Source organism: Myxine glutinosa, chromosome 2 (genome assembly GCF_964187855.1).
Source record: "Myxine glutinosa chromosome 2, kmMyxGlut1.1, whole genome shotgun sequence".
Lineage (NCBI taxonomy): Eukaryota > Metazoa > Chordata > Myxini > Myxiniformes > Myxinidae > Myxine > Myxine glutinosa.
Window position 1 is genome coordinate 136,228,795 of NC_136262.1, and position 144,179 is coordinate 136,372,973.

A 144,179-nucleotide genomic window follows, 5' to 3' on the forward strand; every position below is an offset into this window, starting at 1 on the left:
ACCGAATACCTGCCCGAATATATATATATATATACACATTACATGACGAAAAGTATGTGGACACCCCTTCTAATTAGTGGATTTGCCTACTTCAGCCACTCCCATTGCTGACAGGTATATATAATCAAGCACACAGCCATGCAATCTCCATAGACAAACATTGGCAGTAGAATGGGCCATACTGAAGATCTCAGTGACATTCAACGTGGCACTGTCATCGGATGCCACTTTTCCAACACTCAGTTCGTCAAATTTCTGCCCTACTAGAGCTGCCCCGGTCAACTGTAAGTGCTGTTATTGTGAAGTGGAAACTTCTAGGAGAAACAACAGCTCAGCCGCAAAGTGGTAGGCCATACAAGCTCACAGAATGGAACCACCGAGTGATGAAGCGTGTAGCGCGCACAAATCGTCTGTCCTCGGTTGCAACACGCACTACCGAGTTCCAAACTACCTCTGGAAGCAACATCAGCACAACAACTGTTCATCAGGAGCTTCATGAAATGGGTTTCCATGGCTGAGCAGCCGTACACAAGCCTAAGATCACCATGCACTATGCCAAGCGTCAGCTGGAGTGGTGTAAAGCTCACCGCTGTTGGACTCTGGAGCAGTGGAAACGCGTTCTCTGGATTGATGAATCACACTTCACCATCTGGCAGTCCGACAGACTAATCTGGGTTTGGCGGATGCCAGGAGAACGCTACCTGCCCGAATGCATAGTGCCAACTGTAAAGTTTGGTGGAGGAGGAATAATGGTCTGGGGTTGTTTTTCATGGTTCGGGCTTGGCCCCTTAATTTCAGCAAAGGGAAATCTTAATGCTGCAGCATACAATGACATTCTACACGATTGTGTGCTTCCAACTTTGTGGCAACAGTTTGGGGAAGGCCCTTTCCTGTTTCAGCATGACAATGCCCCCGTGCACAAAGCGAGGTCCATACAGAAATGGTTTGTCGAGATCGGTGTGGAAGAACTTGACTGGCCTGCACAGAACCCTGATCTCAACCCCATCGAACATATTTGGGATGAATTGGAATGCTGACTGTGAGCCAGAACTAATCGCCCAACATCAGTGCCCGACCTCACTAATGCTCTTGTGGCTGAATGGAAGCAAATCCCCGTAGCAATGTTCTAACATCTAGTGGAAAGCCTTCCCAGAAGAGTGGGGGCTGTTATAGCAGCAAAGGGGGGACCACCTCCATATTAATGTCCATGATTTTGGAATGAAATGTGTGATGTTCGGGTGTCCACATACTTTTGGTCATGTCGTGTGTATATATATATATATATATATATATATATACACAAGCACTGTATATTTATTTCTCTGTCACGCAGAAAGTGACCTCATATTCATGGAAGGAAGTGATTTTGTGCTCGTCACTGAAAGTGTGCACACACAATATCAGTGTTAGTGCCATTCACCATTTTGTTTACACTCAAGGAAGGTGAACCTATGCATCTAAAGCTTGTACTACACCAATCTGAATTTGGGTTTATTGCATGCCCATTCCAGTTGTTTTCACAACTATAATGCAAGAGGTGAGACGTTACTAATTTATATTTGCAGTAGAAATATATACGGGTGAGTAATTTTAGTCATTTGAAATTCCATTATCACTTTGATATAATAAGAATATTTCTAAAATAATCATATTTTTACCTCCACCACCAAAGGTGGATGGAGGTTATGTTCTCGCCCATCTGTATGTTTGTCCATTTGTGAACAAAATATCTCAAAAGGTTGTGGACGGATTCGGACGAAATTTGGCAGAGATGTCGCGTATGTCACAAGGACAAAATGATTAGATTTTGGTGAAGATCTGGATTCGGATCCGGCTACTAGAATTTTTAAAAGTGATTCTTCACCATTGGGAGATAGGGCCAAAAATGATACATAGCAGGATGTCTCAAAAAGTTATGGACGGATTTGGACGAAACTTGGCGGAGAGGTTGTGTGTGTGACAAGGACGATTAGATTCGATTTTGGTGAAGACCTGAATATGAATTCGGATATGAGAAGGAAGAATCGATTCAATTTTGGTGAATATCTGGATCCAGCTAGTAGAAACATTTAAGTGATTCTTGACCATTGAGTGATATGGCCAACCAGGCAGAGGTTTGCTCTCTACTGAGTGCCGTTCTAGTTCCTTATTGAACAGAAGTAAATCCATAACCCTGGGAGTTATGTTATTTAACAATTATGTGGTGATGGGAGGATGGGGGTGAGGGTGGGCGGGGTGCAAAACAGCCAAAAACGTGTTCATGGACACTGCTGCACCAAGGCAAGCTGGCTCGAAATGTCTAGAATGCAATGTTCCACCCTATAACTGCAGGACAACTTAGCCTGCAGGAGACTGCAGTGAGAAAAAGGATCTGCTTCATCAGATTGCTGCATTCGCCGGTGTGATACCGTTTCTGGCTCCAAAACAGTTAAGGCGTTTATACGTGATTCAAAACGTGTCCGTTTTGCCTTTATAATCGAGCACTTGGGTTTGTGCCAAATTAATTGGGCAATAGAATCCTCAGAAAATCATTTGTACCGTGACGAAAAGGTTGAATGAAGCAAATGATATCACTGCATTTGTAAATAATTAATTAATTTCTTCCACCAAAAGAATGAACCTCGTAATGCAGCTGAAATTCAGCCAATCGCCAGGGGACTGCCCTGAATGGCCCTGCAATCTGTCCACGTGACGATGCCATTGTCTCTTTCTGTGCTGCATTCCATCTGCCAGGATGACAATCTGCGACGATGCAGAAACCTTCTTTTGCATTATCCGTTTTTCTTCTTTAACTATACTCGTAAGCAAGGCACTCAGAATACAGGACTCAAGCTTTTTCCTTAAACTCTGTGCTAACCTAATTGGTACCAGAAGACGAACTAGTATCTGCTTAAAATGGTTACAGATAGCACCACAGAAAAACCGATGAATATTCAGAAGCATTGACGCAATTCATCCTATGATGGGGAGAAAGAAAGAAAAACCACGCGCACGCACGCGCACCAAATATTAAACATATCATCTTCCTTTCAATAATTTCCATCATCATCATCATCATCAGCTCCTCCTCCTCCTCCTTTCTCTCTGTGGAAGCAGAGTTCTATAGGGCAGTGTATTGGAACCATTCATTTCTATAAACTATGTCTTACCAGAAAACCTCTTATAGCTTCCAGTTTTGCGATAATTTGCCAAATATTCCCTGAACCCAGCAAGACAGACAGCAACAAGGAAACTACTGCACACTCATTTCAGATGACCTTGACTGACACCTGAAACACATTTACCCAAGGCAAAGTCCATGTCCTTTTGTCACTGCATGTAAAGAAAGACTTGTGAATCATCCAATCTTTAGAGGCCAAGGGAAAAGGCTTTCCTCTCATCTCCTCTCTGTTTCACTTGCCAATGAAATTGCCTCGCTGTCCCCAATCCAGCCTTCCCCATCACTCCATGTCTTGGTTTACTCAGTTGATGATGATGATGGACCTCTGGTAGCTTGTAACTGTTGCTGCGTTTTTGCGTGAAAAAGAAATGCTGAAATCTATCTGCGTTCTTCCCAACATCTTTCTAGGGCTATTAGCTAGGGCTATGAGTTAGGGCTAGGAGTTATGGCTAGGAGTTAGGGCTATGAGTTGGGGCTATGAGTTAGGGCTATGAGTTAGGGCTATGAGTTAGGGCTATGAGTTAGGGCTATGAGTTAGGGCTAGGAGTTAGGGCTATGAGTTGGGGCTATGAGTTGGGGCTATGAGTTAGGGCTATGAGTTAGGGCTATAAGTTAGGGCTATGAGTTGGGGCTATGAGTTATGGCTAGGAGTTAGGGCTATGAGTTAGGGCTATGAGTTAGGGCTATGAGTTAGGGCTATGAGTTAGGGCTATGAGTTAGGGCTAGGAGTTAGGGCTAGGAGTTGGGGCTATGAGTTAGGGCTATGAGTTAGGGCTATGAGTTAGGGCTATGAGTTAGGGCTATGAGTTAGGGCTATGAGTTAGGGCTAGGAGTTAGGGCTATGAGTTGGGGCTATGAGTTAGGGCTATGAGTTAGGGCTATGAGTTAGGGCTATGAGTTAGGGCTATGAGTTAGGGCTAGGAGTTAGGGCTATGAGTTAGGGCTATGAGTTAGGGCTATGAGTTAGGGCTAGGAGTTAGGGCTATGAGTTGGGGCTATGAGTTGGGGCTATGAGTTAGGGCTATGAGTTAGGGCTAGGAGTTAGGGCTAGGAGTTAGGGCTAGGAGTTAGGGCTAGGAGTTAGAGCTAGGAGTTAGGGCAAGGGGTTAGGGACCTTTGTTCCTTTCACATTTCTCTCTACTTTTTCATATTTCTCTATTCATTCTAATTCTTGCTTCTTCTTTATTTCTCTCTTTCTTTATCTATCTGTATTCGGAGAAGTGAATTCTTGCAGAATTGTTTTTTTCTGGAAGGTTCACTTGGCTGTGCTTGGATGGATTTGAGGGTAGAGGAGTAGCGGCTGAAACCTGAATCCTATCCAGGTTCCTCCTGATGACTCCATCTTTGCTCTTTACCTTTTTATGCCTGCGCCCCCGAAGGTGTATGTTTTCGGGTTGTGAAATAACAGTTTCACTTATAACAGTTTCCATATTTCGCATTGGCCGGTGAGGGGTCGGGAACCCCCCACGTCCCCAGAAGCCCCATTTTTGATCTGAGTGCTTGACACTCCAACCAAAATTGTTCTGTAGGCCCTTACCTTCAAATTGGTACTGAAAACGAAACTTTTGCATCAATTTGAAATGACCGAGTGTCCGGGCACCCCACTATAAGTGGTTTCGTGTCCGGGATGGATGTGAAGAGGAGCGGGTTGTGTGGTTGTTGGAGTTTCCGTTGTGTGTTGTACACAAGTGAGTGCTGTGTTTGGGATTGAGTGTTGTTGTTGTTTGTTGCTCACCTCATCCAGATGCTTGTACCATCCAGTTTTTGCCATTTGTATGAGAGGTGTGTATTGTTTGGGTATGTCAACTGTCTCCCCAGCTAGACCACCCTCTCGGCTCTTCACATGCCATGCTTCCTGTATCAATCTGTCGTTTGCTGGTCTGGTCGGCGTGTCTCAGACGCAGGTCACATCAAACGCAGGAAACACGACTGGCACATCCTGCACAACACCACAACGATAGTGGCGCCTCCAAGCAGACAAGTCCCGCCATCCCTACAACAAGGCGGCACAAGAGATGCTCAGTTCTATCCCTGAGGACCTGTCTAGAAGCGCATGGCTGGCGGCATCTTGGAAGCAGGTGTGGGAAACGGCCGGGCCCACCCGCATCCACCGCTACATCTGGGACCCAGGAGGTGGCGTCGTAGAAGACCTACCACGCCTGCAATGGACCTTGCTGAACTGTCTACGTACGGGGGTCGGCCGCTTCAAATCATCGCTGAAGATGTGGGGCCTGGCAGACAGCGCCGCGTGCGAGTGCGGTGAGCCTGAGCAGACTGCCGAACACATAATTACCACCTGCCCCCTATACAGACCACCTTCAGAAGCCGGCCTCTTCGACGTAGGACCAGAGACGAGGGCATGGCTGCATGACAGAGCTGGCCATCTGATGATACACGAAAGAAGAAGGTCACATCAAAGTCAAATTTGTGACCAGATTGCAGGCAATGATGTGCCATGGCTGATTGTGTCACCTTTCCCAGTCTAACTGCTCTATCGGGTTCATTTGGCCTTGTTTCAAATTTCTTCCAGTTTCACCAATGTGGAATTGATCACAGTCTTTGCATGATGAATGGTAAACAACCCCAGATTTATCACCAGTTCATATTGTGTCCTTCAGTTTTGAAATGACATTGCGGATGGTGCGTAGAGGCTTGTAGGCTACACCAATCCATGTGCTGTGTACTATCTTGCTAATCCTTTCAGAAAGGCCCGGGTAGTACGGCAGTACACAGTGCCCAAGCGTATCTAGCTCCTTCCGTTTTGTCTGTTTTGGTTCTTTCAGGTTACGGAGTATCCCTTTGCTATACCCATTTTTGAGAAAGACACTATCTAATCTGATTTCTTAAAAATGAGCCTAAAACGAGTCTAAATCGTGCAGGCAGGCTGGGCAGCCAAGACTACAACTGGATTCACTGCAGCAATGGTTCAGCACCCAGACTATATGGTATTCCCAAGATCCACAAAGACAATGTCCCTCTGAGACCCATTGTGTCCTTTGTTAATGCTCCATCTTACCGACTGTCAGGTTACCTTGCACGCATCATTGGCAGACTTGTGGGAAGGACTGATAAATAGTCAAGAACAGTGGTAAATTTGTCAAAGGATAAGAGAGGTTAGAATCCAAGAGGATGAGACAATGGTATATTTTGATATCTCTTGATGTGGTTTCCTTCTTCACCAATATCCTGGTCGATCTGGCGGTGAATGTCACGCTCGATCGTTTGAAACATACTAATGATTGGACAATGGCTTGTCAAACCAGCCGACTAACACCTGAGGATGTTGCCGGCATGCTGGAGATGTGAATAAATAGCACAACATTCATCTACGATGGTACGCACTATCGACATCTTGATCGGATGAAGTTTTGTAGTTGTTGAATTATGACGTCATAATGGAGGCACCTATGACATCATCATTAACATATTTTATTCCGCATGGAGAGTTCTTTACAACGAGCCATGTCTCAATTTTTTCTATGCAGCGCTTTCAGAGATATAGAGGTGCATTTTTTTTCGGTTTTTCCAAGATGGCGCCCATACCACGTGACCAATGACGTCATAATTATCGTTAAAAAGTTTTCTGCAGGTGGAGTTGCACATATGGTGAAAGTTTCCTGTCAATCGGACCAACGGTTGCAGAGAAAATCATATATATTCTCTGTGGACAAACAGACAGATAGACAAACAGACAGAGACAGACAGACAAACAAAGAAACGGACTCAAATGCAATACCCTCTCCTCAGGCGAGGGTAAAACACAACAAGCACACACACACATGCTCATGCACATGCACACTCATACAACACCAGATCATGTGTGAGAAGTAAAGGGGGAAAAAAAGCAGGGCAACCCATCAGTGATGTGCCTTGACGTTTGCAAAAATAAAAAAAACTCCTCCATTTGACCTCGAGCTCACATGACCAGAAGCAGCCACATGGTGAATAAAAACTGGCATGCACTGGGGCTCGTGGTCGATTGGCCTGAGGAAGCCTGTTGTGAAGCGGGTGAAACGTCGCCCAAGACCGGGTCTGCTCTTGCTTATTTGCTCAAATTTGCGGAGTATATCTAGTTTTTTTTAACTTTCTGGTTGGAAGCGTCTCCTTTCTTAAAAAAAAATAAAAAAAATAAAAAAATGTATACACACACACACACTCGAGAAAAGTTCCATAATCACTATGAAATCACTATCAAAGTTACACAATCAAATCGCATTCATTTTTGATCAATTCTCCCTGCTTTTAAACAGTAAATCTTTCCAAATTCCCAGTTATTTTGCAATGCACTGCTTCCTCAAAAGTTGAGAAATGTCTCCATTTATCCTTTTTCAATGTGCTTGCAGAGTGTTACCTGAGTGAGCTGGGCAAGAGAAACTCCATTTTCCATATTCGGCATTGATGTCAGGGAGGCCACAGCATTTGCGCCCTTATTTTGGAGAGGAGAAAAATGCAAGAGTAGTCAATGTCCAATGTAGCATTACTAGTATCTATTAATCAGGGCCATGCTGATTCTATGGAAGCAACACGGGATTTTTCAGATAAAATCTTTAAAAGATCAAGCCTTGAATTGGAAGCTTCCTTTAGAAACCATTATGTTGTACATTTTTCAAGTCCTAGCCTATTGGTTAGTCCGATAGGATGGCGCAGAGGCGAGTGAGGCATAAGGAAGGGGATTACTTACAAAGGTGAGTGAGGAAGGGGTTACAATAGCAATCATCTTTGAGCTGTTTTGCGGGATCACCAGGTAGGTTACATTTGCACTTTTAATGGAAAGAAAACATAAGGGGGCGCTAAAGGTGAGCTGTACTGGACCTCAGTTGGAGCAGAAGCAGGTGAAGCTGAGCTGGGTCAGGTCAGTGAATGAGTATGACTGAAGCAAGAGCTCACAATGGTCATGCAAAAGCTTCTAACCTACAGAGTAACTAGCAAGGGAGACAACTAAAGATGCAGTCAGTTTCCAAACCACAAAACGCCCAAATGTAACGACTTTAGCAGTAACTGCATTCCAGTTAGTAAATGTCAAATCATGGACGCCTTTGATATTGATCAATGGTAATGTACGGACGATGCTGGCTTTGATGGATATAGGGTCACGCAAAACTTTTATATTACAAAACTTGAACAACATCTCATATTTTTTGCAAAGTTTTGATCATATATTGACCTCTTTCACTGTTATCTAGAGTTTCATTAAGAAAGTTGTGCTGAGATCTGACGGAATGCATCATTTAAATATTTTTATCAACTGTGATCTACATCACATAAGTTGGAGAATTGCAATGAATGTGAATCAAACGTTGCTAAACTCGTAAAGTTTGGAGCAGCAAGGTAACAAATATCAGAGTTACATCCCAGTTCATTTAAGCAATGGCTGGGTTTGAAGACTGTCACAAAAAAATGTGTGCCCTTTCTGACTTCGAGGGAGTATGGCTGCAAGGATAGCCTCGAGATATGCACACGTGTATCCAAGCTGTGTAGCCTGGGATAAAATCTTGGCCTTGGCCCAGCTACAAACTATCACCCTAGTTTCACAGGCAGGGTGAGGCATCAGTATGTACCTTGGATTGACGTTAAACTGGGCGTCCGTCCCGTTTGCCGGCATTAGTTGGTGCACATTAAAGATCCCACGGTATCCTTTGCAACGAGTAGGAGAGATATCACTGGCACCATGGCCAAATTCCAAATTCCTACCCTAACTACCTAGTCGAAGTCAGGGTTACCCACTTCATGAAAGACCTGGCCAAAAACGTTCCCCCGCCCGCCGATCCTGCAGAAAAGTGGGAATAATTTGGGCCATTAAAGTGGTAGAATGATTTTGAGGCAGTGAAGTGGGTTAAAACTATCCTTCAAAGCAGGAGAGACTTTCAGTGTGAATGATGACAGTGACCGCAAAAGACCATGTGAGTGGAATTTCTTCATGCCTTCACCAGCAAGATATCGCCTTGGAGATTCATCAATTGGAGGAAAAGAATGAACAGCTGATAAAGGAAACAAGCAACTGCCAGAGAAATGTCAGATGAGTGGGCAGACTTACACAGAGCATCAGAGAAGTGAGTTGGATGCTCTACTCGAGGGCTTAATTTCCATGGGAAAGGTGATAAATGGAAATGTGGGTCAGACAGAAAGTTTTACATGTGCAATCAATGAGCTAGAGGCTCTGCTACATTGACTACAGTACCTGCATCCATGTCCACCATAAAGCAAGTGCAGCAAATGCTAGCCGATGGCTTCACAGAATGCTGAACTTACCCTTGGGTGTTCCAGTGTTGTTAGGAAATAAAAAGCGATCGCACTAAGAGATTCCCTGTAAACCATTGAAGCCTTAATGAGGTTACCAAGCCTCATGCATTTTCTATGCCGAGATATTCTTGATGGCCTTTAAGCAGCCACTGCCTTTTCCACATTTGACCTTTGCAGTTGCAGTGGATCCAGCAGATCATGACGGTTTATTTATATCAATTTTAAGCAATTCCCTTCAGACAATGACACAATGACACATGCTAGCTACTTTTCAAAGGCTAATTGAAGAAGTGCAAAAGGAACACCAAAGTGTCAGATGCTATGCATATCTAAATGGTATTGTGCTCTATTCCTGCAAATTTTCCAATGTCAAGCTATCAAAATGCCAACATCTGAAATTCCTTGGATATGTGGTGACAGCTAACGGCTTTCCAACATGTGTAACACCACGCAATGCCAAGGAGGTCCAGCAGTTATTGATGCTTTGAAGAAGGTATGGAGGTTTTGTGTCAGAGCAAATGCAACCACGACAGAGCCCCTAAAACAAGGGAGGCAGAAGGGAAAGCAATGGCATAAGTCCTAAAATGCAAATGCGCATTTCGCCAATTAGAATAAATACTACACTCTCCTACACTCTTACCCTTCCCAACGCTCCACCAGAATGTACAAGGGTAAAATAAAGTAGTGATGTACACCATTAGCTGCACCCTGAATGCCAATGAAAGCCTGTACCATGCAAACAAGCACGAATGGTTAATTCACAGTGTTATGGGCTGAAAGCATTCCAAAGGTATTTGTATGGCTGTTTGCATCAATTGCTGACTGACAACAATGTTTTAGTGTGGTTGAATCGGAGGAGAAAAAACGACAGCAAGTTGAAGAAATTGGCTCGGTTGCAGAAAACTCCCTTAACCTTAAAGGAAAGTTTTCCCTTAAGGTATGCTGTGATTCCTTAGCTCAGGTTTTCCTTAAGTGCTGTTGCATAAACAACCATTAAGGATAAGCATTCCCTTAACCTTAAGGAAATCCTTAGCTGAGGATTTCCAAAGGGATGTTTATGCAACAGCACTTAAGGAAATCCTTAGCCAAGGGAAACCTTAAGGTGAATCTTTCCTTAACCCATTAATATAAGAGCGTCAAGACACGATCGTGCTCGATATGTGTATGTGAATAAGTTTAAGCTGACGTCAACCCAAACAACGAATCATGACCTTTCTTGCAATGTTTAATAACCGGGTGACGTATGAAAGCTTGCTTCTAATTGGTGGAGAAAAGCCAATGGCAGGGGAGGGGGGAGGAGGGGAAGAGGAGGGCTCCCTTAACTTTAAGGGAGCATTTGAAGAAAAAACTGTTTTGGGGGGTCAAACCTGGATTCACTTTGACCCCTGGTCGACCCCCTTTGCCCCGATTTTTAATGTCATGAACAAACTTTAGTCAAAACACACCAAGTATCATTTGTGCCAAATTTGGTCACAATTCCATCAGCGGTTCCGGAGAAGAAGTTTCAAGTGTTTATGGACGGACGGACGGACGGCGCGCCATTGCATAAGCTCCCCTGAACTTCGTTCCAGGTGGGCTAATAATAATGATAATAATAATAATAATAACTAGCACGAAACTCAGTAGAGAGCATACCTCTGCCAGACTGAACAGTTTACGTTTTGTATCCCACTGATGGGTCGTATGTGGATTCGGACCTGAACCAAAATCTAATCAGCTTGTTCTTGTCACCTAACCAATTTATACCCTAGTTTTGTCAGAACTCATCCATAACCTTTTGAGACATCCTGCTATATATTGTTTTTGGCCCTATCTCTCAATGGTGAAGAATCACTTAAATTCTTCTATCTAGATACAGATCTTCACCAAAATCGAATCTATTTGTCCTTGTCACACACCCAACCTCTTCACCAAGTTTCATCCAAATCCGTCCATAACTTTTTGAGATATTCTGCTAAGCATCGTTTTTGACCCTATCTCCGAATGTTGAAAAATCACTTTTAAAATTCTAGTTGAAGGATCCGAATCCGGATCTTTACCAAAATCTAATAATTTCGGCCTTGTCACATATGCTACATCTCCACCAAATTTCATCCGAATTCGTCCACAACTTTTTGAGATATCTTATTCACAGACAAACAGGCAGGGGTGAAAACATAACCTCCATCCACCTTAGGTGGTGGAGGTAATAAACATAAATAAAATATGTAAAAAAACCCCACATGAAATTGATTAATCATTTTCAACCTAATATTTGTCAACATTATTTATTTACCCACTTCTTGGTTGCTGTTATGCATTTTTCTCCATTTACAATTTTAAAAACGTACCGTATTCAGTATGTAGTCCCTTGCAAATGTCAGCTTCTATATCGCATGTGAACGATTTACGACTTTGTTTTGTGTGTGTGTGTGTGTGTGTGTGCGTGTGAGTGTGTGTGTGTGTGAAGGTGCACACGTTTACTGAGCATATACAAACCGCCGTTCCTACTCTCCATTTCAATTTTGTTTTCTGTGATCAGCTTGGGCAGAAGTGTTATAGGCTACATCTACAGAGGCATTCACACATCATATTAATCAATACGTTGAAAATGTGTGGAGTGGTTTGGTACTTAAGCGTTTTTTCTTTGTCGTAATACTGTCGGACATCGACGATCCCAAAATTCGTGGACCCCGCATATTCGTGGTTTACAAAATGCGACCTGCTTATACATTTGTGGCCCTGTGCTTTGCGTATTAACGGTTTTTCATGGGATTTTATTTTTTTCCCTTATGAATCACGAACCGTTTGGAACCTATCTCCCTTTTACCCATTGAAACAATGACCCGACATTCGCCGATTCAAATTCGACATTTTTCAAGAACGTGTACCCCCACGAATGTCGGGGTTCTACAGTATATGTATAAACAGGTATCATATATGCGTGTTTTGATTTTAGCGAGCTCTTCTGAAACCCAACCTCTCAAATATGTGGTGCCTTACTGTACACACGTGTGGGCAATAGGAGGTCTGGTGGAGGGGATCTGAACAAAACCCTATATTTCTCATTGAAACAATAGTTTGCTCTTGAGGAATGCCTCCCTTGGCATATGCGAGGAACATCTTGTATTTTGATGCTATGTTGGTATATATATTTTTAAGTTTAGCTGAAAGGTTTTAAAAGCAAATTGATGTATATTATAACCGAACAATTTTTATTCTATTCAAGTACTGTAACAGTATTAAAGAAAAGAAAAATATACATTCAATATTGCATGAAATATCCTACAAGCCGCTGCAGTTTAAAGATGGTCGTATCCAGTAATGAAGGTCGGTCTTGTGTCGGTGGAAAAAAAAAAAAAAAAAAAATGAAAACTTCTCTTTATTTCTTAAGATACATGGTTTTGTTGAAAAACGGTGGTCGGAGACTAAATTTATCTGACTTTTTCAAGGTATTTCTTAATTGTGAGATGAAAAGTGTGTGAGTGTTATTTAAGCTTTTGGCTTATCATAGTTAAAATGTTCATATTTCATTTATTTTGTGCGTATCGCATTTTGGCCTCTCAATTTAAAACTTGATGTGATGGCAGATCACCGCCAACATTTGTGCAGGGCTCAGGCACCTCAAAATGTGGCACTACCTCAGTGGAGGGAACGTAGAACATTGTAAATTGAGGAGAAATTGTGACAAAGGGGATATATATATATATATATATATATATATATATATATATATATACAGTCACATGAAAAAGTAAGTACACCCCATGTAAAGTTTTGACTTTTTCAACATATTTCAACATACAGCTATTTGATCTTCATTTCAACAATATTGAGAGATAAAGGTGATATAATCTATCTATAATTCCAGTAATCTCTGTGTGTTTGTTTGTTTGTTTGTTTGTCTGTGACCGCTGTTTCTCGACAACCACGGGTCCGATATACTTTAAACTTGCCAGGTATATTGCTGGGGACCCGAGGATGTGCCTTTTCAAGGTTTCATATTAATCGGACAATTACTTACCGAGCTATGTCCAAAAAACGATTCAACCAATCAGAGAGCAGCGAGCTATCGCGTGTGCCGAACGTGGCAAACACACTCTGCCTCGGATGGCACATTTGAGAGCGTATTCATTTATTTCACGTTTGCAAACTATGTTGGCGCTATGTTGGCGTTAAACTATGTTTTAAAACTAATAATAAAACTAATAAAAACTAATTTGCGATTCATCGTAACTGCGATATACGACCTTCCGGAGCTCCTGTGAGAGCGTGCGCCATTACGGATAGTACGGGTACGTGCATGCCATATGTTGGCGTTAAACTATGTTTTAAAACTAATTAAACGGACAAATTTCATGTCATGTTTCATGTAAATAGAGGGGGGGGGGGGGGATTGTCACTGTACTCGCAAGCCGTTCGCCGTTCGCTTTGGCGTTGCGAATGGACCAAAACATTTCATGGACCAAACCATTTCATGTAAAGCGTTCGCCGTTCGCTTTGGCGTTGCGAATGGACCAAAACATTTCATGGACCAAACCATTTCATGTAAATAGAGGGGGGGGATATAATTTTAGATATAGATATAGTACGGGCATGCCCTAGTATAACAAATATCATGAAACATTTACATTTTGTAGTCCATTGCATAATTTAAATAAACATAAATGCAAATTTCGCATGTGGAAAAAGTAAGTACACCCTTGGCTCTAATAGGTGGTATTGCCCCCTTTGGCAGAAACAACCTGAAGTAGGCGTTTCTTATAACTGTCTACCAGTCTCTGACATTGACTGGGAGAAATTTTTGCCCACTCCTCCATGCGGAATGCTTTCAGCTGTGCGATGTTTGAGGGGTTTCTTGCATGCACAGCTCGTTTCAAATCCCCCCCACAACATCTCGATGGGATTTAGATCCGGGCTTTGACTTGGCCATTCCAGAACCCTCCATTTCTTTCTTTTCAGCCATTCCTTGGTGGATTTACTGGTATGTTTAAGGTCTTTGTCATGTTGCAAGGTCCACCTTCGGTTGAGCTTCAACTTTCCGACAAATGGCTTCACATTATCCTCAAGCACCCTCTGGTACAATGAAGAATTCATAGTGGATTCTATGATGGTGAGCTGCCCAGGCCCTGATGCAGCAAAGCAGCCCCAAACCATAATATTTCCACCACCATGCTTTACAGTTGGTATCAGGTTCTTGTGCTCAAATGCTGTCTTTGGTTTTCGCCAAACATGTCTTCTGGTACGGTAGCCAAATAGCTCTACCTTTGACTCATCTGTCCAGAGCATATTGTTCCAGAAGTGCTGGTCTTTGCCTAGGTGTTCATTGGCAAACTTTAGTCTTGCCCTGATGTTCTTTCTGGACAGCAAAGGTTTCCTCCTGGCACACCTCCCATGTAGATCAATTTTGTGCAGCCTCTTTCTAATGATAGACTCGTGCACTTTGACATCAACAGTGGCAAGAGCTACCTGTACGTCCCGTGATGACATTCTGGGGTTCTTAGCGACTTCTTTCAGCATCTTGCGGTCTGTTCTCGGGCTGAACTTGCTGGGGCGGCCTGGCCTGAACAAGTTGGCAGTTGTTTGAAATTTTCTCCACTTGTAGATGATCTTCCGGACAGTCGAATGATTGATTTCAAATTGTTTGGAGATCTTTTTAAATCCCTTCCTAGACTCGTAGGCATCTGTAACCTTCTTTCTGAAGGCCTCAGAGAGCTCTTTTGATCTGGGCATGGTGACGCCGCACACTTCAACAACAAAGAACAAACCAAACTAAATGTCTGAGGTTTAAATAAGACAGGTTCCTCCAAGATCCTCTCTAACGATGTTCTAATCATTTGCACCTGAGCTGGTGCACCTGATTCTAATTTTAGGTATTTGAAGTCGTGATAAATGTAGGGGTGTACTTACTTTTTCCACATACGAAATTTGCATTTATGTTTTTTAAATTATACAATGGACGACAAAATGTAAATGTTTCATGATATTTGTTATATTATATTACCTTTATCTATCAATATTGTTGAAATGAAGATCAAATAGCTGTATGTTGAAAAAGTCAAAACTTTACATGGGGTGTACTTACTTTTTCACGTGACTGAAAATATATACACACGGGGTGTTTCATAAAGAGTGATACAACTTTAAACGTTTATTTACTAAGAAACAGAAACCTCAGGAACGTGAACCAAACATTTATTGAAAGCTTATGACATGGTATTTTCTATCACTGATTGCTATTGCAGTGATGTCGCTGCTGGAGTTAGTGAGAGCCCAAGGTCTGAAATTGACATTTACACAAAATCCTTGTTATTGATGTTCTCGATGTGTGCCCCTCTGCGGTTTCGACAGGCATTGATCCTGACTTCAAAGTTCTGTCCAACTGTCCTGTAGGTCTCATGTGGCACTGCCTGGAGGTATTCTGACACCTCCTGTTTCAGATCATCCAGTGTGGCAGGGTGGTTGACGTAGGCAGAGCCCTCAGCAGTCCCCCAGAACCAGTAGTCCAGAGGGTTCAAGTGTGGGCCCAGTAATGAGCGGTACCCAGGGCAACGAGGCGGTTTCTGAAGAGCTGCTGCAGGAAAGTAATGGTGTCACCAACTGTATGCGGGGTGCACCATCCTGCATAAACCAGGTCATGCTGAGCTGGTTTGGGGTGACCTTTTGGGCTAGATCATTATGGAACTTCTGGAGCACGGCCCAGTAGCGCTCACCGTTGATTGTCACCGTCCTGCCGTTGTCATTCTCAAACCAGTAAGGCTGTAACATTCCCCATCTGGCATTGAAGGCGCAGAAGCATGTGACCTTAGGCCCTTTCAGGTACCTCTCAGTGATCTCTCCAGGTGGTTCTGCCCCCCAGAAAATGTTGTTGTGGTTGTTGATGTTGTTGATGTGACCACTTTTGTCTTCTGCTCCACTGTCAATGGGATAGTTGAGCTAAGGAGCTAGAAATCCCAGGGAACAAATATCACAATAACACCACCAAACCCTGAAAAGGAAAACGGTATAGGTCAAAAAACAAAGAAATGGCAGGAAGTCAAAATTGTATCAATCTTTTTGAAACACCCTGCATTTAAAGCTAAAATTTTACTTGGGCCAATTAATTGGGTGTACAGTAAGTCCTCACTTTGTGTTGTAGTTACGTTCTTGAAAAGTGCGAGTAACTGTAACGACTGAGCAAATCCAATTTCCCCACAAGAATGAATGTAAATAGGGGGACAGAGGTATTGTCCTGTATACATAATTTTTTTAGTATACACTGTATACAAATAAACACTGTATACAAATATACATGTAGTATACAAATACACTGTATAGAAATAAACTTTTTATCACGAGACAAATGGCATTGTACTGTATACATAATTTTGAAAAAATAATTTTATACTGTACTCAACAATCACCTTGGAGCTGCGTTCCCTGTTCAGATCATCATCATCACCAACACTATGGAGCTCTGTGTCACAGAAGTACCAAGAATACCTTTGTATATGCCTTAACGTAAATCCTGGTGTATATAAGGCTTTTACTGTAAACTCTGTTTGGGCTTATACACCTTTATTTACGGCAAGGCTTATATACCAGTATTTACAATCGGGCTTATACTGTAGCTTTATTAAAATCAGGAAAAACATTAGTTTGGCTGCTACATTAGAAGTTTTAAGTCGTTTTGATGCAGAGGAGTATGCGGGAGTTATCTACTGTACACGACATTACAACGGAACTTTGCGTAACTTTAAATGTGTATGTCCTCTAATATATCAGCGCGTAAAAACGAAACGTCAACCAGGACGATGATAAGCGAGGTCTAACTGCAATTTGGAGGACAACACTTAGGATGTCTTCGTCCTCTGCCTCGCTTATCTTGCCTCCGCAGGATTTTGGGATGATTTGAGAATGAATGATACAAGAGCTTGCGTGTGAAACCTTGGAGCGAGCGGAGACTAAATTTTAGGTGTTGAATGGTGTGAAGCGAGTGTGTAATGAGTGGTGTGAGTAGCACCCTGCACTGGAAGGAATCCCATTTCAGAGTTAGCTGAGATAGGGGGATTCAGATGATTTGGAACATGGGGGCAGCGTGGAAGCTGGTGAGTAAGCATGGCAGTGTGAAGTGCAAATGTGTAGGCAATGGCTGGGAGTGTGACACAGTGGTTAGCATAGTGTGGTGAGAAATAAGCACCAGATCTGGGACCTCCTGGATGGCTGAAAGCCACCAAGAAACGTCAGATGGGTGATTTAGTTAAGGAGACTGGTTGACCAGGGACGACCTGAGATGAGGGTGCCAGAAAGGGCACAGTGAATGGGTACTGGGAGAAATAGTCACATGGTGGGAGCCAGTGAGAGCACCACAATAGTTAGGAACATGGGAGGACACTCCAGGAGGTTCCACAGGGTCCAGGTGATAGGGAGAAAGTAGGCTTGTCAGTGAAAATGGAGCCACATTGATCAGCCAGTAAAGTGTACGAAAGCACAAGCATATAATAATTGTGAGCCATGCTCGGATCATTGAAAGGAACCAGCATGTAATGTAGAGCAGCGGGTGCAATTGTTTGTTAGAACAACGATAGAGGGGGATTAAAAGTAAAATAAAACTGTTTTTACCAGTAATAGGATAAATTAGGAATACTTCCCCTTCACACCGTTCAATGTGTTGCGGCCACTGGGAAGAAAAGAAGTAAGGCAATTTGCTTTTGCAAGGACCCATTGAGTCCCAAATGTTTAGTTTTGGGAGGTACCCCTCATCGGGCCCACTTCATCGGTGAGCCAGGTGAGGTCACGCCACTCCAACCTTTTAGTCCCAGCACATACTTGTGCTTCCTCCCGGAAGAGGAGGAGATTGAACATATAAAATGCAGAAGATAGAGAAAGTGGGATTATAAATAACGGGATTAGAGATATTTACAGTTAGAATTAGCTTAAGGTGAAGCTGGTCATCCTGCCTGCTGTGGCTTGGAGGACAAATGCTGCCTACCTGTCTATAACCTGCTGACCTGCCTGCTTACCGATCTGTCAGTCGGTCATCATCGACAATTAAACAAGTGCTTTGCTGGCCAAATGGGCCAATGAACTTGGGAAGCTGCTGGGATGGGAGAGAATAAAGGAAAGTAATCAAGGAAAGAAAGTAATGGAGGGCACAGAGCGAGTTCCCCCCTTTTTGTGAAAGTGCTACAAGAAATTCCACATCGCGTTAACAACACCATATATAAAAATATATTTTTGTACACAAGATCGAGGCTCGTGAAAGAGCTAACATTAATCACACAAAAAGTCAAACCGACACATAAAACATATAATAAGGGGAACGGTAGACAAGATGGGGAGAGAGGGGGAAGGACACAAACACAACATTTGAGAGCAGGGACATCGAGAGGACTGTGGGAGGGAGAGGGCTTGAGGGGAGGTGGGAGAGATATAAAACATATGGACACTGCAAGGACTTCAAGGAAAGAAGTTGGAATTTCAAAAAAAGTGGATCTGGGGTGAATTAGTGGGGGTAGAAAAGATCCAGGTTTTGGATGGGGGAAGATAAGAGATGGTGGTGAACAGCTGTTTTAAAGACATGGAGGGAAGAGTGGAATTGAAGAGAGTGGCGAAGAGAGTTTGTTCCAGAGGCGGGAGAAAAGAGGAACGAAAGAGTGAAGGTGAGCAGAGAGCCTAGATTTTGGCAGTTTAACGATAAGAGGGTTGCTGGCAGATCTTGTGCGACCTGCAGGAATATGTGGGGGACAGAGCACAGAGAGAGCTGGGAGAGCAAGGCCGGAGAGGAGTTGGTAGAAGACAGAAAGACCACCTACCTGCCTGCGGTGAGTGAGTGAAAGGCCCTCGGAGTTAGCTTCATCGCGGGAGATTCCAATGATTCTGAAAGCTTTGGTTTTAACAGATGAAAGCCTTGTATGTGGTGAGGAGCTCAGGTGTGCCAAGGAAGGACTTCGCACGACGGAGGATGCCCAGTCGGCGACTGGCTTTGGAGGCCAGCTTGGAAATGTGGTTTTCCCAGGAAAGATCATGGCAGATAGTGAGACCCAAAAGCTTGAGCGACAGAGCTTCTTGGAGAGGATTGTTGAGAAACTAGATGGGAGGGTTGTCTAGTCAGTCTTTTCGGAGAGACATTGTAAGAGTGTGAGATTTGTCAGGATGGAAAGACATGTTCCACTTGTTTGCCTAGTCTGTGATTTTGTCCAGGTCTTCAGAGAGTGAGTAGGCTGCAGACTGCCGATCTGAGGGATGAGGAATGGAGCGGCAGAGAGTGGAGTCAACAGCAAAGAGATAGAGAGGATTTTCCAGAGAGTCGGAGAGATCATTGATGAAGACCAGAAAAAGCGCAGGGCCCAGAACACTGCCTTAGGTAACTCCAGCCTGAACAGGAAGGGGAGATGAGAGAAATCCATTCAGGGCCACATGTTTACTACGACCAGAGAGGAAGTCCACAAGCCATGCGTGGAGATTTCCATGGATACCATAGGAGGAGAGTTTGGTGAGCAGAGCTGGGTGCCAGACCGTATCGAAGGCACGTGATATGTCAAGGGAGACAGCTCTGATTTCCTGTTTGGCATTGAGGACCTCCATCCATTGTTGAGACAGCAGAAGCAGCATGTCCAGAGTAGAATGACCTGGTCTGAATCCAAATTGATGATCGGAGATCAAGCCATTGGAGAAGAGGAAGGATTTGATATCCGAAGCAATGATGGATTCCATGACTTTGCTGATAATTGGGAGCAGGCTGATTGGTCTGTAGTTGCAAGGATCTGTTTTTGCACCTTTTTGTGTAAAGCAGTAATGTTTGCTGATTTCCAAGATGCTGGCAGATGACCTTGAGCAAAAGAGGGTGAAACAAACAGAGAGAGGGTGAGATAGAGCGGCAGATCAGGATTTTAGGACCCGTGGGTTGATGCTGTCTGGTCCAGTTGCAGAATCAGAGTCGAGGTTTGACAAAAAACTTCTCCACCTTGTCAGGAGAGGACACAGAGTCCAGGAGCAGTTGGGTTCGACTGGGAAAGGTGGGAACAGAGAGAGATGGGTTTGGGACACAAGATTTTGAGGCAAACACAGAGTTGAGGCATTCGGCTTTGTCACGTGCGGTGTCAACTGTGTAGCCATTTGAGACGATTTGTCTTCATTTCCATTGCTACACACAAACATTTCCATTGCTACAAATATTCCATTGCTACACACAAACTGTGTAGCCATTTGAGGTAAGGGAGGGGATGGAGGGGGAACAAACACCAGAAACGGATTTGACCAGACACCACCAGGATTTGGAGGAAGGAGACAGGTTTGAGAGTTCATTCTTGAGTGTGGAGAGATAGTGCTTCCTGGCAGTCCTGAGGGTAGACATACACTTGTTCCGAGCTTGGTGGAAGGAACTGAGATTGCCTTCAGTTGGATTAGCCTTCCAAGAGGCAAAGGCAAGTTGTTTCAGGGCAACTGCCTCACCAAAAGATTCAGTGTACCATGGACGGGAGGAAGGGTAAGACAACTGAGGACGAGATGGGATAAATCTGTGCATGTGAGAGAGAGCAGTTTGCTTTGGAAGAATTCCCAGGAAGAATAGATGTCAGAGGCAGTAGAGATGGGAGACCAGTCTAGATGATTGATGGCTGCTTGAAGACCATTGTGGAAGTGTAAATTTATGAAGCAAGTAATTTATATGAGCCACAACCTGCTTTCCTAGTCTGCAAGTTTTTTCGTGGTTTCCATACAGAATCTGGGATTTCCTACAGTTGGGAAGTTATCTCCGACACTGACCAAATTCGTTGCTCGAGAAAAGTAAAAATTCTTAGTGGAGGCAATGGTAGACCACATATTGTCATGACAAAATCATTTCACTGGTCTGCGTCATTTCAGAGGTCTAGGTTTTCTCAACGGTTCTTATATGCTTTTTGCATGCTGAATTTAGAAATGTATCTCATTTCGCTCTATCAGGTCAAGTTTTTATGCTATCTCAATTTTAAGGAAAAAAAATAATCAAAATTTTTGTTTTTTTAATTAGCCTTTTTAAAATTCAAAATCAGACTTACATTGACAGAAAATGTACAAACTATATATAAAATGACGCACAAGTACCGTTAATGTGAAATTCAACATTAAAAAGACGAAGGAAAACAATTAATGCGGAATAAATGGCTTTCGCAAAGATTTTTGTCTGTGTGTCGCATCTGTAACATCTCTCTTGAGGCACCAACAGTTGTCTGCAAGCATGTTGACATCCCATCGGCCCTGGTACCTCTCTTCCATCACTCGAATATCCTGGTGAAACCGTTCTCCTTGCTCCTCGCTGACATCACCACAGTTTTCCGGAAAGTAGTCTAAATGCGAGCTGAGAAAATGCATCTTTATGGACATGCGTGCACCAAGAGCCTGGAAGCTCTGCAGGAGCCCTTCCACAACACATTCATACTCTGGACTTCGGTGATTGCCCAGAAAGTTCGTCACAATGGATTTGAATGCGAGCCAGGCATTCCTCTCATTGCTCTCCATACTTTCGTCGAATTTAGGATCTTTCATAAGCTCCCTGATCTGAGGGCCATCAAAAATGCCTGCTTTCAGTTTGGCCTCACTTACGCGAGGACATTTCTTGTTCAGGAAAGCGAAAGCTCGACCTTCTTTGTTCAGTGCTTTGACAAAATTCTTCATAAGTCCGAGCTTGATGTGCAGTGGCGGAAGTAGAATCTTCTGAGGATTCACAAGAGCGTGTGACACAACGTTGTGGGAACCTGGTTCCAGGCCAGATCTTTCTGGCCAGTTGCGTTGTACATAGTGCTGCTTGTCTGCTCGGCTGTCCCACAGACAGAGAAAGCAGGGGTATTTGGTGTAGCCGCCTTGTAGACCCAGCACCATGGACACAACCTATAAATAAAAATAAAGAACACACATATTTGTTTTAAAATTTGTTATTCCAGTTTATTAAAAATATATATTTTAATCCATGTTAAGAATATTTCAATAAATAAAGTAGAAAAATATATGTAACTAGGTTGACACCAACATACCTTTAGGTCTCTGCAAATCATCCAATTGTGATCTTTGTATTTCAAAGCAGTTAGCAAATGCTCCATGTTACTATAGTTCTCAGTCATCTGTACCGAGTGACCCACCGGAACAGACGCGATCTTGTTGCCATTGAAGAGTAGTACTGCTTTCAAGCTTCTACTTGAGGAGTCGATGAAGAGCAGCCATTCTGTAGGATCATACGCTAAACCCATAGCTGCAATGAGGCCGGTGATGTTGCTACAGTAAACCAGAGAAACTTCATCGTCCGAACTAAAATATTCTCGAAACTCTTCTTCACCGCTGCGGTACCAGGAGAATGTAGTTTCAGGAGCTAACAAACGATTTTCACAAAGTCATGACCCTAGCAACTGAGCAGATTCTTTGGACAAACACAAATCTCGTGTCAAATCGTTCAACTCCGCTTGGCTAAAGAGTTTGGGTTGACTTGTCTCGCCCGTAGGTTGATATGTACCAGATATGTCACCATCTTCCATTTATTCATCGGAATCGGACGCCGAATGTCTGCAATTTTCGGGCGGTGCTGGAATTGGAATTCCTGGTCCATGAGGCACTGGTTTAATGGCAGATGGAACGTCTGGATACTTTAAGTGTTGCTTGTTTTTTCGATTTATGCCTAAAATGAAAGAGATAGACATACCGTCAAGGGGGTGACATGATATATAAAGTTAAACAATTTAGAATGTTTGGGAATTTATTAAACATAAAGTTAAACTCAAACAAAATTGATAAACTCACCTTGTAGGTTTGTCATACAGAAATAACAGTCATTAGTATGATCTCTTCCCTCCCTCCACACCATTGGGATACCAAAAGGCAGACACTCAATCTTCTTGTGGCTCCAGCGCCGCAGACTCTCAACGCACGTTTTGCAGCATATGTGAGGGGCAAAGGCTTTGTCCTGGTCACCAAGTTTCATTCCAAAGTATGCGTGATAGCTTTTCCTTACAAAACGTGTGATGTTAGACTGCCGGTCTGGCATGGTCACTTTACCACAGATATAGCAGAACTTGTTTGGGTCATTCTTGCACTTTCAATTCATCGTGAATCACAGTAATGTTATAGTAAGGAGGACACTACGCAGGACGTACTGCCGCTCACGTGCACCTAAGTGGACAGGAGACACCAGACTGAGCCACGCAGCTGCTGGAGCGACTGAAGTTGGGTGTTGCCAGAAACAACGATTTATCTATATTTTTCTGAAATTGAAATGAAAGTAATTGAGAAAGCACTTTCTTCCACATTAAGTGTACTTGTGTGTCATTATATGTATAGTTTGTACATTTTCTGTCAATGTAAGACTGATTTTGAATTTTTTAAAATGCTAATTTAAAAAACAAAATTTTTGATTATTTTTTTCCTTAAAATTGAGATAGCATAAAAACTTGACCTGATTGAACGAAATTAGATACATTTCTGAATTCAGCATGCAAAAAACATATAGGAAACGTTGAGATACCCTAGACCTCTGAAAAAAATATTTCAAATGCAGCCCAGTGTTATGACTGAGGGTAATATGATTACATATGGGATGTTCTTTTGAAATAATGTAATGTCAGATTTAGTATGCCTCATTGAAGTTCCATGAGTTTCATAAGTAAAGATATTGTTTTTTTCTTGGTATGGCTGACAGCTGGTGTCGCAATGTCTGAGTAAATTAGTATTCAGAACTGTCCATTGTTTGGTGAAAACTAATTACTATTGATGCCAAGGCGCTTGGTAAACGAGTGTTCGTTATGACAAATCGTCTCAGTACGAGGTCTGGAAAACTACCATTGTTTTAATAAATTAGATGTAAATATTTGTAAGGTGTGTCCCCTCCCACTTTTGCCTACGTGACTTCTGGGGGATGGTAGTTCCGAAATCCATCCTCAACTTAATGTTACAACTAGGTTTTGAGAAAATTGTGTATAGAACTATAAAAATTGCGTGCAGTATTGAGTTTTAAAACAAAACTAAACTGAACAACGGTTCGGAAATAATATACCTGTAATTCATATAATTGCATGTAGGTTTACTCCATCCGGGTAGCTATCTCTGGCAATTGTCAGCGTTCTCCGTAAAATCTTTCAAAAGAACGATAATTAAACACTGAATCAAAATAGCTTATTAGTATTTGATAAAGGTTAGTCTAAAATATAAAATCCTATAAAAAAATCCATGTAGGCTAGCTCTCTCTGGCTCTCTGATATAGGTTCATACCTCTTACTTATGAGGAAAAGATGAGTTTGCAGATTGGAAAAGGATGTGATTGTCATAGCTACTGAGTGACCTTTTGATTAAATAAGGACTTTCTTATTGTATGCCTGTTTATATATTTTCTAAATATTAAACCATAAAGTTAATGTCCCTGCAATGGCATTATAAAACGTTGCTGCAAAGTTATAACGTTAACGCAACTTTATGATCGATAGGGTCTTGGCGCCGAAGAGTAGCGACCAAAAACATTCTTCTCATTAAATAATTTGAAAATGCAGATCTGCTCTCAGCGGGAAGTACTCTCATCTCAATATTTCACTCGACCAATCACATTGTATCCCCCGATCCTTGCTCCCTCCCACCCAAACTTTGCCCAACCAATCCTACTGCTCTCCTCCCCTCTCTTTGCTCCTCCCCCCTCCACTTGCTCCTCCCACTTGAAATTGCATAAGAATCAGAACTGATGTCCAGTTAGCAGGATTAGCACCGGAATTGTAAGATGTTGTAATGTTGTACTTTAGGATATTCACTAGGTTTGTAATGCTGTACTTAGGATGTTTTACTTGGCTGGTCGATTCTGTATGTTTACACTGTATGTTAACTGTATTCTATGCATGCTGGTGTTTGGTATGACATCCCTTTGTGCATCCCTACTGTACCAGGATTTCATTTGGGACCTTCTGTGATGTTGACTGTATACTGTTTCCTGTGCATGCTACTGTATCCTTATGATGTTTTCTTTGTGCATCCCTACTGTACCAGGATTTCACTTGGGACCTTCTGTGAATCTTGCAATGTAATTTGTGAATTGTGATATGGTTTGATAAAGGTTATTGTTTCTTGCTGTGTATTTCCTTGTAGACAGAAAGTGTTGTCCTCCTCGGGAATTAAAATTTGTGACTCTCTTCTGACATTGAATTTTTGGTTCATCTATTACATACTACTGTAGGAAAATATCCCTATCACCGTGCCAGTCGGCCTGAGTGAAATTCCAGACTCGTCGACGCTGAGGAGGCTCTCTGAGAATGGCCAGAGAGATGTCCACTTTAACAAGCATATGATCAGAGGAACCGATTGGAGCAGAAGAAGAGTCGAATTGCACAAATAGCAAATATTCATGGAAGGATCAAATATACTTCCTTTGTAATATTATTGTTTTTTACCCAAAATAGTTTGTACTACAAGAGTTATATTTTGTACCGCACACCTTCATCATACACAATGGCCAGTTAGCGCCCTCCCGAGTTGAGCATTATGACATACAGAGACTTAAGCCTACAACCCATGCATTGGAATGCAGTAAATTCCTGAGATAAGGTAACCTGAGACCCAACCTTAATATTCATTGTTCAGAACTTCATGTGCAGAAGACAATGGGCCATCTGTATGGGAACTGATTGTTTTACGTAGCACTTTTACATTCCATGTAAATAACCATTACATTCGACACCCCATCCACCTTACAAAAATAAAATTAAAAAAAATCACAGAGGCAGCACCTGTTTGCTACCATCCCATTTCAAGCTTCAACTTCTCTGGGCAGCAGAAACAATTGCTTTCTTCTGGAGAGGGCAACCATGTCAAACCATAGAGCTCCAGTTGATTGATGACATGCATAGCATAGGCATTTTTACAGACTTCAAATTTAATACACTGGCTTTGAGCAAGATGTTGAAATGCTGAACCATTTGCAAAAAATAATAAATCCGGAAACAGTTTTCGTTGAAGCATGCCCTTCACAAGTCAAATAACATTTTTTACCTGCAGATTAAATGCACAAGAAAAACATTGCACTGGTCCCTGCAATAAATTATATGCAGGTGACCATAACATTCACAATTAGTTGTCAATCATCGTGAACAAAAAGGTGTAACATCTAGACCTGAACATTTCAGATTGATATATTTTAATGTACTTTTAAGCAGGTGTAGACTTTGAGACCATTGCTGGTAGCCGGTAACCTTTTCACCTGGGATGGCTGAATGCCAGGCTGGTTGAGCGATTCATCGATTGAGATGTGTCGGCGAAGTATATTGATGCAATCATTGGAGTTCTTCTGCACCTCCTCATGGCTCTCACCAGCAAACCACACACAGAATACGCGTGAGTATCCTTGCTGTGCAGGACACAGCACCCACCAACACCCCAATTTCACACTGAGATCCACAGAGTACAGATCTGAGATCCACAGAGTACTGAGATCCACAGATCCACAGTATGCAGAAGTTTGAGATTGTGAAATTATATGTGGCACATTCCATACACTCTTCAATGTTACACTTATTCAAACTGCACCTTATAATCAAAAGCAAATTACATCAAGTGCTCAAAAAACTGAAACATGGAATAGCATTTCCCTTTTGAAACAGCCAGGGTCCAGTGGAAGAGCTATGCGCAGTTTAACCATAATGACTGATCCCCTGAAACTCACTATTCACCATATTCATGGAGTTTTACGAGACATAGTTCGAGTTTTACGAGACTGCTAAGGAAGTTATACATTAGGAAGGATCTTAGTGCGGCAATGTAAACAATGTTTCGCTCTGCATTAACAAGGAAAATGGAATTTAATCAGGATACGGGACTGCTGATCTCCTCTCTGCTGAAAGCACTACACACTCCAACATTAAAGGCAAATTAAATCAAAAGAGACAACTGATCCTGTAAAAGTGGGTTTAGATAAGAAATGTGAAAAATTTCTAGTCCAAAACAGTGTGCCAATTAAATTACCAGACATGTTGTGTATTTTCCCTTTTTTATAACAATTTAACTGAATTATTCCATGAGTAAAAGTTTTTAAATATAAACCATGAAAAATTAGTCACTCTGGTTTTCTACTTGAACATGTCAGATGTCATATGTTACGTTACTTGAAGGGTGGTAAAATGGAGTGAAAAAACAAGTGAACAAAGAGAAAAGGAGTTTGGGCTCTTCCATGAGCCTCGCTCTTGTATAATGGGAAAAAAAAGAATGAAGGAGTTTGAGAAGGAAGGAGTAGAGGGAAGGGGAGACAAATATATGGATAGAACATACGAGGGAGGGAAGTGCATGTGCCTAAAACGTTACCATCTTTACCCTCGCCAGAGGAAAGGGTATTGCATTTGGGTCTGCTTGTTTGTTACTTGGCAAAAACTTTTTTTTTGACAAATATGTTGATCACTCCGGTTTGTTTGTTGCACACAGCTCCTTTCCTATTCCATCTCCAAGAGCCGCATGACGTCATCGCCAGGCACTGAAGGCACCGCGGCAATGTCGCGCACAGGAGGATATGTTATTTATTTATTTGGCATGGGTTTGATTTACTGATTAATCAATTCATCATTCAATTATTCAATGAATGTTCCAGTTCATTCATTTTCAAAAAGTTACAGATTCGGATGAAACGGTGGTGGTTTACGTATGCCATCAGCCAATTGAACAATAAATTAATGGTCTTACGATTAATATTTATTTATTTTAATTATTAATCACTTATATATTTTCGTTCTCATCTGGGCAATATCTCAGGCACTTTTTAAGCTAGGAAGCTGATATATGGACACAACAGTGACCGAGTTATTTTGGCTATAAAGGATATTTTTGAATTTTTGATTCATCAATTAATTGCTTAAATATTTATTGATGAATCAATTAATCGATTAAATTATATAATTTTTTCGATTAATCAATTATTTAATTCATTTTCAAAAAGTTACAGCTTCGGATGAAACACTGATCGTTTAGGTATGATCTTAGCCAGTTGATTAATAAATTAATTATTTTATGATTTTTATTAATTAATTTTAATTACGCAATTAATCAATCAATATTGTACATGCCTCCCAATACCGTCTCTATGTGCTGCACAGCGGCAATGCCGCACGCTGGCGTATATGTTATTACTTGCAAAATCGAAGATTTTTCAAATATATTGGTCGGTTGTGTTTGTGGTTCTGTCTGTTTATCTGTTTGTTTGTCTGTCTGTTTGTCTGTTTGTTTGTCTGTTTGTTTGTCTGTTTGTTTGTTTGTTACTTGCAAAATCGAAGATTTTTCAAGTATATTGGTCGGTTGTGTTTGTGATTCTGTCTGTCTGTCTGTCTGTTTGTTTGTTTAGTGGGGCGGCTTAGCCCAAATATTCAAAAGAATTGTGCATTTTGTGATACAAGCACCAAATTTGGCACAAATGTACATTAATATGTTGCGAACATTTTCAGATATTGGGCCACTTGAAATTCCGTAATTTTTTTTTTCAATTTTTTTCAAATTTCGTAATTTCAAATTTTTCAGGTGACACCGTCACAATTTCGGTCTTCGAGGCCGGCCGATAGGCAAAGTGTGACCGGAAGGGACGAGGTTCTCCTGACCACGTGGCCCTCGATCTGGGAAGCGAGAGGCGTTCCATTAGTGGACGCGCCCCTCACGCCCGACTTTTGGGCGGCCCCGGCAGGCCGTTTGTTTTGACGTTCCGTGACAGGCCACCCCCACCTCCGGGCCGACCGGAAGCTTGTGCTGAGTACATCATACCTGAACAACTCATTGAGGCAGAACACAGCAATGCACACCAGGGTGACCCCTTCAGTGCATAAACCAATTAACCTGTCCACTGCAGGGCATATAGAAATGAAGTTATTTTCTGCATATAATAATAATATAAGTTCAGTTCTATATAACAATTTCTGTTATCACCACTACCACTACAACTACCACTACTACAAGCTTTGTCTGGAATTTTGTGGACTAACAGACAAACAGACATACAGACAAGCTGGGATCAAAACATTACCTCCTTCCACCATTGAGTGTAGAGGTAAACATCATGGAAATTATATCATGCCCTAGATTTAATTCATGCTTACCCGTGTATTTGCTTCACTGGTTCACAAGGTCTTTTGCATACATGTAATTCAGACTCTCGTCTTCATTGCTGACCACACAATGTTCGCAACATATTAATGTACATTTGTGCCAAATTTGGTGCTTGTATCACAAAATGCACAATTCTTTTGAATATTTGGGCTAAGCCGCCCCACTATATCGGCCGGCCTCGAAGACCGAAATTGTGACGGTGTCACCCGAAAAATTTGAAATTACGAAATTTGAAAAAAAAAATTACGGAATTTCAAGTGGCCCAATATCTGAAAATGTTCGCAACATATTAATGTACATTTGTGCCAAATTTGGTGCTTGTATCACAAAATGCACAACAGGTTTGCTATGCTGCTACACTAGTTTGTTACTTGCAAAATCGAAGATTTTTCAAGTATATTGGTCGGTTGTGTTTGTGATTCTGTCTGTCTGTCTGTTTGTTTGTTACTTGCAAAATAGAAGATTTTTCAAGTATATTGGTCGGTTGTGTTTGTGACTCTGTCTGTTTGTTTGTTTGCTTGTTTGTTTGTTTGTCACCGGCCTACAGGTCACAATTTTCAACCGATCTTCACCAAACTTCACCAAGTGGTAGAGTTGGTCAAATGCCAGAAGCCTATTGTTTTGGGGTCAATAGGTCAAAAGGTCAACATAGGCCAAAGGTCACCAACTTTGCTAAATTTCTAAAATCCTCAATTTTCATCCGATTGACTTGAAATTTGAAGACCACTTGCATATCTGGTCATTGAATTCAACCACCAATAATTTTTAGGTCAACATAGGCCAAATGGTCAACATAGGCCAAATTTCTAAAATCCTCAATTTTCATCCAATTGACTTGAAATTTGGAGAGGACTTGCACATCTGGTCACTGAATTCAACCACCAAGTATTCTTGAGGTCAACATAGGCCAAATGGTCAACATAGGCCAAATTTCTAAAATCCTCAAATTTCATCCAATTGACTTGAAATTTGAAAAGGACTTGCATATCTCGTCACTGAATTCAACCACAAATTATATTTTAGGTGAACATAGGTCAAAAGGTCAACATAGGCCAAATTTCTAAAATGCTCAATTTTCATCCAATTGACTTGAAATTTGAAGAGGACTTGCATATCTGGTCAGTGAATTCAACCACCAAGTATCTTTGAGGTCAACATAGGCCAAAAGGTCAACATAGGCAAAAATTTCTAAAATCCTCAATTTTCATCCAATTGACATGAAATTTGAAGAGGACTTGCATATCTGGTCACTGAATTCAACCACCAAGTATTTTTGAGGTCAACATAGGCCAAATGGTCAACATAGGCCAAATTTCTAAAATCCTCAATTTTCATCCAATTGACTTGAAATTTGAAGAGGACTTGCATATCTGGTCACTGACTTCAACCACCAAGTGTTCTTGAGGTCAACATAGGCCAAAAGGTCAACATGGGCCAAATTTCTAAAATCGTCACTTTTCATCCTGTTGACCCGAGCTTTGATCAAGATTGTAAATTTAAATCTTCATGAAATGGACAATTTGCTGTATCAATGGTAAACTTTTGGGGGAGGGCGTATTTTGCAAGTATCGTGCTACGCATGACGTTTTCTTGTTACTTGCAAAGTCGAAGATTTTACAAGTATATTGGTCGGTTGTGTTTGTGACTGTCTGTCTGTTTGTTTGTTTGCTTGTTACTTGCAAAATCGAAGATTTTACAAGTATATTGGTCGGTTGTGTTTGTGACTCTGTCTGTCTGTTTGTTTGTTTGCTTGTTTGTTTGTTTGTCACCGGCCTACAGGTCACAATTTTCAACCAAACTTCACCAAGTGGTAGAGTTGGTCGAATGCCAGAAGCCTATTGTTTTTGGGGTCAATAGGTCAAAAGGTCGACATAGGCCAAAGGTCACCAACTTTGCTAAATTTCTAAAATCCTCAATTTTCATCCGATTGACTTGAAATTTGGAGAGGACTTGCATTGAATTCAACCACCAAGTATTCTTGAGGTCAACATAGGCCAAATGGTCAACATAGGCCAAATTTCAAAAATCCTCAATTTTCATCCAATTGACTTGAAATTTGAAAAGGACTTGGCATATCTGGTCACTGAATTCAACCACCAAGTATATTTTAGGTGAACATAGGTCAAAAGGTCAACATAGGCCAAATTTCTAAAATCCTCAATTTTCATCCAATTGACTTGAAATTTGAAGAGGACTTGCATATCTGGTCACTGAATTCAACCACCAAGTATCTTTGAGGTCAACATAGGCCAAAAGGTCAACATAGGCCAAATTTCTAAACTCCTCAATTTTCATCCAATTGACATGAAATTTGAAGAGGTCTTGCATATCTGGTCACTGAATTCAACCACCAAGTATTTTTGAGGTCACCATAGGCCATCATGTCACATTGAAAACTTTTGTGGGAGGGCGTATTTTGCAAGTATCGTGCTACGGATGACGTTTTCTTGTTTGCTTGTTTGTTTGTTTGTTTGTCATCGGCCTACAGGTCACAATTTTCAACTGATCTTCACCAAACTTCACCAAGTGGTAGAGTTAGTCAAATGCCAGAAGCCTATTGTTTTGGGGTCAATAGGTCAAAAGGTCAACATAGGCCAAAGGTCACCAACTTTGCTAAATTTCTAAAATCCTCAATTTTCATCCGATTGACTTGAAATTTGAAGACCACTTGCATATCTGGTCATTGAATTCAACCACCAAGAATTTTTGAGGTCAACATAGGCCAAATGGTCAACATAGGCCAAATTTCTAAAATCCTCAATTTTCATCCAATTGACTTGAAATTTGGAGAGGACTTGCATTGAATTCAACCACAAATTATATTTTAGGTGAACATAGGTCAAAAGGTCAACATAGGCCAAATTTCTAAAATCCTAAATTTTCATCCAATTGACTTGAAATTTGAAGAGGACTTGCATATCTGGTCAGTGAATTCAACCACCAAGTATCTTTGAGGTCAACATAGGCCAAAAGGTCAACATAGGCCAAATTTCTAAAATCCTCAATTTTCATCCAATTGACATGAAATTTGAAGAGGACTTGCATATCTGGTCACTGAATTCAACCACCAAGTATTTTTGAGGTCACCATAGGCCATCATGTCACATTGAAAACTTTTGGGGGAGGGCGTATTTTGCAAATATCGTGCTACGCATGACGTTTTCTTGTTTGTTTGTTTGTTTGTCACCGGCCTACAGGTCACAATTTTCAACCGATCTTCACCAAACTTCCCCAAATGGTAGAGTTGGTCAAAAGCCAGAAGCCTATTGTTTTGGGGTCAATAGGTCAAAAGGTCAACATAGGCCAAAGGTCACCAAATTTGCTAAATTTCTAAAATCCCCAATTTTCATCCGATTGACTTGAAATTTGAAGAGGCCTTGCATATCTGGTCACTGAATTCAACCACACATTATCTTTTAGGTGAACATAGGCCAAAAGGTCAACATAGGCCAAAAGGTCAACATAGGTCAAATTTCTAAAATCCTCAATTTTCATCCAATTGACTTGAAATTTGAGGAGGACTTGCATATCTGGTCACTGAATTCAACCACCAATTATATTTGAGGTCAACATAGGCCAAAAGGTCCACATAGGCCAAATTTCTAAAATCCTCAATTTTCATCCAATTGACTTGAAATTTGAAGAGGACTTGCATATCTGGTCACTGAATTCAACCACACATTATCTTTTAGGTGAACATAGGCCAAAAGGTCAACATAGGCCAAAAGATCAACATAGGTCAAATTTCTAAAATCCTCAATTTTCATCCAATTGACTTGAAATTTGAGGAGGACTTGCATATCTGGTCACTGAATTCAACCACCAATTATATTTGAGGTCAACATAGGCCAAAAGGTCCACATAGGCCAAATTTCTAAAATCCTCAATTTTCTTCCAATTGACTTGAAATTTGAAGAGGACTTGCATATCTGGTCACTGAATTCAACCCCGTATTATATTTTAGGTAAACACAGGCCAAAAGGTCAACATAGGCCAAATTTCTAAAATCACCAATTTTTATTTGATTGACTTGAACATCTGAGAGGATTTATATACATGGTCACTGAATTCAACCACCATCTATTTTTGAGGTCAACATAGGCCAAAAGGTCAACATAGCCCAAATTTTTAATATCCTCAATTTTCATCTGATTGACTTGAAAATTGAACAGCATTTGCACATTGAGTCACTAAATAGGGAAACTAACTGGTTTTGAGGTATAAAGGTCAAAGGTCAACTCAAGGTCAACCTTCCAAAATCATCATTTTTCATCTGAAAAATCGTCAATTTTCATCCTGTTGACCCGAGCTTTGATCAAGATTGTAAATTTTAATCTTCATGAAATGGACAATTTGCTGTATCAATGGAAAACTTTTGGGGGGGGGGCGGATTTTGCAAGTATCGTGCTACGCATGACGTCTTCTTGTTTGTTTGTTTGTTTGTCACCGGCCTACAGGTCACAATTTTCAACCGATCTTCAAGAAACTTCACCAAATGGTAGAGTTGGTCAAAAGCCAGAAGCCTATTGTTTTGGGGTCAATAGGTCAAAAGGTCAACATAGGCCAAAGGTCACCAAATTTGCTAAATTTCTAAAATCCTCAATTTTCATCCGATTGACTTGAAATTTGAAGACCACTTGCATATCTGGTCAATGAATTCAACCACGAAGTATTTTTGAGGTCAACATAGGCCAAATGGTCAACAGAGGCCAAATTTCTAAAATCCTGTATACCTGTATATCTTTCATACCTGTATAGAAAATCGTGTTAATTCGTGTCGTGTCTTGAGGCCTTGTACAGTGTACAACCTTGAGGCTTTGTTTTTCTCTCAGCGGTCCATCGTTTGTGCTCCAATAACTTTCGTTCTCTGCTTTTCCCAGTCTTTTCACCCCATAGCCTACTTCCTTGTGTAAATCTCAACTCAAAAAAAAAAAAACAACAACAAAAAAAAAACATTTCCTTCTCTGTTTTTATTCTTTGTTCTCATTCGTTTATTCATTCTTATTCGTTCGTCGTTCTTCGACCACGTGTTTCTCCCCCATTTCCCCAGATAGTTTTCACTGTTATTAACCTTACAATGTTTACACTTTCCCCTCAAGTCCTGTATTCCGTCATATATTATAACACCTTTTTCTTCTTCTTCTTTAAAAGGCTGCTTTCGACTTGCTCACCAAATATATTCATCCCAAAAAAAAATTCCATCTCTTATATAGTGCCTCTTTTCTACATTCCCTAAACTCTCCTGCACCCCATCCTCCATCCAGCGTCCAGCGTCCTTAAACGTATTTTGACTCGAAGATCACAAGAAACTCATTTTGCAATAAATGTTCGTTTCCGATTAATCGTACACTTTCTAAAATCCAATCTCACCCCTCCCCTCCAGATCTTCCCCATAACCCCTCCCCTCCAAATCTTCCCCATCACCCCTCCCCTCCAAATCTTCCCCATCACCCCTCCCCTCCAAATCTTCCCCATCACCCATCCCTTTCAAATCTTCCCCCTTTCCCCTCCTAATCCTCCCCATCACCCATCCCTTTCAAATCTCCCCCCTTGCCCCTTCCCTCCTAAACTACCCCCTCACCCCTCCCCTCCAAGACTCCCCCTCGCCCCTCCCCTCCTAGACTCCTCCCTCACCCCTCCCCTCCAAATCTCCCCCATATCCCATCCCTTTCAAATCCCTCCCCTTGTCCCTTCCCTCCTAAACTCCCCCCTCGCCCCTCCCCTTAAAATCTCCCCACCCTCATTTCTTCTCAATTTCCCCCCTCTCACTCCCCCTTCTCAAAGCGTCCTCCCCGCTTCTTCCCCCTTCCAACTCTCACCTCCATCTCCCCCAACCTTCTGCCTCGCTCTTCCCCCTCCTCAAATAACACCTCATTGTGCCTCACCCAATCACCATCAAACCTTTTGTCCGCCCCATCCTTCCCTTTCTCCGAGCAATTCTGAAATCTCTGACACACCTTCAACAGCTCTCCCTACCTCTTCCACCTCTTCCACATCTTACCCTACCCCTCCTCCCCCCTGTTCTGTATCCGATGCTCCCTCTTCCTCTTCATTAATGGTATGGACCTCAAACATCTGGGGCTTTCGTTCAAACTTAACTGATCTCTCCAAACAGGTTGCTTCTGTCAAACCAGACGTGATCTGCTTAACAGAAACTTTCCTCCTTCATGATGTCTCTGATTCCTTAGTATCTCTCCCGGGTTACTCCCTCCTCCGGTATGATAGACCTGAGCCTCGTCCTGGAGGTGGAGTTGCTATCTTTATCAAAAACTCTCTTCCTCACTCGCCCTGCACTGCACTTTCTCCACCTCACCCCCAGGAATACCTCTGGCTACGGCTTCCCCTTCGCTCCCACCTCTTGTTCATATGTGTGTTGTACGGTCCACCAAACAGTGATGACTCCATCTGCATCTCGCTGTCTGATAATATGGACCAACTTCTATCTACTCATCCCAACTCTCTCTTCCTCATATGTGGTGATTTCAATTGTCACCATGCCAGTTGGCTGGGTGTGGGTACCTCTCTCACCAGCCATGGCTCCTCAGCAAAGGACTTCTGCGACTCACTGGGACTGACACAATCTGTCAATTTCCCGACCCGGATCTCAGTCAACGGAGCATCTGCTCTTCTGGACTTGGTTATGACTAACTTCCCTGAAAATGTCTGCTGCTCTTCTTCTGCTCCAATCGGATCATCTGATCATGTGCTTGTTAAAGTGGACATCTCTGACCATTCTCAGGGAGCCTGCTCAGCATCGACGAGTCTGGCCTTTCACTCAGGCCAACTGGCACGGTCTTCAAGCAGCCATCAATCATCTGGACTGGTCTCCCATCTCTACCACCTCTGACATCAACTCATCCTGGGAATTCTTCCAAAGTAAATTTGCTCTCTCTCATGCACAGATTTATCCCATCTCGTCTTCAGTTGTCATACCCTTCCTCCCGTCCATGGTACACGGAATCTTGTGGTGAGGCTGTTGCCCAGAAACAACTTGCCTTCGTCTCCTGGAAAACAAATCCAACGGAAGGAAATCTCATTTCCTTTCACAAAGCCCGAAACAAGTGTGTGTCCACCCTCAGGAGAGCCAGGAAACAATATCTCTCCGTTCTCAAGACCGAACTCTTTTATCTGTCTCCCTTTTCCAAATCCTGGTGGCGTCTGGTCAAATCTGTTTCTGGTGTTTGTTCCCCCTCCATCCCCTCCCTTACCTCAAATGTATACACAGCTGACTCCGCACGTGAAAAAGCTGAATGCCTCAACTCTGTGTTTGCCTCTAAATCTTGTGTCCCAAACCCATCCCTCTCTGTACCCACCATACCCAGTCGTACCCAGCTGCTCCTGGACTCCGTGTCCTTTCATCCTGACAAGGTGTAATAGTTTCTGTCAACCCTCGACTGATTCTGCAACTGGACCTGACGGCATCAGCCCACGGGTCCTAAAATCCTGTTCTTCCGCTCTTTCACTCGCTCTCTGTGCTCTCTTCACCCTCTCTTTTGCTCAAGGTCAACTGCCATCTGCTTGGAAATCAGCCAACATCACCGCTTTGCACAAAAAAGGTGCAAAAACAGATCCTAGCAACTACAGACCAATCAGCCTTCTCCCAATTATCAGCAAAGTCATGGAATCCATCATTGCTTTGGATATGAAATCTTTCCTCTTCTCCAATGGCTTGATCTCTGATCATCAATTTGGTTTCAGACCAGGTCACTCTACTCTGGACATGCTGCTTCTGCTGTCTCAACAATGGATGGAGGACCTCAATGCCAAACAGGAAATTCGAGCTGTCTCCCTCGACATATCACGTGCCTTCGATACGGTCTGGCACCCCGCTCTGCTCACCAAACTCTCCTCCTTTGATATCCATGGAAATCTCCACGCATGGCTGGCGGACTTCCTCTCTCATCGTAGTCAACGTGTGGCCCTGAATGGGTTTCTCTCATCTCCTCTTCCTGTTCAGGCTGGAGTTCCCCAAGGCAGTGTTCTGGGCCTGTGCTTTTTCTGGTCTTCATCAATGATCTCTCTGACTCTCTTGAAAATCCTCTCTATCTCTTTGCTGATGACTCCACTCTCTGCCGCTCCATTTCTCATCCCTCAGATCGGCAGTCTGCAGCCTCCTCACTCTCTGCAGACCTGGACAAAATCACAGACTGGGCAAACAAGTGGAACATGTCTTTCAATCCTGACAAATCTCACACTCTCACTTTGTCTCTCAGAAAAGACTGTCTGGACAACCCTCCCATCTATTTTCTCAACAATCCTCTCCAAGAAGTTCTGTCACTCAAGCTTTTGAGTCTCACTATCTGCCATGATCTTTCCTGGGAAAACCACATTTCCAAGCAGGCCTCCAAAGCCAGTCGCCGACTGGGCATCCTCCGTCGTGCGAAGTTCTTCCTTGGCACACCTGAGCTCCTCACCACATACAAGGCTTTCATCCGCAGCTCAATGGAGTACTGCTCTCCCCTCTGGGCTGGTGCTCCTGCCTCACACCTAGCTCGTCTTCACGCTGTTGAAACCAAAGCGTTCAGAATCATTGGAATCTCCCGCGATGACGCTATCTCCGAGGGCCTTTCACTTAATCACCGCAGGCAGGTTGGTGGTCTTTCCGTCTTCTACCGACTCCTCTCCGGCCTTGCTCCCCCAGCTCTCTCTGGGCTCTGTCCCCCAAATATTCCTGCAGGTCACACAAGATCTGCCTGCAACCCTCTTCTGGTTAAACTGCCAAAATCAAGACTCTCTGCTCACCTTCACTCCTTCATTCCTCTTTTCTCCCGCCTCTGCAACAAACTCCCTCACTCTCTTCAATCCCACTCCTCCCTCCAGGTCTTTAAAATGGCTGTTCACCACCATCTCTTATCTTCCCCAATCCAAAACCTTGATCTTTTCTACCCCCGCTAATTTCACCCCAAATCCACTTTTTTGAGGTGACTTTTGACTTCTTTCCTGGAAGTCCTTGGTGTCCTTGCATTTTTTACCTATCCTGCCAGGCCCTCTCCCTCCAAAAACATCTCCCGATGTCCCTGCTCTCAAATGTTGTGTTTGTGTGCTGCATCCCCTTCTCTCCCCATCTTGTCGACCGCTCCCCTTTTTATATACTTTGTTTGCTTGTTTGTTTGATTTGTTTGTTTGATAAATGTTAGCTCTTTCACGAGCCTCGACTCTGTATACAAAAAAAAAAAAAAAAAAAATCCTCAATTTTCATCCAATTGACTTGAAATTTGAAGAGGGCATGCATATCTGGTCACTGAATTCAACCACCAAGTATATTTGAGGTCAACATAGGCCAAAAGGTCAACATGGGCCAAATTTCTAAAATCGTCACTTTTCATCCGATTGACTTGAAATTTGAAGAGGACTTGTATATCTTGTCACTGAATTCAATGATGATGGTGAAAATGATGATTGGAAAGCTCTTGGTGAACGTCATCTCGGGATATGCTCCGCAGGTTGGTCGGAGCGATGAAGAGAAGGACAAGTTCTGGTGTGCGATAGAGAAGCTGATGGAAAACGTGAAAGATGAGGAAGTTGTTGTGGTAGGAGGAGACCTAAATGGACATGTGGGAAGGAGTATGGATGGTATTGAGGGAGTTCATGGGGGTTACGGATATGGTGTGAGAAATGGAGAAGGTGAAAGGATTTTGGAGTTTGCTGATGGAGCTGATTTGTTTATTTGTAATACTCAGTTCCAGAAAGAGGATAATAAGCTTGTTACATACACGTCAGGTGGGTCGACGACAACCGTTGAGTACCTGATGGTGCGTAGGCAAGATAGGGGGCACCTCCGGGACACAAAGGTGATCCCGGGAGAGGAGGCTGTTTCACAGCACCACTTGGTTGTCTGCGACATAAGGGTGAAAAGTGCAAGGAGAGCTCGGCGGGTAAAGTACCAACCGAGAATGAAGGTGTGGAGGTTGAAAGAGGTGACAGTCAGGGACGCATTAAAAGAGAGGCTGAGTAGGGTAGAGGATGATGTGGTTAAGCTTGAAAGTGGTTGGATGTCAATGAAAGCTAGTCTGTTGGGAGCCGTTGGTGAGATATGTGGATGGGCAAAAGGACCACCGAGGCACTCGGAACCATGGTGGTGGGATGGTGAAGTTGGAAAGAGAAAGAAGTTCAAGGAGTGGCAGAAGGCGAAGGGTACGGGAGCAGAAACAGCAGAGCATGAAAGTTATAAGGCAGCCAAGAAGGCTGCAAAGAAAGAGGCAGCAAAGGCGCAGGAGGCATGTAGGAAAATGTTCAGAGAACGCTTGGATTCGGAAGAGGGTCAGAGAGCAGTATTCAGGATTGCAAAGCAGATAGCGAAAGAGAGGTGTGATGTGATGGGGGTGAGTTGCTTGAAGGATGAAGTGGGACAAATCGTTGTGGACCCAGATGGAATTAAAGGAAGATGGAAAAGATATATGGAAATGCTGTTGAATACAGAGAATGAATGGGATGGCAACAAAGAGAGTAACCCAGTTTTAGGACCGGCAGAGAAGATAACTGAGAAGGAAGTTGAGGAAGCGATGAAAGCAATGAAGAGTAGAAAAGCGGGAGGGCCGACGGGAGTTGTGGGAGATATGTTGAAGGCAGCAGGAAGTTGGGGTGTGAAGAGAATGACAGAGATCTGTAATCTGGCGGTGAAAGAAGGCCGCATTCCAGTGGCTTGGGAACTGAGTACCTTCATCCCTCTATACAAGGGGAAAGGTGACCCTCTAGAGTGTGGCTCGTACCGAGCGATAAAGTTATTGGAGCATGGAATGAAGGTATTGGAAAGGGTGTTGGAGAGGAGGATAAGGAAGAAAGTGAAGATCGACGAAATGCAGTTTGGATTTATGCCAGGAAGAGGAACGACAGACGCGCTTTTTATTGTGAGGCAGTTGCAGGAGAAGTACATGGAGAAGAGGAAGAAGTTGTTTCTTGGGTTTGTTGATCTGGAGAAAGCATTCGATAGGGTTCCACGCAAAGTATTGACATGGGCAATAAGGAAGTTAGGAGTGGAGGAATGGTTGATCAGAGTAGTGATGGCAATGTACAAAAGAGCGCGCACAGCTGTAAGGACGAAGGACGGGAAAAGTGGTGTGTTTGAGGTGAAGGTGGGAGTGCATCAGGGGTCGGTACTAAGTCCACTACTATTTGTAGCTGTGATGGAGGTGCTGGCTCAGAACGTAAAGGAGGGTTTACCGTGGGAGTTGTTGTTTGCAGATGATCTGGTGTTGATTGCGGAAAGTCTGGATGGACTGAAGGAAAAGATGAACAAGTGGAAGGAATGTATGGAGACAAAAGGTCTGTATGTGAATATCGGAAAGACGAAGGTGATGGCAAGTGGTAAAGCATGTGGTGAGGTGGAAAGAACTGGGAAGTGGCCCTGTGCTGTGTGCAGGAAGGGTGTCGGAGTGAACTCCATTCAGTGTACAATGTGCGCTGAGTGGGTTCATCAAAAATGTCGTGGTCTGAGAGGGTCATTAACCAGTGTGGCAGCTACATTCAAATGTAAGGTGTGCACAGAGGGAGCTGCAGATGGAGGGAATGTTGAGTTGGATCTTGGAGACGGCGTGAAGCTGGAAGGTGTGAAAACATTTTGCTACCTCGGAGACATGCTGAATGGAGAAGGTGGATCAGACTCGGCAACGGTTGCTCGAGTGAGATGTGCAAGGAAGAAGTTTCGGGAACTGAGTGGCGTGCTGATGAGGAGGGGAGTGTCGTTGAAGCTGAAGGGAAAGGTGTATGCTGCATGTGTGAGAAGTGTTATGATTTATGGGAGCGAGACATGGGTTATGAACGTAGAGCAGCAACGAAGGTTGGAAAGGGTGGAAATGCGAATGGTTCGATGGATGTGCGGAGTATCGTTGAGAGAGAGGAAGAGAAATGATGAATTGCGAAAAATGATGGGAATAGAGCTTGTGATTGATGCTGTGAAGAGGAACAGGTTGAGATGGTTTGGTCATGTGTTGAGGAAGGATGAAAGTGACTGGTTGAGAAGAGTGATGGAAATGAATGTAGAAGGAAGTAGAGGACGGGGAAGATCGAGAAAGACTTGGCTAAAGATGGTGGAAGAAGAAATGCGGGCAAGGGGGTTATCAAGGAGAGGTGCAGAAAATAGGGCAAGATGGAGAAGATTGTCATGGGGACCGCAAGGCCAACCCCCGCTCTAGCAGGGAAAATGGCCTTAAAATGCATGTTGTTGTTGTTGTTTGACTTGAAATTTGAAGAGGACTTGTATATCTGGTCACTGAATTCAACCACGAAGTATACTTGGTCAACATTGGCCAAAAGGTCAACATAGGCCAAATTTCAAAAATCCTCAATTTTCATCCAATTGACTTGAAATTTGAAGAGGACTTGCATATCTGGTCACTGAATTCAACCACCAAGTATTCTTGAGGTCAACATCGGCCAAAAGGTCAACATAGGCCAAATTTCAAAAATCCTCAATTTTCATCCAATTGACTTGAAATTTGAAGAGGACTTGCATATATGGTCACTGAATTCAAGCACCAAGTATTTTTGAGGTCAACATTGGCCAAAAGGTCAACATGGCCAAAGGTCAACAACCTTTTCAAAACTCTAACATCCTCAATTTTCATCTGATTGACTTGAAATATGAATAGGATTTTCACATCAGCTTACTGAATTCAACCACCAAACATAACCTTCCGCTTTTGCGAAGGTAATTATATTTGAGGTCAACATAGGCCAAATTTCCAAAAATGTCAATTTTCATCCGAATAACTTAAAATTTGAAGATGATTTGCATATCAGGTCACTGAATTCAACCACCAATTTCTTTTTAGGTCAAAAGGATGCTCTACTGAGTGCCATTCTACTTTGTTCTATTTTGCCAAGCGTCGCTCTATGATTGATTTTTTATTTGTTTGTCTGCCTGTCCGCACATAATATGCTAACATAGGCCACAAACACCACCTGATTGTAGACCGTATTATACATTATTGTTTTTCTGGATTGGAACTGGAAAAACTGATGTGCTCTAAAACCTTTTTACCGGTCGTGTATGTCTAAGATACATACGATTGGAACGTGATTCTATACAATAAACATAGGGGCAATACCCCTGGCACTCACCTGGTAGAATAAACAGTATACTGCACCGACTAAGGGTATTTTAAACCAATTTCAATGGTTGCTAGAAGACAGGGCAGCATGTAGAATCATAATAACATAATCATAAGACTTTAAACAAACAAAAAATATATATACCTATTTTGGGGGGTAAACCCCCTCGCCCAACCCCATACACCTCTCGTAAGACCCCAATTTTTCGAATGCCATGAACAAACGTTGGTACAGCATGTGTGGTGAAGGTTGTGGTCAAGTTTCATCAAAATAGTGCGTGTAGTTTCAGAGGAAAAAGCAAATTCCTATTTTGGGGGGTCAAACCTGGATCCACTTTGACCCCAGCAAACCCCCTTATACCCCGATTTTTTTAAATGCCGTGTACAAACTTTAGTTACAACACAACATATATAAATTGTGCCAAATTTGGTCGCAATCCCCTCAGCGGTTTCGGAGGAGAAGTTTCAAGTGTTTACAGACAGACGGACTGACGGACAACGCACCATCGCATAAGCTCCCTTGAACTTCGTTCCAGGTGAGGTAAAAATTAAGGTCTGTTTGTCTGCTGTATGGACATAAACTTAAGTTGTCAATGCATCGTCTACACACCACACAAACACATCAGCACGCAAAACACCACACAAAATACACCGCATAAAAGATTCCTGGCGAGGGTCTGCAATCTGTGATTGCTCTTTATAGTTGCATATGCATTATGTAGATTGCTCCTACAGGCCTATAAAGTTGTCTGTGCAATTTTTACTGGAATTACCTTGTTGTACAAAGTGAGCGTAGAATTAAGAGTGGCAACGAATGTTTCTGTGTCACGGTAGCATTATTCAAAACAAATGAGGCAGAAATGAAAATACAGTACTCGTCACAAGATAGTGATTTTCTTGAGCCACTGTGCTGTACAGTGTACACGTTCGGTGCTTACGTATGGGGCGTAATTATCGTGTGCAGAATTTATTGCACAATTAATATGCGGCTGTTTCCACCTCATATATCGGATCTAAAGCTTGCATTGGTGTGCCATTATAGCAAAATTGACGAGCTGCACTCTTCAGAATAAATGGCCTTTTGCCATCCCATGTGCCACTTGTCTAATCATGCATATGCTACCGGAAATAACAGACATTCGCCATTTAATTATGCATGTCTTGAATATGGGAGCTACGCACAGATCTAAAAAATAACAGCATTGTAACAGATTATTGTATCATCGGTGTCTCCACAAAATAGAGGAAGCGACGCTAAACAGAAGCTTGTTGATATGACACCAACCACATTCTAAACCAAAATGATATCCTGAGAATGCCCAGTTTTTGTTTCTTTTGGAGAAATATTTACCATGTCAATTGCAATGTGTGTATTTATGTGGTTTTGTGATCTTACTGCAATCTTTAATGTGAAATAAATGCAGTCTTCTTTTCTTTTGGCAGCAACTCCCATGCATGCTTCGAAAACTGGTGTGTTCTCCTAGGAAAATGAAAAGATCACATGTCAGAGTGGTTCAAAAGACATCACCAATGTGTTAAATGCAATGCTAAACAAACAAATTGCTGCATCTCAATGAGGAGATAGCATTCCACTTTACAGATATTGAAAATCCAGGAATCATTGAACAAAGCTGCAGAGGCATCTATCCTCATTTAGCCATCAAGTGTCCCACAGGTGTCTTTGACATTATGCAAAGGAGGAAACAAAGAGGATACACTCTCACTGTTTGCCACATGAGCAAACAGAGAGGAAACAAAGCAGCAAAAACAATTGTTTTTTTTGAAATACAGAATTGAGAGTATTTTCAAGATATTGTTATATTAAAAAACCACATTTGCAGGCCATTTCCCCCCGCAGAGCAGGGGTTGGGCTTTTTCGGGCACCGTGGTTCCCTTTTTGAAGCAATGTTTTATGGCCGGATGCCCTTCCTGACGCCAACCCTTGGTCACGCTCTTACGATGCGCAGGGTTACGGTGTACCTATTTTAAATCAGGGTACACACCGGGATCATTCATCCCAGAAATCTGGGACTCAATTTGCCGACCTCGGAAGGATGACAGGCTGATTTCAACCCCCCTGGTGTTAATTCAGCGATGACCGGGATTCGAACCCAGGATCCTAGGATCCCAAGCCGGCACCCTAACCGCTAAGGCAACACCAGGCTTATATATTATTATATGAAATGCCAAAATTGGTAATATGACGATTTCCGGACATAGACAGTAAATAATTGCTTGCAAATGGACGTCGTTACTTAATTTACCAACTAATTACCTCCACCACCAACGGAGGTGAGAGGAGGTTATGTTTCCACCCCTGTCTGTTTGTTTGTGAACGGGAGATCAAAACGTTGTGGATGGATTCATACGACATTTGGTAGAGGTTTGGAGTGTGATAAGGACGAAACAATTATATTTTGGTGAAGATATATCATGGTATTTCAAAAAGTTGTGGACGCGTTCTGACCAAACCATGTGACAAGTTGGTTAGGTGACAAGAAGAAGCCAATTAGAATTTGGTCCAGGTCCTCCAGAACCAGATCCGGCCTGTCAGTGGGATACAAAATGTAAACTGTTCAGCCTAGCGGAGGTATGCGCTCCACCGAGTGACAGTGACAGACATTAGAGCCTAGTGCTCTTCAACAGAATGAATGCCATGTTGAAGCCACGACTGAGTGTTTGGAAGGGCATGTCATAACTCCATCAAGTTTCCAAATTTGATGGTGAAAGCCTGTACCTGAGTCATAAGGTCCATTGTTAAAGGAGAATCACACAAGGTGCACCATCTTGCCAAGTGTCTCCATTGACTCACCCTACAACCACACTTCCAGTCAAAATTGGTTGGCAAACCACTTCCATGAGAGCATCAGAGCATACTGCAGTATTGCAGGGTTTCTACAGAGTGACCAACAATTAGTCACATTCTCCGTACTTTGACGCCCATGCTGCTTTTGTCCCTCAATGATGCATCCTCTGGGGATGCTCCCACTCATTGCATCACCTGGGCTTCCAACCAGTTTATCATCTGCACCTTTTTGTGACTTCTCCTGAGCTTAGTACTGAGCAGTACATCCCACACACTATTCTGTGGGCAGCACTAATGGGATTGTTGCCCAGCTGAAGTGTATCACTAGTTTGCAGAGATAAATACTGTGGCTCAGATAAAACAAGCATTCTGAGTATTGCGCTGCAATACATGTCCCCTACCAAAGTTCAAAGTGCCATAACTTTGTCAAAAATGATCGAATATGCAAATTTATGCACGGTTGATGCTGGTTTTCAAACTTGATCTGAGGTATGCTGAGACACATGTGTGTCACGCCTCGCCTCGTTGATAAGCCCGCAAGATCGCTCCGTGGAGCGGCCTGCACGTATTGCACTGTGTGAATTATATAATTACCAACTCACGGTCTGAGGTACTAGCGATTCAAGAGATATCCATTTTTTTAATATTTTCGTTTAATTAACGATATCTGCCAAACCACGTGCCCTATCGCAAATTCCAAAAGGACATTTTAGTAGACTGACATGCTGAACAGATTTGTGAAGTTTCCCCTCGATTGGATCAAAAATGAGGGAGGAGCTCGGTTTTAAAGGTTCATGCTTAAAAACGTCATAACTCTGAAACCATCAGTAATTTATTATATTTTTCGGTTCACGATCAATGATGGATGTGTATATATATATATATATGTTGCTCGGCTTGGCTCCGCCCCTCCGGAAAGCGCGCGCTGTCGCGCTGTTGACGTTCGTGAGATGAGGCTGAGGACGCGCGGTGCGGCTTGAGGAGAACTCGAGAATAAACAAGAGGTATCCATTTTAAAAAATATTTTCGTTTAATTAACGATATCTGCCAAACCACTTGCCCTATCACAAATTCCAAAAGGACATTTTAGTGCTGAACATATCTGTGAAGTTTCCCCTCGATTGGATCAAAAATGAGGGAGGAGCTCAGTTTTAAAGGTTCATGCTTAAAAACGTCATAACTCTGAAACCATGTGATGCATGACGTCATGCTCGCTGACTTTTTTGTTCGTCATGGGTATGCGATCCTGCCTGCAAAGTTTGGCCTCGATCTGATCAGCCGTTGCAGAGAAAAAGGGGTTTTCGTGTTTTCACGAAAAACAATATGGCGACCGAACCACATGACCTGTGACGTCATAATTACCATTAAAATATTCTACAGACCGAGTCCATCATATGGTGAAAATTTTATCTCAATCGGTCCTATTATTGCAGAGAAATTGGTTTTTAAAGGAAATTAAAACTTAAAATGGCACCGAGTTAAGGATCATCAGAATTATCAGATTTACCAAAGTTCAAAGTGCCATAACTTTGTTAAAAATGATCGAAACGTCGTGAAGTTCGAACTTGACCTGTATCTTATCATGAGGAAACCATGTGCCAAGTGTGAAATCATTAGCTTTAAGCGTTTAGACAAAAAGTCCGGAAAACTGTTCTTTGCGTGACGGACTGACGGACTGACAGACTGACGGACGGAGGGATGGCGTGCAAACCTATAGTCCCCTCCGGTGCACACCGGTAGGGGACTAATAAGATAAGACAAAGGGATAAGCCAAGTTAAGGATAAAGTTTGAATCGATTGATCACATTTCTACGCAATTCTGGTTCGTGATTTTTAGATTGTTAGTTAATTAAAGCCATTTGAATAAAGCATTCAAGCATGCACTGTGATATATGCACATGTGTCCAACTTAGCTTACCCATTCTTATGCCGGCACACTGTTAGGTCACGCACAGGCCATTGAAAACTGCAGCCAAGTGATCAGAGCAATTGTAAGTATTTTCAAAGGTTGAGAAAGTTAATTTTAACAGTGTAGGCGAGCAGGCTCCTGAGATGTAAAAAGAAAAAATGGAAAATATAATTTGACACACATGCATCAATACATTATGCATCCGTCCATGTTAGATATCAACCCACTGTTAGGTTTGCTCTCAATTAAAAGCCACATGAGCAATTAAAGGTCACGTGAGTGAGAGTGCGAGAGAGAAAAGAGAGATAAGTGGAACAGAGAAAACATCAGATGCCTCTAACTCGAGTTATGATCTGCAAAATGATTTCAAACGGCACATGACCTTTGACCTATTCAACCCAAAATTGAATCGGTTCATCTTTGTATCGCAGTCCATACTTGTCAAGTTTGGTTGAAATCCCTTCCATGGTTCACAAGTTATTATGGTAAAAAATTTCAATGAAATAGACCTTCGGCCTTAGACCTTTGACATTTTAACCCAAAATAGAACCAGTTTATGTTTGCGTCATAAGTACAGTACATACTTATACCACCTTTGGTCAAAATCCCTTCGGCGGTTCGCTAGTTATTACGAGAACGAAAATCTGCTGCGCACGCATGGCATGGATGGGCGCACAGATAACCCGAAACATCTCCATTGCCTTAGGCTGCCTCGGCATAAAAATAGGATATAGAAATGAGGATGAATAAAAATTGGTTGTGAGAAGACAGTGAAGGAGTGAATTAACAGGGTGCCAGATAATGAGCTCAATTGTCAGCATGCTCACTCGTGGTGTTTGTTCCTGGTTTTGAATACTGTGAGATTTGAAAAATAACTATTAAACAATTCACATTCTGGCATTATGCTTGCAGGAGATACTGCATCTTGTGTCACGAAACCGAAACTTCTTTCATCGATTGGAGTATATCAATGGGAATTTTGGGTCACAACATGTTACTGCTCATGGCTTGAGTGATCAATCGATGTCCAACCAACATTCGGAAATAGTCCAAACTTGTGTTTATTGAAAACAACAACAACAACAACAATAACATGCATTTTAAGGCCATTTTCCCTGATAGAGCAGGGGTTAGCCTTGCGGTCCCCATGACAATCTTCTCCATTTTGCCCTATTTTCTGCATCTCCCCTTGTTAACCCCCTTGCCCGCATTTCTTCTTCGACCATCTTTAGCCAAGTCTTTCTCGGTCTTCCCCATCCTCTACTTCCTTCTACATTCATTTCCATCATCCGTCTCAACCAGTCACTTTCATCCTTCCTCAACACATGACCAAACCATCTCAACCTGTTCCTCTTCACAGCATCCATCACAGGCTCTATTCCCATCATCTTTCGCAATTCATCATTTGTCTTCCTCTCTCTCAACGATACTCCGCACATCCACCGAACCATTCGCATTTCCACCCTTTCCAGGCTTTGTTGCTGCTCTACGTTCATTACCCATGTCTCGCTCCCATAAATCATAACACTTCTCACACATGCAGCACACACCTTTCCCTTCAGCTTCAACGACACTCCCCTCCTCGTCAGCACACCACTCAGTTCCCAAAACTTCTTCCATGCACATCTCACTCGAGCAACCATTGCTGAGTCTGATCCACCTTCTCCATTCTGAATGTCTCCGAGGTAGCAAAATGTTTTCACACTTTCCAGCTTCACGCCGTCTCCAAGATCCAACTCAACAATTCCTCCATCTGCAGCTCCCTCTGTGCACACCTTACATTTGAATGTATCTGCCACACTGGCTAATGACCCTCTCAGACCACTACATTTTTGATGAACCCACTCAGCGCACATTGTACATTGAATGGAGTTCACTCCGACACACTTCCTGCAGAAGCACATGGCCACTTCGCAGTTCTTTCCACCGCACGACACGCTTTACCACTTGCCATCACCTTCGTCTTTCCGATATTCACCTTCAGACCTTTTGTCTCCATACATTCCTTCCACTTGTTCATCTTTTCCTTCAGTCCATCCATACTTTCCGCAATCAACACCAGATCATCTGCATACAACAACTTGCATGGTAAACCCTCCTTTACGTTCTGAGCCAGCACCTCCATCACAGCTACAAATAGTAGTGGACTTAGTACCGACCCATGATGCACTCCCACCTTCACCTCAAACTCACCACTGTTCCCGTCCTTCGTCCTTACAGCTGTGCGCACTCTTTTGTACATTGCCATCACTACTCTGATCAACCATTCCTCCACTCCTAACTTCCTCAATGCCCATGTCAATACTTCGTGTGGAACCCTATCAAATGCTTTCCCCAGATCAACAAACCCAAGAAACAACTTCTTCCTCTTCTCCATGTACTTCTCCTGCAACTGCCTCACAATAAAGAGCACGTCTGTCATTCCTCTTCCTGGCATAAATCCAAACTGAATTTCGTCGATCTTCACCTTCTTCCTTATCCTCCTCTCCAACACCCTTTCCAATACCTTCATTCCATGCTCCAATAACTTTATCGCTCGGCATGAGCCACACTCCAGAGGGTCACCTTTCCCCTTGTATAGAGGGACGAGGGTACTCAGTACCCAATCCACTGGAATGCGGCCTTCTTTCACCACCAGATTGCAGATCACTGTCATTCTGTTCACACCCCAATTTCCCGCTGCCTTCAACATATCTCCCACAACTCCCGTCGGCCCCTCCGCTTTTCTACTCTTCATTGCTTTTATCGCTTCCTCAACTTCCTTCTCAGTTATCTTCTCTGCCGGTCCTAAAACTGGGTTACTCTCTATGTTGCCATCCCATTCATTATCTGTATTCAACAGCATTTCCATATATCTTTTCCATCTTCCTTTCATTCCATCTGGTTCCACAATGATTTGTCCCACTTCATCCTTCAAGCAACTCACCCCCATCACATCACACCTCTCTTTCGCTATCTGCTTTGCAATCCTGAATACTGCTCTCTGACCCTCTTCCGAATCCAAGCGTTCTCCGAACATTTTCCTACATGCCTCCTGCGCCTTTGCTACCTCTTTCTTTGCAGCCTTCTTGGCTGCCTTATAACTTTCATGCTCTGCTTTTTCTGCTCCTGTACCCTTCGCCTTCTGCCACTCCTTGAACTTCTTCCTCTTCTCGTCAATCCTCTTTCCAACTTCATCCTCCCACCACCATGTTTCCGAGTGCCTCGGTGGTCCATTTGTCCATCCACATACCTCACCAACAGCTCCCAACAGACTACGATTCATTGACATCCAACCACTTTCAAGCTCAACCACATCATCCTCTACCCTACTCAGCCTCTCTTTTAATGCCTCCCTTACTGTAACCTCTTTCAACCTCCACACCTTCATTCTCGGTTGGTACTCCACCCGCCGAGCTCTCCTCGCACCTTTCACCCTTATGTCGCAGTCAACTAAGTGGTGCCGTGAAACAGCCTCCTCCCCCAGGATCACCTTTGTGTCCCGGAGGTGCCCCTATCTCGCCTACGCACCATCAGGTAGTCAACGGTTGTCGTCGACCCACCTGACGTGTATGTAACAAGCTTATTATCCTCTTTCTGGAACTGAGTATTACAAATCAACAAATCAGCTCCATCAGCAAACTCCAAAATCCTTTCACCTGCTCCATTTCTCACACCATATCCGTAACCCCCATGAACTCCCTCAAAACCATCCATACTCCTTCCCACATGTCCATTTAGGTCTCCTCCTACCACAACAACTTCCTCATCTTTCATGTTTTCCATCAGCTTCTCTATCGCACACCAGAACTTGTCCTTCTCTTCATCGCTCCGACTAACCTGTGGAGCATATCCCGAGATGACGTTCACCAAAGAGCTTTCCAATCATCATTTTCACCATCATCAACCTATCACTCACTCTAGTCACACTCACCACACTGTCTACAAACCCCTCAGAAAACAGGACACCAACACCATTCATGCCCTCTGGGCACCCTTGCCACACAAACTTGTATTTCTGTCCCTGCCTACCCTTCACCATTGTCACACCACTTCCCTTCCATCTCGTCTCTTGCACACAACTGTTACGGATTCGTCACTTCCGTTGTGGTGGTTTGCATCCACTGTAAATATTTCTGATTCCATGTACTATTATTGTTTTCAAAAGGTTTATTGTCCATTACCTGTTTTCGAAAGGTAAAAAAGTTAATGTTAAAAGAAACAGGAAACCGGATCGGGAACCGGAGGACGAAGAGGAAGAAGAGAGAGAAAAGGGGGCGGAGCGAGTGAGTCGGACAAGAAAGCCGAGTCGCTCCGAGTTCTGAAGCGAACGTTGGCGAGCAAGAGTCACTAGCGAACTTTCGGGTTTCCGGGAAAGGAATTCCTGCGACAGAGTTGTCATCGCTGTGACCGATCAACCTGTGTCAGGTTGTTGGCGGTGGATTCCGAGGGGAATTATCGCCGGGCCGCTACTACGTCTCAAGAGCGGGTCGTCGGCCATTTTGACTCGCGCAGGAATTGTGCTTCGCTCGCGGTTTCGTCTCTTTTCGACCATTTTCACCGCATGCAGACATCGATCTGGGGCATATGTGTGACGTGGCTTTTTGAAGGTTACTTCGTCCATACCCGAGGATGTGATCTCTCAGTTGCCTGTAGGGCGCTTTTGGATTTCCCAGTCGCCTTGAGGTTGGGTGTTGGGTGTTGGGCTAGTCCCTGGTGTTGGGCTAGCGGCTAGGGTGCCAGCTTAGGATCCAAGGATCCTGGGTTCGAATCCCGGTCGATCGCTGAATTAACGCCAGGGGGGTTGACTCAGACTGTCATCCTTCCGAGGTCGGCAAATTGAGTACCAGTACACTGGTAATTCCCTGTTTATCGTAAAAAGGCGACAAACAGGGTTGGTGGCAGGAAGGGCATCCGGCCGTAAAACATTGCTTCAAAAAGGGGACCAAAAAACAACAACAACCACGGTCCCCGAAAAGGCCAACCCCCGCTTTGCGGGGAAAAATGGCCTCTAAACGGTGGTACTTGAGGGCGCCTTTGTACAGCTTAGGCTGTGTGACTGTTACTGTACTTGCCATCCGCACGGGATTCTGGTCTCGGTTGGACATCGTGCTGGCGATCGCTGGAGCGAATCAACTTCGTCTTGAAGCCGGGAATAAGAGACATTGGGGAATGTTCTTGTTTCACTCACTTGGAGCACAGCGAGTTATATATTACAAAACTGATGGTACCATCATAGGACATATTGATTGTACTTTTGAATACTATTGTTGTTGTACTGTTATTCTTGTGTGATCTAAATACAATATTTGTTTGTGAGTAACAATTGGGGTGGCTTCTCCGTTGATCTTTGACACACAGAATAACACATTTTTCTGCCGTGACTCCTCTCGGGGCTCGGAGGTACACGTGACCAGGGGGTCGGGGAGGAGCACGTAACACAACATATGTCCACTCTTCTTCTGATCAATACTTCCACCACTTCTCCTGATCTCCCTGTCATTGTCCCTACATTCCATGTCCCAAACCTCAGAAACTGATCTCCACTTCGGGCTGTACCCTGCCTGTATGTAGTTGTAATTGTCATGGTTCTCTTTTTTTTGAGGCAATGTTTTTATGGCCGGATGCCCTTCCTGACGCCAACCCTCTTCGTCGCCTCTTACGACACGCAGGGATACGGTGTACCTATTCTAAACCAGTGTACACACTGGGAGCTGAACAATGTTTCAATTTCATTTCAAATTTTCAAATTTCAATGTTTATTGAAAAGCTGAACAAAATAAATCATGACCATAGGTTACTTGCTGATGCTAAACGGTGCAGGTTGTGGGTAAAATAAATACCTAGAGCAGGCAGATAGGATATCAAGACCAAAGTGGGAGCCAAAGTTTTGCTCAACGTTTTGCCAAAGTGTATGAACAATTAAATAATAACACAGCCGAGCTTGAAGGAAATGCAAGTCCCAAATATCAGTCACATCTGGACTTAGTCAAAGAAAATAAAAACAACTTCATGCACGACACCAACATGCCAAACTATTTGTGTTTGAAGCTCTATTAAATTACTTGGAATAGTCCATGGGCCAGAGCAGATATCGGTACCACCTGGGGGGACCAAACCAAAGTAGTACTAAAATGTTTATAGGGTTGATATGAGTGTAATAAGATATGATAGCCTTTTGAGATAGGCAGCTTTGTCAATAATTTTTAAAACTCATTTTTTTGTCATTAGCGCCATTGTGTAATTTGCAAAAAATGAAAGATAAGCCAGTGTCAAATTTCTATCTCCACCAATGTGGATTAAAACAATGCAAATAAGGTTATTTCCTTTTGATTAAAAAGCAAAATGCAAAATAAATGTGATTCACACTATTTTTTACATTGTATTGTGTTTACTGCCTGCAATAATTGTATTTATCTTCAGCTGGAAACTTAACATTTTGAATTACAGGTAGATTTAAGCGGTTTTTTTTCACCAATTATACTTATATTATCTTTTCTTTCAAAACTAATATCTTAACCAATATTATCTTTTTGTATGTTGCAGATAGTGTTGTACAGTGATCAGAGTGATGTCGATGGATCAAGGTACCACCCTGCCGAAGAAGCGGCCGTGCACAAACTGTCTTATTCATTGCTCAGACGATGACTGATTCCCTGGTGACATTGAGGGACCTGGATTCATGGAAGGCTTTGCTCCGGGCTGCAGAGATCAGACAGCATGCCCCAGTCCTTGACTTGGCAAAAGGACTAAAAGAAGGGGAAGTACCTCAGGTACAGTACCATCGCAAATGCCGCAGCATGTTTACCATGAAGAAGTCTTTGGACTCGATCCTCTCCAAAGGTGCCAGTGCTGAACCCACAGAAGCTGCTTCCAGAAGATCATCATCCAGGACCAGGGATGCACCAAGTAGGCCTACTTCAAGACTGTATGACAAGATCTGCATCTTCTGCCAGAAGCCGAAATACATCAAAGGACAAAAATCAAGGGAACCTCTTATGCAGTGTCTTGAGTTACGAGCAGACGACACCATCTGCAAGGCGGCAATAAAGAAATGTGATCTAAGAGTGCTTGCATTGCTGAGCAGAGACCTAGTTGCCGCAGAGGGGAATTACCACAAGACGTGCTACAAAGAGTACACAAGAAGAGTGTCTTCTACCAGCTCTTCAGAAGTACAACAGGAAGAGAGTGAGGCAGCAGATTATGAGGAGACAGAGAGACAAGCCTATGAGGAACTGTTCATGCATGTGAGGACTGAATTCCTCCCAAACCCTGAAATATTGCCTTTAACAGACCTCACAGCCAGGCTTGAGAGATCCATGAACTCCCATGGCATCACCAAGATCAAACCCTCGACAAAGAAGCATGTTCGTCGCAAGCTTGAAAGTGAGCTGGAAGGGTCACTTCACTTTGTCTCAAATGAGAAAGGAAGGGTGCTTCTCTATCCAGACAGCCTGTCAATGGATGACCTTGTCAAGGAAGCCCACAACATGAAGCAAGATCTACGTGAAGCACAGTCTATCAAATCCATGGATGTCCTCACCAAAGCAGCCATACAGCTGAGGAATCAGATCAAGAAACAAGATGTCCAACAGTCATGGCCACCTGATACACAGAAAAGTGTCATCCCTGAAGCTGTCACAAAGTTCCTGTATATCCTGCTGACTGGGGATACTGAGTGTGCAAATCCCTCTGAAAGAGTCCAGCGTCTTGCTGCTTCTTTTGGCAGTGATCTAGTCTTTGCTGTCACCTGTGGCAAGACTAAGCCACCCAAGCACATACTCCTCCCATTTGCTGTGAAGTCACTGACAGGAAACACAGAACTGATACGAAGTCTGAATCGTCTTGGCCATGCTATTTCCTACTCCCAAGTAGAGGAGATTGACACAGCTCTTTGTGTCCAGAAGCTGGAATGCTCAGCAGAGGACATACCACTGCCAGAAGACATGCATCCTGGTGTGTTTACCACCCTGGCCTGGGATAACATTGACCGTCTTGAAGAGACACTGATTGGAGAAGGCACCTCTCACAGGGTCAATGGCATTGCTGTCCAACCCAAAGTTGCAGGGCCCATGCCACAGAAGGTCCTGCCTGCAGTCAGCAAATCCAAGAAGAGGAGCATCAGTCCTGCCCCATTGATGCTACCAACCTACAATGTTGGACAGCGAACGGGGCCACCTAAGACTGAGACCCTTGATTCCGACACAAACAAAGAAGTTCAAGATGCAAAGAAGAAGAACCATGTATGGCTCCTGACTCGAATGTCAGATCCTGAGAACCAGACCATAAGCAGCTGGACAGGGTTCAACATCCAGATCCGCAATGATGTGACAGTGATCCAGGACACTGTGAGCTACCTTCCCACAATCAATGCTCCTGCAACTGAGATGTCAACTGTGAATGACATACTGGAGCAAACGTTTCACATCATGCAGTCCCTGCAGCTGGACAAGATAGTCTGCGTGTTTGACCAAGCACTCTTTGCCAAGGCTGCTGAGATAGTGTGGAAACATGACAAATTCAAGAACATCATCATCAGGATGGGCGTCTTCCACACAATCTGCAACCTCCTGTCCATCCTAGGGAAGAGATTTGAAGATGCAGGACTCAGAGATGTGTTTGTTGAATCAGGTGTCATTGCAGAAGGGTCTGTGGCTGGGCTGATGGAAGGTCGCAGGTACAACCGGGCAGTTAGAGCACACAAGACTGCATATGAAGCACTGATGAGGCTTGCCTGGAAAGGCTTCCTTCTGTGGATAGAGAACACTCATCCTGAAGACAGCCAACACCTAGAAGAAGCCCTGAAGAGCATTGGAGAGTTCCACAACAATATTTGCCAAGCATCCTTCCAGGACCTGCTTCAGGATGAATCATGCACACGTATCTTGGAGCTGTTCGAAACCTACCTGAACTCCCTCAGAGATGAGAACAGCCTTGCAGCCTTCTGGATGTCTTACCTAGACATGGTTGAGATTATGCTGGGCCTCATCTGAGCATCTCGAGAATATAACTCGATGCTTCACCTGGCAGCTATTCGAGAGATGATTCCCTGGTGCTTTGCCTATGACAAGGTGAACTACGCCCGGTTCCTGACCTACTACTATGCCACAATGTCTCGGCTACCCATCGAACATCCTGACATCCATGCCCACTTTATGCAAGGTGGGTTTTCTGTGCAGATCGGCTGCAAGAATCCCTTTGGGCGGATACCTGTGGACCAGACGATCGAAGAGACTGTCAACAAGGACACCCAGACACCTGGAGGCACAAAAGGGTTCAGCCTGAAACCTGGAGCTGTGGCTAGATACTACCTGACATCTGAGTACCGAAGCACTTATATGAGACAGCTAAGGGACATGGTTCATGTAGGCCAACATGACAACTTCAGTCATCCTGACCTACAGATGCCAAGAATCAGAAGAGATGAGGCTGACATCCAGTCCATGGTTCCACTGATGGAAACCAGCTGGTTGAATCCATTCAACCTTGACCATGGAGAGCTTGTCAGTCTGTCAACTGGTGCGGTGGCCCCAGCAGAAGTTGCCAAGGACCTTCTCGACGCCCGCAAGGTAGGAGAGGAGGCATATCAAACATTCAAACAAGAGCGCTTGGAAGCAGCTGCCCCAGCTACAACATTTCATGACAAGATGTCAAAGACAAAGCTGAAGACGTTTTCAGACATCAGAAAGAAGTCATGTAGTAAAAGCTCTGCCAAAGAAGTAGTCATCAAAGCTGACAGGAAACTGTTTGGCCAGATGATACTTGTTGCCGAAAGCAGGAAACTACACATGAGTGACGTGCTGGCTCATCCACTGGGGCCCCTGCCATGGGCTCTGGCCAATGGTGATGGGACTCTCCGCAAGACCAACAAAGCTGCCCTTGCCAGGGAGTTGGAAAAGAATGTTTCTCCAGCAGAAGTCATCCCAGAGCCCTCAGCAACAGTCATTGATGGGATGAGCCTAGTCCATAAACTGAAAGGAAATGAAAAGGCCTTCTCACAGCTGGCAGAATCAGCACTGTCTCAAGTCCTCCACGAAGGTGGAAAGAGCCACCGCATTGATGTCGTCTTCGATGTCTACAGAGACACATCCATCAAAAATGCGGAAAGGGTCAACAGGGGAGGAGACACAGCATTGCAGTTCAAGACCATAGCACCTGGGCACAACATTCAACAGTGGAGAAAGTTCATCTCCAGTTCATCTAACAAGACCAGCTTGATCGAGTTCCTTGTGCAGACGTGGAAGGGGCCAGAACACAGGCAGAAGCTTGACAACAAGTTACTGTATGTGACCTGTGGACATCAATGTTACAAACTGTCGAAAGAGCACTGGGAGGAGGCCACAGAGCTAAAGTCCTCACAGGAAGAAGCTGACACCCGCATCTTACTACATGGTGTTCATGCAGCAGAATCTGGCATCAGGTCCGTTGTGATCAGTGCAGAAGACACAGATGTCCTCGTGCTGTGCCTGGCTGTTGCCAAGTCCATCCCATGTCCCATGTACATGAAGTGCGGAACCAAGGCCAGGACAAGATACCTTGACATCCAGAAGCTGAGCCATGCTCTGGGAGGTGAGGTGTGTGAGGCACTGATTGGTATGCATGGCTACACAGGCTGTGATACAGTCAGTGCATTTGCTGGACATGGAAAGTTGGCTGCCTTCAAGCGAATGAAGTCTGACAAGACCTATCTGGAGGCCTTTGCTGAACTTGGTCAGTCATGGGAGGTATCTGGGGAGCTGTTCAGTAAACTCCAAAAGGTCACCTGCCATCTCTACATGCCTTCTGCACAGACTGCCACAGTCAACAAGCTTCGCTACCAACTGTTCTGTGCGAGACGTGGTGAAGTGGAGTCTAGCCAGCTGCCTCCCTGTGAGGACTGTCTCTTCCTGCATGCCCTCCGTGTGAACTATCAAGCGGCCATCTGGAGGAGATGTTTGCAGAGTCACCCATTCATCCCTGACCCCAAGGACTGTGGTTGGACCACAGATGAAGAGGGCAAGCTTGCTGTGCAGTGGATGCGTGGATCACCTGCACCAGAAGCTGTGCTCCAGTTGCTGTCCTGCAAATGTGTGCGCTCATGCAAGCTACCGGACTGTACCTGCCTGGCATATAGCTTGAAGTGCACAGACATGTGCAAACTACAAACCTGCACCAACCAAGCCAGAGAAAAAGAGCTGGAAGTAGAGTTGTCAGACTCGGACACTGATGATGACACTGATTAACTTGGCAGTGTACAGTCATGTATGAGAGTGTGTATCACGGTAACAGAAATTTCAATTTTGACTTGGGTTATTAAGTGATGACATGATAAGTGACATATTGGTTTTATTACTTGCAAAATCGAAGATTTTTCAAGTATATTGGTCGGTTGTGTTTGTGACTCTGTTAGTTTGTCACCGGCCTACAGGTCACAATTTTCAACCGATCTTCACCAAACTTCACCAAGTGGTAGATTTGGTCAAATGCCAGAAGCCTATTGTTTTGGGGTCAATAGGTCAAAAGATCAACATAGGCCAAAGGTCACCAACTTTGCTAAATTTCTAAAATCCTCAATTTTCATCCGATTGACTTGAAATTTGAAGACCACTTGCATATCTGGTCATTGAATTCAACCACCAAGAATTTTTGAAGTCAACATAGGCCAAATGGTCAACATAGGCCAAATTTCTAAAATCCTCAATTTTCATCCAATTGACTTGAAATTTGGAGAGGACTTGCACATCTGGTCACTGAATTCAACCACCAAGTATTCTTGAGGTCAACATAGGCCAAAAGGTCAACATAGGCCAAATTTCTAAAATCCTCAATTTTCATTGATTGACTTGAAAATTGAACAGCATTTGCATATCTGCTCACTGAATTCACCCACCAAGTATTTTTGAGGTCAACATAGGCCAAAAGATCAACATAGGCCAAATTTCTAAAATCCTCAATTTTCATCCAATTGACTTTAAATTTGAAGAGGACTTGCATATCTGGTCACTGAATTCAACCACAAATTATATTTTTGGTGAACATTAGCCAAAAGCTCAACATAGGCCAAAATTCTAAAATCCTCATTTTTCATCCAATTGACTTGAAATTTGAAGAGGACTTGCATATCTGGTCACTGAATTCAACCACCAAGTATATTTGAGGTCAACATCGGAAGGTCAACATAGGCCACATTTCTAAAATCCTAAATTTTCATCTAATTGATGTGAAATTTGAAGAGGACTTGCATATCTGGTTACTGAATTCAACCACCAAGTATTTTTGAGGTCACCATAGGCCAAAAGGTCAACATAGGCCATCATGTATCATTGGAAAACTTTTGGGGGAGGGTGGATTTTGCAAGTATCATGCTACGCATGACGTTTTCTTGTTACTTGCAAAATCGAAGATTTTACAAGTATATTGGTCGGTTGTGTTTGTGACTGTCTGTCTGTTTGTTTGCTTGTTTGTTTGTTTGTCACCGGCCTACAGGTCACAATTTTCAACCGATCTTCACCAAACTTCACCAAGTGGTAGAGTTGGTCAAATGCCAGAAGCCTATTGTTTTTGGGGTCAATAGGTCAAAAGGTCAACATAGGCCAAAGGTCACCAACTTTGCTAAATTTCTAAAATCCTCAATTTTCATCCGATTGACTTGAAATTTGAAGACCACTTGCATATCTGGTCATTGAATTCAACCACCAAGAATTTTTGAGGTCAACATAGGCCAAATTTCTAAAATCCTCAATTTTCATCCAATTGACTTGAAATTTGGAGAGGACTTGCATTGAATTCAACCACCAAGTATTCTTGAGGTCAACATAGGCCAAATGGTCAACATAGGCCAAATTTCTAAAATCCTCAATTTTCATCCAATTGACTTGAAATTTGAAAAGGACTTGCATATCTCGTCACTGAATTCAACCACAAATTATATTTTAGGTGAACATAGGTCAAAAGGTCAACATAGGCCAAATTTCTAAAATCCTCAATTTTCATCCAATTGACTTGAAATTTGAAGAGGACTTGCATATCTGGTCAGTGAATTCAACCACCAAGTATCTTTGAGGTCAACATAGGCCAAAAGGTCAACATAGGCCAAATTTCTAAAATCCTCAATTTTCATCCAATTGACTTGAAATTTGAAGAGGACTTGCATATCTGGTCACTGAATTCAACCACCAAGTATTCTTGGTCAACTTAGGCCAAAAGGTCAACATAGGCCAAATTTCTAAAATCCTCAATTTTCATCCAATTGACTTGAAATTTGAAGACCACTTGCATATCTGGTCACTGAATTCAACCACCAAATATTTTTGAGGTCAACATAGGCCAAATGGTCAACATAGGCCAAATTTCTAAAATCCTCAATTTTCATCCAATTGACTTGAAATTTGAAGAGGACTTGCATATCTGGTCACTGACTTCAACCACCAAGTGTTCTTGAGGTCAACATAGGCCAAAAGGTCAACATGGGCCAAATTTCTAAAATCGTCACTTTTCATCCTGTTGACCCGAGCTTTGATCAAGATTGTAAATTTAAATCTTCATGAAATGGACAATTTGCTGTATCAATGGTAAACTTTTGGGGGAGGGCGTATTTTGCAAGTATCGTGCTACGCATGACGTTTTCTTGTTTGTTTGTTTGTTTGTCACCGGCCTACAGGTCACAATTTTCAACCGATCTTCACCAAACTTCACAAAATGGTAGAGTTGGTCAAAAGCCAGAAGCCTATTGTTTTGGGGTCAATAGGTCAAAAGGTCAACATAGGCCAAAGGTCACCAAATTTGCTAAATTTCTAAAATCCTCAATTTTCATCCGATTGACTTGAAAAGTGAAGACCACTTGCATATCTGGTCACTGAATTCAACCGCCAAGTATTTTTGAGGTCAGCATAGGCCAAATGGTCAACATAGGCCAGATTTCTAAAATCCTCAATTTTCATCCAATTGACTTGAAATTTGAAGAGGACTTGCATATCTGGTCACTGAATTCAACCACCAAGTATCTTTGAGGCCAACATAGGCCAAAAGGTCAACATAGGCCAAATTTCTAAAATCCTCAATTTTCATCCAATTTACTTGAAATTTGAAGAGGACTTGCATATCTGGTCACTGAATTCAACCACCAAGTATATTTGAGGTCAACATCGGCCAAAAGGTCAACATAGGCCACATTTCTAAAATCCTAAATTTTCATCTAATTGATGTGAAATTTGAAGAGGACTTGCATATCTGGTCACTGAATTCAACCACCAAGTATTTTTGAGGTCACCATAGGCCAAAAGGTCAACATAGGCCATCATGTCACATTCACGGTCAACATAGGTCAACACCTGGCTCGGCTTCAAGCTGTTGAATCCAAAGCTTTCAGAATCATTGGAATCTCCCGCGATGAAGCTATCTCTGAGGGCCTTTCACTCACTCACCGCAGGCAGGTAGGTGGTCTTTCTGTCTTCTACCGACTCCTCTCCGGCCTTGCTCCCCCAGCTCTCTCTGTGCTCTGTCCCCCAAATATTCCTACAGGTCGCACAAGATCTGCCAGCCACCCTCTGATGGTTAAACTGCCGAAATCTCGGCTCTCTGCTCACCTTCACTCTTTCATTCCTCTTTTCTCCCGCCTCTGGAACAAACTCCCACACTCACTTCAATCACACTCCTCCCTCCAGGTCTTCAAAACAGCTGTTCACCACCATCTCTTATCTTCCCCCATCCAAAACCTTGATCTTTTCTACCCCCACTAATTCACCCCAGATCCACCTTGTTTGAAATTCCAACTTCTTTCCTGGAAGTCTTGGCAGTGTCCATATGTTTTATACCTCTCCCACCCCCCACCCCCCTTCCCATGCCTTCCCCCCAAAGCGCTCTCCCTCCCACAGTTCTCTCGATGTCTCCATGTCTCTCGGTCCCTGCTCTCAAATGTTGTGTTTGTCCTTCCCCCTCTCTCCCCATCTTGTCTACCGCTCCCGATGTTATTTGTTTTGTGTGTCTGTTTGTCTTTCTGTGTGATTAATGTTCGCTCTTTCACGAGCCTCGATCTTGTATACAAACAAAAAAAAAAAAAAAAAAAATTTAAAACTTTTGGGGGAGGGCGGATTTTGCAAGTATCGTGCTACGCATGACGTCTTCTTGTTTTATTATTTTGGCTTTTCTAAACAGAATAAGGGTGTGAATCCATGTAAATATAAAAAGTTCTTTGAAATGACATTGCCAGAAGTAACAACATCGAGTGTATGAACACATTTATTTCAATTTACCTTCAAGTGTGTGAAACATCCCAGTTCATAAAAAGACACATTTTAAGATTGTTTTCTACTGAAAAATAACTCAAAATGTACTTTTGACTCTTTCCTAACTATCTTAATAAAGTTGTTATTCTTAGAGTAAAGTACAATAGCTGGGCGGCTTAGCTAAAAAATTCGGATCGATTGTGCCTTTTCCCTTAAAAGCATGAAACTTGGCACATGGCTAGAATACCCGAAAAGAAAGATTTTTAGTCCAGGGGGCATCCCCAATTTCACCCCATATGGCGGCCATCTTGAAATCCAAGATGGCCGTCATACAAGACCTATTTTGATGAATATCTCCATAATTAGAACAGATATCAAAATGAATATGAATATCTCCATAATTATCTCCATAAGATGAATATCTCCATAATTAGAACAGATATCAAAATGGTTGAAGTGCCTATACCTACATTTTTAGGGTCTAGGAATCCAATGGCAACATAAAATATTCAATAGTATATGGCAGCCATCTTGAAATCCAAGATGGCCGCCATAACAGACCTGTTTTGATGAATATCTCCATAATTAGAACAGCTATCTAAATGGTTGCAGTGCCTACACCTACATTTTTAGGGTCTGGGAATCCAATGGTAACATAAAATATTAAGCAGTATGTGGCAGCCATATGAAAATATTAATTTTGCATAGTATCATGCAAACTGGGAAAGCACATAAATACTCTTACCAGGTTGGCATTCTTCTGTGATTTAAAGTGTCAATGAAAGTAATTATTTTTTTAACGCTGATGCCAATTTTCTGGGTCAATGATCAAATGAAAACGTAGAATATTGGTTAATGTGTGGCATCACAAGATGGCCACCATCTAGGGACCATTTTTATTCACGTCGTATTATGTAATGCATCAGAGTATTGGAAGATATTCAGGCCTAGGTTTTGGTTCAGTGGTCAAGAAATCTCTGAAGCTGCACTTTCGTGACCAAATGCAATTTGTATTTATATTTTTAAGCTCATTTCAGATGCCCTTTGATGAACCTATTGTACACCGCTCCTTTCCTATGCCATCTCCAGGCATTGCAAATCGTCATTGCCGGGCACCAAAGGGGGCTCGGCAGTGACGCACGCTGAAAGAGAGTACTCAGTTTTCACTCTGGTTTCTTGTTTTCTTGTTTGTTTGTCCGGGCGATATCTCAGCCATCCTTTGAGCTAGGAAGCTGAAATTTCGGCACAGTAGTGAGCAAGTCCTTTGTCAAAAACGGTATTTTTTGTTTTTTGATTAATCAATTAATTGAGGAGTTATTTAATTATTAGCGATTAATTAAGTACTTATTTAATTAATTACATTTCCTTTCTCTTCGTACCATTAACTCAGGCACCTTTTGAGTTAGGAAGCTGATATTTGGACATGCCAATGACCAGGTGATTGTGCTGCAAAGGATATTTTTGATTTATTAATTAATCAATTAATCGATTAATTATTTAATTATTCGACTAATGACAAAAAAAAATTTTTTTTTTAAGTTACAGATTCTGATGAAATAGTGGTAGTTTATTTGTTCTCTGACCAAATTGATTAATAATTGAATTTTTTTATGATTATTATTTATTTATTTTCATTATTAATCATTTATTTATTTTCTTTCTCATTTGGCCAATATCTCAGGCACCTTTTGAGCAGGGAAGCTAATATTTGGACATGAGTGACCAAGTGATGTGGCTATCAAGGATATTTTTGATTTATTGATTAATCATTTCATCTATTAATTATTTATTGATTAATCGATTAATTATTTATTGAGTAATCAATTAATTATTTATTTTTTTATAAATGCCTTATTTAATTAAATTTCTAAAAGATACATCTTCGGATGAAGCACTAGTGGTTTAGTTATGCGATTAGCCAATTGATTATGAAAATATTTTGTGATAATCTTTTATTGATTTTAATTATACAATTAATCAATCAATTAGTGTACACCTCTCCCTCCCAATGCAGCCTCAATGAGCCGCACTGCAGCATATTTAATTATTTGGCATGGGGCGGTGTACTTTGAATGTATGTGTACTTGTTTTTGTTTTCTTTTTCTCTCATTTCAGGACAATCATCTGCTTCTGAGGTAACCGTTAGAAGTCATCACCGTGTCCGCCGTTGAGGATGTCAAAGCGGATGAAACTCGTAGACCCTTCACAGCCGCTTGCTGAACGGCATCGGGAGATTCAATGGGAACTGTGCATTTTGTGCCAGGAGTCAACAGCTGAGGATGTTCAGCATCCAAAAAAACGAAAAGGGGAAAAGGGTGAAACAGTGCTTGCTGGTTACAAAACAATGACTGCAAACCTCCGTGAGTTTAATAAAATCGGTCTACTACCAAGGACAATAAACATTGATGCGTTAGATGAAGGTGACGGTATTGAGGCAGCCATTATTGCACATAATGGCTGTTGGCATAGGTCCTGCAGACTGAAGTATAACAATACGGAACTGGAATGTGCAAGGAAACGTTCTAAAGATAGACCTGCATTGGCTGATGATGCAGGCGAGGGTCCATCTGGTGTTTCTAAGCGCACTCGTCAGTCGACTTCTGCATTGTCAATTTGTGAAGACCTCTGCTTTTTCTGCCAGAAGTCATCTGGAAAAGACCAGCTTCATGATGTTTCCACATTCAAGACTGACAGACGTGTTCGGGAGTGTGCTGCACTTGTAGAAGACGATGACTTGCTAAGACGTCTCAGCGGTGGAGATATGATTGCACTGGAATCAAAATACCATGCGAAGTGCCTAGCATCTCTATATTATCGTGCATCCACCATTCAAACAGAGCAAGCACCAGCAGACTATCGCGATAACATGCGCCACAGCACTGCATTTGCAGAACTTGTGACATTCATTGAAGAGAGCCACTTTGAGGACCCCGCCACTGCTCCAGTATTTAAGCTAGCTGACCTTTCAAATCTGTATTCTTCACGGCTGGAACAACTGGGTATCAAGCATGAAAGCTGCATACATTCTACAAAGCTCAAGCAGAGAATTCTTTCCCGTTTTCCTGATATGAGAGCGACTAAAAAGGGCAGAGATGTTTTGTTAGTCTTTGATGAGGACATCGGGCATGCCTTAGCGAAGGTGTGTAAACAGGACAGCGATAGTGATGCAATCCACCTTGCTCGGGCAGCTGAAATCGTCCGCCGACAGTTGTTTGATAAGTGTAAGCCATTTGATGGTTCATTTCGTGAAACATGTCAGGAGGAATCTGTGCCTGATTTGCTGGTATCGCTAGTCAACATGATTCTAGAGGGTCCAAGTATTAAGGACCAGGCATTCCAACCTTCCAGTCCAGCTGCACTAAGCTTAGCACAGCTTCTTAAGTTCAATGCTGTAAAGCATGTCCGCAAGCAAAAGGATAAATCCACCTATGTAAGACACAGTCAGGAACGGGAAACCCCAGTGCCAATTTATGTTGGGTTGAAGTTGTATGCAGAAACTAGGAAAAGAGAGTTGGTCGAAAAGCTTCCCAACTTGGTGTCAGCATTTCGTATGATAGGGTTCTTCAGATATCTACCGAAATGGGGAATAGTGTTTGCCGGCTATACAGATTGGAACAGGTCGTGTGTCCACCTAAACTTAAGGGGAACCTGTTCACTACATCTGCCGTTGACAACATAGATGTCAATAAGAGCTCGACAACAGCAAAAGACCATTTCCATGGAACTGGCATCTCATTATTCCAGCATCCAAAGGAACATGATGAGGGTACTGATCGTGGAAGAGCCATACTTGGTGGTGCTGTCGGCATGAAGAAACTTGAACCTTTGCCAAATTACTACACGAACGTACCACCTATTCAGACGAGTGTAAAAGGATCTGTAGTTCCAGGCATAGGTCTGAAGACCCTTGCACGGGAGAAACCGGATGAGAATGAGGACAAATGGCTCCAGAACGTAAGAGAACACATTGAAAACGACACTTCAACCTCCCGTGCAGAGAACATTTCCTGGGCTGCATACCATGCTCACAACCTGTCTCAGTCAACTCGACCAACATCTGTAACGGCTCTAATGCCGCTGTTTCATGAAAGTGCACACACTGTGGCCGTGATAAAACACTCCATGAACCCTAACCCTAACAAGGAAAAACGTGCGTTTCGTCTTTTTTGCGCAGGGTATGTTTACATACGAGGTGATAACCACCATTAAGCTACTCATCTACAAAGGCTATCATACCAAAATGTAAACTATGGACATCTAGCAAGCAGAAAATATCAATTTGGTTTGGTCCCTCTGGGTGGTACCAATATGTGAAAATTGGGGTCTGGGCTCAAGGACTAGAAAGCAACAGCAGATGTAATACTGGCCTGTTGTCGATACAGACAAACATGAACACCATTCAAATTGTGATTCAAATTGCAAATTGTGATTCAAAGCCCACAAATGAAATATTCCTTCCACAAGTTTATCATGACTCTCTTTTAAGTTGAAAACAGGCCACGTACATCGTCATGAACAATGACAATGCAACAAACTTTGGCGTGGAAGATGCTGATGTCATAGGCCATGGGCCACTCATCTCTATCATTCAGTTTTGCGACCATGATCGAGGAGCTACTCAAATTTGGGTATATTGCAGCTGAATAGTTGCTGAATCTTTAATCACTTGATGTTACTTCGACAATCCTGCAGTATTTTTTGTGGACCACTATGAACAAGGCTGTTGGGGTCAAAAAAAGCACGTTTTTGGCATTCTGGTCATTTTTGCGAATTTGCTGTTCTGTAATTTAATGATGAAACTTACCACAATGAAACTCATTCAGAACAGTAGATGAGGTTTCATGAAGCTGACATGATTAGTGGCTGAGATATAGATAATTAAAATAGATGATTTGCTTTAATTGGTCTCATGTTTCATTGCATTTCAGCAGAATTCGCAAAGCTGCCACTCCACGAATGTTTATTCCTCTGGATATGAAACTTCAGCAGCATGGGAACATAAACATCTAATTCATGTATATGGGATTTCATGCTCCTTTTAGGTAGGTAGTAGGTTGTCGGCAGCAACCGCTCAAGGTAGACTTAGGAGCGTTAAAGTGGTGCCCGGATCCATCTTACACTCTCCGTGTCAGGATTGCTGGTCTTACTTACTGTCTCACTCAAACTAGACTAGAGCAACCGGACCAGCTTAATCTCTCTTTCTTGTAAACAAACATCACACACTTTTCTTACTCATTTTCACTCCTCACCTTTACATTATCTCTCTTTTATTTCTCTTTCCTCACATTTATCAATGCAGTTATTTTATTTAAGGCCTGGCCTCGATGAGGACTACATAGTCTGTGACAGTTGCCTGCAACATAAAAAAAATACAATATCCTTCCCATAATACCTCTCACGTTTACTTTCCAACTTACCATCTCCATCACCATAATAAACAGAGGTGGGCTGAGAGCGCTTGGAGTGTGATTGGATGCGCCTGCATGATTATCTTCAGTGAGCAGGACAAAATAGAGTAGATCTCCCAACCTAAGTTTGAGAGTTGTGGCTTTGCTGAGTGATGTACTTGGCCAGGGGAGGTCGTGTCTGGGGCCTTAACACCTGGGGTTTTCCTTGATGATGCAACTAGAAATAAAGATGAATGGACTGCACTTCCACCGTGTGCTGAGGTCCTTTTATCTGTGTTACACAAGTTTAGTTAAAATTCCAATCCGATTCATTAACGCAAAAGGTGCGGTTTAAACCCAAAATGACATGCGAGTTAAATCTTGTATGGAGAAACCAGGCTGAATGGTTTACATTTTGTATCTCACTGATACAAAATGTAAACCTGCGTCTGCATCCAGACATGAAAAAATCTAATCGGCTTGTTCTTGTCTCCTACTCAAATCCCATCCACCAAGTTTTTTGTTATAATCCAACCACAACTTCTTGAAATGTCATGCTATATATCGTTTCACCCCATCTCTGGTGAAGAATCACTTAAAAAACAAAAAAATTTATCAAGCCTTATCTTCACCAAAATCAAATAAACTTATCCATGTCACACACCCAACCTGTCCACCAGGTTTCGTCTGAATCTGTCCATAACTTTTTGAGATATCCTGAAATACAGTGCCTTCAGAAAATATTTACACCCTTTGACTTTTTCACATTTTGTTGTGTTACAGCCTGAATTTAAAAATGATTAAATTGAGATGTTTTTTATCATTGATCTACACATAATACCTCATAATGTCAAAGCTGAATTTGTTTTTTCAGAAATTTGTACAGATACATTCAAGGTACACCACCCCCATGTCAATGAAATAAATAACATATCCACCAGTGCGCGGCATTGCCGGGCGCCTTTGGCCCTCGGCAATGGCGCCGTCAGCACATGAAGACAGCATTCAGAGGGAGAAATGTACAATAATTGATCGTTTAATTGCGTATTTAAATAAATAACAATCGTAAAATAATTAACTTCTTAATCAATGGGAGAATAGCATACATAGACCATCAATGTTTCATCCGAAGCTGTAACTTTTTGAAAACCAATTAAATAGTCAATTAATCAAAAAATATTTAATTAAGTCATTCATCGAATAATTAAATAATTAATCGTTTAATTGATTGATCAACAAATCAAAAATATCCTTCAGAGCCAAATCACTTGGTCATTGTCATGTCCGAATATCAGCTTTCGAGCTCAAAAGGTTCTTGAGATATTGCCCAGATGAGAAAGAAAATAAATAAATAATTAATTAATTAATGATCGTTTTAAGGCCATTTTTCCCCGCTAGAGCGGGGGTTAGCCTTGCGGGCCCCATGACAATCATGGTTCCCTGTTTGAGGCAATGTTTTTATGGCCGGACGCCCTTCCTGACGCCAACCCTTGGTCACGCTCTTACGATGCGCAGGGATACGGTGTGCCTATTCTGAATCGGGGTACACACCGTGATCATTCATCCCAGCAAGCTGGTACTCAATTTGCCGACCTCGGTAGGATGACAGGCTGAGTCAACCCCCCCTGGCGTTAATTCAGCGATCGACCGGGATTCGAACCCAGGATCCTAGGATCCCAAGCTGGCACCCTGACCGCTAAGCCAACGCCAGGCTTAAATAAAAGCCAGGCTTAAAATTATTAATAAAATAATTAATTAATAATGAAAATAAATATATAATAATCATAAAAAATTAAATAATTCATCAATTCGCAAAAGAACACATAAACCACCACCATTTCATCCGAATCTGTAACTAAAAAAAAATTTTAAAAAATTAGTCATCTATCTATAATTCCAGTAATCTCTGTACGTTTGTACGTCTGTACGTTTGTCTGTGACCGCTGTTTCTCGACAACCACGGGTCCGATATACTTTTAACTTGCCAGGTATATTGCTGGGGACCCGAGGATGTGCCTTTTCAAGGTTTCATATTAATCGGACAATTACTTACCGAGCTATGTCCAAAAAACGATTCAACCAATCAGAGAGCAGCGAACTATCGCGTGTGCCGAACGTGGCGGACACACTCTGCCTCGGATGGCACATTTAAGAGCGTATTCATTTATTTCACGTTTGCAAACTATGTTGGCGTTAAACTATGTTTTAAAACTAATAAAAACGAATTTGCGATTCATTCGCTTTCCTGCGCGTTTGTGCACGCGATGGCGATTTCTTTACCAAACTCCGGAAGCCGTTCGCTTTGGACCAAACCATTTCATGTAAATAGAGGGGGGGGATTGTCACCGGACTCGCAAGCCGTTCGCTTTGGACCAAACCATTTCATGTAAATAGAGGGGGGGGATATAATTTTAGATATAGATATAGTACGGGCAATGCCCTAGTTAATTAAATAATGAAATAATTAATAGATTAACCAATATAACAAAAATAGCCTTTGCAGCCAAATCACCTGGTCATTGGCATGTCCAAATATCAGTTTCCTAACTCAAAAGGTGCCTGAGATAATGGCCAGAAGAGAAAGGAAATGTGTAAGTAAGCCAACTTAATTACAACACAACAACAGGCATTTTAAGGCCATTTTCCCTGCAAGAGCGGGGGTTAGCCTTGCGGTCCCCATGACAATCTTCTCCATTTTTCCCTCTTTTCTGCATCTCCCCTTGTTAACCCCCTTGCCCGCATTTCTTCTTCCACCATCTTCAGCCAAGTCTTTCTCGGTCTTCCCCGTCCTCTACTTCCTTCTACATTCATTTCCATCACTCTTCTCAACCAATCACTTTCATCCTTCCTCAACACATGACCAAACCATCTCAAACTGTTTCTCTTCACAGCATCAATCACAGGCTCTATTCCCATCATCTTTCGCAATTCATCATTTGTCTTCCTCTCTCTCAACGATACTCCGCACATCCACCGAACCATTCGCATTTCCACCCTTTCCAGGCTTCGTCGCTGCTCTACGTTCATTACCCATGTCTCGCTCCCATAAATCATAACACTTCTCACAAATGCAGCATACACCTTTCCCTTCAGCTTCAACGACACTCCCCTCCTCGTCAGCACGCCACTCAGTTCCCGAAACTTCTTCCATGCACATCTCACTCTAGCAACCGTTGCCGAGTCTGATCCACCTTCTCCATTCAGCATGTCTCCTAGGTAACAAAATGTTTTCACACCTTCCAGCTTCATGCCGTCTCCAAGATCCAACTCAACATTTCCTCCATCTGCAGCACCCTCTGTGCACACCTTACACTTGAATGTAGCTGCCACACTGGTTATGGTTAATGACCCTCTCAAACCACTACATTTTTGATGAACCCACTCAGCGCAGATTGTACATAGAATGGAATTCACTCCGACACCCTTCCTGCACACAGCACACGGCCACTTCCCAGTTCTTTCCACCTCACCACATGCTTTACCACTTGCCATCACCTTCGTTTTTCCGATATTCACCTTCAGACCTTTTGTCTCCATACATTCCTTCCACTTGATCATCTTCTCCTTCAGTCCATCCATACTTTCTGCAATCAACACCAGATCATCTGCATACAACAGCTCCCACGGTAAACCCTCCTTTATGTTCCGAGCCAGCACCTCCATCACAGGTACAAATAGTAGTGGACTTAGTACTGACCCCTGATGCACTCCCACCTTCACCTCAAACTCACCACTGTTCCCGTCCTTCGTCCTTACAGCTGTGCGCGCTCTTTTGTAAATTGCCATCACTACTCTGATCAACCATTCCCCCACTCCTAACTTCCTCAATGCCCATGTCACTACTTCACGTGGAATCCTAACGAATGCTTTCTCCAGATCAACAATCCCAAGAAACTACTTCTTCCTCTTCTCCATTACTTCTCCTGCAACTGCCTCACAATAAAAAGCGCATCTGTCGTTCCTCTTCCTGGCATAAATCCAAACTGCATTTCGTCAATCTTCACTTTCTTCTTTATCCTCCTCTCCAACACCCTTTCCAATACCTTCTTTCCATGCTCCAATAACTTTATCGCTCGATACGGCCACATTCCAGAGGGTCACCTTTCCCCTTGTATAGAGGGAAGAGGGTACTCAATTCCCAATCCACTGGACTGCGGCCTTCTTTCACCACCAGATTGCAGATATCTGTCATTCTCTTCACACCCCAATTTCCCGCTGCCTTCAACATATCTCCCACAACTCCCGTCGGCCCTCCCGCTTTTCTACTCTTCATTGCTTTTATCGCTTCCTCAACTTCCTTCTCGGTTATCTTCTCTGCGGGTCCTAAAACTGGGTTACTCTCTATGTTGCCATCCCTTTCATTCTCTGCATTCAACAGTATTTCCATATATCTTTTCCATCTTCCTTTAATTCCATCTGGGTCCACAACGATTTGTCCCACTTCATCCTTCAAGCACCTCACCCCCATCACATCACACCTCTCTTTCGCTATCTGCTTTGCAATCCTGAGTACCGCTCTCCGACCCTCTTCCAAATCCAAGCGTTCTCCGAACATTTTCCTACATGCCTCCTGCGCCTTTGCTACCTCTTTTTTGCAGCCTTCTTGGCTGCCTTATAACTTTCATGCTCTGCCTTTTCTGCCCCCATACCCTTCGCCTTCGGCCACTCCATGAACTTCTTCCTCTTCTCGTCAATCCTCTTTCCAACTTCATCATCCCACCACCATGTTTCCGAGTGCCGCAGTGGTCCTTTTGTCCATCCACATACCTCACCAACGGCTCCCAACAGACTATCTTTCATTGACATCCAACCACTTTCAAGCTCAACCACATCATCCTCTACCATACTCAGCCTCTCTTTTAATCCCTCTCTCACTGTCACCTCTTACAACCTCCACACCTTCATTCTCGGTTGGTATGAAGGTGTGGAGGTATAAGTACTTAATTGGTTCTCTTTTTGAGGCAATGTTTTTATGGCCGGATGCCCTTCCTGACGCCAACCCTCTTCGTCACCTCCTACGACATGCAGCGATACAGTGTACCTATTCTAAACCAGGTTACACACGTGTATGGTGAAGACAACATGCCAATCATGCATATTTTCTCTCTAATTAGGTCATCCGCCACCTAACCTGCATATCGCAAACATCTGAGAGGGCAAATGACAAAACAAACGTCACAATCAATGTTCCCCGAGAAATCCGCCACACTCCGGCACCAAGGTCGACACACCCCGAATGAAGCATGGTCACTGCAATGATGCCCGAACTTCGACCCCGAGCCAAGTTCACCAAAGGTCAACAGAAAAAAAAATGGCGACATCATCTCTCCGACCAGTAGGACACAGCAGAACACATTTGCAGTGGCTGCCCAAAATCAACATGAACCACACACGAACCCGAAACTGAGCACATCGCCCCCCCCCCCCCCCCCCCCCCCCCCCCCACCAACCGTGAATCAGCAAAAAAGGCAAAAAAAAAATCAATTCAAAAAAATTCACCGAAAAAACAAACATGGCATGTTTAAAACAGAAGAGCAATACAATACCTCAAAAAAAAAAAAAAAAAAAAAAAAAAAAAAAAAACGCCAATAGACAGGCGCAGAAGAAAAGCGCCGAACAAACAAGTGTCCTCGACCCCTGCGACGTCACCCCACAATGTCCGGACTGCCCCCGACGAGAGACGGCCGGTGACCACCGAGGTCGACCGCCCACCACCCGATCAAGCCTCGTGATGATCGATCAATCAACACACCAATGCACAGTGTAGTGACCATAATTTGCGAGGGTTTGCTATCTCTGATTGCTCTTTTTCCAGTTTAGTTTGCTTTCAGCAGCCATTACCTCAAAATCTTTATTCCCAATTTTTAATTGTTTTTTATTTTTTGTATTCTCCTCGTTGGCTTTGGGTTTCAATTTCCCCTCTTTTTTCAGTTGCTCCCTGTCTGTATGGGCTGATGTCTCTTTGCTCTTCTTGCGTTGTTACCTCCGCTACCAAAGGTGGATGGAGGTTATGTTTTCACTCCTGTTTGTCTGTTTGTGAACTAAATATCTCAAATAAGTTGCGGACGAATTCGGACGAAATTTGGCAGAGATGTAGCGTATGTGACAAGGATGAAATGATTAGATTTTAGTGAAGATCCGGATTCGGATCCGGCTACTAGAAATTTGAAGTGATTCTTCACCATCGAGAGATCGGGCCAAAAACAATGCACAGCAGGATATCTCAAAAAGTTGTGGACGGATCCGGACGAAACCTGGTGGACCGGTTAGGTGTTCGACGAAAGGGCAAATAGATTCGATTTTGGTGAAGATCTGAATATGGATTCGGATATGATAATTATTTAATTTTTAAAGTGATTCGTCATCATTGGGAGATCGGGACAAAAACGATACATATAGCAGGATATCTCAAAAAGTTAAGGATGGATTTGGACGAAACTTGTTGGACAGGTTGTGTGTGTGACAAGGAAGAACTGATTCAATTTTGGTGAAGATCTGGATCCGGATCCAACTAGTAGAATTTTTAAAGTGATTCTTCACCATTGAGTGATATGGCCAACCAGGTGGAGGTATGTATGCTCTCTACTGAGTGCCGTTCTAGTTGTTTTCTTGTTATTTTTTCTTGTACGAGCAGTGCCGCTGCAAAGCTTATGATGTTGAGTTCCTGAATCCATGAATCAAGCTCCCCTACTGGCCGTCCACCACTCTTCATGTCTTGAATAGACTTTACAGTCGTAACTGTTCTTCTTCTACTCTGTGCTCCAACATTGTTTAATCTTAAATAATCTCCAACTCCAACTAATTCATCTCCAACTCCAATAATCTTAATCTCCAACTTAATTAATCACGAATAATTAAATGATAATCAATTAATTCATTAATCAATAAATCAAAAATATCTTTTAAAGCCAAATCACTTGGTCATTGGCATGTCCAAATATCAGCTTTCTAACTCAAAAGGTGCCCGAGATAATGGGCAGAAGAGAAAGGAAATGCATGAGTACTTAATTAATCGCTAATAATTAAATAACTCCTCAATTAATTGATTAATCCAAAAACAAAAAATAAAATTTTGACAAAGTACTTGCTCACTATTGTGCCGAAATGTCAGCTTCCTAGCTCAAAGGATGGCTGAGATATCGCCCGGACAAACAAACAAACAAGAAAATGAAAAATCGGTCAGAGACCGAGGACTTGCCGGAATATACTTTTTTTATTGGCCATTTTGGACAAATACGGCGGCCGAACCACGTGACCGATGACGTCATCATTATTTGTTTTCTAAACTAATTTATTCCTCGATTATGCTCAAGAAATTTCACTTTGATTGGATGAAGTTTTGTACTTGTCGAATTATGACGTCAAAATGGAGGCACCTATGACATGATCATTAACATATTTTATTCCCCATGGAGAGTTCTTGACAATGAGCCATGTCTCAATTTTTTCTATTCAGCACTTTCGGAGATATAGAGGTGCAAAGTTTTTCGGTTTTTCCAAGATGGCGGTCAAACCACGTGACCGATGACGTCATCAATTGGGCACAGTCTATTCCAGGGCAAGACAAATATGTGTGTAAAGTTTGGTGATTCTAAGTGCAACGGTGTAGAACGTAGTGCTGCGCACAGACAGAAAGACAAACAGATAAACAGACAGACAAACCAATATCTTTTAGACTATCTTTTAAAATATCTTTTAAACGATCAACATACTTGCCGGAATCTTTTCCGGCAAGTAACAAACAACCAGAGTGAAAACTGAGTACTCCCTTTCAGCGTGCGTCATTGCCGAGCCCCCTTCGGTGCCTGGCAATGACGTTATGCAGTGCCTGGAGATGGCATAGGAAATGTGCGGTGTACAAAAAGCTACATTTGAAACCATAAAAAAAAAAACCTCAGGAGGTAGCAGACAAATGCATAGCAAAATCTATCGACATTTTGTAAACTAGCAACGGTACCCGCCCCATGGGCGGGGCTTCAATTGGGAGGCCCAAATCAAAAGGCAAAATATCAGAAATTGAAGGCTTTTTTATTTTAAACGATTCATATAAACATCCGTTGAATCATATCACACGCAAATCATCAAAATCTAAACAGTACATGGCGCCCATTTTGAAAAAAGATTGAATTCTGCAAAACGGAAGCGGCCGCTGCACGTCTTTCTCAGTCGCACGTTTATGTCTGAAGAGTGCGCACCGAATCTGTAACACGGAAGCGGCCGCTACACCTGTTTCTCAGTCGCTTTGCACACGCTGCCATGTTACTTCGGAGCCGCACGTTTATATAGGAAGAGTTCGTCAGGAGTCGATCTACTCTCTCCTGGTATGTGGACTAAACAGTATTTGTAGAATTTCAACAAAAGCCACATCACTGTTCATTATTTCATCGTGTTTGGAAAAACTGGAAAATCTGGAAAAATTGTAAAAACAATATAGCCTATGTTCTCCCAGGGGTCCCAGGAATTCCCCCCCAAAATATCGTTGCAATCGGTTGAGCCGTTTTTGTGGTACCTTCAAACGGACAGACAGACATTTGGTGAATTATATAGTAAGGTAATTACTCACACTGCATTTTGATTTGAACAATTGTTCCATTTTCGACAAATATATAATACAATACAGGTTGGTCCATTTTGTACCGAGCCAGCCACAGTACGGCACAGTCCTAGTCTCAAAAGATGTAGGGTAGTTGTTTTTATGCCTCTGCCAAATAAGTCGCCGGAGGCATTATGTTTTCGGATTGTCTGTCCAACCGTCCTTCTGGGCTAAACCTCGTTTTTCTCAACAACCATATGTCCGATTGAGACAAAACTTTCAGGGTAGGAGTGACACCCATGCAGAATGTTTTTATACTTGTGATGTCATAGGTCACGTGGTATGGCAGCCATCTTGGATTAAAAGCAAATAATTTCAACAAGCGTTACACCTAGGTCCCCCGTCGGTGAAGTGATGTGAGTTGACAAAGTGGAAGACGCAAGGCGGCCATCTTGGATTTTGACGTGGCGACCCAATTGTCAATAGCGTTCTCCCTTATGCCCAGATACACCTACACACCAGATTAGAAGTTGGTACTTCGCTTATTTTTCAAGATATTCCGCTCACAAGGTTCAGACATACATGGCATCAGATATACATGGCAGCGGCCATCCTGGATTTTGACGTGGGTTGCACCCACACACCAAATTAGAATTCGGTCCTTCGCTTATGCACGCATTCCCGCACGGACGCACGCACGCACGGGCGCACACACGGACGGAGGGGAAAACCATAGTCCCCCTTTCGCTCCGCGGTGCGACAAAAAATATTTCTCAGAAACCGCTGAATGGAAAAAATTTAAACTTGGCACATTGTGAAGTACTCACAATGGGGGAAAAAAGCATGATAATAACATCATCGGTGAAGTTGTATGCCAGTCAAAAATGTTTTAGTCAAATTCCTTTTCCTAAAAATCTGAAATTGCATGCACATGACCAATGACCCATTTGTATTGAAATATTAAATTTATGAAATCATGGGTCACATGGTTTGGCAGCCATATTGGATTGAACGCAAAACGAATTATATAATTATATCTCTGAAACCGCTCACCCTATCGATGCGAAATTTTACAAATACCATCTAAGCACTGTTGCATATAGTTTGAAAATGATGATGCCATAGGTCATGTGGTTTGGCAGCCATCTTGGATAGAAAAACGAACCTTATCCGATCAACACAAAACTTCACAAACGTGATCCCCTACCCATACATATGCAGAGTGTACATTTTTGTCCCCCAACGCACCGCGGAGCGAAAGGGGGACTATGGTTTTCCCCTCCGTCCGTGTGCGTGCGTGCGTGCAGACTTGTGTGCGTAAGCGAAGGACAGCATTCTAATTTGGTGTGTGGGTGCAACTTGGCATATGAAAGAACCCTATTGAAAATTAGGTCGCCGCGTCAAAATCCAAGATGGCAGCCGCCATGTATGTGTGACGCCATGTGTGTCTGAACCTTGTGAGCGGATTATCTTGAAAAATAAGCGAAGTACCAACTTCTAATCTGGTGTGTGGGTGTATCTTGGCATAAGGAAGAACGCTATTGAAAATTGGGTCGCCATGTCAAAATTCAAGATGGCCGCCGCCATGTATGTCTGAACCTTGTGAGCGGAATATCAGAAAAAAATAAGCGAAGTACCAACTTCTAATCTGGTGTGTGGGTGTATCTAGGCATAAGGAAGAACGCTATTGAAAATTGGATCGCCACGTCAAAATCCAAGATGGCCGCCACCATATATATGTCTGAACCTTGTGAGCGAAATATCTTGAAAAATAAACGAACTACTAACTTCTAATCTGGTGTGTGGGTGTATCTACGCATAAGGAAGAATGCTATTGAAAATTGGGTCGCCACTTCAAAATCCAAGATGGCCGCCGCCATGTATGTCTGAACCTTGTGAGCGAAATATCTTGAAAAATAAACGAACTACTAACTTCTAATCTGGTGTGTGGGTGTATCTACGCATAAAGAAGAATGCTATTGAAAATTGGGTCGCCATGTCAAAATCCAAGATGGCCGCCTTGCGTCTTCCACTTTGTCAACTCACATCACTTCACCGACGGGGGACCTAGGCGTAACGCTTGTTTAAGGTCATATTTCACGTCGTATGGCAGCCATATTAGCTTGAAAGCCGATATTTTAAAAAATCCCTTCTCTGAAACTGCTTCACCGATCGATGTGAAACCTGTCATGTCTAGTAAAAATGTGATACTGGTTATAGAGAGGCATTGCATCAGCAGCAGACACACCCACTGATAATGATGCAACCAGCAGCCGGTTGGCTGCACTCGATCCACCCACAGTTAATTTATTGCATTTTGATTCACAACAGCGTTTTTTTTTTTGGCAAATCAAAAGGTTTCCTTTGCCATCTATGTGCATGTCTTGCATCATCCAAGCAACTTACCAGTGCGAGGTTTCCATGTGTCACCATGATATGGCCAAAGTGAGTCAAACACAGCAGCAGGATTCCACTTTTGCCACCACCGTCATAATCCTGAAATGAGGTGAACGAGGCATCCTTTACTTAGTACGTGGCTTTATTATGACAAGTTACAGAAGCAGTTCAAGTTTCAGGGCGTTTCACCAATGTTTCCAGTTATGCGCTTTTTGGAGTTAGAAAACATCACACCCATAGGGACATGACTTTGTATTGCAAATCAATTTTCCCTCTTGTTTCACAATATTTATTACTTGCAAAATCGAAGACTTTTCAAGTATATTGGTCGGCTGCGTTTGTGGTTCTGTCTGTCTGTTTGTTACTTACAAAATCGAAGATTTTTCAAGTATATAGGTCGGTTGAGTTTGTAGTTCTGTCTATCTGTCTGTCTGTCTGTCTGTTTGTTTGTTTGTTTGTTTGTTTTTTTTTTGTTTTTTTTTTGTTGTTGTTTTGTTTTTTTTTGTATACAAGATCGAGGCTCGTGAAAGAGCGAACATTAATCACACAGAAAGACAAACCGACACATAAAACATATAACATAGGGAGCGGTAGACAAGATGGGGAGAGAGGGGGAAGGACACAAACACAACATTTGAGAGCAGGGACCGAGAGACATGGAGACATCGAGAGATCTGAGAGAGGGCGAGGGCTTTGGGGGGGGGGGGGGGCGTGGGAAGGGGGCAGTGGGAGAGGTATAAAACATATGGACACTGCCAGGACTTCCAGGAAAGAAGTTGGAATTTCAAACAAGGTGGATCTGGGGTGAATTAGCGGGGGTAGAAAAGATCAAGGTTTTGGATGGGGGAAGAAAGGAGATGGTGGTGAACAGCTGTTTTAAAGACCTGGAGGGAGGAGTGGGATTGAAGGGAGTGAGGGAGTTTGTTCCAGAGGCGGGAGAAAAGAGGAATGAAAGAGTGAAGGTGAGCGGAGAGCCGAGATTTCGGCAGTTTAACCATCAGAGGGTTGCTGGCAGATCTTGTGCGACCTGTAGGAATATTTGGGGGACAGAGCACAGAGAGAGCTGGGGGTGCAAGGCCGGAGAGGAGTCGGTAGAAGACAGAAAGACCACCTACCTGCCTGCGGTGAGTGAGTGAAAGGCCCTCAGAGATAGCTTCATCGCGGGAGATTCCAATAATTCTGAAAGCTTTGGTTTCAACAGCGTGAAGCCGAGCTAGGTGTGAGGCAGGAGCACCGGCCCATAGGGGAGAACAGTATTCCATTGAGCTGCGGATGAAAGCCTTGTATGTGGTGAGGAGCTCAGGTGTGCCGAGGAAGGACTTCGCACGACGGAGGATGCCCAGTCGGCGACTGGCTTTGGAGGCCAGCTTGGAAATGTGGTTTTCCCAAGAAAGATCATGGCAGATAGTGAGACCCAAAATCTTGAGCGACAGATCTTCTTGGAGAGGATTGTTGAGAAAGTAGATGGGAGGGTTGTCCAGTCGATCTTTTCGGAGAGACATAGTAAGAGTGTGAGATTTGTCAGGATTGAAAGACATGTTCCACTTGTTTGACCAGTCTGTGATTTTGTCCAGGTCTTCAGAGAGTGAGGAGGCAGCAGACTGCCGATCTGAGGGAAGAGGAATGGAGCGGCAGAGAGTGGAGTCATCAGCAAAGAGATAGAGAGGATTTTCGAGAGAGTCAGAGAGATCATTGATGAAGACCAGAAAAAGCACGGGGCCCAGAACACTGCCTTGGGGAACTCCAGCCTGAACAGGAAGAGGAGATGAGAGAAACCCATTCAGGGCCACACGTTGACGACGACTAGAGAGGAAGTCCGCCAGCCATGCGTGGAGATTTCCATGGATACCAAAGGAGGAGAGTTTGGTGAGCAGAGCGGGGTGCCAGACCATGTCGAAGGCACGTGATATGTCGAGGGAGACAGCTCTAATTTCCTGTTTGGCATTGAGGACCTCCATCCATTGTTGAGACAGCAGAAGCAGCATGTCCAGAGTAGAGTGACCTGGTCTGAAACCAAATTGATGATCAGAGATCAAGCCATTGGAGAAGAGGAAAGATTTCATATCAGAAGCAATGATGGATTCCATGACTTTGCTGATAATTGGGAGACGGCTGATTGGTCTGTAGTTGCTAGGATCTGTTTTTGCACCTTTTTTGTGCAAAGCGGTGATGTTGGCTGATTTCCAAGCAGATGGCAGTTGACCTTGAGCAAAAGAGAGGGTGAAGAGAACAGAGAGAGGGTGAGATAGAGCAGCAGAGCAGGATTTTAGGACCCGTGGGCTGATGCCGTCGGGTCCAGTTGCAGAATCAGAGTCGAGGGTTGACAGAAACTTTTCCACCTTGTCAGGAGGAAAGGACACGGAGTCCAGGAGCAGCAGGGTACGACTGGGTATGGTGGGTACAGAGAGGGATGGGTTTGGGACACAAGATTTAGAGGCAAACACAGAGTTGAGGCATTCAGCTTTTTCACGTGCGGAGTCAGCTGTGTAGCCGTTTGAGGTAAGGGAGGGGATGGAGGGGGAACAAACACCAGAAACGGATTTGACCAGACGCCACCAGGATTTGGAAGAGGGAGACAGATAAGAGAGTTCGGTCTTGAGAACGGAGAGATATTGTTTCCTGGCTCTCCTGAGGGTGGACACACACTTGTTTCGGGCTTTGTGAAAGGAAATGAGATTTCCTTCCGTTGGATTTGCTTTCCAGGAGACGAAGGCAAGTTGTTTCTGGGCAACAGCCTCACCACAAGATTCCGTGTACCATGGACGGGAGGAAGGGTATGACAACTGAAGACGAGATGGGATAAATCTGTGCATGAGAGAGAGCAATTTACTTTGGAAGAATTCCCAGGATGAGTTGATGTCAGAGGTGGTAGAGATGGGAGACCAGTCCAGATGATTGATGGCTGCTTGAAGACCGTGCCAGTTGGCCTGAGTGAAATGCCAGACTCGTCTACGCTGAGCAGGCTCCCTGAGGATGGTCAGAGAGATGTCCACTATAACAAGGACATGATCAGATGATCCGATCGGAGCAGAAGAAGAGCAGCAGACATTTTCAGGGAAGTTAGTCATAACCAAGTCCAGAAGAGAAGATGTTCCGTTGACTGAGATCCGGGTCGGGAAATTGACAGATTGTGTCAGTCCCAGTGAGTCGCAGAAGTCCTTTGCTGAGGAGCCATGGCTGGTGAGAGAGGTACCCACACCCAGCCAACTGGCATGATGACAGTTGAAATCACCACATATGAGGAAGAGAGAGTTGGGATGAGTAGATAGAAGTTGGTCCATATCATCAGACAGCGAGATGTAGATGGAGTCATCACTGTTTGGTGGACGGTACAACACACATATGAACAAGAGGTGGGAGCGAAGGGGAAGCCGTAGCCAGAGGTATTCCTGGGGGTGAGGTGGAGAGAGTGCAGTGCAGGGCGAGTGAGGAAGAGAGTTTTTGATAAAGATAGCAACCCCGCCTCCAGGACGAGGCTCAGGTCTATCATACCGGAGGAGGGAGTAGCCCGGGAGAGATACTATGGAATCAGAGACATCATAAAGGAGGAAAGTTTCTGTTAAGCAGATCACGTCTGGTTTGACAGAAGCAACCTGTATGGAGAGATCAGTTAAGTTTGAACGAAGGCCCCGGATGTTTGAGGTCCATACCGTTAATGAAGAGGAAGGGGGAGCATCAGATACAGAACAGGGGGGAGGAGGGGTAGGGTAAGATGTGGAAGAGGTGGAAGAGGTAGGGAGAGCTGTTGAAGGTGTGTCAGAGATTTCAGAATAGCTCGGAGAAAGGGAAGGATGGGGCGGACAAAAGGTTTGATGGTGATTGGGTGAGCCACAATGAGGTGTTATTTGAGGAGGGGGAAGAGCGAGGCAGAAGGTTGGGGGAGATGGAGGTGAGAGTTTGAAGGGGGAAGAAGCGGGGAGGACACTTTGAGGAGGGGGAGTGAGCGGGGGGAAATTGAGAAGCAATGAGGGTGGGGAGATTTGAAGGGGAGGGATGAGGGGGGAGTTTGGGAGGGAAGGGACAAGGGGAGGGATTTGAAAGGGATGGGATATGGGGGAGATTTGGAGGGGAGGGGTGAGGCAGGAGTCTAGGAGGGGAGGGGCGAGGGGGCGTCTTGGCGGGGAGGGGTGAGGGGGTAGTTTAGGAGGGAGGGGGCAAGGGGGGAGATTTGAAAGGGATGGGTGATGGGGAAGATTTGGAGGGGAGGGGTGATGGGGAAGATTTGGAGGGGAGGGGTTATGGGGAAGATTTGGAGGGGAGGGGTGAGATTGGATTTTTGAAAGTGTACGATTTATGGGAAACGAACATTTATTGCAAAATGAGTTTCTTGTGATCTTCGAGTTAAAAATACGTTTAAGGACGCTGGATGGAGGATGGAGTGCAGGAGAGTTTAGGGAATGTAGAAAAAAGGCACTATAGGAGATGGATATTTTTTTTGGGATGAATTGATTTGGTGAGCAAGTCGAAAGCAGCCTTTTAAAGAAGAAGAAGAAAAAGGTGTTATAAAATATGACGGAATACATAACTTGAGGGGAAAGTGTAAACATTGAAGGTTAATGAGTGAAAACTATCTGGGGAAATGGGGGAGAAACACGTGGTCGAAGAACGAACGAACGAATAAGAATGAATAAACGAATGAGAACAGAGAAGGAAAATGTTTTTTTTTTTTGTTTGTTTTTTTTTTGAGTTGAGATTTACACAAGGAAGTAGGCTATGGGTGAAAAGACTGGGAATACAGAGAACGAAAGTTATTGGATCACAAACGACGGACCACTGAGAGAAAAACAAAGCCTCAAGGTTGTACAGTGCACACTGTACAAGGCCTTGCTCGCGACACGGCAAACAGACGATCAATTTATGAAAGATAAACACCGAGAAACAACCAAAGTTGCACACAATAACTTCACACACCGAAAGATAAATACAGTTTCGACAAAATACAATTGTGAACAGACTTAACTTCGAAAAACGTGGAGACCGTGTGGAGCTTCGAAAATCCCTGCCGCCGTCTCCAAGATCTCGCGAGATCTCTCAAAATCGAAGATTTTTCATGTACATTGGTCGGTTGCGTTTGTGGTTCTGTCTGTTTGTCTGTTTGTCACCGGCCTACAGGTCACAATTCTAAACAGATCGTCACAAAACTTCATCAAGTTGTCTAGGTCGTCCCAATTGAGAAGCCTATTGATTTTGAGGTCAAAGGTCATCTGGAGGTCAAATTTCTAAAATCGCCATTTTAAATTTGATTTACTTGAAAATTGAATAACATTTGTATATTGAGTCAATAAATTGGGAAATGAACTATTTGGAGGTCAAAAGGTCAAAGGTCAACTCAAGGTCAAACTTCCAAAATCATCACGTTTCATCTGAAAAACCGTCAATTCTCAACCGATTGACTTGAAAATTGAACAGCATTTGTGTATTGCCTCACTGAATTGGGAAACCAACTATTTATGAGGTCAAAAGGTCAAAGGTCAACTCAAGGTCAAACGTCTAAAATCATCATTTTTCATCTGAAAAATCGTCGCTTTTCATCCTGTTGACCCGAGCTTTGATCAAGATTGTAAATTTTAAACTTCATGAAATGGCCAATTTGCAGTGTCAATGGAAAACTTTGGGGGGGGGGGGGGAGGGGGGGATTTTGCAAGTATCGTGCTGCACATGACGTCTTCTTGTTACTTGCAAAATCGAAGATTTTTCAAGTATATTGGTCGGTTCCGTTTGTGGTTCTGTCTGTCTGTTTGTCACCGGTGTACAGGTCACAATTCTAAACCGATCGTCACGAAACTTCACGAAGTTGTATAAGTCGTCCCAATTGAGAAGCCTATTGATTTTGAGGTCAAAGGTCATCTGGAGGTCAAATTTCTAAAATCGCCATTTTAAATCCGATTGAATTGAAAATTGAATAGCATTTGTATATCAAGTCACTAAATTTGGAAACATACTACTTTTGAGGTCAAAAGGTCAAAGCTCAACTCAAGGTCAAATTTTAAATAACATCAATTTTAATCTAAAAAGCCGTCAATTCTCAACCGATTGACTTGAAAATTGAACAGCATTTGCATATTGCCTCACTGAATTGGGAAAACAACTATTTGAGGTCAAAAGGTTATCGGAAGGTCAAACTTCCAAAATCATCAATTTTCATCTGAAAAACCGTCAATTTTCATCTGATTGACTTGGAAATTGAACAGCATTTGCGCATTGTGTCACTAAATAGGAAAACCAACTACTTTTGAAGTCAAAAGGTCAACTCAAGGTCAAACTTCCAAAATCATCAATTTTCATCCGATTGACTTGAAAATAGAACAGCATTTGCGTATTGCCTCACTGAATTTGGAAACCAACTATTTTTGAGGTCAAAAGGTCAACTCAAGGTCAAACTTCTAAAATCATCATTTTTAATCTGAAAAATCATCACTTTTCATCCCGTTGACCCGAGCGTTGATCAAGATCGTAAATTTTAATCTTCATGAAATGGACAATTTGCTGTATCAATGGAAAAGTTTTGGGGGAGGGAGGTGGGGTGGATTTTGCAAGTATTGTGCTCCACATGACGTCTTCTTGTTATTCTGTTTGTTTGTCTGTTTGTCTGTCATTCGCCTACGTGTCACAATTTTCAACCGGTCTTCACGAAACTTCAGCAAGTTGTAGAGGTCGTCACAATTGAGAAGCTGATTGATTTTCAGGTCAAAGGTCAACTAGAGGTCTAATCTCTAAAATCGCCATTTTGAATCCGAATGACTTGGAAAATTTAACAGAATTTCCACATTGAGTCACTAAATTGGTAAATCAACTATTTCTGAGGTAAATTCAAGGTGAAACTTCTAAAATCATAAATTTTCATTTGAAAAATCGTCACTTTTCATCCTATTAGTATGAACCCGAACTTTGATCAAGATCGTCAATTTTCATCTTGATGAAATGGACAATTTGATGGATCAATGGCAACCTTTTTGGGTGGGGATGGATTTTGTAAGTATCATGCTCTGCATGACGTCTTCTTCTTTATTTTGTTCATCTTTTTTACAGCGTAGCCCATAGGGCAAAGCGTCTAGAACAGTGTTTATCCGTCTGTATGTATGTATGTATGTATGTATGTATGTATGTATGTATGTATGTATGTATCTGTATGTCCCCTCAAACATATACCAATCAGAGCTGAGGATCTGTTCACATGACAAGGTGATGTGATTACGTCTGATGTTATTACGGCGGTACGGCAGCTGACTCTCCACACACCGCCATTTTGATTTGTATGCCGTTTATGCCGAACATATCGTCGAACCTGACATATATCACAATCGCCATGCTCTACCTTTACGTTTTTCATTCAGTGTGAAACACAAACAAACCGATTGTAAAAATGACCATCACATACCAAAAGCATCGGCGTTACGTCTCTTCCAAAAAGTTAACTTCCAAGAAGTTAGGAGTGGAGGAATGGTTGATCAGAGTAGTGATGGCAATGTACAAAAGAGCGCGCACAGCTGTAAGGACGAAGGACGGGAACAGTGGCGAGTTTGAGGTGAAGGTGGGAATGCATCAGGGGTCGGTACTAAGTCCACTACTATTTGTAGCTGTGATGGAGGTGCTGGCTCAGAACGTAAAGGAGGGTTTACCGTGGGAGTTGTTGTATGCAGATGATCTGGTGTTGATTGCAGAAAGTATGGATGGACTGAAGGAAAAGCTGAACAAGTGGAAAGAATGTATGGAGACAAAAGGTCTGAAGGTGAATATCGGAAAAACGAAGGTGATGGCAAGTGGTAAAGCATGTGGTGAGGTGGAAAGAACTGGGAAGTGGCCGTGTGCTGTGTGCAGGAAGTGAATGAATTCGGAGTCGGAGTGAATTCCATTCAATGTACAATGTGCACTGAGTGGGTTCATCAAAAATGTAGTGGTTTGAGAGGGTCATTAACCAGTGTGGCAGCTACATTCAAGTGTAAGGTGTGCACAGAGGGAGCTGCAGATGGAGGAAATGTTGAGTTGGATCTTGGAGACGGCATGAAGCTGGAAGGTGTGAAAACATTTTGCTACCTCGGAGACATGCTGAATGGAGAAGGTGGATCAGACTCGGCAACGGTTGCTCGAGTGAGATGTGCATGGAAGAAGTTTCGGGAACTGAGTGGCGTGCTGACGAGGAGGGGAGTGTCGTTGAAGCTGAAGGGAAAGGTGTATGCTGCATGTGTGAGAAGTGTTACGATTTATGGGAGCGAGACATGGGTAATGAACGTAGAGCAGCAACAAAGGCTGGAAAGGGTGGAAATGTGAATGGTTCGGTGGATGTGTGGATTATCATAGAGAGAGAAGAAGACAAATGATGAATTGCGAAAAATGATGGGAATAGAGCCTGTGATGGATGCTGTGAAGAGAAACAGGTTGAGATGGTTTGGTCATGTGTTGAGGAAGGATGAAAGTGACTGGTTGAGAAGAGTGATGGAAATGAATGTAGAAGGAAGTAGAGGACGGGGAAGACCGAGAAAGACTTGGCTAAAGATGGTCGAGGAAGAAATGCGGGCAAGGGTGTTAACAAGGAGAGATGCAGAAAATAGGGCAAAATGGAGAAGATTGTCATGGGGACCGCAAGGCTAACCCCTGCTCTTGCAGGGAAAATGGCCTTTAAAATGCCTGTTGTTTGTTGTTTCATTACGGCGGTATGGCGGCTGACTCTCCACACACCGCCCATTTTGATTTGTATGCCGTTCATACCGAACATATCGTCGAACTTGTCATATATCACAATCGCCATGCTCTACCTTTACGTTTTTCATTCAGTGTGAAACATAAACAAACCGATTGTTAAAATGACCATCAAATATCAAAAGCATTGGCGTTACGTCTCTTCCAACAAAATGGTACGAACCAAACACTTGTGGGGTATAATCTAGATTACAGTAGATCTTCCCTTAGTTCTGTAAGTAAAACTTACCTCACGGATGTCTGGATTCGTCCAAATGTCTTTGTTTAATGTTATAAACAACATTGGCGACTGTTTAAAAAGCTAATCAGGTGTGTTTGTGATTTATAATAGTAGTACACCCGCTCACTACGGGAGGGGCAGGAAGGGTCATTCCTCTCTGGGGTAGACAGATTACAGTAGATCTATGGTAGGGTCTCAAGAGCATTGGGTGTGTGTTCATTTACCAAGTTTGTTGTGGAGAGATCGCCAAGTGGTTTAAGTATTTGAGCAAGCACTGCATTCAAAACCGTTAAGGAACGGCTGGCTTGGAAAGCACTAGCTAGCTGCTTGGTAAATGAGCACAACCCAGGCTTCCTCCCTTTCAGTTTCGTGTTAAACAGAAGGAGCGAGTTTGAAAAGTTCGCTACGAAAAACACCACGTTAGCGGCAGGAAGGGTCATGTTATTTACCTAACCCTTGTGGGGTACAAGGCTAACCCCTGCTCTAGCGGGGAAAATGGCCTTAAAACGATCATTCATTCATTCATTCTTGTGGGGTACATAGATTACAGTAGATCTTTGCTTAGTTCTGTAAGTGTAAGTAAAACTTACCTCACGGATGTCACGATTCCTCCAAATTTCTTTATTTAGTGTTATAAAGAGCATTAGCGACTGTTTAAAAAGCTAATCATACGTGTTTGTGGTTTATAATATTTTTACTTCCGGTAGAGGTCGTTGCTCCCACGAAAAAGCCATGATAACCTATTTATAAACGCTGACTCGAAGTTTGTTCAAGGAGGAAAAACACCTTGGGGAGACGGGATATTATTAGTATTCATATTGTTTTTATAATTACATTAATATTATGTTATTGTTAGTTTTGTTATTAGAAGCGGCCTTGGAAAAACGCCACGATAAAGCTAACTTAACATGGATATACACCTCAAATCGCAACCCCATTGATGGCAATGGCGGGGAAAACCCGCTCGGGGGAGAAAACCCCCATGGTGAGGGGGGCAAATGAATGCGCTACAATCTTCATTATGTAACCCTTGGTCATCCTGTCAAGTTTGGTTGAGATTGGATAAGTAAGGACGGAATGTATCGGCGTCAAAAATTCATCAGACAGACACCAAATGGCGTATTTTAGTATTTTAGTATTTTAGTATGATTTTATAAGACCGACGACGCCGCTGTTCGACTTTCGGTCTTGTTTTTAATCAAAATCCATCGTCATCGGGACCTGACATTTTACAAGCCATGCTTTTCTTCAGGTTCCTCCATTGTTGTCACTTTATGATGCACATTTCTCGTATTTTGTGTTTGATCCATTCAATAGTGACAATCAATTGAACCATATCACAAGCTAAGTGCCAAGCGGCAACAAACAAAATTCCGCACCTGCCAATGTCCGGCGCTCCCCGAAAGACCCTCAAAGCGCGAGTATCGAAAAAGCGGCCAGCGACCGAGGACCGGCATATTGAGCCCTTCCGACCTCAGAGCACCCAAGGCGCCTCGGACCGGTACCTCAGGCGGCATCGAAACCGATTGTGAAACTGGTTCTGAGTCCTGCGCGGGAATAACGCTTCTCTGTTGACTCGAGTGCGATTCGTGAGCGAAAACGTCTCGAATGGACCCACTCTGCTCCATTTGGTTCGCTGTCCAATCTGTAGCGAACCGACGCGACGCGAAAAGAAATATTTACACCACTTTTCAAATGTGTGAGGAAAAATAGCGGAGATAATACTAATATCGACTTGCTTCACGCCTCACGGTCACGTTTTTAAATTCTCCTCAGCGACTCTAATTTCAGATATCAATATATATCATCGACACGATAACTGTTTCTTGTGTTCGTAAAGTAGTCTGCATGCCACGTTATTTCTTGTCTGCTGGGCGAAAATAAAAAGTACTTTATGTCGTGAGACCAGCCTCACGTAAACATAACTCGAAAATACACCGCTCGTCTCAATCCGCCAACCTGACACGAACTTCTATCAAATTGTACGAACTATTCAAATTACACGTCTTGCATTAATCAACGCACTCCGTGCTGTAAAGAGGTATTTATCTATTAAATATAAGTTTTTGCTTTCATTACCGTGTCTTTTTAAAATTTTATTCTAGTATAATTTACGTTGACTGTGACTGTGAGTGTGACTGCAAAGCCGCAATGAGCCGGCGAAGCCAAAGCCTCTTGCCACTATTTTACCCATCACTATGGCATCAGTAGGTTAGGTAGTTGGTAGTTGGTAGGTGTAGTAGGTACCGTACCAAGTTCAAAATGACACCATTTGCATTCTGGATGAGATTAAAATTAATAAAATTTACTTTGTAGCGGCTGCCGCTGGGGTTTCACAATCGCCTTGCACCTATCAAGGACGCGGAGCGATCACCATGCCGGGCTCGTCCAGGACGCCCGGGCAGGCCCGCGCTCAACTTGCCAGGCCTCGGTCGGGACGCCCGGGCATGCCCGGGCATGCCCGGGCAGGCTCGCCCTCAACTTGCCAGGCCGCAGCCAGGACGCTGGGCCACGCCCCCTCTCGCCTTTCCTGGGCAAACCCCCTGGGTTAATAGATATATTATATATTGCTGACCGATAAACGGGTTTTCAGAGTGCCTGAGTGTTTGATTTCAATAAAGCAACTCAGATGAATTCCAGCTTTTTGTCGCGTCCATTCTTCTGATCGACGTGGGAGCCCCAGCTCCTTCATTGGTGACCTATCGACATGGACACGGCAGTCGCCCTTAAACTGCCTACCTTCTGGGAGGCTCACGCGGCGGTTTGGTTCGCACAGGCGGAGTCCCTGTTTGCCCTGCGAGGCATCACGGCCGACGACACCCGCTTCCACCATGTGGTAGCTGCGCTCGGGTCGGCTACAGCGGCCCGCGCCCTGAGCCTCCTCGAAAGCCCGCCAGCCGCTGACAAATACGGCGCGATTAAAAAGCTTCTCCTCGATGCTTTCGCCCTCCCATCGGCGGAACGCGCACGGCGCCTGCTCGAACTGCCTGAGCTCGGCGACACGCGCCCTTCCGAGCGAATGGACTACATGCTTTCACTGCTCGGCGAGCACTCTCCGGCATTCCTGTTCCGGGAGCTGTTCCTCCGTCAGCTGCCTAACCCGGTACGCCTCGCCCTGGCAAGCACGACGATCACAGATCCCCGGGCCCTTGCCAGAGAAGCCGACAAGATCTCCGCTGCAGGACGGCGCATCGCAGCGGCGACATGGGACCCACCGCCGTCCGACGCAACAACCATGGCACCCGAGCACCCGGCACGGTCGACGGCCGAACTGCCGACGCAATTGGCGGCCGCTCTACCGTGCCGACCACCTCCACCCGACCAAGCGTGGTGTTACTATCATGCCAGGTTCGGACAAAAGGCCCGGACATGCCGACCCCCGTGCACCTTCGGCAGGCCGGCAGGCCGGCCATACGGGCAACTTACTGTTCATCACGGATAAAGCGTCCGAACGGCGCTTCCTGTGCGACACCGGCGCCCAACTGAGCGTCATACCCGCCTCTGACCAGGACAGGCAATCCGTGGTTTGCGGCCCCTCCTTAGTTGCGGCCAACGGATCGACTATCCGCACCTTCGGCCCGCGCAACGTCACCCTCTGCTTCGGCGGCCAACGCTTTGCTTGGACGTTTGTAACCGCCAACGTGCCCGTGGCTTTGCTAGGCGCCGACTTCCTCTGCGCACACGGACTGCTGGTGGACGTCCAACGGCGTCGTTTAATCAACGCTGAAACCTTCAGCTCCCTGGTATGCACATTGAGCAGCTCCGCGCCGACCGAGCTGGCATGCACCGTCCCGTCGGCGAACGAGTTTGCTCGCCTGCTCACGGAGTTCCCGGCCCTCACGCGGCCGACGTTTTCGGCCGTCACAGTACGGCATGGGATCGAGCACCACATACCAACCACGGGCCCGCCGGTCTACGCCAGGGCCCGCCGCCTCGACCCAGCCAAGCTCGCCATAGCGAAGGCCGAATTCGACGCGTTGGAGCACCTCAGCATCGTGCGGCGCTCCGATAGCGCGTGGGCCTCGCCACTGCACATCGTGCCAAAGCCGGGGGGTGGATGGCGCCCGTGTGGCGACTACCGCCGTCCGAATGACGCTACCACCCCCGACAGGTACCCGATCCCGCATATCCAAGACTTCTCCGCCCGTCTGGCGGGACGGGTCATTTTTTCGAAAATTGATCTCATACGGGGATATCACCAGGTACCTGTCAGGGCGGCCGACGTCCCTAAAACGGCAGTCATCACGCCGTTCGGCTTATTCGAATTCTTGCGGATGCCGTTTGGTCTCAAGAACGCGGCTCAGGCGTTCCAGCGCTTGATGGACGGCGTGCTGCGTGACCTGCTGTTCCTTTTCGTTTACCTGGACGACATCCTCGTCGCCAGCACGTCCCGGGCCGAGCACCTCCTCCACCTCCGAACACTGTTCGAGCGCCTCAGCGAGCACGGCCTCATCGTCAACCCGGCCAAATGCCACTTCGGCACGACAGCCGTTGATTTTTTGGGCCACCACATCACCAAGAACGGGGCCGTGCCACTGCCAACCAAGGTCGAGGCCATCACCACGTTCCCGCGTCCCCGCACCATAAAGGCCCTGCAGGAATTCCTGGGAATGGTGAATTTTTATCACCGCTTCATGCCCCGCGCTGCTCACCTCATGCGGCCCCTCTACGACGCCCTCCGGGGCAAGCCGGCCAAGCACGACATCGCCTGGTCCGCAGCAATGGATGCGGCCTTCCAACGCTCAAAGCGGGCCCTCGCCGACGCAACACTGCTCGCTCACCCGGTGCTCAACGCTCCCATCGCCCTCACCACGGATGCCTCCGACTACGCGGTGGGCGCCGTACATGAGCAATGGGTGAACGGGGTTTGGCAGCCACTCGCTTTTTTCAGCCGGCAGCTCCGGCCGAACGAGCTCAAATACAGCACGTTTGACCGGGAGCTCCTCGGTCTACACCTGGCCGTCCGCCATTTCCGCCACCTCCTGGAGGGCCGACCTTTCACGGCGTTCGTCGACCACAAGCCGTTGATTTACGCCATGGCCAAGGTCACGGAGCCATGGTCGGCCCGCCAACAGCGCCACCTCTCCGCCGTGTCGGAGTTTACCACGGACATCCGGCACGTCGCCGGCAAAAACAACGCCGTGGCCGACTGTCTTTCCCGGGCCAGCGCGAACGCGGTCCACCTGGGCGTGGATTTTGCGCTTATGGCGGCGGACCAAACCACCGACTCCACGGTGCAAGCCCTCCGGGCGGCGGACACGGGCCTCCGCCTGGCCGACATCCCCTGCGCGGACACTGTCCTGCTCTGCGACGTCTCCCAAGGCCAGCCTCGCCCCATCGTGCCCGTCACCTGGCAACGCCGCATCTTCGCCTCCCTCCACGGCCTTTCCCACCCGGGCCGGAAAGCTTCCCAGAAGCTGGTGTCGGCGCGTTTCGTCTGGCACGGCCTTCGTCGGGACGTCCGCGATTGGACCAGCGCCTGTACGGCCTGCCAACGGGCCAAGGTCCACCGACACACCCAGGCCCCGCTGGCACCTTTCACCGTGCCCGAACGACGTTTCGACCACGTCAACGTGGATCTGGTGGGCCCCCTCCCCCCGTCACGGGGGTTCACACACCTGCTCACCATGGTGGACAGGACCACCAGGTGGCCGGAGGCCGTTCCCCTCGTCTCCACCACCACCGCCGACGTGGCGCAGGCTTTCATCGCCACCTGGGTCGCCCGCTTCGGCGCACCGGCGGACATCTCGTCAGACCGCGGACCACAGTTCACCTCCGAGCTGTGGGGCGCGGTCGCCCGCAACCTGGGGGTCAAGCTCCACCGTACTACGGCCTACCACCCCCAAGCAAACGGGTTGTGCGAGCGATTCCACCGCTCCATGAAGGCCGCGCTCATGGCCGGCCTTCAAGACGGCGGTTGGGCCGACCGGCTGCCGTGGGTCCTTTTGGGCCTTCGCACGGCCCCCAAGGAGGACCTCCAGGCATCCACCGCCGAGCTGGTCTATGGCCAGGTGCTACGCGTCCCGGGCGAATTCGTGCCCGACGCTACCAGTCCCTGGTCCGCAGCTCACCAGCGCTTGGACCTCCAGGAGGCCGCCCGACGGTTTGCCCCCGTGCCGACATCCCACCACGGTGACTCCCAGTCCTACGTCCCCCCAGCACTCCGCACAGCGGAGTATGTTTTTGTGCGTCACGACGCACATCGGTGGCCACTCCAGCCGCCGTACGACGGGCCCTTCCGGGTGCTACGACGGGACGACAAGTCGTTCGTCATCGACATCGGCGGCAGGTCGGACCGGATTACAGTGGACCGCCTCAAGCCGGCGCACGTGGACGTCGACCACCCACCACGGGTGGTCCTTCCGCCGCGGCGAGGCCGCCCCCCGTCCACGGGGCCCCCCACTCGACCGCCCACCACCTCACCGGACCCCCTCCCACGACCCGCCAGGGGTCGCTTCGGCCGGGTCATCAGGACCCCCCTCAAGTTGACCCTGCCGGTGCAAGTCGATTCTGGGGGGACGTGTGTAGCGGCTGCCGCTGGGGTTTCACAATCGCCTTGCACCTATCAAGGACGCGGAGCGATCACCATGCCGGGCTCGTCCAGGACGCCCGGGCAGGCCCGCGCTCAACTTGCCAGGCCTCGGTCGGGACGCCCGGGCATGCCCGGGCATGCCCGGGCAGGCTCGCCCTCAACTTGCCAGGCCGCAGCCAGGACGCTGGGCCACGCCCCCTGGCGCCGGGCCTGGGCAAACCCCCTGGGTTAATAGATATATATTGCTGACCGATAAACGGGTTTTCAGAGTGCCTGAGTGTTTGATTTCAATAAAGCAACTCAGATGAATTCCAGCTTTTTGTCGCGTCCATTCTTCTGATCGACGTGGGAGCCCCAGCTCCTTCAACTTCTTGATTAATTCGGTGCATTCCGTCTCAACTTCGGATATTTCCGGCCGTGAAAAACTATCCCCGACGGACGCGAGATTTCTAAAAAACAAATTCTTTGTCAATTTTATAATATTTGACGCCGTTTTCAGCCTCCGAAACGTGGGAATAAACTTAAAAAAAAATAAATTCAAATCCTCGAATCTCACTGGTTCCGGTGTTTCGTGACGATTTTCATTGAAGATAACCAGGGCCCGGGGAACGAGGTTGGTCTTAAAGTATTTTAATTACAAATTAGAGGTGCATGAGATTGTGAATCAAAAAAAGACGGTTGAAACAAACCAACTCCTATCGAGCTTTTTCTCAATTTTTTATGCATACTTCCGCATCCGCAAGATGGCGGCCTCCTTGGTGTGATTTGGTGGGTCGAAGCTTCGAAATTCTCAAGGGATCCAGCAAAATCTGGCTTTTCAACATAATACGTACGCGTTCATTCACAACACCGGCTTCGCCGGCTACTAGTACCGACTGCAAAGCCGCAATGAGCCGGCGAAGCCAAAACCTCTTGCCACTATTTTACCCATCACTATGGCATCAGTAGGTTAGGTAGTTAGTAGTAGGTAGGTAGGTAGTTGGTAGTAGGTAGGTGTAGTAGGTACCGTACCTGGTAAGACTTGGTAAAAGAGAAGAGCAGACAGTCCTCCCCAATACCTGCATACCTCTTGCCACTATTTTACCCATCACCATGGCATCAGTAGGTTAGGTAGTTGGTAGTAGGTAGGTAGCTAGTTGGTTGTAGGTAGGTGTAGTAGGTACCGTACCTGGTAAGACTTGGTAAAAGAGAAGAGCAGACAGTCCTCCCCAATACCTACATACAATAAATGTCACAAGAAGCTTAAGGAAGTAACGATACGATGTGCTAGCTTAAGGCCTATTTTAAGAAGTAGGAAAATTCTCAAGCTCAAACAGTGAAAAAAACATGACCCATCACCAGGGACATCTACTGCAGCATATTCCCAAAAAGAAGACAATGGTGTCACATCCGATGGCTTTACTTGGTGCAACGTAAAAACCTCTCTCAAGTTACCACGGACTGTTGTAGAATCATGTTTCAGTGATGATAGCACTGGTGGAGGTTGTACCATTTTTCCTTTCATTTCGGTTCTTTTTCTTTCTCCGTAACAGACAACAGTGCCCAAAGCAATGACGATTTAGCTTAGGAAATTTGAGCATATGATGAGAACTATTTCGAGCAGTATATGGTTACGCGTGATTCGGTTGTTTTGCACCAACCTCGTTCCCGGCGTCGCAGACGTGTCAAGGGCGCTGGTAAGATGTCCTGTGTCGAGGGCGCTGATTGGCTGATTCGGTTCTCCGACGGCCACGAGATTTCTAAAAAATAATTTTTCGTCAATGTGAGAATATTTGATGCCGTTTTCACCGTCCGAAACGCGTAATAATATTTTTTCAAATGCTCGAATCTCATTGGTTCTGGTCTTTGATGACGATTTTCGTTGAAGATAACGAGGTTGGTCTTAACGTATTTTAATTACTAATGAGAGGTTTCATTAGATTATGAATCAAAGAACGACGGGTGAAACAAGCTCCTATTGAACTTTTTCGCAATTGTTTTATGCAAACTTCCGCATCCGGTTGATGGCTGTCTCCAGCACTCCATCCAGTGAGCGATTTCATTTTAGACATATTTTTGCAAATGCTCGACTCTCATTGGGTCCGGTATTTGGTGACGCGTTTTGTTGAAGATAACCAGGCCCGTGCGGGCCGATGTTGGTCTTAAATTATTTTATTAATACATCTGAGGTGCATAAGATTGTGAATCAAACGACGACGGGTGAAAGAAACTCCTAATGAACGTTTTAAATTTGTTATGCATACTTCCGCCCACGCAAGATGGCTGCGCCCACTGCGCTTCGGATTCTCGAGCCAAGGCATAATCAGGTTTTCAACATAATACGTACTCGTTTATTGACAACACCGGCTTCGCCGGCTACTAGTACCGACTGCAAAGCCGCAATGAGCCGGCGAAGCCAAAGCCTCTTGCCACTATTTTACCCATCACTATGGTATCAGTAGGTTAGGTAGTTGGTAGTAGGTAGGTGTAGTAGGTACTGTACCTGGTAAGACTTGGTAAAAGAGAAGAGCAGACAGTCCTCCCCAATACCTACATACAATAAATGTCACAAGAAGCTTAAGGAAGTAACTGTACGATGTGCTAGCTTAGTGCCTATTTTAAGAAATTATAACTGGGCTTAACATACGTTTTCACAGTATGTGTGTAGTCTTCTAACTTCAGTCACTGTCAGAACTGGTTCTCTCTGGGCACTGCGGCTTCCTCCACCAGAAGAAGTTAGCTTGCAGTAAGATCAGTGCCGACAGATACAGATGATATCGCCGTTGCAACGGCAATGTGTGACTTTCGTTAATCAAACCGTGTCAATGGCGCTGATTGGCTGACCTAAGCTGATCGCTGATTGGTCAGCTCACAAAATTTCGCAAATTCAGACCTAAAATGACACCATTTGCATTCTGGATGAGATTAAAATTTATAACATTTACTTCTTAATTAATTCGGTGAATTCCGTCTCAACTTCGGATATTTCCGGCCGTGAAAAACTATCCCCTACGGCCGCGAGATTTCTAAAAAATAATTCTTCGTCAATTTTAGAATATTTGATGCCATTTTCAGCCTCCGAAACGCGTAATAAGCTTTTTTGAAGTATTTTTTCAAATGCTCGAATCTCATTGGTTCCGGTGTTTGGTGACGATTTTCATTGAAGATAACGAGGTAGGTCTTAACGTATTTTAATTACAAATTAGAGGTGCATAAGATTGTGAATCAAACAAAGACGGGTGAAACAAACTCCCATTGAACTTTTTCGCAATTTTGTTATGCAGACTTCCGCATCCGGAAGATGGCGGCCTCCATTGAGTGATTTGGTTTTTGAAATATTTTTTCAAATGCTCGAATCTCATTGGTTCCGGTGTTGGGTGACGATTTTCGTTTAAGATAACCAGGCCCGTGTGGGCCGAGGTTGGTCTTAAAGTATTTTAATTACAAATTAGAGGTGCATAGGATTGTGAATCAAACAAAGACGGGTGAAACAAACTCCTATGGAACTTTTTCAAATTTGTTATGCATACTTCCGCATCCGCAAGATGGCGGCCTCCATTGAGTGATTTGGTGCGTCAAAGCTTCGAAATTCTCAAGCCAAGGGATTCAGCATAATCTGTTTTTTCAACATAATACGTACGCGTTCATTGACATTGTCAATGTCAATTGGGGCACTGCGGCTTCGCCGGCTACAAGCAACGGTACCCGCCCTAAGGGCGGGGCTTCAATTGGGAAGCCCAAATGAAAAATATCAGAAATTGAAGGCTTTTTTTTAATTTTAAACGATTCATATAAACATCCGTTGAATCATATCACACGCAAATCATCAAAATGTAAACAGTACATGGCGCCAATTTTGAAAAATGATTGAATTCTGCAAAACAGAAGTGGCCGCTACACGTCTTTCTCAGTCACATGTTTATGTGCGAAGAGTGCGCGCCGAATCTGTAACACGGAAGCGGCCACTACACCTGTTTTCTCAGTCGCTTTGCACACGCTGCCATGTTACTTTGGAGCCACACGTTTATATAGGAAGAGTTCGTCAGGAGTCGATTTACTCTCTCCTGGTACGTAGAATAAACAGTATTTGTAGAATTTCAACAAAAGCCACATCACTGTTCATATTGGTAAATATTATTCCATCGTGTTTGGAAAAACTGGAAAATTGGAAAAACAATGTAGCCTATTTTACTCCCAGGGGTCCTAGGAATACCCATCCAAAATATCGTTGCGATCGGTTGAGCCATTTTTGCGGTACCTTCGAACGGATGGATGGACATTTGGTGAATTATAGAAAGACTAGTGGGGTCACCCGTGGGAATCCCATGGGCATGGATGTGTGTGACATTTGGACATCTTGATTTAGATGCTGCACATTAAATTTTACAAAATGGTTACTGGCAATTCATCATATCCAGAAATGGTGTAATGATCACAATTTATTTATTTCACATAATATGTGCCACCTCACTCCTCTCCACCTGACACTCTCCTCTCTCCACCCTCACACCTCTCCAATCCCACTCCTCCTCACACTCCCCTCCAATACCCCCTCACACTCCTCTCCAATACCTCCTCACACTCCCCTCCAATACCTCCTCACACTCCCGTCCAATACCTCCTCACACTCCCCTCCAATACCTCCTCACACTCCCCTCCAATACTTCCTCACACTCCTCTCCAATACTTACTCACACTCCTCTCCAATCCCTCACACTCCTCTCCAATTCCTCACACTCCCCTCCAATCGCTCTGCACTCTCCTCTCCAATCGCTCCTCACTCTCCTATCCAATCGCTCCTCACTCTCCTCTCCAATCTCTCCTCACTCTCCTCTCCATTCGCGCCTCACTCTCCTCTCCAATCGCTCCTCACTCTCCTCTCCAATCGCTCCTCACTCTCCGCTCCAATCGGCCCTCACTCTCCGCTCCAATCGGCCCTCACTCTCCGCTCCAATCGGTCCTCACTCTCCGCTCCAATCGGCCCTCACTCTCCGCTCCAATCGGCCCTCACTCTCCGCTCCAATCGGCCCTCACTCTCCGCTCCAATCGGCCCTCACTCTCCGCTCCAATCGGCCCTCACTCTCGGCTCCAATCGGCCCTCACTCTCCAACTCCTTGCTCCTCACTCTCCAACTCCTCGCTCCTCACTCTCCAACACCTAGCTCCTCGCTCTCCAACCCTTTTACTTACTTTTTAACCTTTACAACTCGTACTTACTTTTTCCACATGCGAAATTTGCATTTATGTTTATTTAAATTATACAATGGACTACAAAATGTAAATGTTTCATGATTCTTGTTATATTATATCACCTTTATCTATCAATATTGTTGAAATGAAGATCAAATAGCTGAAATATGTTGAAAAAGTCAAAACTTTACATGGGATGTACTTACTTTTTCACGTGACTGTAGCAGTCAGAACAGTGATCCTTTGGTTCACGCCAAACCATTGGCACGGCCATAGGCATACCGGATGGACGTTTACCACACATCCATTCATTCAAGTGGTTTACACAGGGCTTGCATGCTATGTGGGGTGCCCACTTCTTGTCTTGATCACCAACAGGGCATTTGAAGTAATGTTTGTGCGCTCCTTCAACACTCCTTGTAATTGGTTTTTTCAAGCTTTTAGGTGTAAAGAGCCCACAGATGCAGCAAGTGTCCGATGCATTCATACAGTGACAGCACTCCATTGCAATCCAAGACACATATTTGCAATTACACATATTTTCCTTTGTTTTTGTATGGATAACCATTAGCACCCATCTAATATATATATATATATATATATATATATATATATATATATATATATATATATATATATATATATATATATATATATATATATATATATATATATATATACTGTTGTGGATATGAGGCTTGTGTTTTTTTATTGTGTGTTTTTTTATTATTATTGCTTTATTCTGGACCCTCCTGCCTCCAGTCTGTTGTATAAAGGTCAAAGGGCGTTCCCGTAGTTAGTTCCATAAAGCATACATGAAGGACACTATAATATCCCTGTTCAGTAGTTTATTTCCTTATTATGTGTATTAGGGTAAGGCCTTGTCTTCCATTAAGATGACACTCCATTGCACCAAGTGAAACAAGATAGATCCCCTTTCATTCCCATTCCCAAAATCTCCATTTCCAGCTACATCCCCTCCAAGTCTCCATTGCCAACCGCACTGGGCAGTTTGCCAGGTTTGTTACAGCGGTGGGTTGCTGATTTCGCCCCAAAACCACCATCGAACATGTGCTCAGCTCGGGGAAGAAGGGCGTGCCCGCCCATCGTCATCAAGGGTGGAGTCAGAGGGCCTGTGCCCACCAATCAGGGCCAACGCGAGCTCACCGGGGGGCGTGTCCTGAAGGCCGGCGGCTTGATCGCCGGAGGCGCTATAAAAGCGCGCGTGCAAGAAGCAAGGAGGAGGTTGAGTTGAGTGGTTGGACCAGATGAGCTTTTACAGAAGTGGTTGGACCAGATGAGCTTTTACAGAAGTGGTTGGACCAGATGAGCTTTTACAGAAGTGGTTGGACCAGATGAGCTTTTACAGAAGTGGTGGGACCAGATGAGCTTTTACAGAAGCAGATGAGCTTTGACAAGACAAGAGAGACGAGTCCTGAAAAGAGCACGCGACGTCCACGCAGCCACAGCAGCAACAACAGCAGCTTGGGGCCTGGACGGCAGTTTTGAGCAGGGCCGCGAAGGAACGGCGGCTGCTAAACGCGCCGATCGTGCTGCAGTATCCGTTGGACCTTCCTCTCCCTCCAGCCATCCACCTCCTGCCTTTCCATCCTGTTGTGTACGTGTTTGTTCTGTGTGTCTTGTCCCAGGGTATTAATTAAGCTTGAATAAGTTAATAATTGCACTGTGTCTCTAATTCTTCTGTATATTATTTTATTATCTTTCCTTCTCCTTGGTTACTTTGAGCGCGTAAATAGTAAGAATAAATTTAGTAGTATTTCCAACCTTTTTGTATTCTTCTTCTTCTTCACATCCGTGTCGCCTTAGTCTTTTCCCCATTGAATATCTGTGGCGCGATCCGGCCAACGTTCAGGAATCGGGTTAGTCGGGGTAACTGTTCGGCCGCGGTGCCATCCGCTCGGCAAACACAACATCTTATCCGCGGTCCGTAACAATTGGTAGTCAGGAGTTGGGATTCGAACCTGGGACTAAATTTATTTAGCCCAAATTTTGGAACACCAATTGTACTATTGGCGGTAACAATTGGTGTCGGGAGCGGGGTCAGACCCGAAGCGCGCTTAACGCGCTCAAAATTACGAGCTGCCGAAATTTGTTTTGTTTTTTAAAAAACCCGAATTTTGAAATCGCGCCATGGCTAGTCAAGGCGATCGGATGCAGGTGGGGGAACTAGAGGAGGGGTTAGGGGTAACCCAGGATCAGAGGGAAGAAATGGAGGAGGGCAATGAGGAGGTGGTTGAGGAGGTTTCAGGCGCGCAAAATGGCGCTCTCGCGCACGAGGTTACGGGCGCGCAAAATGGCGCCTTTGCGCACGCGGTTACAGCCGCACCAAATTTGGCGGTGCCCGTGACTGTAGCAGCACCGGTGAATTTGGACCTCTTTATGATACAAATAAGGGCGCTCATGGTCCAGACAAGTGAAGACCTGAGGAATGACTTGGGAAACCAAATTGTAGGAATGGGAAACCAACTTGTGGGATTGAGGGCTGATAGTGAGCGATTGGGGGGCCAAATGGGGGCAATGAGGGACGAAGCGAGGGGTACCAGTGAGGGGTTAGACAAGAAATTTGAGGGGTTAGACAAGAAATTTGAGGGGTTAGACAAGAAATTTGAGGGGTTAGACAATGGGATAGAAGGGGTGAAAAATGGGTTAACGGGGGTGGAAAATAGAATGGCGGCCCAGGAGAATCAGATAGAGGGGGTGAAAAATGGGTTAAGGGGGCTAGAAGATAGGATGGAAGGCAAATTGCGGGAAGTAGGGGAGAAATCCGCCCGGGAAATCAAACAAATGGGGAACTAGATAGAGCAGGTGAAAATCGGGTTAGAAGGTAAATTGGATGCTCAGAGGGATGAATTGGGACAGATGAGGGTGGCATCTACTAAGGAGATGGAGGAGATGAAGGAGGAGATACGACGAGGTGTAAGCGAGGAGGTCTCGGGGGTATGCGAGGAGGTAAAGCGAGGTGAAAGCGTATGGAGAAAGAGGTGAGGAATAATACGGCTAGGTTACAGGGGGGAATAGAGGGTCTGACGAGGGGAGTAGAACAGCTGACAGTGGGACAAAAGGAACTCGTAGACCAAGTGGAAAAGAACACTGCAATAATCGGGGGGTTAAAAGCGACACAGAAAGACATTGAAAATGAATTAATAGCGACAGAAGGAATGTCAGATGGTACATGAGGGGTTGACAAAGAAGTTGGAAGAGGTGACAGAAGTAATGGCGACGAAGGACCGAGAGGTGAGGACGCACATAGAAACGGTTAAAGTGGCGTTAGAGGAAGAGATAGAGGGGGCGCACCGGGAGATGAAGGAGGTAAAGGAAAAATTAGAGGAGGTGGAAGAAGGGGTGAATGAAATTAAGAAGAGACAAAGGGAAACTAAAAAAGAGATAAGGGAGAAAGTGATGGAATATGTGCAAGGTCTGTGTTCAAATCATGATGATGTGCTCACTAACCAAATAAAGAGGTTGCAGATGGCAGAGGAGGTGCGACGACGAGGTACCGAGGTGAGTGACGATAAACGCGGAAATGTATATGGTGTGAGGGGAGCTTCAGTCGGCTTGGGGGTTGTTGTGGACCCGGGTGTTCGCGAGAGGTCATTGGTGAAGTGTGCGACAGGTACGGTGTGCGAAAGAGGAGGTGTGCGAGAATGTCCGACTCTGGGGTGTGTGAGGAAAAAATGCGCGCCGAGGAGTGAGTGTGCCGTCGAGAGTGAGTTGGTTGTTGCGCGTGTGCGAGGGGGCACATGGAAGCGTGGGATGGGGAGTGTTACAAGGGATGTAACGGAAGCATGCACGCCTGTGGTGAGTGTTACGGAGGAAGTAACGGGAGAGTGTGCGCAAGAGGATGAGCGAGAAAGGTGTGTAACGGACGGGGGCATAAGGAAAGAGTGCGCTGGTGAGAGTGAGGGTGAATGCGCGACCGACTGTGGTGGTAAAAGTAGTAAGAGTGACACGGAGCGTGAGTTGGTTGTGGCAGGTGAGAGAGGTTGTACACCTGGAATGGAGGGATGCACACCTGGAATGGTAGAACACGTATGGGAATGCACGCTGGAGTTGGTCGTGAGGCACGTGGTTGGGTGTGCAAGTGAGAGCGCACCTGTGATTGTCACAGAGGAGGTGACGGAGGAGGAGGCGTGAAGAGGTGTGTTGGTGAGGTGTGCGAACGACGAGTGTGTGCAAAGGTGTGCGGTGGTCAGGTGTGTGACCAAGTCTGTGAGCGAAAGAACGAGTGCAATAGCGAAGTACGCGGGGTGTACGGGCGGCGTTGGAGCACCAAGCTCGGTGAGGGTGAAAGGGGTAGCGTATGCGTGTGAGCATGCAGGTGAAGCATCGACGGTAACCGGGTTAGCGGTTAAAGCGACTTATAGCCGAATCGGGCCCTCGGTGCGCGCCGGGCAGCTTCGCGTGCCGCGAGGACCAGCGGGGATCCGAACCACGGCGGTTTCGAAAGAACCGCCGTACGCGATCCACGCCGGGCCGCGCTTTGAACGGCCGCGTCCGTGCTCCACTAGGCGGAGCGGGCAGCCCGATAGGAAGGGTCGTCATGGCGACCCCTTTTTGTTGAGGTGTTCCGGCAGGTCGAGATCGGGCCATTGACCGGCTCTGTGCCGAGATGGTGCGTGGGATCTCGGCCCGGGTAAGCGTCCTTCCCTGCACCGAGTGCCGGACGCATCCAACCGCCGGCACCAAAGAACCCGCATTCATTGCTCGGCTGTACGAAGCCGAGCTTTATAAGTGAATTGGCGCACCGAGAGGCACTAGTGAGTAGACTGTGATGATGAGGATAGTGTTTTGGACCCGAAATTAGGAAAACAAAATTTGAGGATTGGCAGAGTAATGATTGGCAGATGATTGGTAGGGTGATTGGCAAATTTTTAATTGGCTGGAATTTGGTGTGCAAAATTGGTAGTGAAAGATACCCGATGTGGTGGGATGGCAACTCTGCCATCTCTCACAGCGGGGGGCAAAGGAGCACTAGTTATGGGGTTTGGCAGTGAAAACTAGCCCGGGAGGGTTAGGATATAATGATAGGGACCTAGAAGATGACCTTAGGTAACGTTAAGGTTAGGTAGTGACAATGATACCTGTAGTGGGGACGCAGGTAGATTAGTGTGGATGATAATGACGTGGTATGTGCTTAGTTTAAAGGGAAGACGGGGAGCACTAAGTTAGCAGGGCAACAGGTAGTTTAGATGATGCCGTGTGAGTGTTGGAGGTGTATTCAGAAGTGTATTGTGAAAAGTGTGTGAGGAACAGGTGTGATTGCACAGGTGTGCAACTGAGCAGGTGTATGGAGCAGTGTTTGAGTGAGTGATAGTGATGTGAGTTGTGCTGACCAAATGGTCCAGGAAGGAAGGAGGGTGCAGGTGGCACCATGTAAGATTGCACAGGTGTGCAACTACAGGTGAATGGAGAATGGTTGTATGGAATAAATGGTCTGGAGTATATGGAGTATTGGAATGGATGGTCATGGAGTGAGTAGGATGGAAACTGTGGAGTGGAGTGGATGGTGCGAAGGTGTGAATGGGGGAAGGATGGACCCCCATCACGAATACCCGGGGAGGGTAGTGTAAGTGTTAGGTAGAGGGTACAGGTAAATTGTGGTTGGATATTGGCATCTGTGGTGTGGGTAGTTGCACAGGAGTGTAGTGATGGGTGCATTAGTGTTGTGGAAATGGCTGGGCGTGTAGCCTGTTAGTGTGTGTAGTTGGTTTGGGCACTCCACCACTGTGAGGATGTCGGCCAGGTGAGGCCGCAGGTGGGCTCTGGGAGCCGGTAGAGTTGTTGTGGATGGGGCCCGAGGATCCGGAGGACGGACCCGGGTAGCCCAGTGCCAGAGGGCACCAAGGGGTGACAGAGCCAGGAGGGGCCTTCCCCAATTAGATAGGTTAGGGTGAGGAGCTAGGTAAGCTCGGGTGGCAACTGCAGTGGTGGAGGTGTGCAGGTGGGTAGACCTGCTGGGAGAGCTACACGACCCAGCCCAGAAATTGTGCAAGGGCACAGGGAGATGAATCGGGGGAGTGAGACCCCAAATTGAGAAGCACCACAGTTTGGTCAATGGGAATTGGTTTTTAAAACCACATAGAGTAAGATTGCCAATGGTTTGGCAGGGAAAGACCCCGGGTAGTGTAAAGTGTGTTAATGTCATTTAGAGGATAGTTAGGATTAGGAATCTCCTCGCACCATCTACATCCACTCACCTGGGATGACATACCTCCACACCATGCCAGGTTGTTTTAATTATTTTTGATGCAAATGTTTGGATTGTGAGACGCATCATGACGTGGGTGTGACATTGTGCTTTGTTGTTCCATCTCTTCCTCCTTATGAGGATTGATGATGAATTGGGTGATGGCAAATTTTGGCTAGAGGGATTGTGGGAACGAATTTGGTAGAGGGGAAATATGGGGGAGATGTGACAGTAGCGACGAATTTGTAAATGTGTAGATTTTGTAAATATGGGGTAAGGGCAAGGGTAGTGTAGGTGACAGGGGGGGTGACGTACGGTAGGGATGAGCTTTCTCACTTCGCTCTCCGTACGCACTTCACCTTGCATTGCCTTATTGATGTGTACCCTTGAGACCTTACCCCTCGCTCATCTGTCTTTTCCCCCCTTTTGTCTCCCACATGAGGACCTGTGCGCCACTGTGCGCCGAGGGGAGCGTGCGTGAGTCCGCCATTGTGCGCCCGGAACTCCCAGAACCAGCTGTCTGCATCGATGCACCACATTATGGACCACATGTCTGTGGCCGAGCACCACTTATGGACCCCATGGGTTGGGGGCATGGCCCCTCTGCTGGAACCGGCCATGAAGGCCCGAAATCTTGCTGGCGGACCTTGGCCACAGGGCACCGATGCCCCACAGGTGAACCACACTAGTCGGCCCCTGTGGGCCATAAATAAATAAAAATGGACACGTTGGGTGCATTTCATTTTATGTTCAAGTAGGCCGCCAGTAAGAAAAATGAAAGAAAATGACAACATCTGGAAGAAAGCAAATAGCCAGCAGAGGGAGCCGAAGAGCAAGAGACCACCTGCAGGGTTAGGGGTTGTTTGGTTATTTTTATACATGGACCAGTGATGACTGTGCACCGATTGGTGCTTGAGGGTGTGTTGGTGCGTTTTGGGTGCTTTCATGGTGCATTGATGCAGAGCAGACTGTCTCCCCCCCCCCCCCCCCAGAAAGAACAATCACAGGTCCTGGGTTAGTTTTGTAAATAAAAGTAGAGTCATTGTAAATAATGCGCCCCCACCGTAAATGTATAGTTTGAAGACCATTCCGCAATTCGGTTAGCTGTGGGCGTGAATCTGTTAGGCAGGGTGCAATGGAGCAGTGGGACATATTTATTTATGTTTTAAAACTGTCGCACTCAGGGTCAGGTTAAAAGTAGAGGGAACTACACCTACGTGTCACACTAAGTTAAAGTGATAGGCCCGGGACATGCCTAAGAGGAGGAGGGTGCAGTGTTGTGGATATGAGGATTGTGTTTTTTTTATTGTGTGTTATTATTATAATTATTGCTTTATTCTGGACCCTCCTGCCTCCAGTCTGTTGTATAAAGGTCAAAGGGCGTTCCCGTAGTTAGTTCCATAAAGCATACATGAAGGACACTATAATATCCCTGTTCAGTAGTTTATTTCCTTATTATGTGTATTAGGGTAAGGCCTTGTCTTCCATTAAGATGACACTCCATTGCACCAAGTGAAACAAGATAGATCCCCTTTCATTCCCATTCCCCAAATCTCCATTTCCAGCTACATCCCCTCCAAGTCTCCATTGCCAACCGCACTGGGCAGTTTGCCAGGTTTGTTACAGCGGTGGGTTGCTGATTTCGCCCCAAAACCACCATCGAACATGTGCTCAGCTCGGGGAAGAAGGGCGTGCCCGCCCATCGTCATCAAGGGTGGAGTCAGAGGGCCTGTGCCCACCAATCAGGGCCAACGCGAGCTCACCGGGGGGCGTGTCCTGAAGGCCGGCGGCTTGATCGCCGGAGGCGCTATAAAAGCACGCGTGCAAGAAGCAAGGAGGAGGTTGAGTTGAGTGGTTGGACCAGATGAGCTTTTACAGAAGTGGTTGGACCAGATGAGCTTTTACAGAAGTGGTTGGACCAGATGAGCTTTTACAGAAGTGGTTGGACCAGATGAGCTTTTACAGAAGTGGTTGGACCAGATGAGCTTTTACAGAAGCAGATGAGCTTTGACAAGACGAGAGAGACGAGTCCTGAAAAGAGCACGCGACGTCCACGCAGCCACAGCAGCAACAACAGCAGCTTGGGGCCTGGACGGCAGTTTTGAGCAGGGCCGCGAAGAAACGGCGGCTGCTAAACGCGCCGATCGTGCTGCAGTATCCGTTGGACCTTCCTCTCCCTCCAGCCATCCACCTCCTGCCTTTCCATCCTTTTGTGTATGTGAGTTTGTTCTGTGTGTCTTGTCCCTGGGTATAAATTAAGCTTGAATAAGTTAATAATTGCACTGTGTCTCTAATTCTTCTGTATATTATTTTATTATCTTTCCTTCTCCTTGGTTACTTTGAGCGTGTAAATAGTAAGAATAAATTTAGTAGTATTTCCAACCTTTTTGTCTTCTTCTTCATCTTCTTCACATCCGTGTCGCCTTAGTCTTTTCCCCATTGAATATCTGTGGCGCGATCCAGCCAACGTTCAGGAATCGGGTTAGTCGGGGTAACTGTTCGGCCGCGGTGCCATCCGCTCGGCAAACACAACATCTTATCCGCGGTCCGCAACAATATATATATATATATATATATATATATATATATATATATATATATACATACATACATACATACATACATACATACATACATACATACATACATACATACATATATATATATGTATATATATATATATATATATATATATATATATATATATATATATATATATATACATATATGTATATATATATATATGTCAGGTAGCTGATTTGTTACTGCATAAACTCTGTTATAAATGTCGTTTGACTGATGTGTTACTGCATAAGCTCTGTTATAAATGCTGTTTGAAAATGTTATTTCATAGTTAATAAAAAGGTTTTCGCTTTGCCATAGTTTAAAATGAGAAAATACTCGCTTCATCTGTGCAGAACAGATGGCTTCGTTGTATACGTGCGCCCTTTAAAGGCTAGATAACCTAGTCGTAAACTCTCTCTCTGATCCGCAGACGGCGCCTCGAGCCGCGGGCAGGAAAGTGGCTTATATGTGTGTGGAATGTGAAACTTACGTAGGATGCGTGAATTGTAGACATAGAGACTGTTAAAACATTAACTAAATACAGTGGAACCTTGACTTACGAGTGCCCCAACTTACGAGTTTTTCGAGATACGAGCCGTCACTCTGGCAGTTTATTGCTTTGAGATGCGAGCCGAGATCCGAGTTACGAGCTTTCGCCACCCGGGCACGTGGTTATCTTGCCGTGCACGTACAGTATCTCTGTCGTAGTATAGCGCTGCATTTTAGTCAAACTCGGTATCGTTTTGAGCGCACGGTTCAGACCTTCAAGAAAAAGTTTATTTTGTAAAAATCGAGCCACGCGTTCAAAAGATATGACCGGTTTTGTTTGCCGGCACGTCGGCGCTCGAATCGAATCGAGTTAAAACGAACACTGCCGTTGTCGGGTCCGTCTGAGACAACCACCGGGCCTAGAACGCTGGGACCGGTCTCGTTGGATAGGCCTGGATCAGATCTCGAAACGCTGGAAGCTGCACCTCTCTGTGATAATCTTGTGGACCATGACAAGAGATCGTGCGACACGTGGTTATCTTGACGTGCACGTACAGTATCTCTGCCGTCAACTTGTTCAGAGTGCCGGCGATAGCTCGCCTTCTCTTTGTGGAAAACACGGTGAGATCCTTAACATCCAACAACTAATGGGATGCAAACGGGGCGCCCAGTTTAGCGGTACACACATTGATGAATCACCCTGCCTGTGATTCACCCATGACAGGTTATAGCTGGGTCGGGATTCAAACCCAGGCTGGACAGTTTAGACTTTAGAGTCAAGTGTGCGTACCTCCAGTCCAGGCCATCCTGCCAACTTGTATGCTGCATACAGGTGAAATATAAAGCGCGAGATATTTTTATATATACTGTATATTTAAAAAAAAATTGGTGTGGTTTTTGGCGGGCTGGAACGGATTAATAGCATTTCAATGCATTTCAATGGGGAAATTTGATTTGAGATACGAGCAATTTGAGTTACGAGCTCGGTCACAGAACGAATTAAACTCGTAAGTCAAGGTTCCACTGTACTTCGTATAATCAAAAGTGACGCTTGAGTTACGATAAATATGCTCTGGGTTTAAGTTTAAATGAGAAAGTGAGCTGGAAGGTACATTCAACACCTGGAACTCATCAGAACGCCCTCATACATTTTATGGCCTTATCAGAACCAGGAATGCAATCCCCTTTCAGTGAGTTATATTTTCTGTCACCTCGGAGCCTTGAAACCACATCTGGTCCGGATCCTAACGGTGCGTGCTTCACTCCTCCAAGACGAAAGGACGGATGACGGTGGGGGGCTTGGCCCACTGGGGATGACGGTGGGAGGAACCTTTGCCAGTTCCTTTGTCCTCTCGGAGATTCTCTGATAAAGCGTGTCCCTATATAACTGAACTGTGAATCGATGTGCTTTTAGGAAGGTTGACATGGCATGATGGTCATTCGTGCTGTAGACGTCTCCGTTTTCCTCCAGATCTGTATAATTGGTATTTAATAAAGTTCGTCATTCTCAATCTGTTGGTGGACTTCTGTTACGATCAAGGCGTCCTCCCCACATTTTTATGGTGCCATGACTCGGATTGCAGCAGACAGAGGACAAGAGAAGCGGACCCTGAACGACAGGAGGGAGGCTGCCTGAGGCCGGCGCCGGCACGCTGATTTGTTTTAAGGTGAGCATTGTCTTGTATTAAAGGACTACTTTTCCAAATTCGAACCTCCCTCCCTCGAGCGGGCTCAGTCCGCTTCCTTGTCATCTGCCACTGCCTGCTCTCCGAACGAAAATTGTAAGTAAAGGCTATTTCCAGCCTCAGAATGACGAGCCTTTGTTAAATTCACCAGGATAACGTTAAGAGGGTAACGGATAACAGTAAGGGTAACGTTACAGTTAGCAAGGAGGAGGGGGAAATGTGAGGTCGGACAGCCATAAGGCTGCGCCGGTGGCCAAGAACTTTCCAGGAAGGATCAGCCCAGAGACAAGATGGGGTATGCCATTGCATGCCAGGGAAAGAAGGGCTGTGGCTAACGTAGAGGGCCAAAGGAACATGGCCAGGAAAAGGGAAATGCGCAGGTACCAGGTAGGCTTGACAAGAAGGTAGTGACAACTACGAGGTCAAGCCAGGAAGCTCGAGACTAAGCTCTAGACAAGAGGGCAGGAAAGTTGCTGAAGCTGTAGGGACAGAGGAAGCAAGCAACAGAAATCCAGATAGAAACAAACCAGGACCAGGTGAACAAGAGAAAATAAATAGGCTCACAGCAAGGGGCCAGGTAACCACAGGTAGGAAGGACAGAAGTGGTTTTTGAAATATTGAAAATTTAAGCATTACAGCTGTAGTTATTGAAGCTACAAGGACAGAGGACAATTAAGTAAGCAGTTAAGCAAGTAAATCAGCGGTTGATGCCGCTGGTCCAGGATCCAGACCAAGACCCCGCGGTAGGGGAGGTAGTTACCATACCAAACTCCTACCCCCCAAGACCTGGGCTCTGTCCCAGGGCTCCAGGCAACACCCCCCCCCCCCCCCCGCCCTGCCATACCCTTTCCACCTCAACCCACCCCGTCCAACCCGTCCCAAAAATCCTTTTTCCTTGAATGAGAGACGTAATATGAATGAACAAAGATTGTACATGGGAGTGGCTGGAGGAGGGGCATGATTTGAGTCGATCTGATTTTCGCGCGAAGTCTGGGAGACTCACTGGTATACGAATGAGGAATGAATGTATATTGGGACATTAATTGACGTGTGTATCTGGCCAATGTATTTGTCTGTATGACATATGCAAAGCAGAGGGTTTCGGTGTGAAGCTTTGTAAGTGGTCTGCTTGACGTGCAGGAAATCCAGGCCGGGAATGTCGATTTTAGCGTCTATCCGAGGGACCAGGTGAGGTCCTTAACTGAGTCCGGATTTTCATTTGTTTGGGAGTGTTTGGGAGCGATTTGATATAAATCGGGTCAGGAGAGCACTCGGAGGAACGTTGATATGAAGCGGTTTCTTGGAGATGGTTACAAGATGGGCTGCCTTTGCCTTTCGAGCGGCAGTCGGGCAGAAATTTGGAATTTGTTGAATTAAATTCAGAATTTGAATCGAATCGTATGTTTGACTTGAATTGAAGAGTTCATTCAATGACAGATTGAAGAATTCAGTCAACTCAACTGAATTCAGAAGTTGAATTTAGAATACGGAGTTTGCTCAGAGTGCAGGTGATAACCTGCCTACTCAAAAAGGATGTGCCCCGCACGGTGGGAGGTCCGTGAATGGTTGGCAAAGGGTTTCTTGAATTGCCTGCAGGAATTATGCGATTAACGATTATATTGTGTATTGGTGACTTGTGGATTGTATGAGTATATCCCTGAGGCCGATGTGACCTTGGGAGACAATGGGTCGTGTAATGAGAAAGATTACAGTTTTGCTGGTGTGAAATTATGTCATGGTGTGAAATGCGGTCAGAGGTGCGAAATACACACCTTTGATCTGAAGGGAGAGCGGAGGTTGTGGCTTCATTGCTGTGTCTGTCTGTGGAGTTATATTTCTGAGGCATGGATTTCAAGGCATGGACCCCGAGAAGATTGTGGGTCGTGGATTGGGCACTCTGGGTGGGCACTGGGGCTGCAGTTGTGTGGGCGCGCAGGAGAGTGCAGGGGGAGTGGGCGCGAGGAGGTGTGTTGATGAAGTGTGCGAACGAGGAGGGATGTGCGAAAGGTGTGCATCAGGTAGTAAGGGTGCTGCATGGTAGAGCACGTCTCCCACGGAAGTTCCTGGGCGGATTGTTGACGGTTGTTTGATTCGTAGGGTGTTAGCATTTTGCAATGTGGAGCCTCAATAATGGTCGTTTGTCTGTCCGGATGTGGAGTTCTTGCAGGGGCGGGAATGTCGCCGGACTTGTATTATTTGTGGGATGAAAGCGCTGGTTACCCCAATTTGAAGTTTGACCTTTTGAAGTTTATTTGACCTTTGTTCGAGATATGCAAGGGAAAGAGGTCAGAGGTAATTCACTAACCTTGGAAGAACGACAGGCTGAGCCAATCTACTGGGTGTTGCTTTAACGGCAGGATATAGAACTTAAATCTGGAAAGAAAGGACTTGTATTGTTAGTTAAAACTGAAATCATGTACGTAATTAGTGAACAGAGAATATCGAGTTCTGTTTTTTGTTGTTGTGGTTGTCGTTGACGTCTCAATAGGCGATTCAGGGGACTCAAGAAATAAACAGATTTCCGGTGCCGACCGGAAATGTCAGGTACAGTATGCTTTGAATTTAATTTAACCGGGCCGAGTACAGTGACGTGTTTGATCGAGCTCTGGGGATAGTCATGTTAAATGGAGGACATTTGGGAGGATGCAAAGAGATGCAAGTAACATGGATTAAGTTGTGGTATCAAGAGGTGGGTGCCCAGGTGTATTGTGGTTATTATAACTTGCTGATTATGGGGGGCGCACCAAGTACAGATCGGGTTGCATGGTGGAGCATGCATGCATGGAGCATGGAGCAGGGTGGAACACCCCGTGTGGTTGGAGGTTGCAATTGCGTGAAATGCAGTGAACATGCCCGACTTTTGGCTTTGCGAGGCTCCGGATAGAAGTTGGCATTTCGATACTGTGGATTATATTGTGCCTGTCTGGAGAGGTGATGTCCTGTGCTGAGGCTGGTGACACGCCTCTGTTATTTGTCTGTCTGTCTGTCTGATTGTAAGTCAGTGGTACGATCCTATGGAGGGCTAATTGAGTGCTCAGGTGTCATTGTTCCATGGAGGTAAGGTGTGAAATATAGCATAAATAAGCTATAGGTAATGGAAATATGGCAGTGTAAGCTCGCTGAGGAAGAGTTACCTGTAGTAGGGGACGTAACAGATTGGTGGATTATAATGACGGGGGAGCGCAATAGTATAAGAGGCGACTGGGAAGCGCAAGTCTCAGAAGGGAGTAGTCAGCTTAAATGATGCAGTGTGTGGGAAGGAGGTGATGAAAGCGTGGATGAGGGTTTCTGCAGCCATGGAGGAGAGGGATGGACGGAGACGGGCGATGTTTTTAAGGTGAAAGAAGGCTGTCTTTATGATCTGTTTAGTGTATTTGTCAAAGGAGAGGGTTTGGTCAATGATGATGCCAAGATTCCGGATGTGAGGGAAGGTGGATACTGGGAAACCATCAATGTTGAGGGCAGAGTTATGGGTGGTTGAGGTCGTTGTTGGTTGTTGTTGATCTGAAGCCAGGATTTTATTTCAGTGATGCAGTTTGTCAGGATAGAGTGGGTTGTGGTGATTGAGCCATTGTAGATGTCATCAATTTTGCTTTGGATGAATGAAAGGAAGGAGATGCAGTTGTCTACTGTGAATGACAGGTGGTGTGTGTTATCGTTGTTGTCTTGGAAGTTCAGTTGTTGACACAGTCCGGAGTGCTCTAATTTGCACAGGGAATGACAATCGGGATGACAATTGAAAAGAAAAAATTGAGTAAGTTACAAGTTTTGTTTTGTTGATCTGGGGACAAGCTAGTTTGATGGGTACCCTGGGGTCTTCGGCATGTCTATGTGTTTGTCTGTCTGTTACACCGGACTCTTGAATGGGTTTTCATGAGACGAATTTCAGACATAACAACAGTGAGAATCTATTTTGAGCGAATCACAGTGGGTGAGAAAAACATTGTGTGTGACCAGACACCAGAACTGACCAGAATTGGAATTGAAATTGACCAGACAGTAAGACATATTTCCAATAAATAGACCAGGTTATTTCTATTATTTGTTTATTCGTGAAAATAAATAAATAATAGGGGGAGGTTCATGGAGGTTAATGGTGGTTTGTTTGTGTTAATGGAGGTTAATGGTGGTTTGTTTGTGGTAATTCTAGTTGAAACTCTAGCTGAAATAATTTTTGTTTAATTTTTATTTTTATTTATTATTTATGTAGGAAACAGGCAAATGGGATGCTGAGAGAAGGATTAGAGAAAATTGGATTGAATTTAAAATCGAATATTGGATAAAATTGGATCCACTTGGAAAAAGTGGATTAGGAAATTGGTGACCAGGTGTTCCACCAGAGGAAAAAGACCAGGTGTTCGTGGAGCACTTCACCCGCAAGAACGCCCTGGAACCAAGGTGGAAGGGACCAGTCCAGGTATTGCTGACTACACCAACGGCTGTCTTTTGCGAGGGCAAGACCTCGTGGATCCACGCCACGCACTGTAATTGGCCATACAAGCACCAGACACTACACCACAGCAACCACAGTAAGGATGGGCCTAATCATAGGTACGATACTATTGAGAGCGACAGCAGCTAGGGGAAGCTCCGATTCCAATAGATGCGAAAACGGAACCCGACACCTCACCGTAACATGGGGACAAAGAGTATCACTACCATGTTTCAAACAGAAAGCCCTGCACACAAATTGGGTAAGCGTAAGATGGCTAGCACTGTCGGCAGGGCCTGGACGCGTTGGCATTGTACTACGAAAGCAACGAGAGTTCCGGGAAAACGGGCAAGCTTGTATTAAGACCTTGGCCCAACCAGGATACAAATGGGGAACCCCTGATTTTAAGCTACAAACACGCACACGCCTAGAGAAAGGCATGACTATGCAGGTCCGGTGCAGCGTCTGGACCCCTGGCGCGGCCAGTGGCGAAACTAAATACACACCATGCATCGAATACATACTCACGCCGCAACCCCAGGATAAGGCCCCAAAGAAGGGTGAAAACACATATTGGAAAGTGGCAAGGGAGGTGGCGACAATCCAAAATAGGACACACTGCTGGTCGTGCATGCACTTTCCCCAAGCAGGCACCACAGGAATACACATGATAGTGCTACCTCTGTCCCTCAATGACCTTTGCTCACAACCTATCGATTCCCCATGTTTAGTCACCACGCTGGAAAGAGAAGGGGTTGGCAACGGCAAGAGTTGCAATCGACAATTTAATTATCGCCCGTCAATGATTGCCCATGTGGCCGAGAGGCCTGCCCCCGTCTGGGTCAAACCACAGAAAGGGATGGTCTGCCTCCAGGGTTCCGGCCATTTGCGTATGGGAGAATCAGAATGCGCCTACACTCTCCCCGGGAAGCTGGGACAAGGGAGCTCGGGGATTACATTACGAATAGTACTGCAAGATAAACACAACCACAACATAACGGCTATAACATTCTCTAGGGGGGTTAGTAGGATTAATGGGGTGATAAAGGGACTCCAGTGCTTATCCACCCACCTTGTCCCACCCCATGGGACAATGTTTATATGCGGCGACAAGGCTTACCCCTATTTACCAAATAATTGGGGGGGCACATGTTATCTTGGTTCAGTCCTTCCTGACGTTGAGATACTGGATGAGCTAGACCCAAAGTCCTTGGACAGGCGACATAAGAGGTCAGTCATGAACGAAGATGGAACCACTAAACTACATGGGAGCCTATGGGAAAAGGTGTTAGGTTTCTTCTTCCCAGGTGCGGGCACAGCCATGAACAGCTTCCGGATAGATAAATAGGCTTTGGCCCTAGAAAAGGTGGCAAACGACACCGCTACGGCTCATGACATACTATTGGACACGGTAGTTCACATGCGTACAATGGTGATGCAGAATCGGGTGGCTTTGGACATGCTCCTGGCAGAGAAAGGAGGGGTATGCGGAATAATAGAGGGAAAATGTTGCACTTACATACCTGATCCATCCGAAGGAGTGTCAGCCGCAATAGTGAGACTAAGGGAAACTAGCCACGCCCTGACGATCGATCGGATCGCGCGCGAGAACTCTTACAAATTTAGCTGGCTCACTGACTGGTTCCGGGGATGGACGGGCACTATAGTGAAGTGGTTATTGACCGCACTGGCCGTGATAATCGGGGTAGTAATTTGGGGGGCACTAATGAAATCTCTAGTCCTCCTCTGTATGAGAAAGTACTTTACAGGATGGAAAATGAAGAAGCCGCCGACAACGACTATGGTTCTGACCACAGAGGCCGTCGACCTGAATGGGTCCTTCAACAAGGCAGATGTGACCGGCGCTTCAGAAAATTGTATTGATTTTTGTGATGACTGTGATACTTGTGTTGAAAATCCCTTGTGGGAACTGGCTGCTGCCTGTATTGATGTTTGTGATGACTGTGATACTTGTGTTGTAAACCCCTTGCGTGTACTGGCTAACGCCTCTTATGTATTACAAGCTCACAGCTGTACACCCCCTTCCGACCCAACTATGGATCTGATTGCGACGCTGGGTCTGGCAGTCGAGGGACCCGACGTGGATATCCTAGACCCGCAAGCCGACCAGGCGTCCATGGGAGACTTTGACATAAAGGAAGTCCCTCTCTTTGCTTCAAATGTTTCGGATCTCTTTGCTTCAAGTGATTCGGATTTTAACGCTCTGTACCCTGACCAGGAACATGAGACACAAGATACTGACAACATTATGTATTCCCCAGAACAGCAGCACGTGAGAGATCTCATGGGCATGATCGTTGATTAACTTCGAAGATCTGCAAGGACCGCGTCTGCAAAGGGTGGGGGGAGCAAGTTCCGCAGGGGAGGTAGCAGGCCCCCTGGCGGGGCAGAACCTCATCTGGACCAGACGCCTTCGTTGTGGATCCGAAACGTTAATGGACTTTCATGTTCTGAGCCCTCAGGTTCCAAGCACGCACCACACGACACATTCCCCAAATGCACGGGCGAGGCGCTATGGGCGCACGGTATGCCCTTGGGAGATACCCGCATTACACGATTGTCTTTCAATAAAGCCCGATGCGGCATGTTGTCTCTTGAGATACTTTGTCTCGACGAGACAAGAGGAAGGGATGTCAGGTAGCTGCTTTGTTACTGCATAAACTCTGTTATAAATGTCGTTTGACTGATGTGTTACTGCATAAGCTCTGTTATAAATGCTGTTTGAAAATGTTATTTCATAGTTAATAAAAAGGTTTTCGCTTTGCCATAGTTTAAAATGAGAAAATACTCGCTTCATCTGTGCAGAACAGATGGCTTCGTTGTATACGTGCGCCCTTTAAAGGCTAGATAACCTAGTCGTAAACTCTCTCTCTGATCCGCAGACGGCGCCTCGAGCCGCGGGCAGGAAAGCGGCTTATATGTGTGTGGAATGTGAAACTTACGTAGGATGCGTGAATTGTAGACATAGAGACTGTTAAAACATTAACTAAATACTTCGTATAATCAAAAGTGATGCTTGAGTTACGATAAATATGCTCTGAGTTTAAGTTTAAATGAGAAAGTGAGCTGGAAGGTACATTCAACACCTGGAACTCATCAGAACGCCCTCATACATTTTATGGCCTTATCAGAACCAGGAATGCAATCCCCCTTCAGTGAGTTATATTTTCTGTCACCTCGGAGCCTTGAAACCACATCTGGTCTGGATCCTAACGGTGCGTGCTTCACTCCTCCAAGACGAAAGGACGGATGACGGTGGGGGGCTTGGCCCACTGGGGATGACGGTGGGAGGAACCTTTGCCAGTTCCTTTGTCCTCTCGGAGATTCTCTGATAAAGCATGTCCCTATATAACTGAACTGTGAATCGATGTGCTTTTAGGAAGGTTGACATGGCATGATGGTCATTCGTGCTGTAGACGTCTCCGTTTTCCTCCAGATCTGTATAATTGGTATTTAATAAAGTTCGTCATTCTCAATCTGTTGGTGGACTTCTGTTACGATCAAGGCGTCCTCCCCACATATATACATATATTGTTACGGACCGCGGAGAAGATGTTGGTTTGCCGAGCGGATGGCACGGCGGCCCTAACAGTTACCCTGACTAACCCGATTCCTGAACGTTGGGCGAATCGCACCACAGATATTCAATGGGGAAAACACTAAAGCGAAGGATGTGATGAAGAAGAAAGACAAAGGGTAAGGAATACAAATATAATTTATTTACTCTTTACAAGACCAAAAAAACCAAGGAGAAGGAAGGATAATAAAATAATTTACAGAAGAGGCAAGGCGACACAGCGAAACTTAGCTTAACTATACAGGCTTAATTAATACCCAGGGACAGAACAAACAAAGACAGACTCACGTGGGGAATGATGATAGGAATGGCAGGAGCTGGATGGCTGGAGGGAGAGGGAGGTCCACTGGAACTGGGTCACGGTCGGGCCGGGAGCGGCAGCTCTGTTCCTCCGCGGCCATGGTCGGCACCGCCGTCAACGCCCAAGCTGCGGTCGTGCGAGCTGCCACGGGACGAGCTCCGCCGGTCGAGTTAAAGCTGCCCTGGTGGAGCCAACGCTGCTTGGTGGAGTTTAAAGCTGCTGGTACTGCTCGTGGTACTCCTCTTGCTTGCTCTCAGGACTCTCTCTCAATGCTTGCTTGTGTACTGCCAACTCTCTGGCGCACCTCTCTTTGCACGTCTCTCGCTTAGTCCAACAACAACCTCTCGGCTTTCGCGCGCGCTCTTTATAGCGCCTCAGGCGATCAAGCCGCTGGTGTCCAGGACACGCCCATCGGTGAGCTCACCTCGGCCCTGGTTGGTCGCGCGACCTCCCGACCCCGCCCTTAGAGGAGGCGTTGGCCAGGCCATGCCTTGTTCCCGGCGCTGGGCCGACTCCCCCCACCTTCGGCTCCGAGATCACCTCATGGCTTAATGGAGTCTTGGGGCGAAATCAACAACCCACAGCTGTAGCAAACCTGACAAACTGCCCAGCGCAGTTGGCAATTGAGGCTTGGAGGGGATGTAGTTGGCAATTGACTATAGGGGAATGTGAACGGAATCTATTCTTATTTCACGTGGTGCAATGGAGTGTCATCTTAATGGAAGACAAGGCCTTACCCTAATACACATAATAAGGAAATAAACTACTGAACAGGGATATTATGGTGTCCTTCATGTATGCTTTATGGAACTAACTACGGGAACGCCCTTTGACCTTTATACAACACTGGAGCAAGGAGGGCGATATTTTAACAACAATTTACTATACAATAAAAAAACACAATAAAAAAAAACACAATCCTCATATCCACAACACTGCACCCTCCTCCTCTAAGGCACGTCCCGGGCCTATGAACTTTAACTTTTAGTGTGGCACGTAGGTGTATTTCCCTCCACTTTTAACCTGACCCTGAGTGCGACAGTTTTAAAACATAAATAAATATGTCCCGCTGCTCCATTGCACCCTACCTAACAGACTCACGCCCACAGCTAACCGAATTGCGGAATGGTCTTCAAACTATACATTGACGGTGGGGAGCATTATTTACAATGACGTTACTTTATTTACAAAACGTAACCCAGGACCTGTGATTGTTCTTTCTGGGGGGGGGGGGGGGGGAGACAGTCTGCTCTGCATCGACGCACCATGAAAGCACCCTCAAGCACCAATCGGTGCACAGTCATCACTGTTCATCAATAAAAATAAACCAACAACCCCTAACCCCGCTTGTGGTCTCTTGCTCTTCGGCTCCCTCTGCTGGCTATTTGCTATCTTGTTGTTGTCATCTTCTTTGTTGGCGGCCTATTTGCAATAAAACTTGCACCCAACGTGTCCATTTTTTTATATTTATGGCCCACAGGGCCGACTAGTGTGGTTCACCTGTGGGTCATCGGTGCCCTGTGGCCAAGGTCCACCGGCAAGATCTCGGGCCTTCATGGCCGGTGCCAGCAGAGGGGCCATGCCCCAACCCATGGGGTCCAAAAGTGGTGCTCGGCCACAGACATGTGGTCCATAAGGTGGTGCATCGATGCAGACAGCTGTGGTTGCGAGAGGTTCGGGCGCCCAATGGCGGACTCACGCACGCTCCCCTCGGCGCCCAGTGGCGCACAGTCCTCATGTGGGAGACAAAAGGGGGAAAAGACAGATGAGCGAGGGGTAAGGTCACAAGGGTACACATCAAACAAGGCAATGCAAGGCGAAGTGCGTACGGAGAGCGAAGTGAGAAAAGCTCGTCCCTTCCGTACGTCACCCCCCCTTGTCACCTACTCTACCCTTGCCCTTACCCCATATTTACAAAATCTACACCTTTACAAATTCGTCGCTAATGTCACGTCTTCCCCATATTTCCCCTATACCAAATTCGTCTCCACAATCCCTCTATCCAAAATTTGCCATCACCCAATTCATCATCAATCCTTCCTAAGGAGGAAGAGATGGAACATCAGCACAATGTCACACCCACGTCATGATGCGTCTCACAATCCAAAACATTTGCATCAAAAATAATATAAAAAACCACCTGGCATGGTGTGGAGGTACGTCCTCTCAGGTGAGTGGATGCAGATGGTGCGAGGAGACTTCAATCCTAACTATCCTCTAAATGACTTTAACACACTTTACACTACCCGGGCTCTTTCCCTGCCAAACCATTGGCAATCTTACTCTATGTGGTTTTAAAAACCAAATTCCCATTGACCAAACTGTGGTGCTTCTCAATTTGGGGTCTCACTCCCCCGATTCATCTCCCGGTGCCCTTGCACAATTTCTGGGCTGAGACGTGTAGCTCTCCCAGCAGGTCTACCCACCTGCACACCTCCACCACTGTAGTTGCCACCCGAGCTTACCTAGCTCCTTACCTAACCTATCTAACTGGGGAAGGCCCCTCCTGGCTCTGTCACCCCTCGGTGCCCTCTGGCACTGGGCTACCCGGGTCCGTCCTCCGGATCCTCGGGCCCCATCCACAACAACTACCGGCTCCCAGAGCCCACCTGCGGCCTCACCTGGCCGACATCCTCACAGTGGTGGAGTGCCCAACCAACTACACACACTAACAGGCTACACGCCCAGCCATTTCCACAACACAAGTGGCATTTCACTCAGGCCAACTGGCACGGTCTTCAAGCAGCCATCAATCATCTGGACTGGTCTCCCATCTCTACCACCTCTGACATCAACTCATCCTGGGAATTCTTCCAAAGTAAATTGCTCTCTCTCCTGCACAGATTTATCCCATCTCGTCTTCAGTTGTCATACCCTTCCTCCCGTCCATGGTACACGGAATCTTGTGGTGAGGCTGTTGCCCAGAAACAACTTGCCTTCGTCTCCTGGAAAGCAAATCCAACGGAAGGAAATCTCATTTCCTTTCACAAAGCCCGAAACAAGTGTGTGTCCACCCTCAGGAGAGCCAGGAAACAATATCTCTCCGTTCTCAAGACCGAACTCTCTTATCTGTCTCCCTCTTCCAAATCCTGGTGGCGTCTGGTCAAATCCGTTTCTGGTGTTTGTTCCCCCTCCATCCCCTCCCTTACCTCAAACGGCTACACAGCTGACTCCGCACGTGAAAAAGCTGAATGCCTCAACTCTGTGTTTGCCGCTAAATCTTGTGTCCCAAACCCATCCCTCTCTGTACCCACCATACCCAGTCGTACCCTGCTGCTCCTGGACTCCGTGTCCTTTCCTCCTGACAAGGTGGAAAAGTTTCTGTCAACCCTCGACTCTGATTCTGCAACTGGACCCGACGGCATCAGCCCACGGGTCCTAAAATCCTGCTCTGCTGCTCTATCTCACCCTCTCTCTGTTCTCTTCACCCTCTCTTTTGCTCAAGGTCAACTGCCATCTGCTTGGAAATCAGCCAACATCACCGCTTTGCACAAAAAAGGTGCAAAAACAGATCCTAGCAACTACAGACCAATCAGCCTTCTCCCAATTATCAGCAAAGTCATGGAATCCATCATTGCTTCGGATATGAAATCTTTCCTCTTCTCCAATGGCTTGATCTCTGATCATCAATTTGGTTTCAGACCAGGTCACTCTACTCTGGACATGCTGCTTCTGCTGTCTCAACAATGGATGGAGGTCCTCAATGCCAAACAGGAAATTAGAGCTGTCTCCCTCGACATATCACGTGCCTTCGACACGGTCTGGCACCCCGCTCTGCTCACCAAACTCTCCTCCTTTGGTATCCATGGAAATCTCCACGCATGGCTGGCAGACTTCCTCTCTAGTCGTCGTCAACGTGTGGCCCTGAATGGGTTTCTCTCATCTCCTCTTCCTGTTCAGGCTGGAGTTCCCCAAGGCAGTGTTCTGGGCCGCGTGCTTTTTCTGGTCTTCATCAATGATCTCTCTGACTCTCTCGAAAATCCTCTCTATCTCTTTGCTGATGACTCCACTCTCTGCCGCTCCATTCCTCTTCCCTCAGATCGGCAGTCTGCTGCCTCCTCACTCTCTGAAGACCTGGACAAAATCACAGACTGGTCAAACAAGTGGAACATGTCTTTCAATCCTGACAAATCTCACACTCTTACTATGTCTCTCCGAAAAGATCGACTGGACAACCCTCCCATCTACTTTCTCAACAATCCTCTCCAAGAAGTTCTGTCGCTCAAGATTTGGGTCTCACTATCTGCCATGATCTTTCTTGGGAAAACCACATTTCCAAGCTGGCCTCCAAAGCCAGTCGCCGACTGGGCATCCTCCGTCGTGCGAAGTCCTTCCTCGGCACACCTGAGCTCCTCACCACATACATGGCTTTCATCCGCAGCTCAATGGAATACTGTTCTCCCCTATGGGCCGGTGCTCCTGCCTCACACCTAGCTCGGCCTCACGCTGTTGAAACCAAAGCTTTCAGAATTATTGGAATCTCCCGCGATGAAGCTATCTCTGAGGGCCTTTCACTCACTCACCGCAGGCAGGTAGGTGGTCTTTCTGTCTTCTACCGACTCCTCTCCGGCCTTGCACCCCCAGCTCTCTCTGTGCTCTGTCCCCCAAATATTCCTACAGGTCGCACAAGATCTGCCAGCAACCCTCTGATGGTTAAACTGCCGAAATCTCGGCTCTCTGCTCACCTTCACTCTTTCATTCCTCTTTTCTCCCGCCTCTGGAACAAACTCCCTCACTCCCTTCAATCCCACTCCTCCCTCCAGGTCTTTAAAACAGCTGTTCACCACCATCTCTTATCTTCCCCCATCCAAAACCTTGATCTTTTCTACCCCCGCTAATTCACCCCAGATCCACCTTGTTTGAAATTCCAACTTCTTTCCTGGAAGTCCTGGCAGTGTCCATATGTTTTATACCTCTCCCACCGCCCCCTTCCCACGCCCCCCCCCCCCAAAGCCCTCGCCCTCTCTCAGATCTCTCGATGTCTCCATGTCTCTCGGTCCCTGCTCTCAAATGTTGTGTTTGTGTCCTTCCCCATCTTGTCTACCGCTCCCTATGTTATATGTTTTATGTGTCGGTTTGTCTTTCTGTGTGATTAATGTTCGCTCTTTCACGAGCCTCGATCTTGTATACAAAAAAAACAAACAAAAAAAAAAAAAAACACTAATGCACCCATCCAAACATCATTCTTCCACCACGCACCACAGATGCCAATATCCAACCACAATTTACCTGTACCCTCTACCTAACTCTTACACTACCCTCCCCGGGTATTCGTGATGGGGTCCATCCTCCTTTCCCCCATCCACACCTTCGCACCATCCACTCCACAGTTTCCACCATACTCACTCCACGACCATCCATTCCAATACTCCATATATTCCAGACCATTTATTCCATACACCTGTTCTCCATTCACCTGTCGTTGCACACCTGTGCAATCACACCTGGTGCCACCTGCACCCTCCTTCCTTCCTGGACCATTTGGTCAGCACAATTCACATCACTATCACTCACTCAAACACTGCTCCATACACTTGTTCAGTTGCACACCTGTGCAATCACAATACAACTCACAATCACAATCATTTACTCATATCCTGCTCAATACACTTTAATACACCTCCAACACTCACACGGCATCACCTTATCTAACTGCTCCCCTCTGGAACTTGCGCTTCCCAGTCGCCCCTTTAAACTATTGCGCTCCCTCGTCATTATCATCCACACTAATCTACCTGCGTCCCCACTACCGGTATCATTGTCACTACCTAACCTTAACGTTACCTATTGTCATCTCAAGATCCCTACACATTATCCAAACCCTCCCTCGGCGAGCTTACGCTGCCATAAACCCCATAACTAGTGCTCCTTTGCCCCCGATGTGAGAGATGGCAGAGTTGCCATCCCATCACATCGGGTATCTTCTACTATAAATTTTGCTCGTCCAAATTCAACCAATCAAAAATTTGCCAATCATCTGCCAATCATCACTCTGCCAATCCTTTGCCAATCATCAAATTTTGCTTTTTTTCTAATTTCGGGTCCAAAACACTATCCTCATCATCACAGTCTACTCACTAGTGCCTCTCGGTGTGCCAACCCATCTCCAAAGCCCGGCTTCGTAAAGCCGAGCAATGAATGCGGGTTGCTTGGTGCCGGCGGCTGGATGTGTCCGACACTCGGTGAAGGGAAGGAGGTTTACCCGGGCCGAGGTCCCACGCACCATCTCGGCACAGAGCCGTCCAATGGCCCGATCTCGACCTGCCGGAACGCCTCAACAAAAAGGGGTCACCATGACGACCCTTCCTATCGGGCTGCCCGCTCCGCCTAGTGGAGCACGGACGCGGCCGTTCCGAGCGAGGCCCAGCGTGGATCGCGTACGGCGGTTCTTTCGAGACCGCCATGGTTCGGATCCCCGCTGGTCCTCGCGGCACGCGAAGCTGTCCGGCGCGCACCGAGGGCCCGATTCGGCTATACGTCGCTCTAACCGCTAACCCGGTTACCGTTGATGCTCCACTTGCATGCTCACACCCCGCAGCCCGTTCCTTGCTCACACATCCAGCTGTCTCCATGCTATTTGTCATTGCACCTTCTCTTACACACCCATTCTCATTCACTCATTCCGCTCACAGACTTGGTCACACACCTGACCACCACACACCTTTGCACACACTCGTCGTTCGCACACCTCACCAACACACCTCTTCGCGCCCCCTTCTCGGTCACCTCTTCTGTGACAACCACAGGTGTGCTCTCACTTGCACACCCAACCACGTGCCTCACTACTAACTCAAGTGTGCATTCCCACACACGCTCTACCATTCCAGGTGTGCATCCTTCCATTCCAGGTGTACATCCTCTCTCAACTGCCACAACCAACTCACGCTCCGTGTCACTCTTACTACTTTCACCACTACACTCGGTCGCGCACTCACCCTTACTCTCGCCAGCGCACGCTGTACCCATACACTCCTCTGTTACACACCTTTCTCGCGCATCCTCTTGCGCACACTCTGCCGTTACTCCCTCCGTAACACTCGCCACACCGCGCTTCCATGTGCCCCCTCGCACACGCGCTACGACCAACTCACTCTCGACAGCACACTCACTCCTCGGCGCGCACTTTTTCCTCACACACCCCAGAGTCGGACATTCTCGCACACCTCCTCCTTCGCACACCGGACTTGTCGCACACTTCACCAACGGCCTCTCACGAACACCCGGATCCAAATCAACCCCCAAGCCGACTGAAGCTCCTCTCACATCATATACATTTCCACGTATATCGCCACTCACCTTGGCACCTCGTCTCCGCACCTCCTTCACCACCTGCAAACTCTTTATTTGGTTAGCGAGCACATCATCATGATTTGAACACAGACCTTGCACATATTCCATCACCTCCTCCTGTAGCCTATTTCTCTCTTAGTTTCTGTCCGTCTCTTCTTAATTTCACTCACCCCCTCTTCCACCTTCTCTAACTTTTGCTTCACCTCTTTTATTTCCCGGTGCGTCTCCTCAATTTCGTCCTCTAAGGCTACCTTGACCGTCTCTATGTGCGTCCTCACCTCCCGGTCCTTCGTCTCCATTACTTCTGTCACCTCGTCCAACCTCGTTGTCAGTCCCTCACGTACCATCTGACATTGCCTCTTCGTCGCTATCAAGTCGTCTCCGATGTCTTTTTGTGTCACCTTTAACCCCCCGATTATTGCAGTGTTCTTTTCCACTTGGTCCACGAGTTCCTTTTGTCCCACTGTCAGCTGTTCTACTCCCCTCGTCAGACCCTCTATTCCCCCCTGTAACCTAGCCGTATTATTCCTCACCTCTTTCTCCATATGCTTCTCACCGCGCTTTACCTCCTCGCGTACCCCCGAGACCTCCTCGCTTACACCTCGTCGTATTTCGTCCTTCATCTCCTCCATCTCTTTTGTGGATGCCGCCCTCATCTGTCCTAATTCATCCCTTTGGGCATCCAATTTGGTTTCTTCCCCGATTTTCACCTCCTCTATCTGCTCTCCCATTTGTTTAATTTCTCGGGCGGATTGCTCCCCTATTTCCCGCAATTTGTTTTCCACCTTGTTTTCTAACCCCTCTAACCCCTTTTTCACCCCCTCTATCTGATTCTCCTGGGCAGCCATTCTATTTTCCACCCCCGTTAACCCATTTTTCACCTCTTTTATCCCGTTGTCTAACCCCTCAAATTTACTGTCTCACCGTTCACCGGTACCCCTTGCTTCGTCCCTCATTGCTCCCATTTGGCCTCCTATCCTGTTTTCCATCCCTTTGAAATTATCGTCTGTTTTTACCATAAAGGCCATCATCTGTTTCATAAACAGGTCCAAATTCATTGGCATCTCGGGCTCGGCTGCCGCGACCACGGGCGTGGCTAAATTTGGTGCAGCAATAACCATGTGTGCGAGGGCGCCATTTTGTGCGCCTGATACCTCCTCAACCACCTCCTCATTGCTCTCCTCCATTTCTTCCCTGTGATCCTGGGTTACCCATAACCCCTCTTATATTGCCCCCACCTGCATCCGATGGCCTTGACTATCCATGGCACGACTCAATTTGGGATTTAAAAAAAAAAAAAAAATTTCGGCAGCTCGTAATTTTGAGCGCGTTAAGCGCGCTTCGGGTCCAATCCTGCTCCCGACACCAATTGTTACGGACCGCGGAGAAGATGTTGGTTTGCCGAGCGGATGGCACCGCGGCCCTAACAGTTACCCCAACTAACCCGATTCCTGAACGTTGGGCGAATCGCACCACAGATATTCAATGGGGAAAAGACGAAAGCGAAGGATATGAAGAAGAAGAAAGACAAAGGGTAAGGAAAACAAATATAATTTATTTACTCTTTACAAGACCAAAAAAACCAAGGAGAAGGAAGGATAACAAAATAATTTACAGAAGAGGCAAGGCGACACAGCGAAACTTAGCTTAACTATACAGGCTTAATTATTACCCAGGGACAGAACAAACAAAGACAGACTCACGCGGGGAATGATGATAGTGAAGGAGCTGCGCTCCAACGCGAGTCGAAAGAATTGACGTGACCAAAGACGGAATTCGTCCGAGTTGCTTTATTGAAACAAAACAGCTCAGGTATTCTGAAAAGCCCGTTTATCGGGCAGCAATATATATACACATTTATGCCGGGGCGTTTGCCCGGGAAAACCGAGACCGGGCATGCCCGGGTGTCAAGGGCGAGTCCTGGAAAGGCGAGTCTGGACATGCCCGGGCGTCCTGGACACGGCCTGGCAAGTCGAGGCTGGGCGTGCCCGAGCGCTCTGGGCGAGCCCTGGAAAGGCGAGAGCGGGCATGCCCGGACGCTCTGGGCGAGCCTTGGAAAGGCGAGTCTGGACATGCTCGGGCGTCCTGGACGCGGCCTGGCAAGTCGAGGCTGGGCGTGCCTGGGCGCTCTGGGCGAGCCCTGGAAAGGCGAGAGTGGGCATGCCCGGGAAAGACGAGACTGGGCATGCCCGGGAGGTTCGGGTGTGCCCGGGAACAGCGAGTCCGGGCATGCCCAGGAGAGGCGCGACTGGGCCCATCCGGACGAGCCCGGCATGGCAATCGCGCCCTGGCCGCATCCTGGCAGGTGCAAGGCGATTGTGTACATTCAGCGGGAACCGCTACACACGCCCCTCCAGAATCGACCTGCACCGGCAGGGTCAATTTAAGGGGGGTCAGGATGACCCGGCCGAAGCGACCCCTAGCGGGTCGTGGGGGGGGGTGGGTCCGATCCGGTGGTGGGTGGTCGAGCGGGGGGAACTGTAGACGGGGGGCGGCCTCGCCGCGGAGGAAGGGCCAACCGTGGTGGTCGGTCGACGTCCACGTGCGCCGGTTTGAGGCGGTCCACAGAGATCCGGTCCGACCGGCCGCCGACGTCGACGACGAAGGACTTGTCGCCCCATCGCAGGACCCGGAAGGGCCCGTCATACGGCGGCCGGAGTGGCCCCCGGTGCGCGTCATGACGCACAAAGACGTACTCCGCTGTGCGAAGCGCCGGGGGGACGTAGGACTGGGGGCCACCGTGGCAGGACGTTGGCACGGGGGCAAATGGTCGGGCGGCCTCCTGGAGGTCCGAGCGCTGGTGTGCGGCGGACCAGGGACTGGTAGCTTCGGGCACGAACTCGCCCGGGACGCGGAGCGGCTGGCCGTAGACGAGCTCGGCGGCGGACGCCCGGAGGTCCTCCTTGGGGGCCGTGCGGAGGCCCAAAAGGACCCACGGCAGCCGGTCGGTCCAACCGTCGTCCTGAAGGCCGGCCATGAGTGCGGCCTTCATGGAGCGGTGAAACCGCTCGCACAACCCGTTGGCTTGGGGGTGGTAGGCCGTGGTGCAGTGCAGCGTGACCCCCAACGAGCGGGCGCCCGCGCCCCAAAGTTCGGACGTGAACTGTGGGCCGCGGTCGGACGAGATATCCGCCGGTGCGCCGAAGCGCGCGACCCAGGTGGCGATGAACGCCTGCACCACGCCGGCGGTGGTGGTGGAGGTGAGGGGCACGGCCTCCAGCCACCTGGTGGTCCTGTCCACCATGGTGAGCAGGTGGGTGAACCCCCGCGATGGGGGCAGGGGACCCACCAGGTCCACGTGGACGTGGTCGAAACGCCGTGCAGGCACGGTGAAAGGTGCTAGCGGGGCCTGGGTGTGGCGGTGGATCAGAAGGTTGCGTGTTCAGATCACGTCGGGGTCACCAGTGAAGGAGCTGCGCTCCAACGCAAGTCGAAAGAATTGACGCGACCAAAGACGGAATTCGTCCGAGTTGCTTTATTGAAACAAAACAGCTCAGGTATTCTGAAAAGCCCGTTTATCGGGCAGCAATATATATACACATTTATGCCGGGGCGTTTGCCTGGGAAAACCGAGACCGGGCATGCCCGGGTGTCAAGGGCGAGTCCTGGAAAGGCGAGTCTGGACATGCCCGGGCGTCCTGGACGCGGCCTGGCAAGTCGAGGCTGGGCGTGCCCGAGCGCTCTGGGTGAGCCCTGGAAAGGCGAGAGCGGGCATGCCCGGACGCTCTGGGCGAGCCCTGGAAAGGCGAGTCTGGACATGCCCGGGCATCCTGGACGCGGCCTGGCAAGTCGAGGCTGGGCGTGCCTGGGTGCTCTGGGCGAGCCCTGGAAAGGCGAGAGCGGACATGCCCGGGAAAGACGAGACCGGGCGTGCCCGGGAGGTTCAGGCGTGCCCGGGAACAGCGAGTCCGGGCATGCCCAGGAGAGGCGCGTCTGGGCCCGTCCGGACGAGCCTGGCATGGCGATCGCGCCCTGGCCGCGTCCTGGCAGGTGCAAGGCGATTGTGTACATTCAGCGGGAACCGCTACAATAGGAATGGCAGGAGGTGGATGGCTGGAGGGAGAGGAAGGTCCACTGGAACTGGGTCAAGGTCTGGCCGGGAGCGGCAGCTCCGTTCCTCCGCGGCCACGGTCGGCACCGCCGTCAACGCCCAAGCTGCGGTCGTGCGAGCTGCCGCGGGGCGAGCTCCGCCGGTCGAGTTAAAGCTGCCCTGGTGGAGCCAACGCTGCTTGGTGGAGTTTAAAGCTGCTGGTACTGCTCGTGGTACTCCTCTTGCTTGCTCTCAGGACTCTCTCTCAATGCCTGCTTGTGTACTGCCAACTCTCTGGCGCACCTCTCTTTGCACGTCTCTCGCTTAGTCCAACAACAACTTCTCGGCTTTCGCATGCGCTCTTTATAGCGCCTCAGGCGATCAAGCCGGTGGTGTCCAGGACACGCCATCGGTGAGCTCACCTCGGCCCTGGTTGGTCGCGCGACCTCCCGACCCCGCCCTTAGAGGAGGCGTTGGCCAGGCCACGCCTTGTTCCCGGCGCTGGGCCGACTCCCCCCACCTTCGGCTCTGAGATCACCTCGTGGCTTAATGGAGTCTTGGGGCGAAATCAACAACCCACAGCTGTAGCAAACCTGACAAACTGCCCAGCGCAGTTGGCAATTGAGGCTTGGAGGGGATGTAGTTGGCAATTGACTACAGGGGAATGTGAACGGAATCTATTCTTATTTCACGTGGTGCATTGGAGTGTCATCTTAATGGAAGACAAGGCCTTACCCTAATACACATAATAAGGAAATAAACTACTGAACAGGGATATTATGGTGTCCTTCATGTATGCTTTATGGAACTAACTACGGGAACGCCCTTTGACCTTTATACAACACTGGAGCAAGGAGGGCGATATTTTAACAACAATTTACTATACAATAAAAAAACACAATAAAAAAAACACAATCCTCATATCCACAACAATATATATATATATATATATATATATATATATATATATATATATATATATATATATATATATATATATATATATATATATATATATATATATATATATATATATATATACGTATATATATATATATACGTATATATATATATACGTATATATATATATATATATACCTGTGCAGCGTCTGTCCTGTGTTGTGTTGTGTTGTCATGTCTTGTCTTGTCACTGAACTACTTTCTCAAACCTTTGTGAAATCGTACCAAACTTCTGGTATGCACATATCTCTCCCGTCGGTATGTCCTAAGGGTATTGTTTTTGAAACATTTTCCAATTTTTTTTTTTTGGGGGGGGGAATTGTTTTGGGGAATTTTTTTTTTCAACTTCATTTGTTTATAAAATGTGATATCACGTATATTACAAATACATTTGTGCAAAATAATTGTTTGAATTATGATTGGTTTAAACAATGACAAAACGGCAACTCGGGTACAGTCATTTATCTATATATCTACACATTTTTTTTTTTTTTTTTTTTTTTTTTTTTGTATACAAGATCGAGGCTCGTGAAAGAGCGAAAATTAATCACACAGAAAGACAAACAGACACATAAAACAAATAACATCGGGAGCGGTAGACAAGATGGGGAGAGAGGGGGAAGGACACAAACACCACATTTGAGAGCAGGGACCGAGAGACATGGAGACATCGAGAGATCTGTGGGAGGGAGAGGGCTTTGGGGGGGAGGCATGTGAAGGGGGGAGGCATGTGAAGGGGGGGAGGCATGTGAAGGGGGGGGGTGGGAGAGGTATAAACATATGGACACTGCCAGGATTTCCAGGAAATAAGTTGGAATTTCAAACAAGGTGGATCTGGGGTGAATTAGTGGGGGTAGAAAAGATCAAGGTTATGGATGGGGGAAGATAAGAGATGGTGGTGAACAGCTGTTTTAAAGACCTGGAGGGAGGAGAGGGATTGAAGGGAGTGTGGGAGTTTGTTCCACAGGCGGGAGAAAAGAGGAATGAAAGAGTGAAGGTGAGCAGAGAGCCGAGATTTCGGCAGTTTAACCATCAGAGGGTTGCTGGCAGATCTTGTGCGACCTGTAGGAATATTTGGGGGACAGAGCACGGAGAGAGCTGGGGGAGCAAGGCCGGAGAGGAGTCGGTAGAAGACAGAAAGACCACCTACCTGCCTGCGGTGAGTGAGTGAAAGGCCCTCAGAGATAGCTTCATCGCGGGAGATTCCAATGATTTTGAAAGCTTTGGATTCAACAGCGTGAAGCCGAGCCAGGTGTGAGGCAGGAGCACCAGCCCATAGGGGAGAACAGTATTCCATTGAGCTGCGGATGAAAGCCTTGTATGTGGTGAGGAGCTCAGGTGTGCCGAGGAAGGACTTCGCACGACGGAGGATGCCCAGTCGGCGACTGGCTTTGGAGGCCAGCTTGGAAATGTGGTTTTCCCAAGAAAGATCATGGCAGATAGTGAGACCCAAAAGCTTGAGTGACAGAACTTCTTGGAGAGGATTGTTGAGAAAGTAGATGGGAGGGTTGTCCAGTCGATCTTTTCGGAGAGACATAGTAAGAGAGTGAGATTTGGCAGGATTGAAAGACATGTTCCACTTGTATGACCAGTCTGTGATTTTGTCCAGGTCTTCAGAGAGTGAGGAGGCTGCAGACTGCCTATCTGAGGGAAGAGGAATGGAGCGGCAGAGAGTGGAGTCATCAGCAAAGAGATAGAGAGGATTTTCCAGAGAGTCAGAGAGATCATTGATAAAGACCAGAAAAAGCACAGGGCCCAGCACACTTCCTTGGGGAACTCCAGCCTGAACAGGAAGGGGAGATGAGAGAAATCCATTCAGGGCCACACGTTGACTACGACCAGAGAGGAAGTCCGCAAGCCATGCATGGAGATTTCCATGGATACCATAGGAGGAGAGTTTGGTGAGCAGAGCTGGGTGCCAGACCGTATCAAAGGCCCTTGATATGTCAAGGGAGACAGCTCTGATTTCCTGTTTGGCATTCAGGACCTCCATCCATTGTTGAGACAGCAGAAGCAGCATGTCCAGAGTAGAGTGACCTGGTCTGAAACCAAATTGATGATCAGAGATCAAGCCATTGGAGAAGAGGAAAGATTTCATATCCGAAGCAATGATGGATTCCATGACTTTGCTGATAATTGGGAGCAGGCTGATTGGTCTGTAGTTGCAAGGATCTGTTTTTGCACCTTTTTTGTGTAAAGCGGTAATGTTAGCTGATTTCCACGATGCTGGCAGATGACCTTGAGCAAAAGATAGGGTGAAAAGAACAGAGAGAGGGTGAGATAGAGCGGCAGAGCAGGATTTTAGGACCCGTGGGCTGATGCCGTCTGGTCCAGTTGCAGAATCAGAGTCGAGGTTTGACAAAAACTCCTCCACCTTGTCAGGAGAGAAGGACACAGAGTCCAGGAGCATTTGGGTTCGACTGGGAAAGGTGGGAACAGAGAGAGATGGGTTTGGGACTAAGGATTTCGAGGCGAACACAGAGTTGAGGCATTCGGCTTTGTCACGTGCGATGTCAACTGTGTGGCCATTTGAGGTAAGGGAGGGGATGGAGGGGGAACAAACACCAGAAACGGATTTGACCAGACGCCACCAGGATTTGGAGGAAGGAGACAGGTTTGAGAGTTCATTCTTGAGTGAGGAGAGATAGTGCTTCCTGGCACTCCTGAGGGTAGACACACACTTGTTCCGAGCTTGGTGGAAGGAACTGAGATTTCCTTCAGTTGGATTAGCCTTCCAAGAGGCAAAGGCAAGTTGTTTCAGGGCAACTGCCTCACCACAAGATTCAGTGTACCATGGACGGGAGGAAGGGTAAGACAATTGAAGGCGAGATGGGATAAATCTGTGCATGAGAGAGATCAGTTTGCTTTGTAAGAATTCCCAGGAAGAATTGATGTCAGAGGCAGTGGAGATGGGAGACCAATCCAGACGATTGATGGCTGCTTGAAGACCGTCCCAGTCAGCCTGAGTGAAATGCCAGACTCGTCGACGCTGAGGAGGCTCTCTGAGAATGGCCAGAGAGATGTCCACTTTGACAAGCACATGATCAGAAGAACCGATTGGAGCAGAAGAAGAGCAGCAGACATTAGCAGGGAAGTTTGGCATAACCAAGTCTAGAAGAGAAGATACTCCATTGGCTGAGATCCGGGTCGGGAAATTGACAGATTGTGTCAATCCCAGTGAGTCACAGAAGTCCTTTGCTGAGGTGCCATGACTAGTGAGAGAGGAACCCACACCCAACCAGGTGGCATGATGACAGTTGAAGTCACCACATATGAGGAAGAGAGAGTTGGGATGAGTGGATAGAAGTTGGTCCATGTTGTCAGACATTGAAATGTAGATGGAGTCATCACTGTTTGGGGGACGGTACAGAACACATATGAACAAAAGGTGGGAGCGGAGAGGAAGCCGTAACCAGAGGTACTCCTGCGGGTGAGGAGGAAAGAGAGCAGTGCAAGGAGAGTGAGGAAGAGAGTTTTTGACAAAGATAGCCACCCCACCACCAGGCCGAGGCTCAGGTCTATCATACCGGAGGAGGGAGTAACCAGGAAGAGATATTAAGGAATCAGAGACATCTTGAAGGAGGAAAGTCTCTGTTAAGCAGATCAAGTCTGGATTGTCAGAAGCAACCTGTATGGAGAGATCAGTCAGGTTTGAGCGAAGGCCCCGGATGTTTGAGGTCCATACCGTTAATGAAGAGAGAGGGGGAGCATCGGGTACAGGACAGGGGAGGGGAGGAGTAGGGTAAGATGAAGGATGAGAGGGGGAGGTAGGGAGAGCAGTTGATAGTGTTTCAGATGTTGCAGAAGAGTTCCAAGAAAGGGAAGGATGAGGAGGATGAAAGGTTTGCTGGTGAAGGGATGCGGCACAGTGAGGGGTTGTTTGAGGGGGGGCAGAGGAAAGTAGAAGGTTTGGGGGGGTGGAGGTATGAGATAGAAGGGAGACGAAGTGGGGAGGAGGCAGCTTGGAGGAGGAGGGTGGAGGAGAGAGAATTGGAGAGGAATGGTATGGGGGGAGAATTGAATGGGAGGGATTGGGGGGGAGTTTTGAAGGGGAGGAGTGAGGGGGGAGTTTAGGAGGGGAGGGGCAAGGGGGGAGTTTTGGAGGGAAGGGGAAAGCTGTGTTCTGGGCAGTGTCTGTGTTGTCACTTAACGACTCCCTCAAACGTTTGTTTCCGTGGTTGTGAAGTGTTTTTAATAACGTTGTCGTGTTTTTAAATCACATGGTGGTGAGCTGTTTTGAATTACGTGGTGGTGCGGTGTTTATAATTACGTGGTGGTGAGGTGTTTTTAATTACTTACGTGGTGGTGAGGTGCTTTGAATTATGTGGTGGTGAGGTATTTATAATTACGTGGTGGTGAGGTGTTTTTAATTATGTGGTGGTGAGGTGTTTTGAATTACGTGGTGGTGAGGTATTTATAATTACGTGGTGGTGAGGTGTTTTTAATTATGTGGTGGTGAGGTGTTTTGAATTAGTTGGTGATGAGGTATTTTTAAATGATGTGGTGGTGAGGTATTTTTAATTTCGTGGCTGTGAGGTGTTTTTATTTTGTGTTTTATGGCTCTGAGGTGTTTTGAATTACTTGGTGGTGAGGTGTTTTTATTATGTGTTTTATGGCTCTGAGGTGTTTTGAATTACTTGGTGGTGAGGTGTTTTTATTATGTGTTTTATGGCTCTGAGGTGTTTTGAATTACTTGGTGGTGAGGTGTTTTGAATTACTTGGTGGTGAGGTGTTTTAAATTACTTGGTGGTGAGGTGTTTTTATTGTGGTTATTATGGCTCTGAGGTGTTTTGAATTACTTGGTGGTGAGGTGTTTTGAATTACTTGGAGGTGAGGTGTTTTGAATTACGTGGTGGTGAGGTGTTTTGAATTACTTGGTGGTGAGGTGTTTTGAATTACGTGGTGGTGAGGTGTTTTGAATTACGTGGTGTTGAGGTGTTTTGAATTACGTGGTGGTGAGGTGTTTTGAATTACTTGGTGGTGAGGTGTTTTGAATTACTTGGTGGTGAGGTGTTCTTATTACGTGTATTATGGCTCTGAGGTGTTTTGAATTACTTGGTGGTGAGGTGTTTTGAATTACATGGTGGTGAGGTGTTTTGAATTACTTGGTGGTGAGGTGTTTTGAATTACTTGGTGGTGAGGTGTTTTGAATTACTTGGTGGTGAGGTGTTCTTATTACGTGTATTATGGCTCTGAGGTGTTTTGAATTACATGGTGGTGAGGTGTTTTGAATTACTTGGAGGTGAGGTGTTTTGAATTACTTGGAGGTGAGGTGTTTTGAATTACTTGGAGGTGAGGTGTTTTGAATTACTTGGTGGTGAGATGTTTTGAATTACATGGTGGTGAGGTGTTTTGAATTACTTGGAGGTGAGGTGTTTTGAATTACTTGTAGGTGAGGTGTTTTGAATTACGTGGTGGTGAGGTGTTTTCAATTACTTGGAGGTGAGGTGTTTTTATAACGTGTATTATGGCTCTGAGGTGTTTTGAATTACTTGGAGGTGAGGTGTTTTGAATTACTTGGTGGTGAGATGTTTTGAATTACATGGTGGTGAGGTGTTTTGAATTACTTGTTGGTGAGGTGTTTTGAATTACTTGGTGGTGAGATGTTTTGAATTACATGGTGGTGAGGTGTTTTGAATTACTTGGAGGTGAGGTGTTTTGAATTACTTGGAGGTGAGGTGTTTTGAATTACTTGGTGGTGAGGTGTTTTGAATTACTTGTTGGTGAGGTGTTTTGAATTACTTGGTGGTGAGATGTTTTGAATTACATGGTGGTGAGGTGTTTTGAATTACTTGGAGGTGAGGTGTTTTGAATTACTTGGAGGTGAGGTGTTTTGAATTACTTGGAGGTGACGTGTTTTGAATTACGTGGTGGTGAGGTGTTTTGAATTACTTGGTGGTGAGGTGTTTTGAATTACGTGGTGGTGAGGAGTTTTGAATTACGTGGTGGTGAGGTGTTTTGAATTACTTGGTGGTGAGGTGTTTTGAATTACTTGGTGGTGAGGTGTTCTTATTCCGTGTATTATGGCTCTGAGGTGTTTTGAATTTCTTGGTGGTGAGGTGTTTTGAATTACGTGGTGGTGAGGTGTTTTGAATTACTTGGAGGTGAGGTGTTTTGAATTACTTGGAGGTGAGGTGTTTTGAATTACTTGGAGGTGAGGTGTTTTGAATTACTTGGTGGTGAGATGTTTTTAATTTCGTGGCTGTGAGGTGTTTTTAATTTCGTGGCTGTGAGGTGTTTTTAATTTCGTGGCTGTGAGGTGTTTTTTGTGTTTTATGGCTGTGAGGTGTTTTTATTCCGTGTATTATGGCTCTGAGGTGTTTTGAATTTCTTGGTGGTGAGGTGTTTTGAATTACGTGGTGGTGAGGTGTTTTGAATTACTTGGAGGTGAGGTGTTTTGAATTACTTGGAGGTGAGGTGTTTTGAATTACTTGGAGGTGAGGTGTTTTGAATTACTTGGAGGTGAGGTGTTTTGAATTACTTGGTGGTGAGGTGTTTTGAATTACGTGGTGGTGAGGTGTTTTGAATTACTTGGAGGTGAGGTGTTTTGAATTACTTGGAGGTGAGGTGTTTTGAATTACATGGTGGTGAGGTGTTTTGAATTACTTGGAGGTGAGGTGTTTTAAATTACTTGGTGGTGAGGTGTTTTTATTACGTGTATTATGGCTCTGAGGTGTTTTGAATTACTTGGTGGTGAGGTGTTTTGAATTACTTGGTGGTGAGGTTTTCTTATTACGTGTATTATGGCTCTGAGGTGTTTTGAATTACTTGGTGGTGAGGTGTTTTGAATTACGTGGTGGTGAGGTGTTTTGAATTACTTGGAGGTGAGGTGTTTTGAATTACTTGGAGGTGAGGTGTTTTGAATTACTTGGAGGTGAGGTGTTTTGAATTATGTGGTGGTGAAGTGTTTTGAATTACTTGGTGGTGAGGTGTTTTGAATTATGTGGTGGTGAGGAGTTTTGAATTACGTGGTGGTGAGGTGTTTTGAATTACGTGGTGGTGAGGTGTTTTGAATTACTTGGTGGTGAGCTGTTTTGAATTACTTGGTGGTTAGGTGTTCTTATTACGTGTATTATGACTCTGAGGTGTTTTGAATTTCTTGGTGGTGAGGTGTTTTGAATTACGTGGTGGTGAGGTGTTTTGAATTACTTGGAGGTGAGGTGTTTTGAATTACTTGGAGGTGAGGTGTTTTGAATTACTTGGAGGTGAGGTGTTTTGAATTACCTGGTGGTGAGGTGTTTTGAATTACGTGGTGGTGAGGTGTTTTGAATTACTTGGAGGTGAGGTGTTTTGAATTACTTGGAGGTGAGGTGTTTTGAATTACATGGTGGTGAGGTGTTTTGAATTACTTGGAGGTGAGGTGTTTTGAATTACTTGGTGGTGAGATGTTTTTAATTTCGTGGCTGTGAGGTGTTTTTAATTTCGTGGCTGTGAGGTGTTTTTAATTTCGTGGCTGTGAGGTGTTTTTTGTGTTTTATGGCTGTGAGGTGTTTTTATTACGTGTATTATGGCTCTGAGGTGTTTTGAATTACATGGTGGTGAGGTGTGTTAAATTACTTGGTGGTGAGGTGTTTTTATTATGTGTATTATGGCTCTGAGGTGTTTTGAATTACGTGGTGGTGAGGTGTTTTAAATTACTTGGTGGTGAGGTGTTTTTATTTTGTGTATTATGGCTCTGAGGTGTTTTGAATTACTAGGAGGTGAGGTGTTTTGAATTACGTGGTGGTGAGGTGTTTTGAATTACGTGGTGGTGAGGTGTTTTGAATTACGTGGTGGTGAGGTGTTTTGAATTACGTGGTGGTGAGGTGTTTTGAATTACTTGGTGGTGAGGTGTTTTGAATTACGTGGTGGTGAGGTGTTTTAAATTACTTGGTGGTGAGGTGTTTTTATTACGTGTATTATGGCTGTGAGGTGTTTTGAATTACTTGGTGGTGAGGTGTGTTAAATTACTTGGTGGTGAGGTGTTTTTATTATGTGTATTATGGCTCTGAGGTGTTTTGAATTATGTGGTGGTGAGGTGCTTTAAATTACTTGGTGGCGAGGTGTTTTAAATTACTTGGTGGTGAGGTGTTTTTATTATGTGTATTATGGCTCTGAGGTGTTTTGAATTACTTGGTGGTGAGGTGTTTTGAATTACTTGGTGGAGAGGTGTTTTTATTACGTGTATTATGGCTCTGAGGTGTTTTGAATTACTTGGTGGTGAGGTGTTTTGAATTACTTGGTGGAGAGGTGTTTTAAATTACTTGGTGGTGAGGTGTTTTTATTACGTGTATTATGGCTCTGAGGTGTTTTGAATTACTTGGTGGTGAGGTGTTTTGAATTACTTGGTGGTGAGGTGTTCTTGTTACGTGTATTATGGCTCTGAGGTGTTTTGAATTACGTGGTGGTGAGGTATTTTGAATTACTTGGAGGTGAGGTGTTTTAAATTACGTGGTGGTGAGGTGTTTTTATTACGTGTATTATGGCTCTGAGGTGTTTTGAATTACTTGGTGGTGAGGTGTTTTGAATTACTTGGTGGTGAGGTGTTCTTATTACGTGTATTATGGCTCTGAGGTGTTTTGAATTACGTGGTGGTGAGGTATTTTGAATTACTTGGAGGTGAGGTGTTTAAATTACGTGGTGGTGAGGTGTTTTGAATTACTTGGAGGTGAGGTGTTTAAATTACGTGGTAGTGAGGTGTTTTGAATTACTTGGAGGTGAGGTGTTTAAATTACGTGGTGGTGAGGTGTTTTGAATTACTTGGAGGTGAGGTGTTTAAATTACGTGGTAGTGAGGTGTTTTGAATTACGTGGTGGTGAGGTGTAATCGTCCCAAACTTCCAGTCTGCACTTATCCCTCCCCTATGTATGCGCTGAGGGGTTTAGTAAGGGCATTTTATGAGATATTTTACAAATCTGTTAACTAAATTGTTACCAAAAAATTTCTTCACCAATATGTTTGTAAAGGTGTGTAATAACATGTGTTAAAATGTTGAAGGTCATCTCCCGTGGGAAACCCAGAAAAAAAGTTGTTGAATTCGGGTACCGAAAAATTATTTTCGAGAATTTTTATTTTTTTAAATCGGCCCTTAAGTAACTTATGAGGGGTCAAATAAGGGTTTTTCATGATTCTGAGTTGATTGTTAACATTTATATTTCACCACAGACACTCCTTTGTGGAAAAATAATTTCTAAATATATCTCATTTTCTACTTTGCAGGACATGGAGTCCAGCAATATGGATGAAGACGTTACTCCACCTGTGCTCAATTGCTTCATCTGTGCACGCTCGGATACACCAGCTGAAAGGCTCATACAGGCAACTCCAAAGGGATACTCAACTTTATTGAAACAAGCAGAAACTGTCGAAAATGTTACTGTTGTGGAACGTATGAAGGAGGCTCAAAAGGAAGGAAAACTGAGGTACCACCAGAAGTGTAAAAATGATCTGTACAACAACCTTGTTGCAACCACCAAGAAGTCAGCTCAAGCATCAAAGGCAGAGAAAGAGTCATCAAAGTTGAAGAGAAGACGCACTACTTGTGAGTTCAGTTCATCAACTGGCTGCAGTTCTAGAAGATCACAGTCAGTTGACCTCCTGTATAAGGATGTATGCATTCTTTGCAACCAACCAGCCCAGCTCTACAAAAATAATCCAGCACAAGCTAGAAAGAAATACAGAGTGCCAGATAATTTGACTGCAGATACACTGAAGGCAAGCTTGCTGAAGACAGCACGGAGTCGCGGGGATGACTGGGGCACTGAAGTCACTGGACGCCTGGAAGGGATCAACGACTTGGTAGCAGAAGAAACACTGTACCATTTGCGATGCAAACTTATGTTTGCGAGAGGTGACAGTTTGTCCAAGACTGATGAGGAAGGAAAAAGGAAGAGAGGACAGAGGAGTATTGATGAGGAGCGAGAGGCAATTTCTATTGATTTCTGCGAATGGTTAGACTCAGAATTAGAGCATGGGGTAATGAACATGGACCAAGTCCATGAAAAGCTGCAGGAGTTTGATCAGTCACCAGAGAAGAGCCTTTCTTATTCAAAGCATTGGCTAAAGATAAAACTTCTAGAGAAATACGAAGACACCTTGTATTTCACAACACAGGAAAGAAGGGCAGATGTACTCTGTCTCAAAGATGGCACCGACAATATTCTGCGAGTGCATCATGCTAATCTTGACCATGGAGATGAGAAGACTCAGATCATAAAGACGACACTCAAGTTCATATCCAATGATATTGCCTTGATTGATTTAGGTCCAAAGTCATACCCCACCACACACAGTATGACTGACATCGATAGTCAGCTGACACTTGTTCCTGCAAGCCTTCAGATGTTCTTGAGACCGATTGTCAAGACAGACGAAAGAGTTGCCGTTTGGGGGCAGAATTTTATTAAGGCCTGTCGACCTCGGTCTGGAGTATTGCCACACCAAATGGGGCTTGCCATACAACTTGATCATAGATTTGGGTCAAAATGGATGCTCAACAAGTTCCACCGGCTGGGATACACCGAGTCTTACACGGAGACACAAAACTACAAATACTGCTTCCTTAATAGTAGGAGTGGAGATGATGTTCCAGATACTTCTGGCACTCTTGACACCATTGTGGAGGAAACCGATGAACAGATCAATGATGAGGTTGCGCTTGAGGATCAATCAGTGATGACAGCCAAAGTGCCAGCCAGTGAAAGTGAATTGTCAAGTAATGATCAGGTGGTCTTTATGGAGGTTGGGGAAACAAACAATGCAGTCACTCAGTTTGTTGGAGACAATATAGATTTAAACATTGTCTCTATTCACGGAAACACTCCCTTTCACTCAATGGGTTGGATCGAATGGGTTGCAAGAAGAATGGGGTCACGTGCATCTCGGCCTGTGGAGTCTCTAATGGCATTACATGCAGAAACTGCAGTCATGATGTTGTTGAGTCTGAAGAAGACATAGACAATGACTGTTGAAACTTCTGACATTGTGAATGAGAAATAACTCTTGAGTATTATATATGTATGTGAAATAAAAGCTACTTTGTGTGTAAATGTAAAAGTGAAAATATAAATGTTAACAATCAACTCAGAATCATGAAAAACCCTTATTTGACCCCTCATAAGTTACTTAAGGGCCGATTAAAAAAATAAAAATTCTCGAAAATAATTTTTCGGTACCCGAATTCAACAGCTTTTTTTCTGGGTTTCCCACGGGAGTTGAACTTCAACATTTTAACACATGTTATTACACACCTTTACAAACATATTGGTGAAGAAATTTTTTGGTAACAATTTAGTTAACAGATTTTCATATGTTTCCCTTACTAGTTCTTTTTTGAATTTTATATATTTTTTCAACCTAAATCTTCACCCTAAATTGCCTATAAAAATGTAATATCACAAACACAACAAATACATTTGTGCAAAATAATTGTTTGTATTATGATTGGTGTAAATCATGACAACACAGCAACTCAGGTACAGTCATTATCCTCAGCTAAAATAAGCCCGTTCCTCAGTAACAATGCGCGAGCCGAGCTAGCATGTACTCGTATATATATATATATATATCTGCTTGATCGTGGGAAAATCTGACCCGAATTTCGGCTGTGGCTGATATTCCTAATGTATACTGGTTCTCAAAAACTGGATGTGCCAATGCAAATTGGATATCATAATCGAAATCCACAGGGAGAAGCATCTCAAAATATACTAGAACCATAAACGTTTTTAAATTTTGTTGACCAGTGTTATCTATTGCTCCTAAATCGTGGATCTGTGTCCTCATCATATGTCAAACCCTTCCTCAAAGTGATGATGACCGGATGAAATGGAAGTTATAACCAGCCAACGTCTTGCGGCATTGCAGATAAGGACTAACATGGCTCATCCGTTGGGTTCCGCATGATGGCACCACATGGCTCATCCGTTGGGTGTCACAGGATGGCACCACATGGCTCATCATTTAGGTGTCACAGGATGGCACCACATGGCTCATCATTTAGGTGTCACAGGATGGCACCACATGGCTCATCATTTAGGTGTCACAGGATGGCACCACATGGCTCATCATTTAGGTGTCACAGGATGGCACCACATGGCTCATCCGTTGGGTGTCACAGGATGGCACCACATGGCTCATCATTTAGGTGTCACAGGATGGCACCACATGGCTCATCCGTTGGGTTCCACATGATGGCACCACATGGCTCATCATTGAGGTGTCACAGGATGGCACCACATGGCTCATCCGTTGGGTTCCACATGATAGCACCACATGGCTCATCATTGAGATGTCACAGGATGGCACCACATGGCTCATCCGTTGGGTTCCACATGATGGCACCACATGGCTCATCATTTAGGTGTCACAGGATGGCACCACATGGCTCATCATTTAGGTGTCACAGGATGACACCACATGGCTCATCCGTTGGGTGTCACAGGATGGCACCACATGGCTCATCATTTAGGTGTCACAGGATGGCACCACATGGCTCATCATTTAGGTGTCACAGGATGGCACCACATGGCTCATCATTTAGGTGTCACAGGATGGCACCACATGGCTCATCATTTAGGTGTCACAGGATGACAACACATGGCTCATCATTTAGGTGTCACAGGATGGCACCACATGGCTCATCATTTAGGTGTCACAGGATGGCACCACATGGCTCATCATTTAGGTGTCACAGGATGGCACCACATGGCTCATCATTTAGGTGTCACAGGATGGCACCACATGGCTCATCATTTAGGTGTCACAGGATGGCACCACATGGCTCATCATTTAGGTATCACAGGATGGCACCACATGGCTCATCATTTAGGTGTCACAGGATGGCATCACATGGCTCATCATTTAGGTGTCACAGGATGGCACCACATGGCTCATCATTTAGGTGTCACAGGATGGCATCACATGGCTCATCATTTAGGTGTCACAGGATGGCACCACATGGCTCATCCATTGGCATTGGGTGCTGCATGATGGCACCACATGGCTCATCTTATTATAATAGAGCAAACGTATATGGTTCGCTATGTATGTTTATATGCGACGAAAACGTCTTCTTCTTCTTCAAATAAAATTCCCACCCTCTTAATTAACCCTCTTAATTGCGTTAAGACTGCTGAAACCCCTCAGACCTTTGACGACCCTTTAATTCCCCCAAGACCCTTCAGACCACCAAGACCCCTGAAAACCCAAAATACACTGAAGACCCATAAAGACACAACATACCCTGAAGACCCCCAAAGAACCCAAAGACCCAAAACACACCAAAGACCCAAAATACCCTTCAAGGCCCTGAGGCTCAAAAAGACCCTGAA

At 45.3% G+C, this 144,179-nt stretch overlaps 2 protein-coding genes across 2 annotated transcripts; both read right to left on the reverse strand.

Annotated features, from left to right (window-relative positions):
• Positions 1-21,343: 21,343 nt before the first annotated feature.
• LOC137422433 (uncharacterized) lies at positions 21,344-23,496 on the reverse strand. The gene is made up of 3 exons (XM_078771706.1): positions 23,126-23,496; positions 22,369-23,003; positions 21,344-22,225 (listed from the first exon to the last, which is right to left on the reverse strand). The coding sequence occupies exons 2-3, from the start codon at positions 22,579-22,581 to the stop codon at positions 21,485-21,487; spliced, it is 954 nt and encodes a 317-aa protein (XP_078627832.1). The 5' UTR covers positions 22,582-23,003; positions 23,126-23,496; the 3' UTR covers positions 21,344-21,484.
• REC114 (REC114 meiotic recombination protein) lies at positions 22,998-89,102 on the reverse strand. Its single transcript, XM_078772639.1, has 6 exons — positions 88,991-89,102; positions 78,704-78,793; positions 43,877-43,960; positions 26,502-26,702; positions 23,187-23,417; positions 22,998-23,003 (listed from the first exon to the last, which is right to left on the reverse strand). The coding sequence occupies exons 1-6, from the start codon at positions 89,066-89,068 to the stop codon at positions 22,998-23,000; spliced, it is 690 nt and encodes a 229-aa protein (XP_078628765.1). The 5' UTR covers positions 89,069-89,102.
• Positions 89,103-144,179: the final 55,077 nt, after the last annotated feature.

What these genes read in the sequence shown, in the direction of transcription:
- REC114 (XM_078772639.1), bottom strand. Translation starts at nt 89,068, where the DNA reads ATGCCGGTCCTCGGTCGCTGGCCGCTTTTTCGATACTCGCGCTTTGAG. An exon ending in GGAGCGCCGGACATTGGCAG is followed by an intron (nt 78,794 to 88,990) that starts GTGCGGAATTTT and finishes ACCTCATTTCAG; the next exon opens with GATTATGACGGTGGTGGCAA. An exon ending in CACATGGAAACCTCGCACTG is followed by an intron (nt 43,961 to 78,703) that starts GTAAGTTGCTTG and finishes TCATTTTCCTAG; the next exon opens with GAGAACACACCAGTTTTCGA.
- LOC137422433 (XM_078771706.1), bottom strand. Translation starts at nt 22,581, where the DNA reads ATGGGTTTAGCGTATGATCCTACAGAATGGCTGCTCTTCATCGACTCC. An exon ending in TGATTTGCAGAGACCTAAAG is followed by an intron (nt 22,226 to 22,368) that starts GTATGTTGGTGT and finishes TTTTATTTATAG; the next exon opens with GTTGTGTCCATGGTGCTGGG.